This window comes from Onychomys torridus, chromosome 13 (assembly GCF_903995425.1).
Source record: "Onychomys torridus chromosome 13, mOncTor1.1, whole genome shotgun sequence".
In the NCBI taxonomy this organism is placed as follows: Eukaryota; Metazoa; Chordata; class Mammalia; order Rodentia; family Cricetidae; genus Onychomys; species Onychomys torridus.
Genome location: NC_050455.1, coordinates 11,502,019 through 11,624,387, shown reverse-complemented (window position 1 = coordinate 11,624,387; position 122,369 = coordinate 11,502,019). Strand labels below are relative to the sequence as shown.

At 41.1% G+C, this 122,369-nt stretch overlaps 1 protein-coding gene across 1 annotated transcript; it reads left to right on the top strand.

Annotated features, from left to right (window-relative positions):
• The first annotated feature begins 770 nt into the window (after nt 1-770).
• Nucleotides 771-110,387, top strand: Klhl14 (kelch like family member 14). The gene is made up of 8 exons (XM_036204241.1): nt 771-1,765; nt 32,209-32,330; nt 86,797-86,886; nt 93,787-93,865; nt 101,108-101,298; nt 101,379-101,537; nt 104,926-105,083; nt 107,812-110,387. Exons 1-8 carry the CDS (start codon nt 810-812, stop codon nt 107,950-107,952), a joined length of 1,896 nt encoding a protein of 631 aa, XP_036060134.1. The 5' UTR covers nt 771-809; the 3' UTR covers nt 107,953-110,387.
• Nucleotides 110,388-122,369: the final 11,982 nt, after the last annotated feature.

The window sequence follows — 122,369 nt, the reverse complement described above, 5'->3', positions numbered from 1 at the left end:
CGAAGCGGGGAAGCGGGCAGGGCCGGGCTGAGCGAAATGAGCTAGAATTGATAAGGACAGCTCCCGCCTCTGCCGAGTCCACTGAGCGGGTCCCCATCGCGCTCCGCTGCACTTCCCCGGGAGAAGAAAGGGCTTTATCTCCTCCCTCAGACTGTGAGCCTAGGACTTTTTCGGGGCAGCGCGGATAATCGAAGGTGTCCCCAGCTTTTAGAGAGCTAAGAATCGCCCACTCGCACGCCTGTCTTACCCCCCTTTTCCCACCCCACCCCCAAACTGGGCCAACTAAGAAAAAGCAAAGCTTCCAGCACCAGTTGACCTGGAACCGCCGCCGTCGGTCGCTTCTGAGCTCTCGGGGCACCCCCTGACTCCCCACTCCCGGCCTTTCCCTTCATCCAGCCGGGCATGGACAAGAGCCCAGGAGGTGTCACGGCCTCAGCCTCCACTTTTGCCGCCGCTGCTGTCGCCGCTGTCGCTGCCAAGAGAGGAGCCTGGGTGCTTTTAGGAAAGTGAGGGGTGAAGTGTGTAAGAGGTAGCAGGGAGCAGAACCGGCGTCCCGACCCCAGACAAGGACCCTTCAGGAGGCGCTCAGGATCCCGCGCCTTCACACCTTCCTCTTAGGGTCGGGTCCTGAGCGCACAGACAGGGAGCCAAGCGGGGCTTTGATTGTTGTTCCTCTCTCCCCTCCACACCCTTCCCCACCCCGGCCACACCCCACCCCCCTACACCACCCTACTCCCCCCTCCCATCCCCCACCCCTGTCTGCCAGGTTGGAGGAGGGTTTAAAGCCAGGTGCGCCGAGTCAGCTCGCCATGTCCAGATCCGGGGACAGGACCTCCACCTTCGACCCCAGCCACAGTGACAACCTGCTGCACGGCCTCAACCTGCTGTGGAGGAAGCAGCTATTTTGCGACGTGACCCTGACGGCCCAGGGCCAACAGTTCCACTGCCACAAGGCCGTGCTGGCCTCCTGCTCGCAGTACTTTCGATCACTCTTCTCCAGCCACCCCCCTCTCGGGGGAGGGGTCGGCGGCCAGGACGGCCTAGGGGCCCCCAAGGACCAGCAGCAGCAGCAGCAGCAGCCGCAGCAGCAGCCTCCACAGCAGCAGCAGCCACCGCCACAGGAGGAGCCCGGGACTCCTTCCTCCTCCCCCGACGACAAGCTGCTGACCAGTCCCCGAGCCATCAACAACCTAGTGCTGCAGGGCTGCTCGTCCATCGGGCTGCGCCTAGTGCTTGAATACCTCTACACAGCCAACGTGACCCTCTCCCTGGACACCGTGGAGGAGGTGCTGTCGGTCAGCAAGATCCTGCATATCCCTCAGGTCACCAAGCTCTGCGTTCAGTTCCTCAACGACCAGATCTCGGTGCAGAACTACAAGCAGGTGTGCAAGATCGCAGCACTGCACGGCCTGGAGGAGACCAAGAAGCTGGCCAACAAGTACCTGGTGGAGGATGTGCTGTTGCTTAACTTCGAGGAGATGCGTGCCCTGCTGGACTCGCTGCCGCCCCCCGTGGAGTCGGAGCTGGCACTTTTCCAGATGTCCGTGCTGTGGCTGGAGCACGACCGTGAGACCCGCATGCAGTACGCGCCTGACCTCATGAAGCGCCTCCGCTTCGCGCTCATCCCCGCCCCGGAGCTGGTAGAGCGGGTCCAGTCCGTGGATTTCATGCGTACCGACCCGGTCTGCCAGAAGCTGCTGCTGGACGCCATGAACTACCACCTGATGCCCTTCAGACAGCACTGCAGGCAGAGCCTGGCCAGCAGGTAGGAGACAACAAAGAGGAAGGCGGGGTGGGATTGGGAGGTGGGGGAGAGCTGGAGAGGCCGGAGGGAGGGGAGGGGGCAGAGAGGAGGGGAGAACTGGGTGGGCTGGGCCGGAGGCTCCTGCACACTGAAATACCATCTCAAACAATTCAGCTGGTGTGGGGAAAGTTGATTTTGGAGTGTCAGAAGGGACAACAGGAACCTGGCCTAACAGCATCCCTGAGCGCTTGAATGCCCAGGTTCCCAAATCTTCAGGGCAGGAAACACTGAAGATTGCAGACTAGGGTTGAAGCTGAAAGTGTAGGAGGGGCCCAAAGGCCTGGGCAGTTCAGAAGAGCAGCTCTGGACGCATTTGCCAGTCAAGTCTCATTGCACTTCAAGGTGGACTTGTTCAAGGAGAGGGAGCCTGTGGTGACGACCTTTCCCTTTCCTGCTTTGGGCCAGAAGGAACTCCCAGACAGTGCCAGCAAAAGAGAGAGAACTCTGTAGTGTTTCTGCCATGCACTCAAGTTTTTATTGTTTGTTTTGGTTCTGTCTGTGATTGGGTCTGCTCTTTTCGTAGCCTGGAACTCCCAAAAGGCTTTGTCAGTTCTTGTTGTTTGTTGCAACGCTGGGCATCCTGTGGCCAAGCAAACTTTTCTATCCTGTGGAAAGCCCTCCCTCTTCACTTTTTAAAGGAGAGCAAAGCTAACCATTTCAGGGTGGTGGGGTGAACCTTGCCTGCTAACTCTTGTCCCCAAGAAGAGGGAATTGACAGCTGGTGGTTGAGAAGGGCTGGGAGCAGAGCCCTGCACCTCAGGTTGATCTGTGAGCCTAATGAGAGTCACAGAGAAGTTAGGAAACTGTTGATGCTGTCTGTCTGCCCTTGCCATTTAGAAAGTGTCTGTCCGGGCTGCAAACAGCATTTCATGTCCAAAGAGAGAGAAACGATGCTTTTGGAAAGTACGGCAGATGCAAAGACTGCAGAAACTGGCAATCATGTTTGGTTGGCTCCCATTTTTAAACCCTTCTAAATGAGCCCTAGCAAAGGGCTCCTTTCTGTTTTTGGAGAAGATCACGATATCCCCTGCTTTTCATGATTAGGCATCCCGATTTCTGATGCCAGGCCACTGAGAACAGCGTAAACCTTCAAGTAGTATATAACAAAAGGGTATGGCTTGACAATCTGCCAAGGCATAGTCCCATACAGATAGATGCCTAGGGTATAGGGAGCACTCCGGACAACCTTAGGAGAGTAGATGTTTGGATTCTTTTCTTTTTTTTTTTTTTTTTTTTTCATGATGTTTCTACCAGCCTGAGGAAAAAGAAATTTAAAGGAACACAGCCTATTAACTAGAGTTGTTTGGATAGTGCTACAGTTAAGTTCAGGGAGACCAACGGGATGAGAAATCCTGAACTTGTAACAAATCCTATAGATTACTTTTTGAAAAGCTGTGGGAGATGAGTTTGTGTATTATGGCATTGAAAGATGTCTATACCAGAAGCAGCAATACAACCCCCCCCCCCTTACTTCAACAATAAGCACACAAGTCCAAGTCAGAACAAAATAGGAAATGGGTTATCTTAGGTATGTTTCATATGTCTAAAGATCAACATGACGAGCTCACTGTGATGGGCAGATGTTGCCATGCCAAAGGGTATCGTTGAGTAACAATCCAAAGGGTATAGTATTGGTAACAGTCCACTGTGTCATATTTTTCATTTCTGAATGATCTATAACTATATTTATTTAGCACATACCCTACATGGTCAAGAATTCAGATCATATAGTTAAACTCTTGAGACTGCCTTTTACATTTAAAAACATAGACTTAGAATAAATTTAGGATAAATCAGAAACCTAAAGGGGATAATAAATTTAAAATTGAACTTATCCAAAGAGTAATTTGGGCAAGTAAGCTTTGTACATTAGATCTAGTAAATAATTTCTGGCATGTTCAATGCACTGTTATATGTAAATATGTCCTAGGATTCAATATCAAGGGAGTTCCCATTCAAAATGCAAAACCTTAGTCAAACCCTACCTTAGTCTGGAATCAGCACACCAGCTGGGACCTGCTGATTCTGTCCTGGTGGATGGCTAAGATACCAAGCTGCCCGGCTCCATGACAACACCTCCCAGCTTCACTGGGCCACATCATTTGAAGGCTATGTAGTGGTGTCTGAGCACTGAATGCTTACAAGTGTTACGGATGCTGCAGGAATCTGATACTTCTGCAGTAGGAGGAAAGCTGTATTTTCCCTTAAAAGAGGAAGATAGAGAAGAAAATAGTTTACCAAACCCATTGGCAATCTCAGTAATATAATTTCAACTCCATTCCATTATTAGAAACTGTAGCATTTTCCATTTTAGGGACCTATCACATTGTTCTAATTTGCATTCACAGAAGAATGAAAAATTTTAACTTGAGTGTAGACAGAAGTGTTATAGGTTAAAACCCTATAGTACTAAATGAGCCCTGTGTGATAGCCAGTATGATAGAAAACTGTTTTCTCAGCCTTGTGTGGAGGTCAACAGGAGGTTAGATATGTCACCATATTGTTTTTGAGATCACATCACTTTGATTGAAGACAACTGAACAAAAGGGCATTTTATTTTTTACTTTTCCTCTACCTGTAATTGTTAGATCCCAAATATGAAGACACATCTCAGATTTAGAGAGCGTAAAGGGGAATTAAAATTGACCAGTTGATCATGAATATAGAATACAAGTAAATAAAGTAGGTGAAAGAATTCACATGTTGAAATTATATATTGTGTCTATAGAAAGTAAAGATTTTAATATAATAAAATAAAACATGACTTTAAAGATGACTAAGTAATTCTGAATTTGTATTATCTGGAAAAATGAGCAGCCAAGGAAGACTTTACAGAAAAAAAAGTAGAATCATTGTTACATTTTTCTCCAGTTGCTCAATTTTTCTGAGTATATCATTTGAATTCAGGTTCTTATTCTGTTTTAATAAAGTAAGCATTAGTTCAATAAAAGAATTAAGAAGCTTGCAGCCCCATCTTCAAGTAATTAGTAATTTTAAATGACAAGACATGACAAAAGATATGAAATTGTAGACACAAGGAATAAGTTCTAGTAGTTTATTGCATGGCAGAGTGAGTGCAGTTAATAATAACATATTGCTAAATTAGGTTAGACACCTTAACATTCTTATAAAAAGATGAGAGGTAGTCAGGTAATAAATACATTATGTAGCTTAACTTAATCTTTGGACATTATATACGTATATCAAAATATCAAATTATGCTCCAAGATACACATCTTTATTATTTTTATCAGGGTTTTTTCTTTTACTTTTTGAAGGTAACAGGACTTGAATACCCATAAAACATTTTAAGTCTGATTTCTTGACTGTTTTCTTTAGGTTTATTAGGACATGAGAATGTCTCTCTTCGTTTGAAGGAAAGTATGAATTAAGCTCTGGAAAAGTTGCTGGGGAAGTCACTCCTGAAGTCTAAAGATCGAACATTTCTTGGGATGAAGTTAGATCTGAAAAGTAGCTGGGGAAGATATGTAGATTAGTGGAGCATATACTCAGTTACAGGTGCACTTATAATACCAAAGGCCTAAATTAGCTTAAGTCACCAAAAGTTTCTTTTTTTTTTTCTTCACAGTTTTTAATTTTAATACACAATTTAGTAATGATCTCAGATTGGACTGGAGTAGTTAACAGTTGTTAATATTTTCATTGCAGCTTCCACAATCTAAGCTAAATGAGTGTTTTGCTTATTGACAGTTGAACGAACTAAGATTATGAAATAAGAAAGGAGGTGTGTCCCACTTCATCAGTATGTCAGTCAGGCTATAGTTACCTCAGACACCACACAGACAGCACCTGTAGTGAAAAACATGTGTGAAGATAATGATGCAGCTAATATATTGTCCTTTAGACAGCCCCATACTGAAGAGTATCTTCAAGCAATTCTATTACATAAAAGACAGAAAGTAACCATATGAAGCTTTTACTTTCCACCTAACATGGTCTATTTAAAGATTATGCATTAGCTAATGTGAGAATCTATTTAGATGCTAAGAGTCCTAAGTACCTCCCCCCCAACCCCAACCCCCCCACCAACCTCTACCCCCCCCACCAACCCCAACCCCCCCACCAACTCCAACCCCACCCCACCCACCCCCATTCCTGGAGCTGAGGACTGAACCCAGGGCCTTGAGCTTGCTAAGCAAGCACTCTACCACTGAGCTAAATCCCCAACCCCTTGAGTCCTAAGTATCAATTCCCAAAATGTCTTACAATGCTGGAAAGCAGTGGCATTAACTAATATGCAAATGCAGTAGTTCCTGGCCTGGATGCCCACACTCTGACTGCAGGACAGTGGCTTTATTGGCTCTCTTCCTAAGGACAGAGTGACAGTGTCAGCAAAGCAACCAATCTGCATCCTCTAAAACGTTGTTTCCCTTTCTGCCAATTTGATACCCCCAGATTAGAAGTCGTTAGGTAGTTAGATTTTGTATCAGAAGTTACTCAACCATTTACAATACAATTTGGTTATTATCTGAAACAGGGGCATTGATTACAAAATTATATCACAGGTATGAGAGGCCAACAGTTCTTTCCTACAATCCAAAGGCAATTAAAGTACATACTGATGCATTTCCTACACACAGATGATTTGTTGACAAAAATGGACATCTTCACATTTTATTTCATGCTTGGATTTCTTCCTGTGTACAAGCGTATTGAGATTCACTCATTTGCTTGCCTAATTTATTAAGTATCTGAAATTTCTTAGGAGAAAAACACAGTTACAATTGTGTTGCCGTAGTTAAGTGTGGCGGCTCATGCCTGTAGTCACAAACACTTAGGAGGTAGAGGCAGGAGGATGGTGAGTTTAAGACCAGCTGGAGCTACAGAGCAATACCTCTTCCCAAAACAGACAAACAAACAAACAAATAAATAAATAAATAAACTGTAGCTACTTATACCATGTGCTGTTCAAAACACTTTACAAACATTAACTTTTGTTTTCTCATCATTAGCATGATTTTATAGATGAAATAGTTGATGCCCAGAGACCTTAAGCCTGATGGCCAGACTTGCACAGTGAGGTCAGGCAGCGTGGCAGCTGAGTTTGTCTTCTTCCATACACTGTGCACTTCTTACTATAACCATTCCTATGCTATTCTGTGGCTGACCTTGGACTCACGTCTAGACTTAAAGCTTTCTTTTGGAAAGGGTCAAATATCAATGCATCTGACTCTATAAATACTTCGGAAGGATGAAGGAGGTAGCTTGCAGCACACACATGAGTATATGAGTTTGATCCCCAGCACCCACATAAAAGCTGAATATGGCAGTGAGTGCTTGTAATCCTAACACCAGAAAGTCAGAGAGAGAGAGAGAGAGAGATAGTGTGAAATGGCTTCTGCTTCCCAGCCAGGCTACCTGAATTGGTGAGATCCAAGTTCAGTGGGAGATATTGTTTTAAAAAAGGAAAGGATGACTGAGGAAGACACCTGACATTGGTCCCTGGCCTGCACATGTATGTGCACACAATGCACACATGTACACTTATGGGCACAAACACACAAATAGGTACACATGCATAGAACACACGAACACACACACACACACACACACACACACACACACACACACACCTCAAAGAGAAATATCTTTCCTGTCGTTAGCAACTCTTTTTCTATAAAGAATGAAAGAATGATTTTTTTTTTTTTCGGCTCAGTGGTCACAAGCCCTGCATCATGATAATCCCACTGTCACGATGTAAAAGTGGCAAAGACAGTGAATTGGTGACTAAGCACAGGTATGCAACAATAAAACTGCCTTTGAAGTTAATGAGCTTCCATTAATGCTCATGTCATTATTTTCCACCATCTGAAAGCATGCAAACCATCCTCAGTTTGGAGCTTCATAAAGCGAGGAAGTAGGCTTACTTTACTCATTGGTCCATGGTTTGTCAACCTCTGTTATAGGCACTTAGGATATACCAGTGACCAAAATAGATAAAAACTAACAGACACAGTGACACACTCCTGTGATCCTAGCATTCAGGAGGCTGAAACAGGAGGATTGCTACATGTTGTTTTGGACCAGTCTGAAAGAAGAGAGAGCACCAGGCTAACCAGACCTATATGGTAAGACAGTGTCTAAACAACATAAAACAAAGCAAACCAAACAAATAAATGACCTTATCCTAATGGAAAGATTCCCCATTAGTCTTCTGCTTCCATTTAGAAGGGCTTCATGACTAATTCTATCATGCCAGGTTAGAATTTCATGTTTCCATGGTAAAACTTAAAAACTTAGTAGCAATCCTAGATAGCTAGTCTGAGTGAATAAGTTACTCATCCTTTTTCAAGTATATGAGATCCAGAACCTGGAAAAGGTGTACTCTCCCCCACTTTCCTCCCTCTTTCTGTTTCCCTATCTCTCTGTGTGTCTCTCAGTCTCTCCTCCACCCCACCCCCAGTTCAAATAGTAACTACCACTAATTGAACACCTACTAGGAGCTTTACATATTACTTCTATTGTTCACATATAAAGAACTCTTTCAGCCTTTTCAGAGGCTGAGAAATTAAAGCATGATTTGTCAATCATCAGAACAGTAATTGATTTGTGAATATTCAGTGTGGGGAGGATACCCAGTCATTGTAAATGTGTATTGTTGGCATAGCTAAAATCAAATCTAATCTATACCTTCTACACATTGGCTTCACCACACCACAACAGTGGCTGAAGTTTGCATCTTTTAACCTTTGCAGCTGTCCAGTCAAGGAAAAAGCAAGAAAATACATTAGGAAGCCAGAATTCTAGCCTACTGGTCTACCACATTTTAACTATTAGTCCTGAGAGTATGGGGCAAGAAAGTAGATAAGCCATTGCATTTCAAACACGTATGAGAACTTTCAGTCTGAGTTTGAAAAATTATATTGAAAAAAAAAAAAAACAGCAAAAGCCTGGCAGTGGTAGTTCATTCCTTTAATCCCAGCACTTGGGAGGCAGAGGCAGACAGATTTCTGTGAATTCAAGGCCAGACTGGTCTACAGAGAGAGTTCCAGGACAGCCAGGGCTACACAGAGAAACCCTGTCTCCTGTCTCAAAAACAAACAAAAAAAGGGGAAAAAACAAAATAAAAACAAAAAGCAGAACAAAAAAGAAAGAAAGAAAATACAACAAAACTGCATAGCTAAAGTTTGAACCAAAAGTCACTTTCTCAGGACTGCTGTGGATGGACTAAAGCACTAGGGTGGCAGGCTTATTTGAGAAAGTGGGCATGCAACAGATTTCTATTCGTGTGAATCATTTTTCAAGGAGCTGTATTCTATAGGTACAACAAGCCAGAACTATAAAAATGCCCACATACTTTTAACAATGTAAAACAAGATTAACCTCATTGGAAATGCTTTCCATTTGTATTTTGTTTCAAGAAAATCATTTTATTACCTGTTTTTGCATAACTGTTTATGCCTTCCATCATTCTAGAATTTCAAGAAATATTCATTTCCTATGTCCTTTGCATTAACTTCCAAGATATTTCATGATACTTAAATTCCTAGTTTTAATCTCTTTTAAAAAAAGAAAGAAAGCAGTGGTATTTTGATATAAAGGAAGAACTATAGGTCTTACTATATATGTCATACAGAATATAGGGATTTTGCTGTGTATACCAGAGGGTTTTATCTCTTTACAAATACTGTGAATGAAAATGGATTAAAATGGTTTGCAGTGTTGGAAGAAAAGCAGATAGGTAGACAGAAAGTTGACAGTAGAGGGTAGAGGGAAAGAAGTCATGGGAAAGGGTGAAAAGAATAAGAAGTAAAAAGAAAAATACAAAAAAAATTTGTAGAAGTCATTAAGAGACAAACTATGCAAGGAAACTCTAGATTATAAGGATTTGGCGTTAAGCAGGTAAATATAACTCAAGAAACATTTGAGTCCCTACACACTCAGTCTTACATATCTCAAAGTTATCAACAAAATTCATCATAAAGTAAAGAACAATTATTCCTTAAAACAACAAAAAGGTAATGTTTACAAAAAAAAGTCTGCCATGCCATCTTATCCTCTGTGATTTGATTCATTCAATAATTATAGCTGTCTACTAGGTGTTATGTCATTAAAAGACTGAATGACTAAGATATGTCATTTAAAAAAGCAAACCTTTATTCTTGTGCTTCATAATGCAGTCATGTTAGAAGTATCAGAGATCAAAGGTGACAGACAGCTTTGTCAAATATAGAAGATGAAAACAAAAGTGTGTTTTATGCAAAACTGCCTCAAGTCCCAGCGTCCTTTGATCTGAAAAGCGAGGTGACATTCACCACCTTGGGTGACTTCTCTAAATCTACTTGCATGAACAGGTCACACCCACAGAGGGAGTTTTGAGTGAGGCACTGCAGCCTGTCCCTAACAAAAAGCTGTGCTGTGGAATATCTGTGCATTCACAGTAGACATATGCACAGGCCCAATTCCATGCTGAGTTGCAAGATACAGAGCGGGACACGATGGACACATTCCTGGACTTTTGTAGCTTACAGTAAAAAAGAAAAAAGAGAAAGAGGTGTCAGGGGTGGGATGGGAGTAGGGGGACAAGGGTTAATCAGACTGGTGCTAGATAAACACGTAGGAAGTACCTTCTTATGAGGACATCATGGAATAGAGGGTCACTACGTTGTCTGGCTAGCCAAAAAAACTTTCTCTATAGAGAAGGTTAAGATGAGCCTTGAATGATTAGCTATCCAGGGTAACATGGTCAAAGGTACTGGGCAAGCAGAGGGTATGCAATTTGGTAAGGCAAAGCAAGGCAAATGCATGCAAAGCCCCCAGGCCAAGAAGTGTTGGGCACCTTCCAGGATCCAAAAATGAATACATGTATCAGAGGCTACAGATGAGACTGTCTCCTCACAGAAAAAGATGCAGCCCCTACATAGGAGCAGCCGCCACAGAGGCACATTCAACAGTGGAAAAGTCAGTATGCTTTTGAGTTGAACTGGGAAAACAGGCACACAATAATGCAAATGCTGTTGCCTTTGAATTCCTAGAGCTAAATGACTACCTTTGCTCCACTTTAGCTAACAGATAAAGAAGGGAAAGAAAGAAGAAAGGAAGGAAAATAAAACATATATACAAAATGCTACTTAAAATATATTTATAACTAAGTTTTAAAGCCACAAGAACCCACATTTTCCTGAATGCACATTGGCTCATCGGGATGACTGGGGGTTGGGGTGGGGTATTTGTAATTTCATCCACAACATGAAAAGCTGAGATCAGGAGAAGGAAGCAGAAGAGACTGAGAGGTGAAACCAAGGACATGAGCAAGCGAGAGGATTAGAATTCCTGGCGACTGCGGCAACTGATTTTGGTCCATCAGAGGGGAATAGTGACCTTCTGAGACACAAGAATTTCAGTTTCATAGGAAAGACTTGTCTTCTTTTAGTCTCCTACACTTCAACTACAGACTCCCCCCACATCCTCATGTCTGGTCCTCTCTTCCCAGAGTGCCTGTGAGCAAGGCTGGTAAATTGCACCTGTGCAAGGACTCTGAACTTCTCAGAGCTCAGCTGGGCCACCGTCTGGAGCCTGGCTCACTGGAGGCTGCAGAGGAGTGAACTGAAGAATTACAGTCGGTTTCACTTCCCTGCCTTATGTCCCTTCAGGTGCCTCTGAAGACAGGCAAGGCCAGTGAAACGGAGAGAGGGAGGAAGAGAGAAAGCATCAGTATCTGAAAAGGAGTCCTTGAAAACACAGAAACATTGTAGAAAATGTGGACGGGTGGCTGTATGCATGTGTTCGTCTGTGCCCACAACTAGTGTTGTTTGTTGGCTTCCAGTTCCCATACAGTAACTTCTATGACTTCATAAGAAAATCAAATAGATGTTTACTTTGTTTATGTGTTGGACATGAGGTGCTGGTCTATTCTTAGTCTGTCATAGAGTCAGGGAATGATTGGGTTGGGAGAGTCAATTTGTTGCCCCAAAAGAAAATAGTCTTATTTATAAAATCCCGCTTAGAACAAAGCAAGAGACTGCAGTTAGCCCTGACGTTCAGCATCCCTTAAAACCAAGTACCACAAACATACTGTGCAAAATGAAAGGACTGCAAGCAAGGAGATAAAATGAGGGAGTGGGGAGGGGAAACTTTGGAAGGAACGTTCATGCTGCACACGCGCAGCTGACCCTCAGCTCGATGCATTTCCTGTGCTTTCACCGGGGTTTGCTGGGGCCATGAAGCATTCCAGTCAGCACCGGAGTATTGCAGAGGCAGAAGTGTGTGCCTAGTAGCACAGACCAATTTGGTGGATTCGTTACTATAGCAACTGTACCATCACTGTCAGTGGCAATTTCTGTAATCTCCCTCTTTTAAGACTTCCACAAGCATCCGTTCCAAATGACAAAAGGGAGAAACAGAGATGTCAGAAGAGAGACACACGAAAGGTCAAGTTTACAATGTAAATATCCTAAACAGTTTTGTTGTATACTCCGTGAGAGCTAAAAGTCAGACAGATGTGGGTTCAAATCCCACCTCAGTCTCTTAGAAGCTGTCTCTACCTCGGGTAAGTTACTTAACCTGTTTTCAGATTCCCCACCTACAGTATGCACATAGTGCACCTTGTTTTGATTCTGGGTGTTGGGCTCTGGATGCACAATGTAGGCATCTTGGCCTATGAGGCCTGGCCAAGAAGTCTTGAGCCATCAGTGGGTTTTACCTTATGGAAGTAGCTTATATGTGCATATTATTTATCTATTTATCTATCTATCTATCTATTTATTTATTTGCATTTCTTTTCACTTTTAGGTAGGGCACATAACCTGTCTGGCATAGAAAGCATAGCCTCACTCCCATCACTATGCTGAGGGCAAGATGCCTCTGCGGAGCACTGCCCATTTCACCCACTGTCTCTTGATTTATGTTTGTTTTATCCACCTTCGAGTTGCCAGCAGTGCCCTGGTTCATCCTGCAGTCAGTTTGTCCTCTTGATCAATGTCAGCAGTCAGAAAAGCTGGACAAACCATGGTAGCTTCATACAGAGCAGGTTTATTAAGTTGTAACTTAACATGCTGTACAATTTGCCCGTCCAAAGTATACCATTGAATGGGTGTCTTGTGTTAGAAGTCATCACCATAGCTAACTTCAGGACATTTTAATCTTTCCCTCGCACTCCTTCTGGACGAATCTCATACCTGTTTGCAGTTGGTCCTCATTCCTCACCACCGCCATCTCCCCTCCCCACAGCAATGTGAGCATTCAAGTACTGTATGAATATCACCTGTAAAACCTGGCTGGGAATACTTAGAGTGGGTAATCACCAATCTAACTTTTGTTTTCATAGATTTGCCAGTTCTGACATTTCACATAAGAAAAGTGGGAAAATATATAGTCTTCTTTGATCGGCTTCTTTAATGTGGTATAGCATATACACATATCTGCAATGTACAGTTGTTATACATTGGTCCTTTTTATAGCTGAGCAGTAATCTGTTACATGAATGTGCCAGGTTCTGTTTTTAGGTTAGTTGTTGGATATTTGGGCTGTTCCTGCCTTTTGTGATTGTGAATTACACAGCTATATGCTCCTATCAACATACTTTTATGGAGCTATGTTGTTGAATTTTTGTTTTGTTTTTAATATTTGTTTTACTTTATGTATATGCATGAATGTCTGAGTGTATGCATGTGCACCACATGCATGCAGGAGCCTGTGATTGTCAGAAGAGGCATTGAGTTCCCTGGAAATGGAGCTAACAGACGACTTTGAGCTGCCCTGTGAGGAACTTGAGTCCTCCAAAAGTGCTCTTACCCATAGGCTCTGGACCTAAGTTTGTATTCAGTCATGAGTAGATTTGCTGCTTTCTCATAGAGTACCTCAGCCATTGGTAAACCAACCTGGGCCTTTGGAGGGACAATGCGCCATTTTGCATGTGATCAGCAGTGTGTGGCATTCCAGTTTGTCCACAACCTCAGCCACACTTGCATCTTTTGTTAGGGATGCCCTGGCGAGTGTGAAATGCTTAGTCACTGTGGTTGGTATTTCCTTACTGGCTAACATACTAAAGACCTTTCATTTGCATATTGCTCATATAGTATTTTTGAGAAATGTCTATCCAAATCCTTTGGGCATTTTTTTTGGGGGGGGGCTGTGTTATTTGTCTTTTTAATACTGAGCTCCGAGTGTCCTTTCAGTTTTTAGGAAAGCTACTTATAGCTCCTAAGTAGCAGCTTGAGGCAGCTTTTGGCAGGAATTGGGGGTTGTTGCTGACAAAAGTTGACAAGAAAATTCATGTAGAAACACTGAGGAAATTATCCTGTGTACTCCTTGGCACAGATGACTACTATTAAAAATATTGGTGTTCAGTGTGACCACAAAAGGCATTCATGATTGATGTTGGTATTGTTTGCTGTCATTTTTGTGTGACTATTTTGGCTTTGTGGACTCTGCCATTGTATTTCTCAAGTGCTAATCTAGACTTAGCTAAGCAAGTCTTTAATTGAAAAATAGATTATTTATCACACAAATCATTTATTTAATGACCTTAAAGGCACACGAGTATTTATTCCAACAATATTTGTGTAATCATTATTGTAGAGAAATGGAGTGCAATTCTTTGACCACTAAGACTTATAAGAATCACTCCAGGTTGAGAAGAAATAATGTCAAAAGAAAACAGAATTAAACCCAGATTTTCTGAGTTTAAAAGAGATGCAGAAGCATTCCTTGTGGGTTCCAGCAGGGCAGAGCAAGGCATTAGGCTTTAATGGTGGTCAACACTCCTGCTGAATTCACCATTGTCCAGTCCACGAAGGCAGATGTCGAGCTGGAAAAGCTAAGTGTACCATCACAGTATCTTGGTGGCTTCTGCTTTGGTACAGTCTCTACAGATTTCTTCAGGGATGAAAGAATCTGTAGATTTTTAAAAGAAATGACTTCTACTGCTCTCAATATCTGAAGTACTGCTGTGCCACTGTGATTGGAGTCCCTGAGCACATGGGGGAAGGAATTTTGGAGATTTAATGCTAATATTTCAAGACAGATCAATTTCTGTTTTGATAATGAGTTATTCTGAACAAATAATTTTACTTTCTGTTAAAATACATACTCTTACAATGTAAGAGTGGGATGTTGATTAGTTTGTAGAGTACTTGCCTGTGTGCATGGGTTTGGCCCCCAGAGCTGCATAAACCAGGCATAGTCCCACACTTCTGTAATCCAAGAACTTGGAAAGTAAAGGCAGGAAAATCAGAATTTCAAGGTCATTCTCTGATACCTACAAAAATAAAATATTTAAGGCTAGCCTGGGCTCCATGAAACCCTGCCTCAAAATAAATGAATAGACAGCTAGATAGATCAATAAAATAATAAAAATAAATAAAAGTATGTTAGGCTACTTTCATAGTTATGAGTTTGGGATGTTGGGGGAGTTACAATTTAAATAAAAAAATTTTATCTGGACATTCAAGAGAATAGAGTATTCATTAAAAGTAAACGGTGACATTACCTACATATGCTAAGGAAGCAAATAATAATTATTCAGGTTTTGTTATTGTTATGGTTTTGTGGTTGATTTGAGGGTTTTGGTTAGATGTTCAGACTGTTGAGAACATGGTCTACCCTGGACAGAGGTTATAGAGAAGTTGCCCAATTCCAGATAGAAGGCCTAGAATCACAAAAGCCTTACCCAGCACTCAGGCCTTCTCAGATTAAAAACAGAGAAAAGGAGAAAGCAAATGCTATAAAACAAAAATATTTTAATGCCACCTTTAATGCATCCAAAGAAATTCAGGACTGGGATTTTTCCAGAACTAGGGGGTGGCGAGCAGAGGTAGTAGAAAGTAGATTAATGAAACTGGATTCCTAGGAAGGGGGACTCCCCAGCAGAAAAGAGACCTGTCCCCAGGGGCTCACAGAGACTGAACTGGCAATCATGGACCTGCGTGGGTCTGTGCTAGGTCCTCTGCACATATGTTTTGGTTGTTCGCTTGCTGGTTTTGTGGGACTTGTAGCAGTGGGAGTGGGGGTGTCTCTGACTCTTGTTTCTCTTAGGAATCTTTCCTGCCCCACCCAGCCTTGATATGAGGGCTTGTGCCTAGTCTTACTGTAACTTGTTATGTTGTGTTCAGTTGATGTTCCTGGAGGCCTGCTCTTTTCTGAAGAGAAATGCAGGGGTAGTGGATCTAGGGAGAGGAGAAGGAGAATGGGGAGGACAGAGAGAGGGGAAACTGCAGTCAGGATGTAATATATGAGAGAATAATAGTAATTAATAACATAAAAAAGAAAAGAGCCCTGGCACCTTCCATCAGTGCAACCAAGGTATAGTCCGAGGGCCAGAAAACAGTAGTGTCCTTTAAAGAATCTTCTAGAATATTCTAGAAAGAATTTTTCTAGAGAGTGCTTTAACTTTTTTTCAAGGAAATTTCAGCCACAGTTAGGGTTTAAGTATCATTTTAAACTTCTGAAAGCTCAAAGAAATTCATGTGTATAATTTTATAGGAACTAAAATTCTACCACGGAAGCTTTTTTTCTGTTCCCCCAGCTTTCCTCTCCTTCATCACAACATTGCCATGAAAACTCATCATGTATATACAGCTTCAGGACCATGCCTTTGCATGTTCTAGGCTCTCCCTACACAGTGCAGGTAACACAGCACAGGGCTGTAAGGTGGTGAGTATGTGTGAAATCAGGAACTGTTCTCCAGGCAGCCATACACATTTCATCAGGAGGGCCCTTCTCAGATGTCTGTTCCCAAAACTGAGGATGGGAATCATTCACCTGTCCATGTCAGCCCTTTGTGTGGATGGGACATTTCTTCAGGGAAGGTTGTATTAGCCCATTTGGTCTGTCATAACTGAGCATCATAGAAGCTGCAAGTTCAGAGCCAAGTGCCACCAGGGCTAGTTCCCTAATTGGAAGGTCTCCTCCATTCCTCATGTGGTCTTTCCTCTGTGTTTTATGAAGTCTCCTCTTCTTTTTCTTATCAGAAAATTAGTACTGTCAAATCAGGGCTTCCTCTTCAGAAGACAGTCAATCAACCTGATTGCTTCTCTAAAGATTGAGTGAGTCACATTTGGGTTTAGGATTTGGACGTGTGAATTTGGAGGAGACAATCCAATTCACCACAAATGCCAAAACTAGGACACAGAAGTAGAAAACAGGAGAGAAAGTAACCCTGCTCAGCAGCAATTCCCACAAAGTCTCCTATCACCTCCAATAGTGCAACACTTAGAAATGAGGGGAAATGCAAGCCCCTTCATCCAGCCCAGAAAACCCAGCACAAACCACACTCTTAAGAACCAACCCCAAAATTTCCATAGTAAAATATATCTTCTCCAATCCCACCCCAGAGTCCAAACAAATTGCCTCCTGGAATGGGGACCTTTAATAAAAACCTCAAGAGGGTTTTGCTACCAGTAGACTGAATCACACTGGACAACCACGGGGCTGAAATAATTTGTTTCTGTTTTCCATCTATCTGTAGAAGATAGAAGAAAGTAACAATAGTCATTTATTGAAAGGTAAGCGTGGGAAAATCTGTATGGAATTTGTATCTTAAAGTTCTGATTTATTAACTTGAGAAAAACAGGGAAAAGTCCTAGGGAGTTTTGAAATTGTTGGTTCTTAGGGAATTTATGGCCTACTGGTGAAATTTGGGTACCTACTGCCCTCCAGCATTTGAGGAATAATTCAAGCCTTGCAGCAGAGTGTCCACAATTCAGTTTTAGGGTCTGTAGTAAACTTTGTCAGCATAATTTGTTCCAAGGAGTCACAGTTCTGATGGTTGGAAATGTTCTTATAGTGGACTGACTGAGAGAGTGGAACTCAGGCCCTTGTGAATGCCCTTCCCGGGGTCCATGAGAAGGAAGCTCTCCTAGATAGCAGTCTTGCAGCCAGGGTTCTCTTTGACACTGCTGCCCTTCTGGGGTTGGTGAAACATCCAAGACCCTAAAGACTTGGCTCCCTTTGGGGAAAAAAAGGCAAAGAGGAAGGTAGAGATTCCTATTTCACTCACAGCAGCAGGGTGTCCCTGAGCTGGATCCCGCATGCATGCCACACCTCATTGTCTCTGGAGCACACACACCCGAGCTGCACTCACTCCCTGGTGACAGATCTTCTCAAATGAGAACATCACCTTCCTTTACTTTAGCCCTAGGATGGTTGCAACAGAATCACCTCCCACCCAGGACACTCACCCTGGGCCTCTTTAGAGGGTATCAGCCCACCTTCTTTGCATGTAAACAGACATCTCTGCCTTGCTGTGACCTCCACGGAAAGCCTGGAGTCAGTTACAAACTAACTTTTCTTGCTGTCTCCTGCATGGCTACTCCAGCAGTGACTCTCCAACTGGAAAGAGCCTGTGTGGCAGGAGGCGGGCTCCAGTGCTCTGAGCCAGCTTCAGAGTTTCCTCGGGAGGACTGTCTCTCTGGAGTCACAGTAATGGAGGAAACTGGGCTCCAGATCACAGTGAGATCCAATCACTGTTCCTTTAAGGTCTTTTGAACAGTGGACTGTCTTTCTTTAGCATATCATTTTGTTGAAACATTGGTTTTTTTTTTTTTTTAACTCAGATTCCCAGAGACATTGTGTAAATGGGATACACTCAGTCCTGAATTTGATCTCTTCTTATTATTCCATGATCTTGTGTCTTTTTGTGTCTTTTCGTGTGCTCCAGGTACCAAATTTTCTTCCGATCAGAAAGTCACTCATGTTTCTTTTGAAAGACAGACAGACAGGAGCAAGAGAGCAAGAAAGAAGTCGCAGTAGCAACACTTGTTCTTGGAAGGACACATAGACTGATGGTTGGGTCTTCTTTGAGTTTTAAACTCAGACATTACTTAGGAGCGCATTGCTAGGGTGAGAGCCCTGTTCGTCTCCTTTTCTCTGTAAGCTACAAAGAGCCTGAACGGGCTCCTTCGTGAGTCTGTGTAGAACCTCTTCTCTCAGACAAGACCTCTCCCCTCAGGCATAGTGGTTGAATGTTAGTAGCCAGTTGTGTGCCAATGAGTAACGAGACCTTGCCTTAGAAATGGGAGGGATGGGCTGACAGCTAGTATTTACCATGCAGCTTCCTTCCAGGGATGTGGGGAGGATTAATGAGATGTCATTTCTGTTGCAACTGATGCTCAGCACTAAGCAGGAGGTATTGGGACCAAGGAGATATAGCTTACCAAGTGAAGGAGATGTTCAACTCTGTCTGGTTCACAAAAGCCTGAGAGGATAGCTCAGTCGTAAAAGCTTGCCTTACAAACATGAGGACCTGAGTTTGATCCCCAAATCCAGAACCCACGTAAGAATGCTCTACTTGGTGGCATGCTCGTAATCACAGCACCTCAGGAGGATCCCTGAGGCTTACTGACTGCAATTAGCTTGATTGGTGAGCTTCAAGCGAATGAGAAACTCTGTCTCACAGGAGGTGAACCATGGTCCTTAGGGTGACACCCAAGGTTGTTTTCCAGCCCCCACAGTTAGGAACACACACACACACACACACACACACACACACACACACACACACAATCAGTAAATAATAAAATGTAAAAAATCAAACAAGGATGTTTTTTTCTGGGAAAAGGGGAGGAGGGTACAAATGCATAAGAAATCAGTTGCTGGAAGCTGGAGGCTCTATCCAGGTAGATCTTCCCTGACCTTGAGAATTGGGATTTAAGTCAGGAGCAGGGACTGAACTTCAAAGATGCAGATGAAGGCCTTACCCCTTTCCTGTTCCATCTGCCTCCACTATCACCAACCAGTGTGCAGATTTGGTGTGCAAAAAGAAAGTGGTAAAGGCAGAAACGAAACACCCCCCCAAGTGCATGCTGAAGGACACAGTCAGGGACAGTATGTGTCGGGGACAGTGGTGACAATGCCTGTGAGGTAAAAGTGGCCAAGGTGAAGAGTCAAGGAGCATGGGAGGATGCTCAGCTACACTTGCAATGTGTAAAGCTATAGCCAATAAGGTGCTGATCTAAGCCAGACACACCTGTAATCCCAGCTCTCGGGGTGGGACTGAAGCAAGATCAGAATTGAGGCCAGTCTAAGCTATATTGTGAGGCTCTATCTCAAAAAACAAAACAAGAACAAAAATTGTGGCTCAGTTTCAAGTGGGCATCTGTTCCAGCTTTGACCTTGAAGTACTACCCCTAGAGAGGCCTCTGGTAACTGCCACACCTACCTATGACCCGCCCCTGGGGCAGGGCTGAGACAGGATCCCTTAAGACCTGAGATCCAGACATGCCAGCCCTCTTGGTTCCTCATGATCCTGGATGCTGGATGGTAGACCCATCAGAGTTCTCCAGAGAACCCTGCTGGACTATACCTCACCTCTGCCGAATCCTGTAACCAGCCCCTTCACTGGCTCTAAGTTACCCCAAAATAAACCTCCTTTTTAACTACGTGGAGTGGCCTTGTTAATCCCCACTTGTCAGTTAGTAGAGTGCTTGCCTTGTAGGCACATAGCCCCGGGTTCAATCCCCAGTATTGCATAAAACTGGGCATGAGAGTGCAAACCCATAACCCCAGCAGTGGGACTGTGGAGGTAGGAGGATCAGGTCAAATTTATTCTCTGCTCTACAACAAATATGACTCTTGCCTACATAAGACCCTGTCTTAAAAAACAAACAACAAAATCCTAAAGATAGTGATACTCTAGTGATTGTACTTGTTCAGAGGTGGAAGTCAGACAGGTTTATGAGCTCTGAGTTTTAACTTATCCTGCTGCTGGTGAGAAGTGAGATAATTCTGGGTGGTATGTGAGAAACATTTTAACATAATAGATTGCGTATTGATGTTGTTTAACGTCCAAGTCTGTGATCTTATAAACACAACTGCTCAAAACAATGCTTCTTTACTACTGCCTACATACCAGGCTCGCCCAGGGAAATATTTTTATATGAAAACAAACAAGCAACAACAACATGAATTTGGGTCCTACCCTGGATCATTACAGCAGGAATGAGATGCCTCTACCTTAGATGTTTTCCAAAATATTCTAACCTGCCCTGGGAAGCACTATGGCAGGCTAGGAGGATGGTTTTAAAGCATCATTTAAATGAACAACTTTAAGTAAATCCTGTAGTATATATATGACATAATTAGATCACATATATACTATGTGTGTCCTGTATGATGCTAACTGAGGTTTACTCAGTCTTGTGCTGTCAAGAGTAGCTCTCATTCTGTGAGACCAAGTAGCCAAGAAGAATTGTAGGGATGCATGCCTGTCACCCAGTACCCAGGAGGTGGAGGAAGGAGGATCAGGGATTCGAGGCTATTTTTGTCTAAATAATGAGTTTGAGGCTAGCCTGGACTACATTTTGAATGTCAGAAAACAAAACCACCACCACCAACAACAAAATCTCACCAAAGCCGGGCAGTGGTGGTGCACACCTTTAATCCCAGTACTTGGGAGGTAGAGCCAGGCGGATCTCTGTGAGTTCGAGGCCAGCTTAGTCTACAGAGTGAGAGCTAGGACAGGCACCAAAACTACATGGAGAAACCCTATCTCGAAAAAAGAAAAAAAAAATCACCAAAACCCAAAAATAACCCTGGAGAGAAGGGCAAATGCTCAACACAAACAGGCGAACACCAGGAAGGCATGATCGTGACAACAGCAATTGTTTGCTCCTTCTCTAGCAGGAGGAAAATTACCAACAGTTTGGGCAGTACATAATAAGGGTACTGGGTTGGATCAGGAGTCAGTCAATATGACTGCTAGTTTTCTGCTGAGACAATCAACCTAAAAACAAGAAAGGCTTATTGGAGGTCCCAGTATGCTTCAGTCATCCATACATCCATACGCCTGTTGTTTTCTCTGGGAGGCTGCCCTTCATAACCAGAAACACATGTCCAAAGCAACTGCTTGCCTAATGAAACAGGAAGAAACCAGTATCTCATGTTCCCAGTCAAAACACACCCACAATGACCAAAAACCTCCCACCAGGCCCCACCTCCTGAAGACTGCAAAACTTCCTGACAACTCCTAGCAAAGGACCAAGTGTTTAGCACTTGGGTCTTTGAATGACATTTCACACTCAAACCCTTCTTTCTTCAACAAATCGCCCTGATTTCCTATTATTTGTCCATTGGACCCTCCTCCCTTGCTTTCCACTCACTCGATCCTAAAACAGGGGAAAAGCCAAAGATATAATATAACCTAATGTGTTTCTGACTTAAACTGTGCAAGGGACTTCTGTTTGCCCCATCCATTTTTGTCTTCATCACAGTGTGGCTTCATCCCCTCAACAGCATTTATTGAGCACCTTCTATGTGCTACAACCTTTTTGCTTTTGCGTGTAGTCGGCAATTTTCTCAGCCTGCACTGTCATGATGGTGGGATCGCCTAATACTCACACTTTCTTACACCCTTAAGAAGTCTAGATCATGCACAGGACTGATGCTTCTCCGGTCATGGTACAGCCAGACCATGGTGACAGGAAAGGGTGGCTCTAAAGCAGAGGGTAGGAAGCTAAGACACCACGGTCACCTCAGAGTCATGGGAGAGCATTGGAAGAAAACCCTGGGGGACCTGCTAGAGTGAGATGAAGTAAACCAAGCCACTCAGAGACACTGGAAGAGGTGCCCCACCCCTTCCTCTATTCTTTGGTCTGTTAAATGGGGATAATGACACTGTGTTTACCTACCTTAGAGAGACATTACCAGCTCTATTTAAAGGCTCTTCCCATGAAAGCTGCTGTGTAATTAGCAAGAACAGCTATGATAAAGAAACCTAAATACAACAGCGAATCAGCTGGAACCGATTCTCGGGAGAGTTTACTTCTCTGGAAATTTTTAAGGAAAGGGTAGCAGCTTCTCTTTGGGGAGCTCCGAGTCCCAGTGTAGCCTTATGTTTCTGGAAAGCTAGCCGACTTCTGAAGCCTCCTCCTGCCCTAGGACTCAGGATCTTCCTGTGTCTGCCTTCCCCTACAGGCTAAGTGATTTCCCTCTGAAGTTATCTTTTCATGTCTGACTTTTTTTGTTTTTGTTTTTTCATGTCTTGATTCACAAAGTCTCTCACACCAAAGATAGATTTCAAGTAAGGCATTGACCTACAGGATAGGAAACAAGAGAAAACGTAGATATTGGAATGCAAGGGGAAACTATGCACCTTACAGATGGCAGGTGACAAAATCATCTGAGGTAGTTTTGAAGAGGACTGAGGACTGGGACAATGGCTGGTGGGTAAACCCTTGGGTTTCAAGTGAGGACCTACCTGAGTTCTAATCCTCAGCACCCATGAAAAGCCAGGCACTGTTGGTGTCACTGTTGGTAATCCTAGCATCCCTCCAGTGAGACGGAAGGCAGAGATGAGAGGGAAATCTGCCAGGCAGCTAGCTGAGCACACCCAGCAAACAAGGAGACCTGGTTCTAAAGAAGATGACTGATACACAGACTGCCCTTCTAAGCCTCATGACATGCCGTGCCATGTGCACACCTGCACGTAGAGAAACACAAACATTCATACACACACACCGCATATGACACACACAATTTTAAAAGAAGAGGGTTGAAATAATCGATCATTAGTGTCCAGCTGTGCTAAGATTCACTGACAACCTATGGATTACTATCCAGGGTCAGGAGTGCAGAAAAAGGGACCCTGCTCTGACTTGCTTGAGAGAACTACTCCAATAGAAGCTGGGTCGTGGGAGGCAAATGTGATAACCACTACACTATGGAAACAACAAAGGGGTTGGGGATTTAGGTCAGTGGTAGAACTCTTGCCTAGCAAGCGCAAGGCCTTGGGTTTGGTACTCAGCTCCAGAAAATAAAAGGAAGCAGGGTCATGGCAGCTCACTGGAAAGAAGAGGTAGAGGGCTGGTAAGATGGTTCAGGAGGCAACAGTACCTACTGTCAAACCCCATGACCTGGAGAGAACAGATTCCTACAAGTGCACATCATCACACAGGCACCCCCACATATACACATATGAAATACATAAATGAATGTAATTTTAAAAAATCAAAAGAAATTATAGCTGTGAAACCCATAGAATACTGCAAGTTAGCAGAAGAGCCATGGACAAATTTAAAATTGGAGACTTAGATATCCTGGGGGTTCATTGACTACCGTTACAGAGAGGGCAGCCTGCTAAGAAAGTGGGCCAATTGAATAATGGATAATATCTAGGTTGGCATCACTGTCAGAAGCCCATTGGTTTTATATTTTTGTTATCTTGCTTAGGGATTATTAACTATTCTGTCTAATTCTAAATAGTGCAATATAAAGTATATGATGGCTTCTAAGCAATAAAAACTCCAGAATTTAAGACATTGTTTTTACATTAGTGCTTTGTAAGGTTAAAAATTATGCACACTAATAATAGCCATCGCTTACCAATTGATAAATGATGTAGTTCACCAAGGGAACTACATGATTTTTTTTTTTTTTTTGGTATATAATCTAGATGTTAGCTAAGAGGCTTACCAGGACTGGCAAATTTGCTACAAACCTCATTCAATCTCATGGCTTGTGGAAATGGATTAGATGTATTAAACATTTGTGTCCCTGTACCTTCAAAACCCCTATGTGAATGTTAACTCCCATCATGACTGGTTTTTGTTTGTTTGTTTGTTTGTTTGTTTTTGGTATGGGGTCTGTGAGTCCAGTCATAAGGGTGTGTATGTGTGATGTAATTAGTGGACTATAAAGAGGAGACAGGAAAAAGATTACTTTCTCTTCTCACCCCCAATTCCTCTTGCCTTCTGAGGAATGAACAAAAGGTTGGCCAAATCTGCTGACATTTCCATTGCCTCAGTCTCCAAACTGAAACATAAAGGTCTGTTGTTCATCTTGAGGTAATTTTGTTACACAGCCTGAACTGACTCAGACACCCATTCTCCTATCTGTGAGTTTGGGGAGCTTGTGTTTTCCTGCCCCTACAAGGTCCTTCCATACATTGCTGCCATACTTACAGACATAAACCTACTTTAATAAATACTCAGCCTCCAATTGGCATGGTCAAGACCACTGAAATCTGAAGTTCATGGGAAAAAGTCACAAGTTCTTTCCATCTTTTCCAACCTCTCATTACTGGATTTGTTTTCTCCCCTCACAAGGCAAAGACATTCCTTTTTCAGGGTGTCATTCTCTAAGGGACTGGTGCTAGTTCCAAGTAGCAATCATTTACTGTCTCATAACACCTGGATGACTTCATCTAACCCTTGTAACATTGCTGTATGCAGACAGGCGACACTCAAGAGTGGGAGTCAGCTCAGGGATAGAAACCTCACACAGAAAGAGAACCTAAATGTAGCTTGGACCGATCCTTCACTCAAACTTAATTCAGCCCTTTAAATATGGCATAGTAACTAACTATCTCATCTCATTTAGACTGCCCCTTCAAAATGTCTTGCTTTTTCAAATATTTGTCTAAAAAAGAAAAAAAAAACCCACATACTTCTAAATATTATATGCAAGAAATTACAGAACAAACATCTCAGTGATATATAACATTTCGGAAGGCATAGTAGAATACTTTAATTAGTTGTAGTAGTATTTGCTAATAATTAAAATAATCTAAACAGGGCTGAGGCAGCACTGACTTGGTGGGTGAATAAACAGCTTGCTGAGCAAAAGTAATAAACTGAGTTCAAATCCCCAGAACCTATGTAAAGCCGGGGTACAGGAGTATGCACATGTAATCCCAGTGTTTCTATGACAAAACTGGAAGCAGAAGTTTAGAACTCGCAGGAGCTTGAAGGTCAGCAATGAACAGCCAAGACTGGGAGCTGAGGTTAGGGAGAAGTTGAGGGCTGATGCTGGAAGCTTGGCCTCCAGGGAAATTCAAGGCCTTGTCACTTCTAAGTAGGCTGATTTGGATGGAGATGTCAAATATGCAGATGACACAGAGGAATGGTTTATACTGGTGATGTCAATGACACAAAACATTGCTTTGTGTAAATATCAAGTACAACTGGGCATCGTGGCACAGCAGAGGCAAGCAGATTTCTGTGAATTTGAGACCAGAGCCTGGTCCACATAGTGAGTTTCAGGACTGGTGGGGCTTTGTAGAGAGACGCTGTCTTTAAAAGCCTAAATTAATAAATATTTAGTACAAATGGCAGAAGTAATTTTTGGGCTATTTCATAAATTGTTGAAAATTCTATCCAAGTCAAAATTCATTTAACATATTTATTTATGAAATTCAAGCCAGCAACCAAACAGCAGTTCTCAACATCACACACTACAGTTTTACAAAACAATCCAATCCAAAGGTATACCAATTAGAAAGTCTATGTTTTCCATAATTAAGCCATAACATTTCTAGAAAAACGTAAGAATGTGTATAGAGAGAAAATGCTTCAGTTTTTAACATCCAGCAATCAGCTCTGAGCTGAGGCATGCAGGCAGGCGCTGTGTGGCATGACAGCATCCACAGTACAAAGCGCACATATATATCCAGTGCTCAGAACAAGGGCTGCAGTGAAGTCACACAACGCAACATGGGCAAGCACTGCCCCAACACCAGAGATTCTTTATGAATTTGATTTTGAATTAATTTTTGGTCATTGTAGACTCAGAGGCCTTTTACTGCTGCCAATTTTTTTTGAAGAAGTTGCACTCTTGAAGATCTGTGAGGGTTATTCAACTCACCATGGAGAAGGTGTGAAATTAACACTCCTATCATTTCCACCAGACAGTGGATTGAAAAGTAAGGTCTATTTCACCATAAATTTCTAAATAGGTAAGAGAGATCATTTATTAAAAAAAAAAAAAAAGAATAGGAGAGATGGCTCAGTAGTTAAGAGAGCTTACTATTTTGCAGAGGACCAGGAATTAGTTGCCGGCATCCACATGGGACAGCTCACAACTGAGAGTAACTACAGTTCCAATGAATCGGACACTCTCTTCTGGCCTCTGCAAGCATCAGGAGCCCATGTGAAGCACATGCATGCATTCAGGCAAAACATCACACACCTAAAATAGAAATGAATAATATTTAAAAAATACATTTCTGCATTACATTGAGAGCCAAATCAAGTCAGTAGCCCTAAGTCTGGATGTGCAGCTATTAAGATCTTCACAAAGGCTGATGTCTTAGTTATTTTTTGTAGCAGGAATCATTTATCAAATGTTACTGGACTGGACATTGTTAATATATATAATGGAGTTTTTTGTCTGAATCTGTCAAATGTTAATGGACTAGACATCGTTAATGTAATCTTGACTATGTATATATTGTATATACTTATCGAATAGTTTTTCTTGTATTAGTTATAACCTTTTTTAAATTTTAGACAAAAACAGGGGAAATGTGGCGGTATTGTGTTCCCCGAAATATTGTGTGTTCCCCAAAATAAACTTATCTGGGGGTCAGAGACAGAACAGCCACAATATTAAACATGAGGATAGGCAGTGGTAGCACACGCCTTTAATCCTAGCATTCCAGAGACAGAAATACCTATGGATCTCTGAGTTCAAGGCCACATTAGAAATAGCCAGGCATGGTGACACACCTTTAATCCCAGAAATCCAGCCTTTAATCCCAGGGAGTGATGGCAGAAAGTAGAAAGATATGTAAGGCATGAAGACCAGAAACTAGAAGCATTTGGCTGGTTGAGCATTTTGGCTGGTTAAGCATTAGGGCTTTGGAGCAGCAGTTCAGCTGAGAGCATTCAGATGAGGACTCAGCGGCTTGTAGTCTGAGGAAACAAGACCAGATGAGGAACTGGCAAGGTGAGGAACTGTGGCTTGTTCTGTGTCTCTGATCTTCCAGCATTCACCCCAATAACTGGCCTCAGGTTTGTTCTTATTAATAAGACCTGTTAAGATTCCTGCTACAATTTTTCTATTGCTGTGAAGAGACACCATTACCAAGGCAACTTATAAAAAGAAAGGGTATATTGGGGGCATGCTTACAGTTTCAGAGCATGAGTCCATAACCATCATGATGGAGAACATGGCAGCAAACAGGCAGGCATGGCACTGGAGCAGTAGCTGAGAGTTTACATGTTGAGACAACAAGCACCAGGCAGGGAGAGAACCAAATGAAATGGTTTGGGTTTTTGAAACCTTCCAAGCCCATCCCCAATGACACACCTCCTTCAACAAGGCCACAACCCCTCATCCTTCCCAAATAGTTCCACCAACTAGGGACCAAGCATTAAAATAGATGAGCCTATGAAGGCCATTTGCATTCAAACCACCACAACTGAGAAACATTATTGATATTGTAAAAAATACTATGTGTATGAGTGTTTGCCTGTATGTGCACCACACACATGCCTGGTGCCCTGTGAGGTCAAAAGAAGCCATTGGGTCCTCTAGAACTGGAGTTACAGACAATTGTAAGCCAACTTGTGAGCACTGGGAACTGAACCTGAGTCCTTTGCAAGAGCAGCAAGTGCTTCCAACTGCTGAGCCATCTCTCCAGCCCTGTATTACTGATTTTTTTAAAAATGGCTTCATCCCACAGAGTCAGATCTCTAAGAATTAGAAACTGAGTCTCTACTATGAAGCTAGAATGTTTAAGCCCCTCAGGTATTCCTGGAAACCTGTCAAACTTGGGAGTCACTCAACTCTGTAGCCTTGATGTTTTCTTCCAATTTCATTATTTAATCATTTGTACACACTGCAGAATGCCATGTTTTACAAACATGAAAACTATATAGCATCTATGAAATGCATTTTGTGTAAATGCCTATAAACCTGCTGGATGTTTTTTCACAGATTAAAATTCTGTTTGTAATCTCAGGAATAGGAACTTTTTTCCGTGTATCCTGGAACAGATCACTTTATCTGGCCTGTTTCCCAATTATGAAAGTTCCAAATCACTGAGATATAAATAAATGAGACTTTACCACACTCAGAACACCAGTATGATGAAAAATTTGTTTACAACAGGAGGTTTTAGGTCATCTTTCAATCATTCATCCCCTGAACCAAAGTAGGCATGCCAGAGAATGCACATGCACACACACACACACACACACACACACACACACACACACACACACACAAATGTGATACATGGTAAATGCTGGTGGTCACTGAGCTGGAATGAAGGAGACCTTCAAATTCCATCACCTTCTTCACCTTTTATTTTTAGATACAAGAATCAAAGGCATTCAGAGACTGTTGACATGACCCGCTCAGGCTTTTTGTTTACATTTCTCTCATTTTTTAAATACTGTGTTTTGGTTCTGATGACGTTAAAGAAAGTAATGAATGAAATATTTTAAGTAATAAAAACTACTGGATGTGCTAATGAAAACTACACTGAAGAGCTTATAAAACTTGTAGCAGCTTGCCCTAATAAGGGAGTTCTAATTCTTACAGTGAGACAGCAGCTTATAGATTTTGCCTCATCTAAATTTGAACTTGAAAGCTCTGTTAGAATTATTCAGGAAAAAAAGTAATTGAAACTTTCTTCAGCTCAGTCCAAATTCCTCTAATTTTAGTTTTGCAAATAACAAGATATATATGTGTATATATGTATATTCATTGTATAAGTTCATTGCATAGAGTATTGAGTTTCATACAGATAATTCTTTTAAAGTATGTCATGTACATTGACAGAGCAGAGTTTTAAGCATTATTTAGAATTAAAATTTATTGGTACTGGGTAGAACAACTGAGCTACAAGCTTTAGAAATGAGTTGAATGAATACCATATAAACACAATAGTACAAAAGATTTGAAAAGTGTCTTTGTCAAACAAGAAAGTTCCACATGGCAAACCCAAGTCCTGCCCTCTGGTGGAAAATATATAACCAAGGGAATGGGGATTCCCTTTTCTCCCATGTAATTCTCCACTGCATTTCCCTTGGAGACCTGGAAGGGTTGGGCATCTATCTCACTCAGGTAGAGTCTTTCCATCTTACTGGCTAGTTAACCCTTCCGTTGTGCCATCATTGACAAGGTTGGAGGCTTTGACCATTTGCCAACTGTTCGAGACCCCCTGTGGTGAAAGAAAGTCCAGTTCTTAGAGAACACATGGACAATTTGAATAGATGCCACAAAGATTCCAGGTCCTCTTCTCATGCTTAATCGTGGACCAAAATCAACAGCACTGTGGAAAACACAAGCAAGGTTGGTCCAGGGAAACTGGCTTTACCAGGGAATAAGAAGACTTTAACAAAAATACATGAGCCAAGCATGTAACTCATTGGTCATCTATTAAATATATTTGAAAGCAGTACTTTAAAACATAAATATAAGGTATTAAAGCCAGGTGTGGTGGCACACACCTTTCACCCCAGCACTCAGGAAGCAGAGGCAGACCTCTGTGAGTTTGAGGCCAGGCTGTTCTACAAAGAGAGTTCCAGGACAGTCAAGGCTGTTACAGCTGTTACACAAAGAAACCCTGTCTCAGAAAAAATAAATAAATAAAAATTAGATAGAGAGAGAGAGAGAGAGAGAGAGAGAGAGAGAGAGAGAGAGAGAGATTTGGTATGACTACTTTTACTTTTTTTTTTTTTTTTTAGCAAACCCCACTTCCCAGAGCCCTTTCCTCCACATCAGTTATGTGTAAACTTGTCCCATCTGGGCTTGGACAGAGTGTATACACATGATACTAGGACAGCCACAAAATTGTGGCTTCCACTGACCAGTCCTCCTTCACAAAATCATATACACCAGACTGCCTTCATCATGACTTCTCTCACACAAGTAGAATGCTGGGTTATTTGAGCCTTAAACTGCAATTTAAAGAAGATAAAGAGACCCATCTATCAATTCCGTGACCACGCATTTACAAAATTACATGGCACAGGAATTACACGTGAAAGAAGAAGAAAAAGCTTGATGTGGCTATCCGTTTGTCTCACCAGTCATGGGTGACTAAAATTCTCCGCATACACTCACCTTCATTATTGTCTTCTGTTTGCATGTACCAGCTAGTGGTCTAGAAGACATCAGGGCACAGTTTGAATGTGTATTCACTTTAAAGAAATTGACTCTGAGTGTTTTTCATTTTGTTCAACTGTATCCACAGGATGGGAGAAAAAAATGAGTGTTTCAAGCTGCTAATTGCATGGATCATTTATCTATTGGTACAGCTCCCTCTATCGGTGGCCAGTAGTGCAGTTCCTCCAAAAGGTACTATTCCTACTGAGGCATACTCAATGCACTCAATGCATCCAAAGGCACCAGAGTTTCATTAAAAGAATTCTCTTGTTCCCTTCCTTCATATGGAAATGTCATTAACCGTATTAAGTTAACTCTCTGGGTATTAGGTTCCTAACCAACATGCGAAGCTTCTCCACAGGGCCCATTTCACCAGGCATCACAGATCTGAGTCATGCCATGGGTTTCGATTAGATTTAAGAGGAACTCTTTTGTATCTGTTGACTTTCCCCTTCAATCATGGATGTTCCATTTCTCCCACAGACAACCACCTTGAGTCTTTCAGGTAAATGAAAAGTTCAATTATATGTAAAGTGAGTGTTAAATCAGCAGGCCCCTTGTGGGGGTCTGGGCTTTCTCTCCCTGCTTCAGTGACGAGTGTGCTCAATCCATTACTGTTCCTGAGGATTGTACATCCATCAGGTCATGTAGGCCGGCCAGGGTGCATCTTATAGCTTTTACTGCATATGAGACGTTGCAGGCCTGTTCTCAGGAACTGCCAGGCAGACTGGGACTCACAGTCACGGTTAATAGCAGCGAATTGCCAGCTCTTGATGGGTGGGTAGTCACTCCTTTCAGTGGTTGCCCCCTGGGGGAGAAGGTAGAAAAACAGAGGGAGGGAATTAGACTGGCTTTGCACAGTTGAGCAGGTTCATGCCGCTGGATCAGTGGCAAGCATTGGCAGGGCTCCACTCTAGGGAGGCTCACAACGACATCACAGTCTCATTTTTACCAATTGGTGCTGCTGTATTACCAGTGGAGCACAGGGGGAGAGCAGAGGGGAGGGCGAGCGGAGGTGGGGGGATGGGAGGGAGGCAGAAGTCTAAGCTAAATTAAACAAACAAACAAAACAAAAATGCATGCTCAGACCGGTTTACCCACCCCAGTTAGCCCCTTGCTAATTGTACAAAACTGGTATTTGAAGTTCCCTGGATGACTAAAAGGTAGACTCCCAGACTCTCTGCATAACCTTAATTTTTTCAAGGTTCTTTGAGTGGAGAATGGCTTATAATAATGATTTTGACTAATACATTTTTTGACATGCAACTTTAATGCTTAGCCTGAGAACAACTCTAGAGCATTTCATGTGTACTCAGCTGTAAAGAGTGATGATTTAAAGGCCTAATATAAGGGAAAGGTCGTTCTAGAATGAACCTCTAACAAATTGCATAAAGGAAGCTTATTATTCCATGAGTATAGGGATATGAAGCTCTTCTGATCATTTTTTCTGCTTGGTTCAGAAAGAATTGTTGAGATGAATGGAAGAAGAAGGAAGGAAAAAATGAAACAGAAATGTGCAAGCAAGGACCATTCTTTTGATGGTTATGATTCCGTTGCCACCTAAGACTCTACAATAATGTGGTTATTCATCTCCTCTTTTGTTTTGGGTGAAGAATTCGCTCTAACAAGAAAATGCTGCTGTTGGTTGGAGGGTTGCCTCCCGGACCTGACCGGCTCCCCAGCAATCTGGTTCAGTATTATGATGACGAAAAGAAGACGTGGAAAATACTCACAAGTGAGTATACTTATTTATTTCCTGGCCTGTTTGTTTCAGACTGAAGTTGTCTTGATGAATTAAAAAAACGCAGTTAATCAAATCAGACACTGTATTGATCTGCTACCCTTTGGAGTTTTGTTTGTATATCATGGGGGATTCAGAGTAAAAGACTTAAATTAACATTGCCTAGGTGGCCAATTTGGTAGTGGAACAGGCCTAAATTAAAACTGGCCTGGTTTGTGTTTCTGTGTGTTTTGGAACGGATTGGGGTGGGGCAGGGAGCAGAAATCGTGCCCTAGAAATGCTTCTGTTAGAGTTTTTGTTGTCGTTGATACAAAACTGAAAGGTTGTTTGGTCTGAACACTAGTACATTTTCACATGTCAAAATGGTAGGTGTTTTAGTTCATTATCTCTGTAACCAACATCCATTTGCCCTGTAAGCATCTTTGCCTGCCTTTAGTCTGGAGGACCAGGTATTTCCAGAAATGGCCTCCTTAGGCTACTCTAAAGCTTGATGGACAGATATATTCATGGCTTCCCCCAGCTGCATTAAACTATGCTTGCAAACGTCCAGCCAAGACTCTCCTCTCCTCTCCTTAAAGGGTGATTGTGTTTTACAGCAGAACTCTTGCCTTGGGCACTGAGATTTGGAACGTATTGTTGTATCGGTTACGATTCCTGATCTGATGCAGTCATGGAATCAAAAATCATCGTTTCTTGAGTGCAGTAGGCTGCTCACACCAGTCCCCTTGTGGGCACAGTGGCTGCACTGGTCAATAAAACTAAATTTTAACTGTCAAAATTGCCCAGAGCTGTATAGATAAAATAATAAATGAGCAATTTTGATCCATGAATCAAAGCCATACATTTAAAACCAACAAAAGTGAAAGTTAGCTTCCTTATTCTGTATGTCTTTCAAGCATTTGTGTATTTTAGCAGATTGTTTTTGCAAAATCATTTCCTTGGCTCTTCCTGAAGGACCTTAAAATAATAGAAGCAGGCAAAGAATTTCCCTTAAGAACAGAATGAGTGAAGACATATGAGGTGGGGACTTAGGAGCTGCCCCCCACCCCCCAAGACCTGCAGTAGCATGTCCAGGCACTGCATCGAGACAGCTCCTTGGACGCCACTATACTATGGTTGTAGTAAGGAAGTGGCTGACAAGAAACAGCAAGGTTAAGCAGGAAGAGGAGTAAGAAAACAAGTTAATGAGGTCTTAAAAAGGCTTTTGATTCTCTTTTGGATGAAAATACCATTTCCCACAGTTTAGACATCTTAGTATTTTTTAAATGCATCAAAAACAAACTAAAGTAAAATCAGAGAAGCAATGTTCTGACACCACCTGACCTGATCAACAGAGAACTCCTGTACAGACGACATGCCAAGTCAAAGGATAGCTGGAGAAAAGATAAAAGATTTCCATAGAGAAAATCATAAACAGAGCATAAGAGACACCAAGATCTTCAACTCCACTAATAAAAGATAACCACTGATAAAACCACCAGCTTTCCCAAATACTCCACATGGCACCCAATTTGGGACTTATTGAGACCCTCCATGCCAGGGAAAAGGATGGTAAACAGCATCTCCAGAAGGTCTTATGCTTGAATTTTTACATTTATTTACTTGTTTGTTTGTTTGTTTGTTTGGTGTGTGTGTGTATGTATGTATGTGGGTGGGTGTGCGCATGCACGAGTGTGTGCACATGTGTGTGCAGGTCAGTGGACAACTTGAAGGAATCAGTTTTCTCCTTTGATCATATGGGTTCTGGGGATCAACAGATCACCAGGCTTGGCAGCAAATGCCTTTATCCACTGAACCATTGCGTCAGCCCCTTATCTTCATTTTAAGTCATGCTCAGAGATGGACTACCCAAACTGGGAAAGTTTTGAACATGAAAGGGGATCTGTTAATTATGCCTGAGCAATAGCCATAGGCTGCAACACACAGTTGTCACCTGATCTAAAACTCCCATATTGCCTCAAGTCTCTACTTTGATGGCTGTCAAGCATGAACTTTCAAACCTGGACTTGAACACAGTCTCTCACTTTGACCATGCCCTGTAAACAGTCTGGGTCGGTTTCTCTTTGTCAGTCACTTGAGTGTTTTAAAGTAGCTTTGCATGCATGCATCATCTAGCATGCTGCATGTACTCAATAAATTGCAAGTGCTACCACTAGCTATTGTTAACACTACTACCAACATCAGCACAAGAGTTGTGTCTTTATGCTGGATCTGTGTCAATCACTGAACTTCTCCATACAGAGTAAAAAAATAACAGTTCAACCTTCTCCTCCAGAGTAGAAAGCCTATTTTCCATAGTTTTCATGTGTGAGATGGAATAATTTACAGACTAAGAAATAATATTGGATGGTTACCTATCAACTTAACTCATCTGAAATGAGATAAAGATACTCTCATTCTGACATAAACAAGTTCCTACAGTGAGAACATGCTTAAGGATTTTGAACCTTCCTTCTATCCTGAGGCACACTTAGAGCTCTGAAATGAAAATCTGCTTTCTTGATACTCTTCATGTCCTTGGGATTTGTGCATTAAATATACACTCTATTCTCTGCCAGTCTGGGACCCTGTGGCCCCAAGTGACAGCATGGCTTTCATATTTGTTAAAGAAATGTTGATACTTTAATATGGATAACTTCTGTTGGCTTCTATTTTTTTTAACTAAATTTGAAACTCATCTAAATCTGAAAAAATAAGTCATTGCCATTGCAGGGTCCCATGTTATTTGGGATATGAAATTATAAATGACAAAAAGGTCTCTCACTAGTAAACAAAAATATTCAAATTCTCCCCAAATCCAATGAAACATTAGGGATTGTAGAACTTTACACTGCCATTCTTTTGACCTAGAAATGCTAAGCTGGTTCTCAGAGAGGGCCAGGATGGCAGTTGAGCCTGGGAAACAGTCTCCAAGCTCAGGGTCTGCTTGTTAATTGAAAGACTCTTCTCATGCAAACTAAAGTACCAGCCAGCAAGCTTCTGACACCTGGGATTAGCTGGAGTTTTGGAGCCTTGGAGTATTTTTCCCACTTAGCTGGAGCAAGCATTTCTCAATGTGTCTTGTAGACATGCCCCTCTTCCAAAGAGACTGCTACCCAGCCAGTGACACACACGCTGCCTTGTGGGAGCTACACCATTTGCATACATTAAAGAACAAAGAGGAAGTAAAAGGATTTAGGGACCATTACCTAAGAAATAATAAGCTGGAGAGCACAGGTGAGTTGCAGGAGGGAAAGAGCACCAGTGTAACCCTGAGAGAAAACTTCAAGCCCTCTAGGTGTGTCTCAGCGATAGAGCCTTTGCCTAGGATGCAGAAGCCCCTCAATTCAAACCCCAGCACTACAAAAGCAACCAATAAACAGCTAGGGCCTTGATCCACCCAAACAGGAACAAGGATAGTTGTTCTTCCCAAAAGACTGCCTTGCTAACGTGCTGGCAGACACTGCTCTTTTATTCCTATTTGGAACAATTATTTATTGTAACGTTATTGAATTAAGGTCTAAGAACACTGACAAAGCTCTCTCACCTCTGTTCCTAGAGTTCTAGAAATAATATCTGAAACTGACTGTGCATCCCTTTTGTAACTGTGGCGTGTTGGGTAATAACAGTAAACCTGGGCACTGTTGGTTCTTTAAGAACCAAAGGGAGAGGCCAGAGAGGTACTGCAGGTAGGACCACTGGCTATTCTCCCAGAGGATCCAGGTTCAGCCTCCTACCCTGAAAGCCCTCAGTCTTTGGCACAAAGATCAAACCAATCAATCCCCCCGGCCACTGTGTACTCTTCAAACAGTCCTTCGTACATACCCAAGTTTTCACAAAGTTCACATGTGGAAGAAAGACCCTCACCATTTTCCAGGGGACAACCCTGAAAAGCTGGGGTCCACTCATAGTCTCTACATGAGCAAGCCCCCTTTTGCCTACATTTCAGACAAATGTATTTATTTATTTTTCTTGCAATTACAGAAACAATGTTGTCAGAGTACAGATTTATGCTTGCAGGTGCCAGCTCAGAGTACCCACCTTGGTAACACGAGGATGAAAATGATGGAGTTGAGCTAGCTTGTTCCTTCTTTTTATAATTTTTAAATGCTTAAGTGAATTTTTCCCTCAGCATTCATTGTAATGGATTTTATTAATGCACTTTTGTACAGATATCCCATTACATTTTGCTCTTGTTCATCCCCCTACCCCTCTGCTCTCCTGTGTCCTTCCTCTCCTCTTGCTGGACCCTCCCCTCCTCCAAACAGCAACTTCTTCTGCTTTCATGTCATAGTACTCCACTGTCCCCCTCTCCTCCTCCTCCTCCTTCTCCCTCTCTCCTCCATGAAATGGCTTTCTCTCCATTTTCATCATACACACACACACACACACACACACACACACACACACACACACACATGCTTTTCTGTAAGAAGCAAACGACTAGCAATGAGAAAACAAACTAAACAACTATGTATAAGACACTAAGCTTTGGCTCCCAGAGATAAACGAAGGTTTGATTATCTGCAATGGTGATGATGGAGACTGGCATACATGCTGCTCTGTTGGGGGAACCCAAACCCTGTGTGCAAACACATCCAGTGCGGCCTCTTCCCTTGATTCCATTTCTTGAGTCCAGTCAACTTTGTCCTTGTCCTTTGAGTACATTGGGAATAAAGTTAGTCAAAAAGCTAATAATCATTTCTTTTTAATTTTTTTTTAGATTTTATTTATTTGTTTATCGTGTGTGTGTGTGTGTGTGTGTGTGTGTTTTCACCTGTGTACAATCCACAGAGCATATGTGGTCAGAATACACCTTGTGGGAGTCAGTTCTCTTGTACCATGTAAGTCCCGAGGATCCGACTCAGGTTGTGAAGCTTGGTGTCCATCACCTTTACCTGCTCAGCCATCTCACCAGCCCCAATAATTTTTGTTTGTTTGTTTTCTTTTGGTTTTTCAAGACAGGGTTTCTTTGTGTAGCCCTGGCTGTCCTGGAACTCTCTCTGTAGACCAGGCTGGCCTTGAACTCACCTGCCTCTGCCTCCTGAGTGCTGGGATTAAAAGTGTGTGCCACCACCACCTAGCTAATCATTGTTTCTTGTAATTACCTATTTTCAAGAAAATAAGTAAGTTCAGTTGTTTCATTGTGTTGTGTTTTTTATATTTGTGGTTCCTTTTATTCATGGTATCTTTCTTACCAGAAAACCAAAACCACAAATTATTTAAAATAATCAAAGCCCTAGACAGGCGGATAATCCGTGGACAGTGAACACTGAATTTCAGTAGAAACTAGGAAACAGTGAGATGCTGCCAGGATCTCCAGGAATACCCAGCAGGAATTTGGACCCACTAGCTGTCTTCACCCACTCCCAGAGCAAGGAGTTACCGAGTGCCCGCCTTGCATGGCCAGGTTAAACGTGCGCCAACCTCTCCTCTCGGTAACCTGCGGGGTCACTACAGTATGCAGTAAGCTACAGAACAGACTAGGAAACTCCAGGTGGGAACACAAAACGGGAAGCCCCTCACCTAAACAGAGATGTTATGGACTCTCTCTCTCTCTCTCTCTCTCTCTCTGTGTGTGTTTTGTTTGTTTGTTTGTTTGTTTGTTTGTTTGTTTTTGAGACAAGGTTTTTCTGTGTAGCTTTGGAGCCTGTCCTGAATCTCACTCTGTAGCCCAGGCTGGCCTCAAACTTACAGAGATTCACCCGGCTCTGCCTCCCAAGTGCTGGGATTAAAAAGGCATGCGCCACCATCGCTTGGGTGGAAGCTCTCTTAAAGTAACCCTTTATTTTGAGAAAATGGTAAGAGTTAACTAAGCAAAGAGGTGAATGGAAAAGCATTTTGATCTCTGGAACGATACCTTGCCTAGCTTGCCCTTGGGTCCCCAGCTCCACAGGAAGAAATGCAAATGAAGTAATAATTTGAGTATAGCTACCTTTCTAAATTTTTGATTTAGGTGTTGGTGAAAACATAGTAATCTAAGGAATTTATATCATAGCATTGCAGTTGTCTCAGAGCTTGGAATTTGAAGTCATAAAGCAACTGTTCCCATGGCTTTGGGCAAAAAGAGGAGGAAGAATTGTGCCTTGACTTTGTAAATACGTTACCATCTAATTTTACCTTCAATGAGCTCCTTCTAATTTGAAATACATGGCTGCGCATTGCTATATATCTTGAATTATTTGCTGCTGAAGATTCACGCTCCAATGCATTAGTGGATTTCTCATAGATTTTTTTTTTAATGTATGTGTGGTGGTCACTCCCATCCCTGTGTTTCAAGTAAGCTGGGTGCTTCGAAAAGCCAGTGGGCTTGATTTGACTTCCTTGTTTATTCCTGGCTTATACTTCCTTTAAATATAGTAATTGCTTTTTCTCCAGAGAGTAGCATGTGTACAAATAATTCCAACGCCTTCTTCACACACAGGCTGTGGCATTTGCTATTGAGTGTGGCTTAGAGGTATGAGTCATGAGGGCTCCTTAAAAGTGGCCTGTATCATTTGTTAGTAAACTATGTACCAAGTCTAGGAACTTCTTAAAAGTAAGCACTGGCTTACTGAAGTCCTCACCCAACCAACTTTATTCTCCTACCCAAAATAATTGATGTCTTCTCTGCTACACTAAGCCAAAACAGAGATTTCCATGCCCTTACCAAATTTAGACTTTTGTGAGCAAAACCAGCATTAACCAAGGCATCAGTGTATCCTAACAAAGCAAGACAGTGCCCTAGAGGATGGACAGATAGAAGATCCTGGTTCAATTTAAGAGTTGTGGAGGATATCACCCTGAAAGAGGCATTTGAACTGAGAATTAAAGGCAGGCAGAGGTCCAGGTAAAGATGGGAAAAGAGGTTGCTCAAATAGTTAACAGTAAGTACAAAGAACCTTCCAGAAAAGGGTTGTGAAACTGAGAAGATGGCTCAGTCAGCACAGTGTGCGTTATGCAGCCAGGAAGACTGGAGTTCCATCCAAGCACTCGAGTCAAAGAGATACACAAGTGGTCCACATTGCAATCTCATCACCAAGATGGAAAGATCCCTTGGACTCACTGACCAGTCAGCCAGCTGAACCCCAAAGAGGTAAGGCCCAAGTTACAGTGAGATATCCTGGCTCTAAAAGGTGGACAGGAGGAAGGGCACCTGAGGTTAATCTCTGGCTGCCACATGCATGCACATACATGTGAACACCTACCATCACACACAGGTGTGTAACAGCCCAAACACACATCTGCACCCATGCATACACACACATAAATAACATTTGGTAAAGAAGATGCATAGATAAACTCAGAGAGTAAGCTGAGGGGCTCGGAAAGATCAAGCTAAAGAACTCAGCAGCATCCAGCCACACAGGAACCTCTATGGTAGGCTCACAATTTTAGTCTCTATGTCACATGTAGAGAGGTATCATGCACAGAATCACATATTCACATGCACAGAATCACATATTCACTGCAGAGCAGAAGTGAGAACAATGTCTTCTGGGTTTCCATCAAACCATGGTACATCAGTTCATCTGACTGCAAAGTGCTATTAGTCACCCAAGTCCAAGCACATGAGATTTAATCTGTGCTGACCCACTGTAGCCATGAAAATCTACATGGATCCTGGCATAGCACACATTTGTAAAATAGAACAGATACAGGCTAAACGAACTGAATCAATTGACGCCTAGGGGTCAAGAATATAATTTCGGTTTATGAAGTAAATTGCACATTCTGATGTGTGAGCCACATGGTTTCACATACATGATCTCTGACAAGTTCTAATTCAATGCAATTTATCTGTATCTTGGAAGTTATGCACACACATGTGAACACTCATACATGTGCACACATACACACACACAGAGTAACATCTTGAGAAACAGGTAGATCTAAAGTGAAAGATATCTCTAGCATTTGTTGCCTGTAATATGGGTTTCTTACTCTCTGATCATTTTTTTCTCATTTGCAAAATGAAGCCAATTATACTCACTCCACAGGATTCTTACTAGAATCAAACTATTCAAATAAATCTCCAGGTTCAATATGTAGATTCTAGCTGTTCTCAATCAATTTTTATTCTAGTTTAGTTTAACTTATATTCTTTAAATTAAAAAATATTTTATATATGAGTGATTTTTCTGCATGTATGTCTGTGCACTATGTGTGTGCTTGATGCTCATGGATGTCAGGAGGGGTCATTGAATCCCCTGGGACTGGAAATACAGATGTGAGACTTCATCTGGGAATCAAACCCAGGTCTTTTGGACAAGTAGCCAGTGCTCTTAATCGGTGAGCCATTTCTCCAGCCCAATTTATATTCTTTAATAATCAATCGAAAGAAAATTAAGAGTTTGGTTCCTGTGCTCACAAAGGTTTGGGAAATAAGACATACCATAGTGGACCCCTTGAAGTGCTGTGTGTCACTGGTGTGGGCTTGGCTGTACTCTCATGAGAAGGACTAACATTTCAGAGACTGGGAATAACAAAAAATTCAGCTCCTCACTACACATCCAACTCAGGTTGACTCTGAGCCTCTGTAGATACACACAGAGGAAAGAATGTGACACCTTGACCTGTGTGGAACAGAGGTAGATCTCACCAATTCTGGTCCATCACCAACTACACCACTTCAAGACTCTGCAACCCTCATAAGGTTTGGGGGAAAGAACCAGGGAATTTGAACAACTAGGCATTATCCCGACTGTGATCTTCCAGGACCCTCATATTATGCACAGAGAAGTCTAATTCTCCTTCCCCCTGGAAGACATTACCACAGTCCTCCAGTCTCCTCGAGTGGAGAGCTCTGGGTGATGGTTGATCAACTCTCCATCCTGCTTATTCATAATTCTTCTTGATCTGTCATAACAGGAAAAGACAAATAGAGCTTTGAAGGGCATCCATCAGGGGCTGGCTGCACTCTTCCAGTGGGCCCACCTCAACTCAGCTCCCAACCCCTTGTTCTTTGCAGTCAGAGGCTCCACTCCACGGAGATCATTTTATTTTTCTCACTCTCCTACTTGATTACACCTGAAGTGAGGCTGAGGGATGTGCTTTGGGAATGTGCTTTTCCTGGGAGCAAAATAATTTTCTGGGTACATTTAACATCAATAAAGAATTAGGGAGCTGGGCATGGTGGCTCACACTTTTGTCCCAGCACAAAGACAGGTGGTTCTCTGTGAGTTCAAGTCCAGTCTGGTCTACATGGTAAGTTCCAGAGCAGCCAGGGCTACATAGAGAGACACTGTCTTAAAGAATCAAAATAAATAATTAAATAAATAGATAAATAAGTAAGTAAACAAATAAATGTGTATAGTTATGGTTTTAAGTATGTAATTCTTAGCAACTTCTTTGGACCATGTTGGTGGATTTGGGGGACTTTAAGCCTTTAGCAGATGCCAGTGATGTCTCATGTTTCTGTCCACTCCATGACTTACAACACTATCCACATTTCTTTTCTGATGTATTTTAAGGTTACTTTTTTCCTTTCTTTCTTTCTTTCTTTCTTTCTTTCTTTCTTTCTTTCTTTCTTTCTCTCTCTCTCTCTCTCCCTCTCCCTCTCCCTCTCCCTCTCCCTCTCCCTCTCCCCCCCTCTCTCTCTCCTTTTACCCCCATTTACCTCCTTTTCTCACAAAGATACATGTGTGTATGCACACATTCCCTCTAATGATACTGTCTAATGCTCTCTATATATTTCTTTCTTTTTCACTCTGTTTCTTGAGTACAAGTTACTTGGTATCTCATTCTTAATTGAAACTTTCTTTTCAAAAATATTTTTTAGTATCATATGTGTATATTTGTATGTGTTGGGGGCGGTGTGAGTGTAGTGTGTATAGAGTGTATGCACAGTGAATGTGTGGAGGTCAGAGGACAACTTTGGGACTTGGTTGGCTCCTTCCACCATTGGTTCCAGGGATCAAACTCAGATGGCTGCAAGTGCCTGGACCTCCTGAGCCATCTTACCAGTCACCTTAATTGAAACTTTCTTCCATGACAGCCAAATTGGATGAAATTACTGTCAAAAATACACTTTTAATTTTGCATTTCTCATGAATCAACCTTTAGTTTTTACCTGTTTGTTTAAAATTCTTCTCTATTTCATATTTTACCAGATGGGGGACATTCAAAGCTATGTTCATTAACACACACACAAATATGCAAACACACACACACACACACACACACACACACACACACACACACACACACAGAGAGAGAGAGAGAGATAAAGATTTCTAGGTTCTATTTCCTTTCAGGCCTGTTTAGAAATAAGCAAAATATTTCTTGAGATCCTTTTTCAACAAGCTTTTCTTTTTTAATATATATTGTATCTTTTTTAATTAAGAAATTTTTTAATTCATTTTACATACTAATCACAGATCTCTCTCTCTTCCCTCCTCCCACCCCTCCAGCCTTCCTCCCCAACTCACCCCCCATTCCCTTCTACAAGAAGGTAAGGCCTTCCATGAGGAGTCAGAAGAGCCTGGTACATTCAGTTGAAGCAGGTCCAAGCCCTTCCCTCTGCATCAAGACTGTGCAAGGTGTCTGACCATAGGTAGTGGGCTCCAAAAAGTCTGCTCATGTGTCAGAGATGGATCCTGATCCCATTGCTGGGGGCCCCTTAAGCTGATCAAGCTACACAACTGTCTCACTTATGCAGAAGGCCTAGTCCATTCCATGGAGGCTCCACAGGTGTTGGTCTAAATTTCATGAGTTCCCATTATGATCACTATGTCCCTTGCTCATGGAATTCTTCTCTCTCTTTGACTGGACTCCTGGAGCTCAGCCTGGTTGGCTGTGGATCTCTGTATCTGCTTCCATCAGCTATTGGAGAAAGGCCCTATGATGGCAGTTAGGGTGTTCACTGACTTGATTACTGGGGTAAGCCAGTGCAGGCACCCTCTCCACTATTGCTAGTAGTCTAAGCTGAGGTCATCTTTGTGGATACCTGGGAACTTCCCTAGCACTCAGTTTCTCCCTATCCCCATGATGTCTCCCTCTATTGTGGTATCTCTTTCATTGCTCTCCCACTCCATCCCTGTTCCAGCTCGACCATCCCATTCCCTTATGTTCTCATCCTCCATCCTCTACCCTCCATTGCCCACCCCTTCTCCCCAGTTTACTCATGGAGATCTCATCTATTTCCCCTTCCCAGAGCAATCCATGTGTTCCTCTTTGGATCCTCCTTGTTAGCTAGTGTCTCTGGAGCTGTGGGTTGCAGTCTGGTAATCCTTTGCTTTACACCTAGTATCCACTTCCGAGTCTGGGTTACCTCACTCAGGATGGTATTTTCTAGTTCCATCCATTTGTCTGCAAATTTCAAGATGTTGTTTTTTGCTGCTGAGTAATACTGCATTGTGTACATGTACCATATTTTCTTTATCCAGTCTTCAGTTGAAGGGTACTAGGTTGTTTCCAGGTTTTGGCTATTATGAATAGTGCTGCTATGAACATAGTTGAGCATGTGTCCTTGTGGTATAATTAAGGATTCCTTGGGTATATACCCAGGAGTGGTATAGCCAGGTCTTGAGAAAGATAGATTCCCAATTTTCTGAGAAACCGCCACACTGATTTCCAAAGTGGTTGTACAAGTTTATAATCCCACTAACAATAGAGGAGTGTTCCCCTTGCTCCACATCCTCTCCAACATAAGCTCTTATCAGTGTTTTTATCTTAGCAATTATAACAAGTGTATGATGGTATCTCAGAGCCATTTTTATTTGCATTTCCCTGATGACTAAGGATTCAACAAGGTTTTCAAGTGCAGCTGACAGCAACCAATGCATGTGACCAACATTTTGTTTCCAACATCTACCTTAAAGGTGGGATTTTGTTAAATAATTAATTCACCTTCCAACAAAGAGCAGATTTTACTGGATGATCTTTCCATACACCAGCAAGTATCTCCATCTTTACATTACCCCATATCAACTCCCTTATAACATTGGCCAGTGTGCCTCGGTATCCATACCTGCATTTGTCAATTAAGGATCCATAATAACCTCACAATTGTAGTAAGTCATGGACATAAAGATTTATTTCTTTACTTGTCTCATATCTATGGCAGGTTAAGTGGGGGTTTGTTCTATATCTTATTCTTATGTACAGATTTCTGGAAATCCCACATCACAATTAGCATGTCAAGGAAGAAGAAAATTTCATATTGATTCTTAAAGCTTCTCCCTCCTTCAAAATACCATATTATTTCCCCAAAATTACAAGGCCACACTTAAGTCCAAAATGCATCAAGAAGGACTGTCCTCCAAGTGTCAGAAAGATCAAAATATTTGTGTCATAAATGTGACCAGAGGTTTTTCTCCTAGGTGACTCTAGATAGATCCTGTCAAATTGACAATCAGTATTCTTTTTCATACCTCCTCACTATACAACTTTTATATAATTTGGTGTGTGTGTGTGTGTGTGTGTGTGTGTGTGTGTGTGTGTGTCTGTGTGTGTAACTGTTTGTTCTGAAGTGATGGAGATCAAACATAGGAATTTGCACACCTAGGCAAGTGTACTTCCACTGGGATATATCTACAGCCCCATAATATTTAATACTCTATCTACATCTATGTTTTATTGCTAATAACTCAATACTTTAGACTGGGAGAGTTCTAAAGAGGTTGAGTTCATATCCAAGGTCAGAAGACTGATCTTGGTTGTGGACTTCTTGCTGGCAAAGTCCCAAAGCAACATAAAGCATCATAAGTGTTCTCTGGCCCCATCATCCTCTGTAGAGTCATCATGGGGCTCCCTCTCTGAGAGCCAACTCCAATTATTTTCCAAAGGTTCCTCCCCTTGATGTTCCATAGTAGGACTAAGTCCCTACATTCTTGATGTCCCACAGTGGGGATTAACTTTCCATATCAATTTTGGAAGAAGCAACCTATCTTCAAACTCAAATCATTATGACAGAGCGTCTCATGTTCTGCAAATATTGAGCTCACTTTTCTTGTCATGTGCAAAATATTCTAACTCATTCAATAAAAATTTTTAGTCAAAATAGATAGCTGTCTCATGCTTTCTGCATTTCCTGGCTCAGAATGACTGTTATCAGGACTGGTGCCTATTGGCCCCAAATTAGCTGCCTCTCTAGTAAAGAAAAAGCTTAGAAGTACATTTCAAATATTATTATAGTATAATGCTTTGAAAACTAGCTTTTCAAATATTCACTTCCTTCTAATAATTTAAATGTGTTCAAGTTTATATAGAGTCCTCTATTTTTACTATTCATTATGTCTAAATATGCACCTATAATGTACAAGTACATACAACTGCAGATACAAATTACACAGTTACACACAATTGTTAAAAAATCAGAAAGGTCTCATTTAAACAGGAGCCAGGCACAGTGGTATACATCAGTAACCCCAGCACTCAATAGGCTGAAACAGGAAGATTAAGAGTTTGTGACCAGCATGGGCTACAAAGTGAGATCCTGTACTCTCCCCCTCCCCAATAAAATAGGAATGGAAATAACTTTAACAATAACCACCAAGAGTAATAAAAAGATGGTTTTGATGATCAAAGAATATTTAATGCAAATATCTCCATAAAAAAGGTAGAGGTGCCAAACATGGTGGCTTATGCCTGTAATGCACTTTGCCGGCTGAGGCAGGAGGAGTACATGGGTTCAAGGACAGTCTGGGCTACACAGTGAGAAGTAATGAAAGCAAAGTACATAAAGGGATGCTGTTGCTTTTCAAATCCATTAAATGACCCTATGGTGATGTCATTTATCAAACATGTCTGTTACAAAAACGCAACTGGTTAGAATTTGAGGTTTTATGTGTCATAGGCAAACTGACTCCCATTCCTGGGAGTACATGGCTACTCTGTCACCACACCTCCACTCTCATGAAGTGTTTTGAATGATATGAACTTCTGTGATACTGCAAGAGCCGTAAGAATCATGTGTATCTATATAATTTATATCTACAGTAATACATGTTGTTTGCATATAAAACAGATGTGTGAAGATTGACCTTTGCTGGCATAAAGGTTGCTTTCATGAAAAGAGGGACAGACATGTCCTTACATCTATGATTAGCAAGCCTACTGTTCCTCGCCAGGTATTCTAATTCTTAATCCTTGCCTAGTCATTAAAGTCTTAATTTATTAAAGAAGAAAATTAAGATTGAATTCTGGTTATTTAACTAGACTGCAAATCATTGTGAGCTTCAAATATGAAAATGTTGCTACATTTCTATGTTGAGAACTGCTAAAGTACTTTCAGAAAACCCTACTGCTAAGGCAATGATGTATCACTTTTACTTTCATTATATGTTTTTAATCAGAGCGTGACTTCACACTAGACAAAGCGATGCTTTATGCATGGGCTCACTTGTTTTTGCTAAAATCTTCTGACATGATTAATTTTACTTTAATGCTTTTGTCTTGTTGTAATGGTAAGGATGATGGGTATAAACCAGGCACAAATACATGCGTTTCCATTATAATGCCTCTGAGCATTAAAAATATCTTAGATGAAAGGGAAAAAAATCACAGGAGACTGGTCCGACTGGAATTAAATTTCTTGCTACCTGAACACACAGTGCATGAGATTAAAAAAAATGATTCAGTCATTGTTTTTAGTTTTATTTTGGGTATTTTTATAGCAATTTATTCATCTGTATGATGAGATCTGAGAAGGGAGAGAGATTGTAGTGCATGGATTTCTTGATCGCATTTGTTGCTCTGAAACATTCACCTTCTTCACAGTGTGAAGAGACCTCAGTGTTAACCAGTTCTATGCCAGGAGTACGTGTCACCAGGTCAAAGGACATCAGGAGAGAGCATCTCCAGGTGTCACTCGGGCTTAGATAGAGGCTAATTTTTGCTTGTATTGATTTCCCATAGAAAATAACTGTATAAAATGGGTATTATTTGTCCAATTTACATAAAGCAAAGACTTAGGTGAATTGAAGAAGAAAACAATAGGTCATTCAACAAGTGAGGCCCTCTTTGTGAGTAGCCATTGAGGGACAGGTACCACAAGAGTCTTATTTTCCTCTTTCCCTAATAAATGATGGAGATGTGTCTGTAATTGGAGTATAGCACCTCCTTCCTCCTACACAGCCTGTGTGTTTATTTTACTTGTATCCCAAGTAAATCCTGTTCCAATAAGAACATCATCCAGCACCATCCAAGAGCAACTGATATAGTCAACTCCTCTGCTTATGCAGCCCCACACAAGAGCTACTGGCCACCGCAGGCTTCTGGGCTCTTAAATGAGGCTAATATGACTGAAAAACTGATTTTCTCTCTCCATTTTACCATAATGAATTAAAGTTTAAGTTACTCTCTTATAACAAGTGGCGTCTGCATCAATAACACAGCCCTTGGTAGTGGAAGCTGGGTGGTGGCACTCACCACCTCAACCCAATCTATTCCCCTAAAGGAAATGAGGGGGGGAAAGTGACTGTTGTCATTTTATTTATCTTGCTATGAAGAAATGTCTTGACAGAAAGCAACTCAGGGAAGAAAGGGTTTATTTGGCTTATACTAATTCCAGGCTGCAGGTCATTGTTTGAGTGGAGTCAGTGCAGGAATATCACATACACAGCCAAGAGCAAAGAGAAAACAAATGCATCCTTGTGTAGTTGGAGAGTTTCTCTCCAGGTGCCACCAAGCCCCCATGGTACCACAACCCACATATAAAATAATCACTCAGACACTTATATTACTTATAAACTGTATGGCCATGGCAGGATTCTTGTTATCTATTTCTTCTATCTTAAATTAACCCATTTCTATTAATCTATACTTTGCCACGTGGCTTGTGGCTTACCAGTACCTTACATTTCACTTGTCATGGCAGTGGCTGGCAGTATCTCCCTGCCCCAGCCTTCCACCTCCCAGAATTCTCTTCTCTCTTGTCCCACCTATACTTCCTGCCTGACCACTGGCCAAACAGCATTTTATTTATACAGAGCAATATCCACAGCACTCCCCCCCTTTTTTTAAAAAAAAGGAAGGTTTTAACTTTTACATAGTAAAATTACATACAACAAAACAATTATCAAGCAAGAATTACAGTTACAATATCTAGTCTATTTGTTTTGGCAAAATTAAACAAAATATTCTATCCCATATTTATGAGTCTAAAGTTATATATCTAACTTATCTTTTATCATAACTAAGGAAAATTATACTATCTAGTCTGTCCTTTCTGGATAAGTGGGATACAAGGAAAGCGACCACTGTATTTTGCCAAGACAGGGTAAGATGGTCTTTCAGAATTCCTGCTTCTGAAAATGGTCTGTCAGATACTCTAGGCCTGTAGCCAATTTGAATGCACCAATGATGCTGAGAAACTTTAGGTGACTGTCCAGGATGCCAACTGTCTCTGTCTACTCTTGCAAGACTCCCAAAAGTTGCTTGCATCCTTCACCCATTTCTCAGGTATTATTATATTCCTTCTCAGGTCTTTGATGAGGTTGAAGACTAGCAGTTATAGTTACAACTTTACATATATTATCTTAGGTAGAATATATTAAGTATTAGACTCAAGTTCTTTAGGATAGGACACCTTTTGGAATGATCTTTGTAACATGCCACCTACCCACACTAGACTTCCCTGGATTTTAGTATGTGTTTTTTGCTTGATATTGTTTGCATTGATTGTAGTTCCAATTTATCTAGGTCATTATCCCTCATTACTCCTGGACAATATTTGATAACCATTTCTTTGTATATAGTCTTGTATTATGTTAGAACCTTCTTATTTAGACAAAAGGGGGAGATGTAGTGGGTAGCCATTCCAGCCTTGGCCTGGAAGTTCCAACCCCCATTGAGGCTTTGGTAATGGTCACGCCTACAAGGCAGGGCTGGGAGAGGATGCTAAAGACCCAGGATCAAGAGGAGAGGCTTCTCTTGGTTCTAGGTCCCTGGATGCTGGAGGTAGACTGAGCAGATTTCTACAGAGAACACCGCCAGACTGTGCCATACCTTTCCCAGACCCTGCAACCTATCCCTTCATTTGTAAGCTACCCAACAAAATAAGCCTCCCTTTTAACTACATGGAGTGGCCTCAATAATTTCAACAATATCTGATGCCCCATGTTGGGTGCCATTTGTAGTTGGAGAGCTTCTCTCCAGGTGCCACCAAGCCCCTGTGGTACCACAACCCACGTATAAAATAATCACTCAGATGCTTATATTACTTATAAACTGTATGGCCGTGGCAGGCTTCTTGTTATCTATTTCTTCTATCTTAAATTAATCCATTTCTATTAATCTATACTTTGCCACATGGCTTGTGGCTTACCAGTACCTTACATTTCACTTGTCATGGTGGTGGCTTGGCAGTATCTCCCTGCCCCAGCCTTCTACCTCCCAGAATTCTCTTCTCTCTTGTCATGCCTATACTTCCTGCCTGGTCACTGGCCAAACAGTATTTTATTTATACAGAGCGATATCCACAGCATCCTTGCTTGCTCTCATCTAGCTTTCTTTACTCTAATACACTTCAGAGCCAAGACCGTAAGATGGTCCTGCCCATGTTGGGCTTCATCAATTAATTAACAATCAATACTGCCTCCCAAGGCATTCCACAGACAAACCTGAGCTAGACAATTCTTCCATCAATGCTCTCTTCTTAGATGATTGTGGTTTGTGGAACAATGACAATTTAAAACTAGCCATCCCAGAGAGCTCCATGTATACATAGTCTAAACTGAAAAGCATGAATAACCCATGTGATCCATGGTCCTGTGGTAGGACTTCTCCTTTTGGCCTCTTGTGATAATTTCATGAACACTTGTGTTTTCATCTGAGATACTTGATACATTCATTTTCAAGAGCTGTCATGATTATTGTACTGAATCCCTTAAGACAAACCAAAAACACTCCTAGACAGGTTCATAAGAGTTCACAAAAATGGGTTAAGAAGCCAAGTAGCAAGGAAGAAACCAGTTTTGCCTTAGAGCAGTGGTTCTCAACCATCCTAATGCTGTGGCCCTTTCATACAGTTCCTTATGTTGTGGCAACCCTCAGCCATAAAATTATTTTCATTGCTACTTCATAACAGTAATTTTGCTGTTGTTATGACTTACAAAGTAAGTATCTGATATGCAGGATATCTGATATGTGATCCCCGTGAAAGGGTCTTTTGATTCCCAAAGGGGTCACGATCCACACATGGAGAACCACTGCCTTAGAGCCTTTTGATGTCAGCATAGGAACTAGGCTGCACAATGTATTCATTTCCAAGGGCTGACATGATAACGTGCTAAGTATCTAAGACAATGAAAACATTTTCTCACTGTTTGGAAGCTAGAAGCATTAGAATATCTGCAGAGCCATGCTGGGATCCAAGGTTCTAAGGCAGAATTGATTCCTACTTTACCTCTGGTAAAGTGTTTCACTTCTGGTGTTCCCTTGTAATGCTCGGTGCTCTGCAGCTTACAGCCTTGTCAGACAGTTCCTGTCTGCCTCTTCCATGCCGTTGCTCCCTGTGCCATTCTCAATAGCTGAAGCTTTTCTCATTTCTCTGATAAACACAACTGCCTTTGTGTTTAGGGCCTACCCTAACCCAGTATGACCTCATCTGCCTTGGATCTTTATCTTTAAAGATGCTGTTTCCAACTCAGGTCACATTTACTGCTCCTTGGTGTAAGAATTTGACCTTTCTTTTCTTGGAGACACAATCAACTTCCTGCACCCAAATCATGACACATCCAAGGGAAAGACAAAAGTCACTAATCACTTCACTCATATTTACCATTTAACTCTCACAATAGCCCTCCATAGCAATAGGCATTAGTTTTATTTATGCTTCCGATGTCTATATGGAGGCACAGAGACATGGAGTGATTTGCTCAAGGTCACACAGATGGTAAATGGCAAAGCCAGAATGTATACCAAATAAAGCCCCAGAGCCCGCACCCTTGCTGCTCCTCATTACTCTGGTAATAGCAGAGCACATGCTGTAAGAGGAATTAGAGCTAGAACAGTCGACAGGCTCCTTGATCGTTTCCTGCAGAATAAAACTGAATATGCCCTGCACGGATAGAGTACACTACATTGTAGACAGGCTTCCTTCCTGAACCTTCCGTGCTCACCTTTGTTTTTCACTGAAGACTGAAAAAAGACTATAACAATGACTTCTAGAAAATGCCTTTTCCATATCTCTTGACTTGGTCATCTATTGGATGATATCTATTGTCTAATTTTCTGAATTATTCTGCTAATGTTATGAGTTACTTCCATTTATTTGTACATGTTATAATTTCATAACTTCCTTAGAATAAGTTAAATCATAAAATACCTTCAAAATAAAGAGGAAGGAAGGAAAAGGGGGCTTTTGGGTTATTTTCTGGTGAAAGTTATTTTAGCATAATATGTTCTTTATTCCCCAAACACTGTAAGTTTCCACCATCTTTTTCTTTGTGTACTTTGTCCCTTTAAAAGAAATCCTAACTGCAAGGTCTGTGTACCAAGACCTCTAAAGAAAATCCACTTCAGCCTTGTATGGTGGTGCACACCTTTGATCTCTGCATTTGGGAAGCAGAAGCAGACAGACGAGTTCCAGCCCAGCCTGGTCTATATATGAGTTCCAGGCCAGCCAGGGTTATATAGTAATATCCCTTGTTACAAAAATATAATCTGCCTCATGATGTACTAATGATACAAAGGTACTCATTGACTGTGAAATATTAGCAGAGTTCAGACCTTTGCTTTGTGTTCATTCACAAATTTGAAGTTTCTTTATTACTGTAACCATTAACTTTACCAAGTATCAGGTCCTGCTTTTATGTATGCATAAATATTTCATGGGATAAAATTCTTTCTTCCATTTTAGAGTCTTCAGGGGTTTTTAAATAATAAGACATCCTTTTATTCTTTATTCTTGTCAAAAACCCGAGTCATTCTCCTCACCTGAGCAATAATCAAAAGATAGGAGCAGGTGAATTAAGGGGAAGTGTAATGCTTGTTTGCTTTCAATTATATCATGAAATTTACAGAGGTTTGATATGCCATATTGTGACTGTCACAAATACATGCAAATGGGTTTCTAAATATAATCCAGGCAACAATCCAGGCTGGCTCTCATAATTGACTTGAATCTCTAATGTCCAGCTCAGTTGTGAATCGGCATTGCAGCTCCATCCTCCATGACTTCCTTCAGTTAGCATCAGCCCTAGACTTAAAGTATCAGTAGACACAGGTACAGTGCAAAGCCAGGAGGCTAGGACTACTAAACCACTTTTCTATGCCCAATAACTTTTGTTGACCTTTAGAAATGGTTAGATTTCCTATACTCTGTTAATTTAAAAAAATGAAGCTAAAATGGGATGTGATGAGATAATCATATTAAGTAAATTAAGTCAGTCTCAGGAGGAGAAATATTGTGTGTTTTCTATCAGTTGTGGGGCAGGGTTGAGATGGGAGAGGATAAAGGGTTATTGAAGGAATATGCTCAAAGTACAATGTACATATGCAATACATGCACAAAAGTCAATTTATGAAAGTCAATGAAATATAAATTTAGAAAACAGAAACAAAATGCATATTTTTAAAAAGCTGCTTTTGTTCCTACTATTGACTCTGATTTAGTCATTTATAAATATGATAGCTGTTGCCTGGCTCTCTGGTGGACTGCATAAAGCCAGTGATGAGAGTTCAGTTCTTTTTTCAGCTCAGCTGGCTTCCTGCACAGGAAAAAACCTTGCAAAGCTGTAGGTTGTGTGTACCTTAACCGGCTCCTGTATGTACTCCCAACCAGGAAATGTGACTGTTGAGAGCTGCAGTCTACTGACAGACAGGACAGAAGGGCACAAATCCATTAATGCCAATGGAAAATAACAGGGTTGCTCTTGGAGGGCAGTGGCTCCCTAGCATCATCCTCATGCATGCTAATTTGTTAAGCAGAACTGATGGGGACAGAGAGAGTCCAGGGAGGGCTCTGTGAGGGCGTCCATTTTCCTTGTTTGCAGAATACAACATGTCACTTGAAGAATGCAAATAGCAAATACATGCACATAAACACATTTCCCAGGATAAACAATTCCTTCTGAGAAAAACATGTTAGTAGTCATTGTTTATCCAGTTGTCAGCAAAGATTTTCTGTAAAGAGCCATCTAGTAAATATTTGGGGCTTTACAGCCATAAGGTCCCTGTCGCAACTACTCAACTTTGTCCTTATAGCACAAAAGCAGCCATGAACAATCAATGAATAAGCACAGCTGTGTTCCAGTAAAACTTTATCAGCAAAACAGAGCAAGGGCAGGATTGAGGTAGCAGGCTGGAGCTTGTCACTACTCTCTAGACTAAGATTCTAGCAATTTATTCACAAATTATACCTCTTGGTAGTGAAACAATGATTAATGTAATATATTAATAATAAATATTTATTGTACTGCCCAAGTCCTTTGCATGTATTAATTCATTTAGTGGTCACACCACACTCTGATGTCCGCTCAGTGCTCCCATTATTTGGGGGGGGAGACTCCAGGGCAAAGAGCAAACAACTTTTCCAACAGCATGAGTCAGAAGCACAGCCAGAATGTTCCAGAGTTCAGTCCGTAAACCATGCAGGCCAGTGACTCTGAAGGAATTTTTTGACCTTCATCTTTAACTTCAGAGGCAGACACTGTTCTGAATACAAACAGACAAAATGCTTTCTTTTCCAGCAATATGAGAATGGATACTATGTCTATCACTGACTGACTTCACTTCCCCATGTCTGGCTGGTATACACCCATCATTGAATGAGAGGTTAGAGTTCATGCTGAGCCAAGGCTATAAGAAGTGCTAGAAGCAAGCAAATACCGGTTCATAATGCACAGAGTCCTCTAATAGGGCAAATACAGATGGTGATGAGGTTTCAACCTTCAAACAGTATGTGCAGCAGTTCAATGGATGCAGTTACTTTACACTTACGTACATTATGCATTTGAACTTGCAAATATCTATTATATAACCCAAGCCTATTTGAGGATTACCTATGCAAAAGGAGTAAGGGATGAAAAAATCAAAGAAGGAGAATTTTTATTTTAGCAATACCAAAATGGGTAATGAACATTTAACTGAACAGTTATGTGTCCAGCATTGTATTAAACATGTAGTAAACATCTTCCTGTTTACTGTTCATAAGGTGAATGGCCATGAAAAAAAACATACACACATAGAGGCACCAGATAAACTGTCCTAACTTAGTGCATATGGGATGGCATGAAACCCGTGTTCAGTCCTGCACAACACCCTTCCTGGGTGCCCTCTCCTTCCAGTGCCTCTCGGCAATGCAGACAGAAGACTTTACATGCAAGGCTTGTGCTTGCTGCATCTGTGTGCTGTCTCACCGAGTACTCAGAGAGACTGTGGGGTCAATGGCACTACCCTTCCATCCTACTGATGAGAAGACTAGGGTCAAGTACCACAGGGACCACTGTTTCATGGTGAGCTAGCTGAGAAGCCCAGGCAGCTGGGTCCAGAGCCGGCCTCTGCTCTACACACTTTTACATTGAATCTGTGATTCGTAAAGACTGAAAATCCTATTTATTGTTTCTTTTTGTCATTCTTGTATGTGTGTGCACACATGTACACATGCTCATTTACTCACATGTGGTGTGGTGGTCAGAAGACAACCTAAAGGAGTTGCTCCTCTCCCAATACCATGTGGGTCTCAACGATCAGACTGAACTTGTATCATCAGATCTGGCCCCTAGAGGCTTCATCCACTGAACCTTCTCACCAGATCTTGCTTAGGACTTTAATGGTGAGGGTAGACAGGGATGAAGGACCCTCAAGAAGTGTGCATGTTTATTTATTGGATAAAGTCGATCTTCATAACAACTCTAAGTGATGTTATTATGTCTTCTCACTTGCAAAGCATTTTCAGGGCTATTATTCAATGGGTACTCCCTAATAAGCCACGAGATAAACAGGTCACCATTTATTACCCTTATTTGACATTTGTGGAAACTAAAGTTCAGAGTGGTTAAGTGACTTGTCAAGGTCACACAATAACTGATGAATTTGTGGCTCAAGCCCTTGGCTTCTGACCTAATTTGGTTCAACGTTCTTTCTATTAAGCCCAGCCCTGTAAAACCTTATTAGGAATCCTTTGACCTGTAACTTACACCATTTGATCTCTTTCTAACATGAATTTTCCCCAACCAGATTATTTAGAAAATGATTTCTGTATCAGAAGTTTTAAAGTTACCATATCCAAACCAGGTATTGTGGTGCCGACTGGTAACCCTAGCACTGGGGAGGCAGGGACAGGGGGAGTCCCTGCAAGATCAAGGCCACACTCACTTACTTAGGTAGTGAGTTCCAGTCCAGCCACAACTACATAATAGGACTGTGTTTCCAAACGACCATAAAATGAAATAATCACCATAGCCATTGTGAATGGAAAATAATTCCCAGCTTGCAAATGCAAAGGTGAACACGCACAGTATTGTATTAAAATTCAGGCACCCTGGTGGTTTATAACTCAGCTTCTAGCAGGAAACAGACAATATCCTGTAGTAGAAAAAAAAAGCTACTTAGAGAACTGTGACAAGAGGAGGGCACACTGCCCCTCCCCCATCCAGGGCTAGTAACCTCAGGGCACTGTTACCACCATCAATCTGAAAGGCAAGTGAAGGGAGGAGCTTCCAGACTGGACACAGGCACAAGTGTGGAGAGGGCCCACTCACACAAATGAGGACAGCCTAGAGAAGGGCCCCAGGAGAATCAAAACTCTGCCTTTCCCTCATCACTCCGTCAGTCTAAGAATGCACCTAGCTGTGAGCTAGCAGCCACAAGACCAAAATGTGCTCAGTTCCACTGGTCAGGTCACTGAGGAGAGTGTGGCTCTGTGGGGGCAATCAAATGGGTAGCACACTGTTTGTGACTACTACCCTATGTCAGAGGCCCCAGTCAGTAACTGTGAATGTAAAATTACAGAAGTATTTTCAGTTCTTAGGAGCTGTGTCATCCGATTTGGCTCACTTAAGCTCCTGAAAATCTTAGCAGCTTTAGATTTTTGTATTTGGGGCCAATTGTCCCAGTTACAAATTGGAGGTAGATGAGCTAAGTCACGGGAGGACTGCACAGGTGACTGTGTCCACAAAAAGATGGGTGACCAGTCTGTCCTGTGCCCATCCCCTGGAGCAAGAATGACCACCAGTGTTGGACAGTATTTTCCCCCGTCCACCATGTTTTTTTTTTTTTCTTCTAAAAGGAAGGTGGTACCCAGAGTTCAGCATGTGCTTTGTGCACATTAAGAACGATGGGTTGAAACCTCAGTGGCTTACTTCAGCTTTGAAGAGTCTGTCATTGTGTCTGCAGTGAGCCTGATGCCCTCCGTCTTACAGAAGTGGCTTTGGTCTCTCTCATCTATTTTGCAGAGCACAGCCTGCCCAGCAGACAGCTCCACTGGTCCAGCTTCTCTCCTCACGGTTGCTTGTATTAATTTGACTCTAGGCTGTCTATGACCAAAGAACAGCAGCCTATCTGAGGGATGGAATCGGCTGGAGCAGGGAGCTTGTGGTAACTACCAACTACTAAAGGAAAAACCAGGGTATCAGGTCATTCCCAGAGAGAGGCACAGGACCTACATTTTTGGTCACATGAGTATTTGTGGATGTCCACAGGTCAGCAAGCAGTTCTCTGGTTGTTGGGGCAACATTGCCCCAGACTTGTTTACCTAGAGAATTGAGAATTGAGAGCTTCCTTTCAACATAGAGATTTTCCAATTGGTAACTGAGGAAATGCAGTCATGTGCAAAAGAAGAGTATGAAGAAAAGCTTGATTAATTAGCCATTCAAAATAAATGTGTCAACAGCATTAGTAAAGGCCTATTAAAGGGTCAAAGTGGTGAAATCTCTGACCTGGATGGAAACCTAACATTCTAATCAGCCCAACCTGTAAGTATTAGTTCTGTAGAGCTAGTCAGTCACCTGCCTAAGGGACCACTCTTCAGGAAGGAGAGACCACCTCTAGGAAATCAGGCTTGCAAGAAGCCAAGGCGAAAGAGGTAGCTATCATAATTATCCCCTTACTGAGATAATGCTCTTTTCCATCCCAGAATTCCATGCCCCTTAAGACAGTCCCTGACTCACAAGGGAACGACTCCCCCACCACACACACACACCTCTCTCTCCCTCATTCTGGACAGATCATGACCTTTCTTTTATCTTTCTCTGTCTTACGTTGGAAGACTTTGCTGGCTTGTCAGAGGTATCAGCCTCCCCGATGGCTTGGCAGCTTATCTCAATAAGCTCGGCAAGATAGAGCCCCCTCACTCCAGCAAAGCTTCCTGCTCTCTACCTGCCCTTATCTGGGCCTGGAGGGCTGACCTTATCTAAAAGCTTCTCTAAACCAGATGCCTGGTCATCTTTAGCTTGACCTTGGCACGGATCTCTGCTAGAAGGACATGTGCTAGGAGCTCTGCTGTAGGACTTGCTGCCACAGACCGAGCCTTGTACAAATTAGGGTTTGTCCCCACAATCCTTACATGTGCTAGGAGCTCTGCCGTAGGACCTGCTGCCACAGACTGAGCCTTGTGACAGGAGTGTGCCACTTAATGCAAATTAGGGTTTGTCCCAGGCTCCCCAATTCTACATATTCCTTATCCTCTGGAATGGAATTGAGCTGATTCATCAGAATCTGTCTCCTGGAGGGCTGTCTCTGTTTGTGCTCATGGGCTGGGTACAACACTTGCTGTAACTCACAGAGATCCGCTTGCCTCTGTCTCCCGAGTGCTGGGATTAAAGGCATGCACCAGCACTGCCTGGCCAAGGCAACTCTTATAAAAGAAAGCATTTAATTGGGGGCTTGCTTACAGTTTTAGAGGCTTAGTTCATGGCAGGAAGCAGACAGGCATGGTGCTGGAGCAGTAGCTAAGAGCTTCACATCCTCATCTGCAGTAAGAGAGAGAGAAACTGGGCCTGGCTTGGGCTTTTGAAACCTCAAAGTCGATCCTCAATGACAGACCATCCTCCAATAAGGCCACTCTTACTTCAGCAAGGCCACACCTCCTAATCCTTCTCACATACTTTCGCATGATCCCATGGGGACCACCCTCATTCAAACCACCTCATTCATACTCCAAATCTTCCCTCCCCATTACATTCCCCATTGCATCTAATCAGTCATCCTGCATGTGGCTGACCTCCCTGCTGCTTGAACTCAAACTCACAGCTGTTTTTTTCTTTCTCTTCTTTGTTCTCCTCCTCTGGGCGACTGCTGAGATTTATAGTCTGCCTGCCCTGGAGTTTTTCTTCGAAGCTCTAGTAAAACTGTCATCCAACTTCTGTTTGAGCCCATTCTTAAATTCTTTTATTATGAGACTAAGAACTACAAGACAGGCACTCCAATTCCCCTGGTACTATCTGGTACCTGAAACAGGACTCCAGGTCTGGATCCTCCCCACTCCTTCTCAAGGAATCGGTTTCTTTTCCCATGGCTTTCACTCTGAATGAACTTTGGCTTTGTTTGACTCTCAAAAAGAAATGTGTCAAGGTTATGAAGGGGGTTACCTCCCTTGTGGATACAGAATACAAATGACCAGATGTTCAGGGTTGTCAATGCTCCCATGAAATCGCTTTGACATGCATGTTAACTTCAATAACACCAAATATCAAAGTCATCGTTTGAGACCTTGTCTCCTTACATAGCTCAGGATGGCATGGAGCTTGCTATGTAGCCCAGGCTGGTCTCAGACAAATAATTGTCCTGGTTCAGCCTCCCTCCTGCTGAGATCACAGGCATACAACACTACACATACTTCTGAAAGTCCCTGTGAAATAGATGGCACCCTATTGGGTGGATTTACCCTTTCCAGTTAGGCTTTCTTCTGATGCCAGGCACTAGGGCATCAGGGAAGCCCCTCCCACACGCCACCAGCTGATCTCACACTGGCCATAAGTAACGCTGCTCTTCAGTCAACCATAAATACGCAGGATTCCTCAGGGCAGGACGTCAGGGGCAGATTTTGTTATTTTGTTGTCTGCTACCTACCTATGTGATTTAAGTGCCCAGAGACTTGGGAACACCGGCACTGTTGTCAGGGAAGCTCAAAAGCAGCCAATCTTAGTGCACCTGTGTGTCCTTACTCACAGGGCAGAAAACCTCTCTATCCAGAACCTGCTTCGCTTATGTTGGCATTTTCCTTATCCATCATCTTGTCAGGTGCCCAAATGTCCAGTCTTAAATTCCTCACATTTCCAGAGGACTAAATGAAGAACATGAGGAAAAGGAGAATGACAGCCATTTTGAACATACATGAGAAAGCATGGTGGGCCCGCCTGGAAGCCAGGAGGTACAGAGTGTGAGGTGGCCATGACATCTGGTCCAGAGAGAACATATTTTGCACTTTTCTAGGATTGGTTGTGCATCCTATATCCTTGTGGCAGTCATTAATTGGAAGACAGCCTCAGGAAAACTGTGTTTCTTTGAGCATCCTTCTGGTATCTTTTCCTGCTTAAAGTTCCGTGTTTAACAAAATGCCATCCCCAGCCCCCTCTTCCCTCTACATACTCTGTCAGTGCCAAGGCATTGTGCAATAGCTGGTGATAATTTTTCTGTCAAATCCCCCTCTCTTGAGACATACTGCTACATTTCTCCTGAACGTTTCCACTTGGCCTTGATATTGGTACCAGGCCTTCAGTTCCACTCTGTCTTTGCTGTTCTCTATCAAGGAAATGGCATCTTCTCCCCATCCAGAAAATTTGTGTCATCCCCAAAGCCTCCTCTTCTCCAACTCCTTCTGCAGCCTGTCAACAGATGCTCACCATTACTTTCCATATCCATGCTAATCCACTGTCTCAGCTCAGTTCATACGGTCAAGCCCAACAGAATCTATCAATGAGTCCTCAAGACACTCAAGATGAAACCCACCTCCTCATCAGGTCATCTCAAACAACTTCCTTGGGTTCATTCTCTGCTGTTTTGACTCTTTTACATCATTTCCCTTCAGTTTTTCCAAACTGAAAATGGCATGGAAACTGATGACTGTAAGGGAGCCCTCCTGATACCCTGGACCACTGTCCACACCTTCTTCTCTGTGTAGAACATTTTGTCTATTAGGTTTCAGGTTAAAATCTCTACAATTTTCACAAACAACTTGTTTTCTAGAACACCAAGCTAAGGCAGGGACAGGGTGTTGGGGAAGCCCATTTGTTACATTTCATCTTATCTAGGTACCAGGGGAACCCTGACCATCTCCACCTCCTCTGTCTTGTCACATCCCCTGCCTGTGCTTACCTTGGAAAGATCGCTGTTTGCTGCCCCAGTCACTCAAGTGTCTGCCTCCCTTCCTTAACAGAAGGTGAAGATACTGTACCTTTCTCTTTCTTTCAGCCATTCTGTGTCAGGGGCATGTAGTAATTATTGAAAATCTAACAAACAGTCCCTAAGCAGTAAGACTTAAACCACCCTCACAATCAATAAACTGACATGCAAGTCATCTCATCTCAGCATCCTATTTACACAGTGATGAATGTGTATGAGCATTACATCGAATTGTCTCATCTATGTAAAATGTTGCACAGAAAGGATCAAAATGTTGTTAGCAGTGAGAGAAATATCAGAAGTTCATCCTAATCTTTGGCTCATTGGGGGATTCATGAGATATAGACACACTTGTTGTTCAAGTTTGAAACTTGTGGGTAGGCTTTGAAATGTCCCTGTGGACCCTTCATTAGGTTGTTATCATCGTTTCACAGAGCAGGCACTGAACAGCTGTTGATAGTACATCCTTCCATCAAACTATAGTGCTATATATGGTGCATTTTGAAATTACTTGGTACTATTTTTATAAAATATTTTGGAATCTAGATTGGGTGACTATTTTCAGTAGGTTTCTATTAAACTGTAAAATTTGGATGAAGATTATCACATAGACTATGAATGAAACATTAACATGTTTCAAACTCTTTATAAAAGTATATAACTTAAAAGTTAGCTATTTGTATAAAAGAATTGCTTAAATTAAAATATGTAATATTGCCAGGCAGTGGTGGCACAAGCCTTTAGTCCCAGCACTCGGGAGGCAGAGCCAGGCGGATCTCTGTAAGTTCGAGGCCAGACTGGTCTACAGAGCAAGATCCAGGACAGGCACCAAAACTACACAGAGAAACCCTGTCTCCAAAAAAAATGTAATATTAAATATTGGTGGAAACCTGTGTTCTCAATCTATTTTCCTCATCCCCATCTGGTGGTGGTGGTGGTGGTGGTGGTGGTGGTGGTGGTGAGAGTGGTGATAGTTTGGTTGGGTCTGTTTGATTCCTGCTGTCTACTTATATTTAGTCTCTGGGCTTTCCTGCTAATTATCAGTATGATTAGCTTGCTGGGTAGGTCATCTTCAAATTCAGAACTGTGCATTCTATCAACATTAAATTCTGAAGAAGAAAGGGTCCTACAAGTGTGATGCATTCTTACTGTATCCAGCAAAGAGTGGACAACCTGAACAGAGGCAGATTGTGACATTGAATTTTCAATTTAGGAAATGGCAGAGTTGGGAACTGTTAAAAGGTGAGTTGAGATCAGGTGTAATGGATTATATGAAAACCATTTGGATCTTATACTGCAGTCAGTAGGGAGCCACCAAATATCTTTGAGCAGGAAAATAACATAATTAAGTTTGTGTTTAAGAAGCTAATTTGGGATGAATTGGAAGAGGAGAGATTGGAGCCAGGATAACCATTTATTGCATAACCCAGGCAGGGGTTAATAAGGGCCTGATTTATAGTGATAGCTACAGAAACTAAGACTAGAGAATCTGAAACTAATTTCATAAGTGGAATTAAATATCACTTGCTAACTGCTAGGCAGTACATGGTAAGATGCTTTGGTTGACCAGATGGAGCTGATTCCATTGAGCCAAAAAGAAAACTAAGATATGGCATGTTCAGAGGTAGAAAAGATAGGTTTGATATTGAACTTGTTAAGATATCTATCTCTCTATCTATCTACATATATATCATAATCAGCCTTGTGCCTGGAACATTGGAAGCCATTCAATAAATATTTTGTTCATGTACCAATAAAGGAAGAGAGAAATGTTGACAAAGATATTGGAAAGTTTTCCCAATAGGTCTAGAAAATATATTTATTCAACAAAAGAAACAGGGCTGGAAACAAAAATTCAAAAGTCATTGTGTGAGCAGACAACACCATTGGGATCAGGGAAAAAGAACTGGGTAGAAAGAAGCTAATGACTTACCTCTAAGAACACAGAATTGTGTATGTCCAATGTTTGGTGTAAAGAGTGGATCCACAAATTCTGTGACTATATGAATGAAAGAATGAATGAATACTGGTTTTTTCAAAGGTAGATAAAGAGATGAAGTAAATTGAGATTTAAAAAAACTAACCCCAATTTATAACATTTTTAACCTTAACCATCACATTCTTTCTGCACACAAAACAGAAACCAACATTTTGTCATAGTTGATACCTGACCAAGTTATTCACAGTAACCACTGCCCTCTGCCTCTGCCCACTCTCAGAAGAATCAGATTACCAAAGGAGAGGGCAGAAGGAAGTAGCAAAAGAAATACTAATAAATGATGAGTAGATGAAGCAGGCCACTGGTCGGGCATCAAGTCACTGTAAGTTGACTGTATTTTTAAAACACAGTCATCGTTCATCATTATCCCATAAGAAATTCTGTTTCCCACTTAATGAAAGCATTCCCCTTAAAATGATGTCTAAATGTCAGATGAATGCAATTCAGAGGATGAAAACATAAAATTAGTGTCTGCTTTCAGAAGCACCATTACGGCCTTTTTAGTAATCTTGCTGACTTTTCAGATCTTTGCAATTGAAGGCCCATCTACAGGGAACATATCTTATCTCGTCAGTGTGCACTGAAGACAGGCTTGGAGCATCTCTGGTCAGCCCACATGGCTTGAGAATGATTTTCTACATGAAGAATGAGCACACAGATTTGCCACAGTCATCTCTGACCATTAAAGGCTCAGAAAATTAGTTGTGGCTTCAGATAGGAGGAAAAATCCATACAGGATCTAGGCTGAGATGGAAATAAAAAGTAAAATGTACCTTTAAAATAATTAATTTAAAAAATATTAGGGTTGAAGAGATTGCTCAGTGGTTAAGAGTGTTTGTTGCTCTTTCAGAGTACTAGAGTACAGTTAGTTCCCAGCCTCTAATTGGGATGGCTCACAAGCACCTGTAACTCCAGCTCCAGACTTGAAACCCTCCATCAGTTCCAGCATACAGAGAAAGAGAGAGAGAGAGAGAGAGAGAGACAGAGAGACAGAGAGAGAGAGAGAGACAGAGAGACTCACACATGAATAAATAAATAAATAAATAAATAAATAAATGGTATCTTAAAATATATCATGGTTGAATATATGTGAACTGGTGAAAATTATGAGAGGATGCTTTTAGATAAAGAAAGAAACACAGCCACTTTAAATGCCGAAAAACTGTAACTTACCATATAAAAAAGTGAAGTCAGTAAAAGTAAATGAATCCTGAGGTTACTAGAACATAGCATCGGCAGGTAAACATCTGTGCATGTATAAAATCAGAAGAGATGCTTCAGGGCAAGGACTAGGACTTTGTCCTGTCATTCTTTCTGAAATGTGGAATTTTCTTTTTTTGCATCTTAGTTTTAATTTTTAACTTTCTTTTTCATTTATTCTTTGTGTCTTTCACATCATACATCCTGATCCCACCCACCTCTCATCCTCTTGCATCCACCCTCTGCCCCTGCAACCTCCTCCCCAAAATAAAACAAAATAAAAATTAAGATAAAAGGGGGGAACAAAGAAAGGGAAAAATCTCATCATGGAAGCTGCAGTGTGACATGGTGAGTCACACAGTAAACCCCTTTATCCATACATCTTTACATGCAGGTGTTCATCACAAAGAACCCTTGATCTGGTTGGAGGCCCCAGGTCTCTGCTGCGCCACTGACACTGGGCCCTCACTGGGATCCTTCTGGACATCCCATTGTTACCCTGTGATGTGGAGATCCTGCAGCCCTGAAATGTTGATTTCTTAAGTAAAATCAAGTTGCCATTTTAAAAACTATATTTAATGATATTTAATTCTTGAATGGAATTATTGCCTAAGAAAGCAAATAAACAAACAAATTAAAGGCAATGAAAGAATCATTGTTCAGACCATTACATACAATGCAGAAAAGCAGATTTATATTGAAACATGGATCAAAGTTGCTTATAGAGTGGATGTTAGCATTAAATTCTAGCTTATTTCATCTTTGCAATGTAGATATCACAGGACTTAATCTTAAGATCTTCCAAGATATTGGGAAATGCAGTCTACTTTTTTTTTTTTTTTAATCTATCCTTAGGGCACCCATGCTAAGGATAAGTCCACATAAGCTTGAAAAAAAACTGTCTTATGTTGCTTTCAGAACTATGAAAAGCAGGTTGCTGTGAATATCTAAAGAATCAGAGATAGATTTTGGTTCTATTCAAATATTTGGAATTATTGTGGGAGATAAGGAAAATAATATTTAACAGTATTCTCCAACTCAGCATAATACACATAAAAATAGGTAGACATGAGACTTTCTGATATATCCCCTAAGTTCTACTTTACCAGTGAATTTCACCCTTTTTGTTGTTGGTTGTAGTCTTGGAGTCTGAGCATAGTTCTTGATACTGTTTCCTGGGGGGCAAGAGAAGAACAGTGTCCACCATCTAGTGGCTCAGACCGGAACTGCAATAAGAAAGTATTTGAACAGGAAGCAGGAATGGGCGTGTGCAGACCTGGCAATTAACAAGCTTACTTCCCACTTCAGCATTTCTTCTGGTACCTGAGAAAAGCTAAGATAGTTACCATGATTTCCAGCATATCAGAAAGATGAAATCTAGGAAGTGAAGTTAAAGTCCCACTTCGTTTCCACCATGGATCTATAATTATTCTGCCTTAATGAGAACCTTTTACAAGCCTGCTAGTAACAAAATTAATGCTGCCACTGTAGCACTTGGCTGTATCGTGCAGTGAGGAACTTGGATGAAAGAGAAAATGGGTTTCTTTTGTGATCACGTACTAACTGGATTCCTTCTACGAATCCTCACCACCAAAGCAGTGGCTGCCTGTCTGTCAGCTCCTACAGGAATATGGAGCAAACACTGTGGGTTTCCTTAGATCCACAAGCTCAAGACACATGCTGTAAGACTGAATATATAATGTCTCCACGTAAGCTGGACTCCTGATTATTAGTAAGAGTCCAGTTCCAAACTTCCTATAATTTATTTGTTGCATAATTTCATCCTGTAATGTGCAAAAATGTATTGATCAATATTTAAACATATATGCAAATATAACAACAGTGTGTTTTAAAGTATGCAATGACCTTAGTGGTTTTGATTTCTGCAACTTTGAGATATTACTAGAGAAATAATTATTCACATATTACAAGATAATCCTCTCAGTATTGGTTATAACTGCAAGATTTTGCTCCTAACTTATTTGACTACCATGAGACTGCTGAATAAACTTTAGCCATAAAAAAAGGTAGTCTCACACCATCCAAAGCTACTGAAGATCTGTATTTATTAAAATAAAAGTTCACCATGTATCCATAGTGACAGAAAACAAAAACATAGGTAACATGATCCATTTTAGGTATTTTTGAATAATCACAAAAAGTGACCTATTTTTACCAGAAGAGCCTTTGGATGAGAAACTCGGGATGTTTGAGGGATGGTGTGTTGGAGAGCCCTCCATTAGCTGGCAGCCAAGAGTATCTGTGTTGATATTTTTCATTCCATGTAGCTGGAAGGTCAATGAAGGCAAGCAAAGTCTTAAGGGCAAGCCAGAGTTCAGTAATTGAGAATACAAAGAGCACTCCATAATATGTAAAGTGGAGATGGAGAGTCAGCAAGATGTTTGAGTGGGTAAAGGTACTTGTTGCCATGCCTGATGAGTTCAATCCCTGTAGTCCACATGGTGGGAGGAGAGAATCGACTCCCACAAGTTGTCTTCTGACCTCCACACACATATCATGGCATGTGTACCCATATATGTACACACACATATACACAATAAACAAACAAACAATTGTAATTTAAAAGAATTTAAAAACAAGCTGGGCAGTGGTGGCACACACCTTTAATCCGAGCACACAGGAGGCAGAGGTAGGCGAATTCCTGAGTTCCAGTACAGCCTTGTCTAAAGAGCAAGTTCCAGGATAGCCAGGGCTACAAAGAGAAACCCTTTCTCAATATACACCAGAGAGAGAGAGAGAGAGAGAGAGAGAGAGAGAGAGAGAGAGAGAGAGAGAGAAGAAAAAGGAAATTTAAAGACATAAGCACAGCGAAGACCTATTGTGCAGAAAGAAGACCCAGAGAAAGTCCAAAGGGAAGAGTCTTCTGTGTCTAGTGCATCAGATCACATGAGATGGTCACAGAAGATTTAGAAACCTAGAGGTTAATGTAGTAGCAACTGTTTCAGTAGAATGATGGAGTTAAACATCTCATTAGAAAGGGCTGAAAGGGGAGAAATTGGATGCTCTGGATAAAGACAACTTTTGTGATTTACGTAACAAAGAAGGGAAATGAAATCGGGTAGGAAGAAGAGAGTATTGATTGAGGAATCATCCTTCTTGGAGGTGAGCTGTAGCAGCGTGCTTCTGTGCAGCTAGGAAAGAGATGATAAAGAGGAAGAAGTTAATGATGCAAGATGTGATTTTAAAAAATGGTGGGAAAAATACCCTTGAGTGGCTGAGAAGAAATGGGGCTCGGTGCACAGCAGAAGACTTGACTTTGGGGGTAAACATAGACAGTCCATCCACGGTAACAAAAGGCAGTGTACAATGACCCTGATAAAGCTGTAAGTGTAAGGCTGGGAACCTGTACCAGTATGTTTCCAAATATGTCTGTCTCCTTTAGTGAAACAGAGAGCAAGGTTTTCAGAGAGAAGTAAGCCAGGCAGCCGATGTTACAGAGTTGCCGAAAGAGAAGAGATGTGAAAGGTTAACCAGATCGAAGTGAGCAAACTTTTTCTGTGAAGAACAAACAGTAGCAAATATTTCAGACTTTGTGAGAGACTAAGTCTGCATGGAAATTATTCAGTTCTGATGTGGTAGCACAAAAGCACTCATAGACTACAAAAGCTATTGGGTGTGACTATTAGCTAATAAAACTTTACTTATAAAAATGGGTGGTGGGCCGCCCGAATCATAACTGTTATTCATTCCCCCTGTGTTCGTTTTTCATCACTGTGACAGAAGACTTGAAGAAAACAGCTTATAAGAAGGTTTATTTGGGCTCACAGTTTCCGAAGTTTCAGAATGGAATGGCAGGACATATTGGAGCAAAGACCTTCAGGCACCCAGAAAGCAGGGACAGAGTGCCTGAGCTTTCTCTTGTTCCTCATTCAGCGCCCCCAGCCTGTGGAATGGTACAGTCCAGCGCCCCCAGACTATGGGATGGAACAGCCCAGAGTCCTCACCCCACCCCACCCCACCCCATCCCACCCACTATGGGATGGTACAGTCCACATTCAAGAAGGCCTTTACCTTCTTAGTCAACCCTCTCTGGAAACAGCTTCACAGAGGTAGCGATCACCAGGCTTTATTGTACTCTAGGAACCTTTCAACCCAATCAATCTGACTGTTAATATTAACAATCACATCAGTGCAACCTTCTCCAGCTGCTTCCAGCTGTGTGGGAGCAGGCATGTGATTTCATTTTGTTATATAGCCGTGTAGAGCATGGAAAGAGACGCAAGGGTGAAGTGTGTGCACCAGAAAATTACTCTAAAGAAAAGCTGTGGAATCTAAGCCGAGTTATGAGGCAAATAAGGGCATGAGGGGTAATTCAGCTGTGAGCAACAGCGTAAAGGAGCCAGGCCTGATAGATCTGAGCTTCACTCCTATCTTGATGCTTAGATACTTCGCAGAGGAAAAAGGACAGTTCATTAGTTGTTTTATTAAAGAGTAAATGCTAAGTAGCAATCCATGCATTGTCGGGTGGCACTCCCGCATACGGTGGAACTCCGCATTTGTCAGTGCGAGACTCAGAACGGAGTTGGGATGATGTCGGAAGGGATTATGTACCGTCATAGCTGTCCCCTTAGTTATCAGCAAGACTCTTTTTTAATTGCATGAAAATTTTTGCTTGTTATTTTCCTGAAATACTACATTTATGTTTGTATGTATGTATGTGTCTGTCTGTCTATCTATCTATCTATCCATCTCTCCATCCATCATCTACCTCTCACCCTCTCATTTCTACACCTCTTAGTGTTTGCATGTGGCTGTTTTTCTTCAGGCCAACATCTAAAGTTTGGTCCCCCCCCCCCCCCCGCACTCTTCATCCTTTTCCTCATTGAGGCCTTTCTTTTCTTTCTTTCTTTCTAAATTACAAAATGATGACTCTTATTTCAGCAGAAGCAATGCCCAAGTGACAGAAGAACGTTAGCAAGATCTAAGGGAAGCACCCAAGCCCTGTTTACGTGGCTGTGTTTTATTCCACCTCCAACTTCTCCGTGCTTTCCAGACCAATCTGACAGCGACAGTGTGTTTGGTGCTGAGGAGCCCCCACCACTCGCCTGTTGCTACTTCCCACCCCACACTCCATTGCTCATCACACCATCATTTGTACTCAAACCCTGAAAAGCTGGCTAGCACTTCCCCAGGCACAGAGCCCTCATGCACACTGACAGCAACGAGAATCTCTCAAGCCCCTCCCTGTCACATGCTATTCTCTCTTCAAGGACTCAGCACAAATCCACCTCCGCTATTGTTTTCCAAGATAACTACTTATGGGATGTTGTGATAGAACACCATGACCAAGGCAGCTTACGGAAAGGAGGTGTTTATATGGACTTCCAGCTCCAGAGGGCTAAGAGCCCATCACCACCATGGCAGGGAAGCAAGGCAGCAGGCAGGCATGGTGACTGGAGCAGCAAGCTGAGAACTCATAACCTAAACATCAAGCAGGAAACAGAAAGAGCTGACTGGGAATGGCATGGGCTTTTGAAACCTCAGATCCTGCCCCCAATGACATACTTCCTCCAACAAGGTCATACTTTCAAAGCCTCCACAAACATTACCAGAAACTGGGGACTGGAGAATATGGGGATATCTCAGCTGAACTAAACAGTTAGTTCTGTCCCTTGTCGTTCTCTGTACATTGGACTTCGATAGCACCATTAATGTCACTTGCAGTGGCCCTCTACCAGATGTGACACTGCAATTGTCAGGTACCACACATACACTCTTTTCTGTTTTGTATACAATAACTAGTCAATGTCTGATATATTTTAGTTCAATGAATTCCCTTTTCTTCTTTCTTGCAATAAACATTAAGAGGTGAATTAAATGACTTTGAAGATTGAGAATCTGCGTCATTTCACCCTCCTCATGTATCCAGATGTGACCTCCTTCTGGAAACTCTATTCTTGCTCCAATAAGTAAATACTGTATTTTGTTCAGTTTTACTCCAAATCCATGGTTACATATCAAACCCACTGTTGAATAATTTGTGTATCTTTAGTATATATTTAATATCTTTAGTAAAATATTCTTGCTTGTTTGGAGATGTTTTTCCTTTATAAAATTAAACGAGGTGAGACTCTTTGGTGGAGGAAGTAGAGACAGGGGACAACCAAAGAGCAACTTCTTATGGTTTGTCTGTAATGAGCCTTGTGTTTTACATAAGTTGCCCAATTTAATTGAATTTGCACAATAGCCTCATGAGGTGGATATAATAATCAACATTTTACTGATGAAGAAAATGAAGACTCCTAAACTCACAGTTAAATTATATAAAATGTGACCTGGGAGTGAAGTATACCTTAGTATGTGCTTAGCATGTTTAAGGCCTTGAGTTTAATGGTCAGCATGCAACACACACGCACATGCACACACACACACCTTCCATTACCAAAAGCAAGATATACACATATATTTAATATTGAGCCACAGCCAGGCGGTGGTGGCACATGCCTTTAATCCCAGTACTTGGGAGACAGAGGCAGGTGGATCTCTGTGAGTTGGAACTACCAGCCTGGTCTACAGAGAAAGTTCCAGAAAAGGCTTCAAACTACACAGAGAAACCCCCGTCTCAAAAAAAAAAAATAAATAAATAAAAATAATTAAAAAATACTGAGTCATAAATACTAAAGCTGTGTTTTTATCAAATTATTATTTCATCTTAACCAAACCACTTACTTGATTTGAAATTTTACCTTATTGGTTCTACATGACAAGACTAATCAGTATACTAAAGCTATTGTGCACTAGCTTATCAAGTGTTCCCTGAGAGTCCCCAAGGGCCAAGTGTTCTTCTAGGCACCAGAGATTGAGCAGTAAGGAAGACAGCCCTCTTCTACCCACGCTGTTAACAAGCCATGGTGGTTTGAAGGAGATACACAGTGTTCGAACACTCGATTCCCAGGTGATTGCACAGTTTGGTGGCTTTAGAACACACAGTCCTGTATGTCACTGAAGAAGTACACCACTGAGGTAGACTTCAAGGTTTCAAAGCCACACACCAGTCATAGTTCATTCCTGTTTGGTGCTTGACGTTCACTATGTGAGCCTTCAGCTTCCCCCTCCTGATGCATGTCTTTACTCATTGCTTCCACTCCTCTGAAGCCAGAGGCTCAAATAAACGCTTCCCTCTGTAAGTGGCTTTGGTCATAGTGTTTTATGACAGCAACAGAAAAGCAATTCGTGCTGATATAGAAATAGGTAACAAAGGGGAAACACGTGTAATTACGGATAGCCTTAAGAAAACACAAAGCAACAATGGCAGGGGAGGCCCTTCTAGATGGCCCGTCTCTTTCTAGGAGAAACTTGGATTAAGGGACAGAGCAAACCATTGGGATATACAAGAAAAACAATTACCAAGTCTCTGAAATAGGAAGATATCTGGGATTTGGCAAATATGTAGAACCCTGAACAGCTGGAGCTCTAACAGCCAAGGGTGTGGTGTGCAGGAGGTTTGGAAGATAAGCCATGTGGTCCACACAGGGCATTCTAAAACTTTAAAGTGTATGCCAGAGTTACAAGGAGTAAGGAATGATGGGTATGGAATTGCTTGTCACCAACTGACTCGGGTTAAGTATACAGAGAGAGAGTGGGGGGAGAAAGAAAGGAAGGAAGGAAGGAAGGAAGGAAGGAAGGAAGGAAGGAAGGAAGGAAGGAAGGAAGGAAGGAAGGAAGGGAAAGAAAGAAAGAAAGAAAGAAAGAAAGAAAGAAAGAAAGAAAGAAAGAAAGAAAGAAAGAAAGAAAGGAAATAATGAGAAATCAAATAGTCCAAACAGCAAATGGGATAATGAAATGAACAGCTAGTTCCCAAGAGACAGATAATAAACATATGTAAAACTGTTGTCCAACTTCACTAGCCATCATAAAAATGCAAGTGAAACTATACTGAGCTTCCATTTCATGCCAGTTAGAATTCCAGTCATTAATAAACCAAATCACAACAAATGACATGGGGATGCAGAGAAAGGGGAACTCACACACACTGGGGACCCAGAGGAAGGGGAACCCTCACACATTGAGGATGCAGAGAGAAGGGAACCCTCACACAGTGAGGATGCAGAGAGAAGGGAACCCTCACACATTGAGGATGCAGAGAGAAGGGAGCCCTCACACATTGAGGATGCAGAGAGAAGGGAGCCCTCACACATTGAGGATGCAGAGAGAAGGGAACCCTCACACATTGAGGATGCAGAGAGAAGGGAACCCTCACACATTGAGGATGCAGAGAGAAGGGAGCCCTCACACATTGAGGATGCAGAGAGAAGAGAACCCTCACACATTGAGGATGCAGAGAGAAGAGAACCCTCACACATTGAGGATGCAGAGAGAAGAGAACCCTCACACATTGAGGATGCAGAGAGAAGGGAACCCTCACATACCGAGGATGCAGAGAGAAGGGAACCCTCACCCACTGGGAATGAAGAGAGAGAGAAACCATCACACACTGAGGATGCAGAGAGAAGGCAGCCCTCACATGTTGCAGGTAGAAATGTAAATGAGTCCAGAACTACGGTAAGAAGCTTCCCCAAAAATTTAATAAATCTACCATACTACACAGATGTGCCACTCCTGCATATTTACCTGCGGGAGTCTTTATCAACACATCACAGAGAAACATGCACATCAGTGTCAGCTGCAGCACTATCCACCAGAGGTCAACTGAGGAACCCACCTAAGGGGTCTGTCAGTACACAAGAAAATGCAGTTTATAAACACATGGATTTTTTTAATCCTAAAGATGAGGATAACAAGGGGGCTCAGGGGAGGAGGAAAGGAAGGTAATACAAGGGAAATGAAAAGATATTAAACTCTAGTGTGGAAACATGTGTGTAGCCCAGTACGATGTACAGTGAATGTATATGAATGAAAAGGGGGAAAATAAGGGCCATTCTGAGTACTTCGTGAAGAATAAGACCAAGCTGACACAAAAAGCAAGGAGAGCCAGATAGGGCTACAGCCCCTGTCACGGAGAAACATCAAAGAGGAGAGCGGGTGCTGTGCTGATCTTTATGACAAAGGGGCACTTCAAACTCCCACCAGGACTTTCTGTCTGTGGGTCTCACTGCTCCTCCCAGCAAGAGCTCTGCCTTTGTCCAGGTCATTGTCCAGACATAGCCAGGACATAGGAAAGGCAAGGCAAGGCAAGGCAACCTTCTCCTTTCATCACTGGCATGACCATGCCATGGAAGTGCCTGCTGGATAATGGCCCAATCCATAAAGCCATTGCTTACCATGTCTACTGCTGTGTATGTGGCTCTGGTTTTGGGTCCCAGGACATGGGATGCTCTAGCGATTGATAGAAAGGACACCAGGAAATAAGAAGTTTTTTTTTTTTTTTTCATTTTGTTTTGTTTTTTAAACTAAAGCAATGGACCCAGTGAGGGCCGCTGAAATAAGTAATGGCTGGGGACAGACTGAAGATGGCACATTGCTACCTAAGCCATGCACCAGTGACTTCTCTTTTCTCCAGATTTCTTTGACATGAAACCCTTGTGCCACTGTACTGCTGTGTCCAAATGCTCTTGTGTGTGTCCACAGCAGTGTTTCAAATAGAGAAGTAAGTTTCCCAAGGAACTAAAAGCTGTGGTGACATTACTCTGACAGATCTCACCGCAACAGGAACCTCCAAGACAACTCCCAGGTCCTATGACAATCTTAGCCCACAGGAAGGTCCCAGGTGCCATCACTCTCTTGAATACAGATGTAAAGGCCACCTCTGCCCTAGCTCTGCTTTCACACTCCTACCCGCCACTCTCTTGCCTCCAGATCTGCCCCTCATGCCTGCCTCCCAAGTCCCAGGGAGCATAACACCTGGCCCAATAACTGTCTGCTTCATCTTTGGATGGAGGATGAGCGAAGCACTCTTTTCTTCTTGAGGGAAAAAACAAACAAACAAACAAAAAAAAATGTCCCCACTTCACAGAGCTACTCTTTTAAAGAAAGACTAATTCATTGTCTTTGATAGCACTGTATATATCAGCTTAATGCATATGCACGTGAACACACACACTCATACCACAGTGCCAGTCAAAACCAAAGTGGGGGACACTTCTAGAAAGGCAGAGAGTTTGGTACACACTTTAAGAATGAGGGTTTCCATCTGTGTTCCAAGGCTGGAGAATTGCAAAGTATATGCAGAATTTCATCACTTAATATGTAATGGATATCTAGTTTTGCAGTAAAAACAATGGCAAACTGAGAACAGGGATTCATCATAGTGCCTCCATATTACTGTCCTCTGATCTGTACACAGATATAGAGATCATAGAACAGTCAGTCCCAAGGCAGCTCTATGTCACCTACCACAGCCATGACAAGCACCTGGTGCTCTTGTGCCTTGTGTGGAAAGAGGTGTTGACTCAATATAACCTTGACCTCCTGGCCCAGCTGCTCTGGTGTTCACATGAGCATGTGCACACCATGAAACTGCCAACAGAGGGCTGTGGAACCAATCCTTCTGGACCCTTGCAGTAAAATGTCTTGAAAATCAAATAACTGCAAAGTCGCCAATAGTACACTGAATGAGAATCAAATGCAGGCGATGGGTAAACATAAAGGAATAAGAGTATTACAGTTTCCATGACGGTACCAACTACTTCTGGAAGAATACGGTGGCTTTACATGTCAAGAGAAGTGTGCAAAGGCCAGGACTGCTGCATTGCTCCAGAAGAGAATATGAACAGGGGAGAAGAACCACTGTCTTCAAAGACAGTACAAAGTCCATCCTTTTAATTTGCTCCTTTCTCCAAACACATTTTCTTGCCACTCCATAAAGGTTAATTTTATAATTACATTATTACTATAGCAGTAGAAAATTATGACTACAATATGATAATGTTTTAATGGATTTCACTTTAATCGTCAATTCTTTTCTAGAAGTGACCCGATTAAAATCAAAGTCACAAATGATGTAGCTTAGCCCAAGCTTGGTACACAGCAGGAGCACAATAAATTAATAGTTGTTGAAGCAGTGTTACCTTTCCTAGTAATGACTTTCCTTCTGTGACTGTCTGGAGTAATCTGTGACTTGGCTTAAAGCCCCTTTCTCTTTGGACATTTCTTCACTTCTTTCCCTCAGCATATTACCCTGCTCTTAGCTTGTGTTCTCTGTCTCTGTCTCTCTGTCTCTGTCTCTCTCTGTCTCTCTCTGTCTCTCTCTCTCTCTGTCTCTGTCTCTCTCTCTCTCTCTCTCTCTCTCTGTCTCTCTTGATGAGCTTTGAAGTACAGGAATGGTGTACACATTCAGAGCTCAGCACAATAATCAATAATCAATAGTTAATAATACTTTTGAGTGTGATGAATGAATGAAGGACCATCTGCTACCTCACGAGTTTGCACATGGACCACCAGTGAACACTTTCCAGCACAGAGGCCCTGTGATCATTGGAGGCTGTCCATCACAAGCCTGCTGGATGGCCTGCATCCCTCCCTTCCTCCAGCCTCAGGAAGAGAACTGAAACAGTCATTTTTGCTCACCTGTTGCCATGCTATCTATAGGGAAAATACCCTATTCTCTTGATTTTTGTCAAGCTCTGTAGCTTCAAAAATTTAAAGAATATGTTGCTACTTTACTCATGGAGATATTTTACTAATTGTATTTAAGTGGAGAAAATAAAACTGCCATTTCTGACTCCTCTAGGAAGATGTAGCCAGCCAGCCAGTATTCTGGGGAAAACACAGGCACCCAAGCACTGAATTTTTCTTCAACATATCTCTAAAAAATGTGGCAAGAGATACACAGCAAATCAAAAATAAGACTTATCTTTGAAAAGGGTGTCTGTTTTCCTCCTCAGAGATTTGTTTTTACCCTCTAAATGTAAAAACAAAACTGTAGGGCTGAAGAGTTGGTTCAACAGTTAAGAGTACTTGCTGCTCTTCCAGAGAATCCAAGTTTGATCCCCAGCACCCATGTGGTAGCTAACAACCATTGGTAACTCCAGTTCTAGGGGATCTGGTGCCCGCCTCTGGCCTCTACAGACATGCAATGATGCAGACACATACACAGGCAAAACAGTGATACACATAAAAAAAATAAAGTAAAATAAATTATTAAACAAATATATATTTAAGTCATCACTAGCACAGCAAGATGTATCAAAAGTAAGATAGTTGCAGTTGTAATGATGCAACTAAAATGTGGGACCATGTTAATGTAAGTGTTCCAACTAAAATAAAAATATGACTCCAAAAGCCAGTTTTATCTAAATTATTAACAAAATCCTACTTTAAATTGCTAGGGAATGTAGCTCAGTGATAGAGTGCTTGCCCTAAATGCATGAGACCCTGAGTTCAGTCTTTGGTAGTGATCAAAGAAAACAAGAAGCCCTATTTTCCTGTTTGAAGTTGCTTTAGTCTTGTGGTTGTTAGCACTGCTCCAAGATGAATAATCAGAGTGAAACCACAGCAATATGAACGTATTGCAAACCTCCAACCATAAGTAGGTGCCATGATAATTCTCAGAAGACCACCATTGAATTTCAGAGCTTCCTTTGCTTAAAACAAATATTTGTGTTCCACAGGGTATGTTTATCTTAGAAATCACAGGATTCTGGTCTAAGACACATCTCACCTTTTTCTGTTCTTCTCTCCCTTCAAGCCATCTGAGAAACATCACATTTTTCCTTAATTTTAATTATGTACATATGTCAGCATGTGTGTGCGTGCACTTGAGTACAAGTGCCAGTGGAGACCAATAGAGAGTGTCAGGTCCCTTGGACCTGTAGGTACAAGTGGTCACAAGTCACTAGATACAGGTTCTGGGAACAGAACTCAGGTCCTTTGGAAGCTCAGCAAGCATTCTTAACTGCTGTGCCATCTCTCCAGTGCACATTTTGTATAATTTCCAAAGAAGTAAATCACATAGTCTTTCTTTATCACAAACATTCACTCATTTCTGCCACTGGTATTTATTGATTCATTAATATTCTGAATATTTTGTCAAGTGTAGCAGCTAGAGGGATTCCAGAGGTTTATCCACTACTATGTCCCACAGTTCTCTGCTAATCATGAAGTTACTAGGATGACACAGTCTGGTTCCAAGGAGCCCAGAGATCCTTTGACAAGCAAAAGACAGCTACATTTCATATCCTATATCACCATGTAGGAAATGCTACAGTAATGGCATGCATTTATGATGATACTCAGAGTATGGGAACCGTAAAACAATGCCTACAGTCAGGAAGGTGCCTTTAGACATAACCTTAAACTGTGATAGAGAACAAAGCTCTCATGGCTCTCATGTGCCCCTAAACCTAACACATGCTTTTTTCAGATTTATGCATCTTGAAGCCACTTAAATAAAACTGTAGTAAGTGAGATCCCCCAAATTAAAAATTTACAAATCCCAATTTGCAAAACAAATTGGGGTTTAGGGAGAAGGTGTTGGCAAATGCTTGGCTAATTAGAGAACCTCCCAAGTATTTGCCAGATTCAGACCATGTGGATCTTCTAGAAGGCTGGTTTTCCAGACTGTCCACAGTAACTAAAGTACCTCCAAATGTACAAAATTCTTCTGCTCATTTGTAGTGTCCAGATGTAGCACAAGCTAAACATAACAGAATAAAGAAGTAGAAGAGCATAGCTGGGCTTGACTCCATGTGTAAAGAGCTTCCTGGGCCAGCAAGAGTACCTGAGTTCAGATTCCCAACACCCGTGTAAAAAAAACAGATGTGGTAGTATTGGTGTGCAGCTGTAATCCCGGTGTTGGGAGGTAGAGATGGGAAGGTGGAGGGCTTACCAAGCCAGCTGGTCTAGTCAATCACAAGTGCCAGATTCAATGAGAGCCCTTTCTTTAAAGAACAAAATAGACAGTGTTTGAGAAAAAGCCAACATCCACCTCTGACCTACACACATACACACACCCCACATACAACACTTAAAATATATAAATATATACATATTAATTACTCAACAATTTGTATAAAATACCTGCTAAAGTATAACATTTTGCTGTGTATGCATTCTACTTCCTGAAACACTGGCCAAGTTGCTAGACCTTTTCAGAAAGACTGAACAAAAAGATGAAAATAACTAGTAAATTTTAAAACATTTGTTTTTCAATTGTGTTTACCATAAAATGAAGAAATGAGGTTGACAAGGATTATTCATTCACGATTGTGAAAGTGAGGCATCCTCCTTTCAAGTTATATTTGTTTTCAACAGCATGTAATTGCTATTTGAATTTGCTTCAATGAGTAAATATTTTACAGTACATATTTTAGCAATACCGTGCTTCCAAATATCATTTATTTTTTTTCCTTTTTAGATAACTCCCTAGGGAAAAAGACACCTTAAAAACAAAAATCATGTATTTATATATAAAACAAAATGTATCAGGAAATCTAAACCCAATAGAAGAATGTACAGAATACAAATGGATTTTAAATGTGTGGCAATATTCTTTCTCTGCCTTAATAAATGAATATAGATTTGAATTTTAACTAGATACCAAATGCTCATTTTCATCCAACTGGTCATGTAATAGAGTGCAGTGTGACAGGTTTGTCCACATGTGAAAGGCACTCATTTGTTGGCTCAAAAGTGTCATTTGAAGGAGTTCAATCCCAACATCTAAATTCTCGTGTGTGTGTGTGTGTGTGTGTGTGTGTGTGTGTGTGTGTGCACGCGCACGCAAGGCCCTCAACGTAATACTGTATACACACAGTACACAATACAGTAATAGCAGCAAGTATATGTATAGATACACACACACACACACACACATATATATACATATGTATATGTATGTATGTCCAATGTATATCACAACCAGCATGGAATGACTATGTTGTTTTATTCAGTGCACTAGAGCACTCTATGACATCATACAAGAAAGCTAAGCAATATAAAAGCAGTTCCCAAGCCAACATGGTGTAGTAACAGGAGAAGAGACCGAGGTATGGGGCTTGCAGATTCTCTCCTTCTGAAGTGGGGTCTCCTGCACCTTCTTGGACTCTTTGGACCTTACTATCTTTCTGAAATATGCACAATAACACTGTAGTGATTTTCAAACTCAGCCAGTATAAATTACCCTATTTTTGAAATAGAAAACACCATAGTCCTTCCCTTCATGGGCCTTGTAGTTAGGAGTGAAATGAAAATGCTAGCAAAAGATGGCAGTGAATGGAACTAAAAGTCTTGGGCTGGGTTTTGGCCTTTTGCCCCGGTCCCTGGAAAGTTATGGTTCCCAGTGTTCAGTCCTTTCACCAGTTCTAAGCAGTTATTAACACACATCCTTCTCTGCATCCATGGTCACGTCTCCATCATCGTTCAGCTGGGCCATGTAAGATTTTCCTTTTCTATTCTTTCTAACCAATACTAACCAAGGTGACACTTTGGAACCTAAATGATGTCTCATCCTTCCTCTGACATTCCTCAAATGTCTCCCTATCCTACTTAGAACAAGATCCATAAAGTTTTTCCTAACTCATTGTGACCCCCATGCCAGTCTCCAGCTGACTGCTGACATCATCCCTTCTCTTAGGCACTCCCTACCCATAGTTCTCTCTGTTTCTCAGACCCATGAATCCCATCCTAATGGTGAAATTATTAAGGCAACTCAACATAGTTAAAAGGGAGGTTTGTTCTGTAGGGTAACTCACAAGTGAAGGGATAGGTAACAGGGTCTGGGCAAGGTATAGCACAGTCTGGTGGTGTTCTCTGGAGAACTCTGCTCAGTCTACCTCCAGAGTACAGGGTCCAGGAACCAAGAGAGCCAGCCCATCCAGATCTCCGGTCTTCATGGTCCTCTCTCGGCCCTGTCTTGTAGGCGTGACAGTTACCGAAGCCTCAATGGGGGTTGGGACTTCCAGATAAAAGCTGGAATAGCTACCCACTACACCATCCTATGTTTGAACCTCTGTAATTCCTTTCCTTTGCATTTTGACAGATAGCCTCTCCCACCTCTTTAAATTAAACTTTAAATATCACTTGCCTAGAAAGACCTTCATCTGCCCCGCTGGTCTTGATTGTCTCCATTAGTTTGTGTTCTTTCTCCCTGTGAGACAGGGACAATGAACCCTGAGAGCAGGGGTATTTTGACTTTCACTCATTGCCATATTATCAGTAGGAAAGTATCTGCATAAAAAAAGTATTTAGTAAATGTTTGCTGAAGACATTAATAAGCAGCCATCAGTAATGAGCAGAAGATGCAGGGAAGACAGGAACAGTGTTGTGCTCCTGGCAGTGCCCTCCAGCATCCTGGGAGCTGCTCTGCATCTGTGTCCTAGACCTGGCCTCACATTCCACTGCATTGGTGTCCTATTGCTCTGTAGACATCTCCAGCCAGTGCCCCGAGGCCTCTACACTTGCTATTCCTGCTACTGCTCCCTGCACAGTGTCTTCACTCACTACAGTCCTTTCTCTTCCTGGAGGTCATCTACTTGGTGATTCAGAAAAAGGTCATCTTCTAGCCTCGGTCAGAACTCCCCACCTTCCTCATTCCCTCACCTCAGCCTTAATCTCCTTATCTTCACTGCACTTAACTTTGGAGACAAAAAGCTTGTTTTATTGTGTATGATGTGTGTTCTCCAAGTGGACATCTTCTGTTCCCAGGACTCCTGGTGGGTACAGCTCTGCCTGGTCTGGAGTAGACACACAGCGAATGACAGGCGAATGGACATCCCTTTAGTACAAAAGGGCAAAATGCTGAGGAGTGCATCTTAGGATGGTGCTTCTGGTTGTGATAGCAGAAATGCCCCCAGACACGGGCCTGGGATTCAGCTACTGGAGAGATGGTGGCAGGAAGCTAATAAGTTTAAGGGCACTTTGGGAAACTTCATAAGACCCTGCCTAAAAACAAAAAGTAAGAATTAGAAATGGCTTGGACATAGCCTGGTGGTAGAATGCTTGTCTAGCATGCACCCTATCAATGACAAGTACCGCTAAAGAAATATACAAATAAATAAGCCGAATATGTGCAATCTTTCTGAAAGGGGAACTAACGACACAGTTCCACTAATGCCCTCCATGACAGAAAACCAGCTGCCTAAGGTTCAGGAATACCTAGTTATTTAAAATACATATATTTAATCTATTCAATATAACATAGCATATTTAATGTAGTTATTTAAAATATATACATTAATATATACACAGACATAATTGTATTTACCATATGCATATATACATATATATGGGTATATATCATGTATACATATGGTAAATAAAACTATATATATATATATACATATATATATATATATATTAGTACATAATTGATTTTCTAAAAACTTAAAATAAGCTATTTTGGACAGGTTTGTAAGCTTATTTATCTGAAGCCAAAAGGAAATCAAGGCCTCCATAACTGTTACATCTAAACAAACAAGCCTTCAATTCCCACTGCACTGGCAATCCCATAGTCTCAGCTTGGCTCCGAGCAACCTCTCATTGGATGTTCATGAATGTTGTAAATTCTGAACAATGTCTGTGCTTCCTACTAGAAGGTGCCTGTGTTTTCTAGAGCTAGAACACTGGAGGAGACAGATTAATGTGCATTTCTAGGAGAATAAGGCATTCATAGACAGAAGCAAGCTCTCTAGACACTTGCTATAATACGAGAGGATTCCTGTGCCCCAGGTACTCAAGAATCTACATCCAAGCCTGAAATCACTACTTGTTTAAGAAGTCATAACCCATTGTCAGTAGACTACCTATCTTCATGGGCCGGTATGTTTTGTTGTTGTTGTTGTTGTTGTTGTGTTGACTCTCTGTTCTCAGTTTTAGTAGGCAAATTAATGGAATAGCCTCTTTTTGAGTGAAGAAATACAGTGGCTAATAAGCAGATTTTAAACGGGTTCAACCTTTAGCCATCAGGGAAATGCGAGTCAGAATGAAATTGGGATTCTACCTTGCTCCAGTCAGAGTGGCTGTCATCAAGCAGACAAGAAACAACAAATGCTAGGAGAAAGGGCTGGGGGTGGGGAGGGATAATTATATGCCACTGATAAGGGTGTGACTTAGGCCAGCCACTATGAAGTCAGTAGAGGGTCTTCATTGTGGTGGTATTTTGTTTGTGCTCTAACAAATAAAGCCTGCCTGGAGATCAGACTGTGGGGCTAGCCATTAGTTAACCATAGATGTCTGGAAGTCTGTATAGACAGGAGACAGGAAGTGATATGACTGGGCAGAGAGAGGAATATAAGGCAGGCGGAGACAAGAGCTCAGCCCCTTTTCGGTCTGAGGAGTCATGGAGGTGAGAGGTGACTGTGGCTGATCCTTACTTCTCTGATCTTTCATCACTTAACCCTATATCTATCTCCAGGTTTTTATTATTAAGATCAGTTGGAATTTGTGCTACACTTCGTTCATAAAATGTCCATAAGATCCAACTACTTATAGATTTCACCCTCAAATCATCAAAGGTAACATGGAATAGAGCCACCTGTACCAATCATACTTGCTGACCCAATGATAGCCAAGTCATGGAATCTCCTGGGTACCCAAGAGCAGACAATGGATAAAGAAAATGTAGTATATATACACAGTGGAATCTTACTCATTCAAAAGGAACAGACTGCATCACCTGCTGGAAAAAAACCATAGAACTGGGGATCACTGTGTTAAAGGAAAGAGACTCACAAAACAGTTGTTATGTGTTTTCTCCCATATATGGAATACAGAGAGGGTAGGGAAGAATTGACATTAGAGTTTAAGGCAGGGTATTTAAGATATACAAATGGAAATGGGAGGAGAGGAAGATAGAAAATTAAAACAATACAGGATCAAAATACACTATGTGCATGGATTAAACATCACAACAAAACCCTTTACTTTCTACAGTTTGTACATGCTAATAAAAAAAATGTTACTTTAAGAAAACCAGTCTCTTTAATATTTGTATGTATGGAAGATAATTTAAAGTAGCACTTGCATTTTAAAGTATGGTGCAGTATAAAAATTATATATGAATTTCAGGGACACTATCATTGAACACTCAGGTACTCAGTAATTATTTTCTGGTTGGCTGAACACACCTATTGAAAGTCAGTAGAGTGAAATGCATAAGAGCGTGGATCCAGGTCCAGACATTCCCATGTTTGAAGTAGAGCCATGGTATTCATTAGCTGAGTATGACCTTCAACAAGTGATTTAACCTCCCAAGGCCTCAGTATTTCTCTTAGAAATAAGGTGGTTGAGTCATGTCTGACCCACAGCTAAACATATAAAATGAAACATGTAAATAAATATAGGTAGAGACATTATCTATTACTGTGTATTTTTACCATACATTGTAATATCATAAATCAGTCAACACATCTGATTTTTTTTCCCTAAATGGGAACAAATGAATAGTAGTGCTAAACACACATATTTTCAGAGTTATAATGGCAGTAAACACACAAACCTAATTATGTATTCAATTTAACATGTGGCACATGGTCAATGGTAAATGGTGGTTATTATCACAAAAAACAACACATTACACAAAGAGTATCCAATACTCACTTTTCAACCAGGTACAATTTTGTGCACAGCATACTGAAGCATTTTATTGCAGTGATCCAGGGATGGGGGAAAGCCTGTGTGGCTGAGATTTATAACGCTTTAAAATCGTGGGAAAACAATTAACAGGTATAGGAGTTCATTGTAGCAGAGATCTCGTGTGTAGCAATTGCTGACATCTGTTTTACGTGAGATGATCAGTCTTTTGCAGGGTCAATACTGTGACTAGCTCTTCCCGAGTTTACAAGTTCATGGTATCATCCTACTGCTCTCTACTTGTTTAATTTAAAATATTAAACATTAGCAAATGTTTTATTGAATTCCTCAGATCAGAATAGAACTTCAGGTGCTTGGCATGGGAAGAGAAAAAAAAAGGTATAAACTGCTTCAGATTTAGAGATGCCTCGAAGTGCTCCCCTGGGTGACCAGAGCATTCTCTTCTGTGATTTTTCTGGCTTCTACCCCATTTTTCCTTCTAGCACAACTCGTTTGTGTGAGATAAAGTTGAGAATCCTCGCGAAGGGCCTTATAAACGTGTGTTATTTGATTTTAAATCTGATTTGAAAGTGCCTCTCTCCTGCTCCCTCAGAGTAAAGTGACCTTTTTAAATGGAGGGAAGTGGCTTCAGATGACAGGCTTGATAAATGCGGTCGTGTTCACTCAATAAAATAAGGCCCAGTGCATTTGAGGATAAATCAGTGGAATGTACAGCCCCACCTGTCTGTCTCCATCATTCATCTCCACTGTCACTTTCACAGTGCCTGATGGATCACAGTTGCTGTAAAATTAGACAGCCTTTAATCTCATTTCATCCTGATTAGCTCCTCTGCCCCTTTTCCCTCTAACTCACTGACTGACACGCTAAAAACTCAGGGCAGGCTGTGCGTGAACATGGAGGGCCAACCTCCTCCACCACCTGCTTGTGCACACACACAGGTGTCCAACACTAGAGAAGTCTGGGAAGGAGAAGGGGTGGCCTTAGGGTGACTTAAAAGAGAATGGGCATGTGCGGGGTGCAGTGTGAAGCTGGCTCCTGTTCCTTGCCTTACCTTCTCTTGCTTTTCTTCCAGTTTAATCGGAAGTCAAAGGAATTAGAACTTTTTCAAACTTCAAACATGGATCAAGTATTTGATTTGTAATAAATTTGGGAGCATTTTTATATTCCATGATAATCTCAAAGAGTCATTTGTGTCTACTTATAGCCTTCTATTTCACAGCGAGAATTCAGGAAGGATAATAATTCAAGAATGTGAATACTGAAATGCCCAACCAAGAAATCTAATATGCAAGATTATCAAACAAAAATAAAAGCATGTGGAGAAAAAAGAGAAGACCATCACAAACCCATTCCATCAGGACTTGAAGGAACTCCCTTTCCCTGATTTTTAGGAGTTCAGTAGTTAGCTTAAAGCTATAGCTTCATTTGTTTGCACAAAGCAGAACAATGGGGGTAATCAAATGAGAAAGAGGCTTAAGAACAAATCGTGTATTATTTCCTTCACTTAATTTTTGCCTGAATGGGAACAAATACAGAGCAGGAGCAAACACAAGTGTGGGTACATTTTCAGAGCTTTTGTCTTATTATGAGACTGCCCTATGGTTAAAGAGAAGAAAGTACCAATTTTTCACTTTTGAAAAAAAAAAAGAATTGGACACTGAGCTAATCAAAATGTTAAAGTAAAGCATATGAGGCATTGTGGCCGACCATGGAGTGAGTTAACTCAGCTGCTGGCTTCTACTTCTGCACAGTATCACAGCACGCAACTAGATACATGTGATAGTAGCTAATACTGTGTAAGTCCACACAGGTCAGAGGGCATTATGTCAAGCTGAGAAAGTCAGTCACAGCATATGATGGGGTACTCCAGGGTAGTCTAGTCTCCTTCTGGTAGTCTGTGAAAGGTATCCTCATCATCCAAACTGCAACAATTTCATTTATTTGACTTTAAAACACAGTTTCAAAACATAATAAAACTTAGTTGCTCAGTAACCATAACAGGTAGAACTACACCAAGAAATTCAGTCATGGCCCAACAAGATCTATCAGTCAAAAGCATCCTCCAAAGATTAAAGGGAGGACTGGGGGGTCTAAGGATGTTCTTAAGATGATGATGTCACTGATGGAACTCACAGACTGCACAAACCACTTCAGATCCCTTCTCTTCAACCCCTAAATCAGGCATATACATACGAATTCTTTTTCTCTCATGGCTAATAACTTCAGAAGAAATTAATATTCACAGTAAATTAACTAGTGAATCAGAATTCCTACAACCTCTGGGTAGTTTAGTTAAACACTTAACGGATGAACCTATAGAACTATTTCCTGAGTTCTCATTCTCAAAGCCATGCCTGGTTCTTACTGTTTTTATTTCTATACATTAGCCAGTAGAAGTCATCTCAGAGAGAGCTGGGAGATAATTAAAGCAAAATGACATGAGAGATGTATGTATAGCCCTCAAAATAAGTCAAGTATAAGATAGGTTCTCATCCTCTCTCTCTCTCTCTCTCTCTCTCTCTCTCTCTCTCTCTCTCTCTCTCTCTCTCACTCTGCACATTGGCAAAGGAGCTCAGAGTAAGAATTGGCTGGGATTCATATTGATTTCCCACTGCACTGGTTTCTCAAGTGCTCTGTTGATCCGTGTCAAGCAATAAGTTCCCTGCCTGAACAGGCACTTCACCTCCCCATTTGTCCTCACCTAGATTTAAGGTGCCCATATGATGAGCTGAACAAGGACATCATTTTTCCTACTGGTGTCACTGGGCCCAAACCACTGCATGTCATATGATAACTAATGCTGCATACATCTACAATCACCCTATGATATTATCCCAGCAGAGACCAATACTATACAACACCAAAGGTGATAGCAGCACCCTGCTTGGTATGGCATGATTTTCCAAAGGAGATGCAAATGACAGAGAAACCTGGCTTTGGTGGGTTTATGAATAACACCCCTCTTCACAGCCTCTGCAGCTAGGTCGGAAAAAAAGAGAGTGGAGGAGAATGGATATGCACGATGCTTCTGACAGTTCTCATCTTTGTTACAGAAGAGCTCTGATGCAGATAGATGGAAAATGTGTGATTGTGCTGCTAATGACATTGTACAGGAAATTAAGCATATACATTTGGAGGAGGCATTAAATCAGCAGGACCTTAATTTAAAAACTTAAAACTGTATGGAAATTCAGCCTGCTCAATGCTGTGGAGTAGAAAGCCACCCAGCACCCCGGTCTGTTTGGGGAAAGATTGCCAGCAAATGGTTCCGCATTATTCAGAGTTACTTCTTTCAGGAAGTAGCTGCCAGCCCTGACCATTTGGGAGTGTCAGTCATCGCCATAGAAACCTATCCCCCCATTGGGCAGATGAGGAGAGCTCAAGGATGGAAAGCCGCGTGCAGGTTGTTCTTGACTAATCTGTGGAATAACATTATGTAAAATTAGTCAGAAGAGGTTGGGCTTGAAACTGCTGGGAGCACACCACTGAGCCAGGATGTGTGTGGCTCACAGGAATGGTGGGTAGCCACGCTGTTGCCTGTTGATGGAGTCTCATGGTTTACACACTTTGCTGAAGTACATAACTGGTATTGGAAATTTTTATATGTCCTTTTTTCTTGATTCCAGTTATGCCTTACAACAGCGCCCACCACTGCGTTGTAGAGGTAGAAAACTTCCTGTTCGTGTTGGGTGGAGAGGACCAATGGAATCCAAATGGTAACTATTGAACAGTTTTAATCATAGCTGCTTTGTACAACTCAGCTTTGTGCTACTATAACGAAATATATGAGGCAACTCACTTTAAAGAGAAAAGATTCATTGAGTTCACATTTTGGGAGGTACAAAACGGTGTACTCAGTTCTAATGGGGTCAGTGGATGATGGCCCACTATGATGGAATGAGCAAAAAGTAGTTGTACCATCAATGGGGGCAGAAAAGAGAGAGAGGATAGGCAGGATCTCACAATATTTGAAGACATGGCTCTGAAGAACTTAGGATCTCCCAAAGGGTCTACCTCCCAAACCTCCCATATGCTAATACAGTCATTTTGTTAAACAAACCTTTACCATGGAGATGAGCTTTAGGTGAACCACTCAACTAGACCACAGCAGTGCTGAACAAGTACACAATGTAAAGGTATTACTACCCATGCCTTTTATACTTAGTGTTGAAAATACATTTCTGTGTAACGCGGGAAGAGGTCATGAGGTCAGCTGATGGAGAGAGGAAGAGTACTCATGGAGCTAGCTGAGGACATATGTAACAGAGCATTCAAGTGCCAACTCTCCAGGGACTTAGCTTCACAGTGATGCCCAGCCCTTGTCCTTATCCATCCCTTGAGAAATGCCACAAGCAGAAGCAAGGACTCCCAAGGGAAGGTTGAGTTAGCTACAGCTGTTCAGATCTTCACCCACTACTCTCCTCCCACTCTGTCTATATGGGAACAAAGTTGCTATAAGCATTTTCTCACTCATGCAGCATGGAACTCTGGTTCAAGTTCTTTTGCAGCAGGAAGGACCAAAAACCCAGTGCACCTACTGTCTTCTCTGCAGCTTTTTACAAGTGTGCCTCCCGTAGGTTGTCCACCCTCTTTCCCATAACTGTGATTGCTTCCTAAAGGAAATTAAACCTTTTGACACACATCCCAAACCAATACAAGAACACTGTGTCTTGCAGAATATGCAAAGTGATCGTGATGTGTTTTGAAAGCTTGCAAGTGAGGGAGGAGCCACAGCTGCAGCCTTCTGTGTTAGAGAGATAATTATGAGTGAGAAACCATAAAACAGCTTGCAGGTACACATTTTTACTTTAAAACCCCAGAACACCCCACTGAAGTTACATATACTGCATATATTTTATTGTGAATGCTCTTTTTCAGCATCTGCACTAAGGCAAATTGTGTAAAAATCGTAACATCTGCTCGCTCTAGAAAATCCTAAAGGAAAACAAGCCAGACTGTCCACTATTAAGAAAGAGGGAGAGGGCTGAGGAGACAGCTCAGTCAATGAAGTGTTTGCCATGTAAGCATGAGAACCTGATTAAACCCCCAGAAGCTAGATTTAAAAATTAAGAAAAAAGGTAGGACTGCTGTAATCCCAGCACCAGAGTAAGGAGACTGGATGTACCTAGGGGTCCATGGCTAGTCAATGTAGCCTACCTGGTAAATTCTAGACCAGTGAGAGACTCTACTGAAAGATTAAGGTGGACAGTACCAGGCGAATAAGTTGAGGTTGTCCTTTGATATCCACATGCAAGTGCACACACATGCAACACACACACACACACACACACACACACACAGAGAGAGAGAGAGAGAGAGAGAGAGAGAGAGAGAGAGAGAGAGAGAGAGAGAAGATCCTGTACACAAAGGAGATGCTTTTGGCTCTATATCTTTGTTGTACCTCAGTATTAGAAGTGAAGGGACCTGTTCCGTGTAGCATCCGTAAGTAACCACATCACATAGACACTGGACTTATTTAAGCAAAAAATCTGTAAAACATTCTTTGGAGGGACAAATTAAAGCTAAAACACTGGGCCCACAAGGTGGCTTAGCCAGGAAAGACACCTTTTGCCAAGCCTGATGATCTGAGTCCAACCCCTATGGACCTACATAGTAGAAGGAGAAAGCTGACTCCCACAGTTTGTCCTGACTTCTACAAGTGTACCATGGCATGCATACCATACCCTTCACACACACACACACACACACACACACACACACACACACACCACCTGTTCAATGAGCAATGGCCAAGAAATATAACTTATTATCTGTTTGCTTTTCAACTTCAAATCAAAAATGTATCTGAGAGAACTAGGCTGGAGGTTGGTGAGAATTTAGAGGATATTGTGATCTCTAGTCAAGAGGATCAAGATTTTATCTCTGAATTAATTCAGAGACCCATATACCACCCCTGGAAAATACTGGTTTCACTCTACCTACACCGGAAACAAATAGCACCTAGGATTAAAATCGTGCATGAACACACTCTAGCAGAAAGGCTATTAATCCACAATCACACTCACTGCTGGTGTCACTCACTGGAGCCTCAGTGCACATCATATGCAAACTCACATGGCAGTTTCTTGTCAGCCCAGAGTGCCAGGGCATAGTGTGCTCATGTGTGTATGATCAGCACCACTGATTGTGCCAATCAATGTATCTTCTCTGTCTCAGCTGGTAGGAAGCTCAGAACAAAATTTTAGTAAAGCTTTAGGTATTGTATGTTACTTTCAATATTATCCCAGTTACAGACCTGGCAGATCTTTCTATAATATTCCTTTTTAGAATCTTTGAAACTTCCAGATGGAAATTTGGCTTCTTTAAACAGAAAGAAACTGGATATACCAGAGGCAAGTAAGCTAGCCTTTGGTTCCCCTTGTCAATTAAAAGTGTATTATAATTAAAAAGCTCTCTAAAATGTCAATGGCTACCATCTTCTCCAGGTAGAAGATAAGATCAGAAGGTAAGACAACCTATTCAGTGAGGGACGTATCTGTGGCCATGATCAGCCAACATTACAACTAAGAAATGGCTGCATCTATTTCTAAGGGACCTGGGCTCTGTACTATAACTGTCTACCACAATTTCATAAATACTTTATATGTAGCTACACATTCTTTTCATCTGGTTAACCACAGTAGACTCCAACAGTAGGAATGCATTTAATATGCATATGTGCTATCAGAATATATAGATACTTGATTTACATTTACCACTTAAACTGACTCCCCAAACAACTTAGAGGGGGTTTTCCTTCCCACCATTGACTGGAAACTGCATCTGTTGCTCACTTATCTTTTCACACGCTAATAATCATCACTGGTGTCTGGGGATGGGGACATCATCACAAGAAGAGAAGTGAAGGAAGAGTCAGAAAGAAAATAAAGACCTAGCTGTGGTGGGGTAAGCCTGGAATCCCAGCACCGGGGAGGAGGGAACAGAAGGATCCAGGGTTTGAGGCCAGTCTAGACTGCTCCTGAGACCCTGCTGGAATGGAAGATGAAGGGAAAGAGGGCAGGGAAGGAAAATGGGGGAAAGTGAGAAAAGGAAAGGGAGTAGAAAGGACAGGAGAAGATGAGGAGGAAGGGGTGAGAAAAAAGGAAAGGAACTCGAAATGGAAGGAGGAAATGGTAGGGAGGAGGGGAGAGGACTGGAAAGGAGAGAGAAGAGGGGAGGGGAGGAGAGCAGATAGAGATGAATATTTACAGCAAAGGATGGAGGAGGGCAAGGCGAAGATAGGTAGAGGGTAGAGAAGAGAGGAGAGGAGTTAAAATAAAATTCCATTATATGTCACCACCCTCTCCAGCCCTTAGAAGAGTCTCAACAGTAAAGCCCAGGAAAGGAAATAATAAGCCCACTTCAACTCACTTTCAGTTTTTCTAAGGCTCATCATCTCCTCTGCCACTCTCAGAACTTCATCCTTCTTATCTTCCCAGGCCTCCACCTGTAGCGCTTTCATGGCTCCATCCCTGCCTCTGGACATGCTCTCTCATCTCAAACCCATTCAAACCAGGCTCTCCTGAGCCTTTTCTCTGAGTCAAGTCCACTTCCATTATACCAGAAATGAAGACTTCTGGATTGTACCACTGCTGCTCAGCCCATGAAGCCACTTCTCTGCCCCATTACCCAAAGTGGCAGATCCCTTCTTCCAAACAGAAATTCTGAACCAAACTTCATGGAGAAATAGCCTTAACCATGGTGGATGGGTTCTGACTCCTGTGGGCATTTTTAGTCTACAGATGCAGTTTAAAATTAACCTTGAAACTTTAGTGCCAAAGATAATATCTTTTCCTGCAGGGAAATTATGACAAATTAATTCCCTCTCCCAAATCACTCAAAAACCAGCTCTGGACATGGTCTATTTGAGTTAGAGCCTCCCTATTTAAAGTGTCTGGGTCATCCTTACCATTCTTATCATTCTGTGGATCACCAGATAAAATCCAATTTATCAACAGTTGTCCTGAACTGCCAACACTTCAACATGAGAAGGAACTCCTAACCACATCCACACAATCCCCAGAATCCTTTGAGTGGCTTTATCAATTTCTTGTCTACTCATAACCAGAGCACCTTTGAAAAGACCATTTTTCCAGCCACTCTTTCTGGTAGAGACCTGGATTCTTCCTTCCACATACTACTAACCCACTGAATGATGAACTTGATTCATTGATGACATTAACACCCTTAAGATCCAGTCTTCTCCCAAGAACACTACCCACTGGGGACCAAGCCTTCAACACATCAGCTTCTGAGGATAGTGTACTACTACATAACCCAATTTCTTCTTGTTGCTCTTTCTGTACAAATCTAAGGTCTGTTCCTTGGTCCCTCTTGACAGCTCAAGAACTTTACAGTATTTTTGAGCTAAAAAATTGAAAATGACCACCAAAACACCACACACACACACACACACACACACACACACACACACACACACACACACTTCAGTTTGGTTTAGTTTGTTTCAAGACAGGGTTTCTCTGTGTAACCTTGGCTGTCCTGGAACTCATTCTGTAGACCAGGCTGGCCTCAAACTTAGTCATTTACCTGCCTTTGCCTCCTGGCTGCTGGGATTAAAGGCATGCACCATCCCCAGCTGGCAACCAAAACACTCCCTTGATGCTGCATCTTTTACTTTAGTCTTCCATTAGGCTTCAGAAGTCCTGGGGAGCATTATGCACCTCTTACCCCTTATGTCTTAGTCTCTCCTGGGTTTTCCCCACTGACTTTTCCACCATTGGTTCACTGAAGCAACACTTGTCAAGGCCACGCAAGCTCTTCCTAATCTTAGGTACTTGCTTCCTTCTTTCAGAAACACTACTTGGCCTTCAAAATGCCATGCTTGCCTATGTTGTCTTAGCTTTTCCTGACCCCAGAGGTCACTCTTTCAATCCTTTTTCCTCCCATTCCATCCTCTTTTCTTCAATGGTTCCATCTAGTCCTGTCCATTTAAATAGTAACTCTGAACTAACGCCTCCCCAAATTTGCAATGGTAACATTACCCAGCTGCTCGCTTAGCAGTAGCCTTTAGACATCCTATAGGCTTCTCTGTGTTAAGTACAAAGCTGACTTCCCAACTTCTCACCTGAGTTCCTATTCAATCCCTGCTTGGTCTTTGTAAGTCCAACAAAATGTGTGACCATCCAACTACTCCCAGACAGTCTTTCTCTTATATGAAAGGGGATGGTATTTGGCCAAGCCTGTACAATAGATTTCAAACTTGACCATATCTCAGCCATGTGAGCACACACGTGTACACATTCTGTTTATTTCTGGGGTGACAGCTGGTACTCAGTGCCTAGTTACAAACCTTGAGCAAAGGTAGTATTTAGGGTTGAGCTCTCAGTTAAGAGTTGGTTACCACCTCTAGCACTACATGGAAAGTATAGTATGCTCTTTCACTTCCATTTCTCACTTTGATGTCAATATGTATGCAAAATAAGATTCATTTTAATACCTTGGAAGCGCTAATGTGCTTTTTAAGCTCAACAGAGGGGATAAGCTGGCTAAGCAGCTCAGAAGACTCACGCTTGCTCCTGTTCCAGCAAATGCTTTTGTGTTTACGTCACAGCAATGGTGCATCTCCCAAGTGCATACACAGAGCTTCTGTGATAAGCATGATACAAGACTGATTGTCATGGCTGCTGTTATTTCCATGGAGAGACAAATGTCTCTACTACAGTAGGGTTCTTGGGTCTGTAAAAATAAAATGCTAATAATGGAGAATTAGGCATGTACAGGGCTTACTTACATGGGAAATATTTTTTTAATTTTCTCTTAAGTTTGCTGTTATCATTACTTTTCTAAAAAATAGGTTTTAATATTTTTAGGAAGAAAATTTTTTTTTTCAAAAAAAGACAAGATCAGGTGTTTAGTTTGCCCTCAGGCAGTGAGATCAGGACCTGTCTCTAGTGCATGAGCTGGCTTTTTGGAGCCTAGTGCCTATGGTGAGACACTTTGCTCAGCCTAGGTGCAGTGATGAGGGGCTTGGACCTCAACTAAATGTACCAGGCTCTGCTGACTCCCCATGGGAGATCTTGCCTTGTAGGAGGTGGCAATAGGGGATAGGTTGGGGGAAAGGCTGGGGGGTGGGAAGAAGGAGGACACAGGAATCTGTGGTTGGTATATAAAATGAATAGAAAATCTCTTAATAATAAAAAATTTTAAATAATACAAAAAAGAAACAATCTTCAAACACAGGTGAAAAATAAACTATGATGTCATTTTTAAAAGAGAGAGAGAGACTAACCAGAGATATCACACAAGGAATTCTCTAAAATGGAGAATTTTTTGGACAATAGCTTCTTGTTTTTAAAACATAAAAATATCAAAACCCAGCAAAAATTATACCAGTATTCTGATCAAAAAGAATTTTAGCAAGCATACTTGCTTTTGGCATGCTTGACTGGGTTGAGTCATCCCACAACAATAAAAAGAATGAGGAAAAAGGAAACACATTTGAGGAAATGCCTCCCGGTCTCTCACGCCCTGCGAGAGGGTCCCTTGACTTAATTTATGCTTCTTACATCTGACAACAGAGATTTTAAAAACAGAGAAGTGTACAAATCAAGAAAGAGATCTAAGTGTTAACTGTCTCAAATGTGATTTTACAGGAAAACACAGCACAAATTTTGTCAGCCGGTATGATCCCCGATTTAATAGTTGGATCCAACTTCCGCCCATGCAAGAAAGGTAAGTAAGTGTTGATTTCTTTTGTTGGAGACACGTAACAGTGCTGCACAGATGCATGGGTGCTATGTGATAAGGAACGCTGAGCAGAGTCCATGAAAGATACAGAGGCAGAGTACCAACTGTGGCTTTCTCAAGTCACATCGCTAACCTTTTCAATACAAAAGAGAAGAGGTCATTTATTTGTCCTAACATAGGCAGAAAAAATTACGCAGCTTATCTTCTTTGACTTTAGTGATCACATTTTGGAACAGACTGTTTAACCACTAGTTATATGGTTACTATCAATGGCAGTGTATCTGAGTTCTCAAAACACAGAACGACATCCTCACAGTGGTCCGCATGTCGACCCAAAAACCTTCATAGTAAATGTTGAAGTTTTCAATATTAGATTTAATATATGACATTAAAACCTGAGATTTAATTTTTAAATCTGTATTTAAGTTTAATATTGCAGGAATTCAAATCATTTGTACGTGCCTCATCAAGAATAGGTCATAGGTTATTAGCTTTTTTTTTTTAAAAAAAAAAAAAAAAAAAAAAGGTCCTAGTTGGCCATACTGGCACATGCCTGTAATCCCAGTACTTGGAGGCAAGATGATCAGAAAGCTCAAGGCCAGTCTGAGTTATGTGAGATCCTGTATGCCAAAACAAAACAAAAAATTGCCATCCCATTTTTTTCGTACATAATGTTTGTCTTGCCTTGGTCTCTTAGCTATCAAAGGACAACATGGGTAGTGTATGGATAGATACTTTATTTCTTCTAGCTGTATTCAGTCATGATGCCATGTCTTTGAATGCATATGATAATGTATATGCATGTAAGAGTTTAAACACTTGACTCTTTTGACCTCCTTTTAAGTAAATTGTCCAATAAGATAATGATAATAAACTACAACTTGTTACCTCATCATAATCAAGAATTAGAGAAGAAGCAATGGCTATGTTTTTTTTTTCTTGTTCAGAAAAGGAACTCCTTTCATATTTATTTTATCATTCAAGTAGACTGCAGTGAGATCAAATTATATCTTTAGCATAAATTTCCCGTTAAAAGCAATCTTCATGAAAATAGCATATATTCCAAAATGGGTGTTTCTACAGCAAGACAGGGTGAATCTTTTTAAATGTATTAAGAAGCTCAACTTCTTCCCACCCCACATAAATGAATTTCACACACACACACCCCTTAGATGGGCACAGAAACATATGTTTACAATTCCAGCACTCAGAAGCCTGAAGCAGAAGAATTATGACTTGGAGGCCAGCCTGGGCTGCCCCTTGAGACCCTGTCTCAAATATGCAAATAACCCTCCAAAATAATAAGATTAAAAATTGAGACTCTTTGAGGAGACTACACATTATAAGCTGGAAATGTCCAAACAGTGTGTTAATCACCATGGGTTCATTTAAGAAAATCCCTCATTCTCTCCACTGTACCTCAAGAAATATTGCCAAGTCAATCAACATCCTAAGAAACTTCAGGAGCCACAGGTCTATTGCTGTCTTTCTCCAAAACACTCCATCCCTTTCTTCTGGGGATAAGTTTCTGGTGATTGTCTTACTTTGCCTTCTAATCAAATCCATTTTCCAGAAAGTTTTGTTTACAAAGGAATTGTCAACACATGTATGAGATGTCATTCTCTCATCACCACTGTCCGCTTTGCTGGGGGCTGTACACCATGATAATTAACCTTCATGCCTTCAGCTTGGGAGGCATAACTCACGTCGCGGTCAATTATCTCACTATAGAGCCCCTAAGGATGGGAAGTATTGCTACAAAACCTAATTAGTAATTTTTTTTGTAGAATGTGTATTGTTTACTTGATAGTCTATAATGACTTCCTCTGAGGCAGGGTGGCCTATCATGGCAAGGTCCTACTTAGACAATTTTTAGCAGCTCATTGACCTGACAGAAAGACCTGCCACGGTCTGCTGCCGCCTGGCAGCCACTGTTGACAGGATGGACTGTTTAGCGTTTCTCTCGAAGTCATTATGGTATATCATGTCAGGTCCTCAGTAAAAGAAGTTTTCTTTCTTTCTTTTTTGTTTTAAGATTTAGAACAATCAACCCAATACAGCAAATAACGCCTTCCCAAACTTAGTCGGAAAACACAGATCTCACTCAGTGGCCTTCTAGCACATCTCTCCTGTAGGATAGCTGACCCAGGCAGTGATCCATCACTCAAATGAAGTGTGTCTTCACCATTGCCAAGCTTACATTCAAAATACCAATGGCCACTGGTGCTCTAAGTGATGGTTAAAGATAGGAGGAAGAAACCCAAGATAGATGAGGAACTCAAGATCAGAGATACTTATTGAAACATTTAAGTTAATTTTATAAGACATAGATCATGAATCAAACCAGAAGTTCCTCATCTACCTGTTCCTATTATTCTCCTGCCAAACTGCTGAGGCATTCTTATGCTGAGAAGTTACCAGATTGATTGAGAATAAGAGAAACGTGTTATAAGTCATCTCAGGGGTAGATCACCCTTACAAAGCTGGGAATAAAGTCCTAGGCTATTTTACCTAATCAAATCTTCCAACGGAGTCTACTCAAGCTGTTGAGTGCCCTTTCTGACCAGTAGAAAGTTAGATATACAGCTTCTGGGCTTTCTTCAACCATGGGTGAGCTCATAAATTCCACACTTTCCAGCTGTGAATTTACAAGCAAAAGATTGAATGGAAATACAATTTTAAATGCACACAATGGACGTCAATGACTTCTTTCCCCCAGAATCCTCTGCTAGCCAATACTTCAGCAAGGAAAGATAAAGTCCTATAAGCCCCTTCATCATCGTGTTTGGCTGATGACAGGTCCAGTGGTATACCCACATGTGAGCCTGTCAGGCTCCAGTGAGCTGCTCCAAATCCATCCTCACATGGTGGGCCCTGGTTAAACTCAGTGGGTCACAAAACAAAACAAAAGGATGTGAAGTTAGAAAAGGGATTTGAAGGGAGGAAGGAGTTGGAAAGGGGAGATGGGGAGGAGAGGGATAAGGGTAACCATTCATATCATACTCATCCATGAAATTGTCAATGGATATATTTAATAAGAATTATTATAATAAAAATGAATGCTGATTGACTATTTTAGTCTTAGATTTAGGATTTGATTCTGTAGCAGGAGAGGAGAAAATTGAAAACTTAGAACAAGAGAAATGCTTGGATAACTTCTATTCTTAAAGTAAAACATGGGCATTTCATATTTAGTAATAAAGAAGCATTTTTACCCCCAGCTAGTCTAAAATATGGAGGCAGAAACAGTTTGGGGAGCAACAACAGCCCTCTATTTCACTGAGTGAGAAGCTAGAAGCTGATATGCCCAAAATATTCCCAAACTTAAGTACTGTTAGAGAAACTGTGAGAGACAATATTCAGCTTGAAAAATCTTTTGTTTTTAACTTGATGATGTAAGTCAACAATTCAAACTAAGTCAAGCAATTCAGTCTTATGCTTTAGCATAGATATCATTTAATGCAACTAGATGATCAATATATAGCTACATAAATAGATAGATGATAGACAGGTAAATGATAGAAATGATAGAAAAATGATATTTGATAAAGGAATAGATGACAGATACATAAATGACAGAGACAGAAGATAGAAAGACAAATATATGATAGATAGATAGATAGATAGATAGATAGATAGATAGATAGATAGACGGACAGACAGACAGACAGACAGATAGATAGATAATGGCTTCTTGGTAGATCACCCTGAGGGTTAACAAGAACTTTTAAAGATCTTAAAATAAGCAGAGTTTAAAGTATATTTGTAAAGGTTATTAGTCAGCTTTTTAAATCTTATCTCAGAAACATTGCTAAACTTTGTTGCTCACAGTGAGAGCAAGGACAAGTGAGAAGAGGAAGAAATGATCAATTTGAACTTACAACGTGTGATTCCACTAAGGAATATTTAATAGTCTTGAGCTTACTTTAAAAAAAAAGCACAAGCCAAGTGTCTTCTTTCTATGGAGTGGAGGGGAAATCTAGTCTGTCAACTCAGCCTGTGGCAGGTACTCAGTGTTGACAGGCCACCAAGCTCTTGTTCCATAATGCATTTCAGGAACATACAAGTTGGCCATGAGAGGGAATCTGGGGTGACTCACCATCATCACTGTAGGAATTTCTACCCCCAAAAATAGCATTTTGAGCCAGGAAGTGAAACCTGCTGATTCTTTCCAATTTACACCCTAAGTCCACTGTGTGCCTGGGGCTGGGAGCACAGGTGGATCATTAGAGGGGGTCACACTGCCTGAAACAGAAACCAGTTCTTCATGATCTCAACCAAAGGGAGTGCTCTCCTGGTCTTCATGATCTCAACATCCATCACGATTAGGTGTCATCTTCTGGATCACTACTGAGAAAAACTGACCACTCCCTCCCTCCTTACAATCAGTAGTCCAATTCTACAGTGGTGACTCTTTAGTGCAATCAGCAAGTGATCCTTTCAGAGACCTCCATGCCCATCATAAAACCATCTAGAAGAAGTACACTGACCTCTCTGTGTCCATAATGAAATGAGATGTGTGTCTTCAGAAGACCCCTGTAATTTTTTTCAATGAACAATTTTAAATTGAAAATAAAATAGTATTCAATAATTTTGACAGATCATATTCATTAGAAAGCAATTAGAATCTGTTTATTCAAGTGGAAGAAGTCAGTGGACGAGCTCTGTGAACCTTATTTTGCAACTTTCAAAATCCCAATTTTATACTTAGATGAGGTACACACACACACACACACACACACACACACACACACACACACACACAGTATCAAGGTTTCAGAATCCAAAAGGTAGTGTTCATTTTATGAACTCTGACTCACCTTTAATTTTTTGTCCCATTTTCTCCTTCTAATTCCTCCCACTGTTACTGTTCTTTATCACCTTCCAAATCATTCACAGCACATCCTTCTTTAAAAAATATGGATGAAATGTAGAAAAGAGAACATGGTCAAAGTATCAGCCTAAAATGATCAATAATGGCTATCAGAACAATGTAAGACTATCACAAAAGTTGAACACAGTATCATCTCCAAAAAGTGTTACACTTAGTGATAAATCACCTGAGTGAATATGACCCTTTGGCCATCACTTCAGTATCACAAGCTGAGCATCTATAATCTGAAATTCATCCAATGTGATTTACATGTGACTTCAGGTGGCATGTTCACAATAAAACAAGTTCATTGAAAAGATTGTATAACATCACCAGTCTGGACACTCATAACTGGTAAAAGTGCTAAGAATAAAGAACTGTACGTGCCCAGCCATATAAATGACATCTATATCAACCTCCATCCTGTCAGAGCTCAGGAAATGTTAAAGGTTGAGGGAGAAGATGCTGAGAACTGGAGGGTGGGGAAGAGTACTATGAAACGCTGCCTTCTGAACATGGAATTGCTGTTGCCCGTACAAACTCACAGTAGCTGTATTGTCTACACAAGACCTGAGCAAGATCAAGCCAGTTAAAATTCTAGCATGAATTGAGAGGGTTTTCAAAGCTCCAACCCTAGCTAAAGAGCTACTGGTAGTTGCCAGCCGAGAGAAGAAGAGTCATGTTTTCTAGGTATGTGGCCCATATTCCAGTGAGTGGCCCCATATCTATGCACTATTTGGATTCAGTGGATCCTATAAAACAGAATATTTTGTGCATGTAAGTAAAGACTGAAAGAGGAGAAAGTGTATAAAGTTCGAATAAAACCAAAATGCATTATGTGTTTAGATTTGGGTCCCTTTACAATCTTCTTTATATGTATATTTCTAAATATAAAGATTCCTGAAATCCAATATATTTATGGCCCTGAGCACTAATATGAGAGCCTTGGACTACGTAGGAAGAGTTCATAAGAACCAACTTTTAAAAACTTTTTATGGAGGTAAAGATTGCCTGACAGTTTCTGAGAATAAACAATAGTGGACACTGATACAAGCACGTGAACATATATGCACATACCCCATGGGAAGGTTCTCTTACTGTCCCCATGTTACTGGAGAACAATCTAAGGCTGAGAGAAGTTATGTAGCATGTCAAAGGTCACATGCCTAGTAAATCATACCAGACAGTCTAGTTTTATAAGTCATATGTTTCAATACTTCATAAACACAACCTTGAAAATCTCCACATACTATGCGTGACATGATAAAAATTTCTAGCACTGTCCATATTGTGATTGATGCTACACAAGAATCTTAGCATCAATTTCATAGAGTATATTAATTAATCCAGTGTAAATCATGTCCTTCAGGGCCTTGGCACTTACCAATAATATTGATTCAGTACTGGACCACACATGTGCCATCCTGGTCATCATAGGTCTGGCCATCATAACTTTGAATGTCTTAGACCTCTGAGCCGTTCATTGTCTTACTTCTCATGTCTTATTATGTCTTCCATCTACCTCCATTGACACAGTTTTCATTTCACTTCTTTCCACTTCTTCTACTGAAAGTCTAAATCCAGCTTCTCACTAGCTCCTACCTAAATCATGGCCTCCTTACAATCCGTCACCTAGTCTTTCAATGAATTTCATGCACTTTGCATTTGAAAGTGCAGCAGGCAAACACTGTCAGTAGCTTCTCTTGAACAGAGAACTAAAGTCATCCAGAAGCTTTATTAGAATCAATACCAAAAGCTCCCTGGATGAAATTCCTGTAATAGGTGTTAAAAGAACCAAATATATATGTTAGAAGTCAAACATATAGGAACACTAGACAAAGTTCACAAAAGTTATTCTATTTGCAGTCATACTAGGAGGGGAAAAATGATAATTGAAGAGAAATTTTGATGATGCAGTTTTCTAATAAATTGGGAACAATGACCCTTGAAGGACCATAAAGAAAGTGAATGTCAAGATAATTTATTATTGTTACATTATCTACCTCATTTTTCACTTTGTCTTACTGAACTACAATATCCTTAGAAAGTACCAAGCATCCCCAACATTAATGAACATTTTAGCAGTGTATAAAAAGCAAGAAGAAAAGAGCAGGCACAAAGCATTAGTGGTTTTCTCCTATCTTTGCATTTCAACATCAAAAGTGCTAACTGGGTGGGTAAATGCATAGGGTTGTCGTGCACAGTCTTGGATTTAGAAGGCAGATCAGTAATGGTCACCAGTTTGCAGCCCTCTATGGAGACATACCCCCCTTTCACAGGCTATTTGAGTACCCTTTGCCCTATTGAAAACTGATATCACACAGATTTACTGAGAGCTGTTGTTTCCATTGTAGGAGAGCTAGTTTCTATGCCTGCCGCTTGGACAAGCATCTATACGTGATTGGCGGGAGGAATGAAACTGGCTACCTGTCCAGTGTGGAGTGCTACAACCTGGACACCAACGAGTGGCGCTATGTGTCCTCTCTGCCTCAGCCGCTGGCAGCCCATGCAGGAGCGGTGCACAATGGGAAAATATATATTTCAGGCAAGCTGTTCCTCCATTTTTCTTTATAAAGTTCATTGTCCGAGGCACTTACCTGACCCAGATGTGTCTGTCTTTCACAGGGGGTGTGCACAATGGAGAATACGTGCCATGGTTATATTGCTATGACCCTGTCATGGATGTCTGGGCCCGCAAACAAGACATGAACACCAAACGTGCCATCCACACTTTGGCTGTGATGAATGATCGCTTATATGCAATTGGAGGGAATCATTTGAAAGGTGTTTTCCTGTTTGTTTGTTTGTTTGTTTGTGGGTTTTGTTTTGTTTGTTTCTATCCCATTAGCATTTGCATGGCATGCTCCTTGTTTAGGGATTTCTTGTTAGATAATCATAGTTAACTATGTAAAAAAACAAGTTGACCAAATACAATCTACTCTGTGTAAATTAACAGTACCCTGGAGCAAGCATTTACTGTGTTTTAATTCTGCAGATAGGATTATGTTTAAGTTACCACGCACATTAAAGAAATGAATAATGATGTCTAAGTGGAGGAAACAAGACCATTAATATCTGAAAAAGCACAATTTGTCGTAACAGTGAAGCCAGCAAAATAAATTATTCCTTATCTCCAAAGTTGTCGTAATGAATTGTCCTCCAGAAAATTGTTTTTTGCTGCAGTCGTAAAGAACTATACTCACAGGTTCACAGAGCTAATGTATGGATTTTTTTTCTTAAAGCAAAACATGGCATCTAAATTTAGAATTATTTCTTATAAGTACTGAATATCAAGTGATCTATGATTCTCAAGTTGAATTGCTTTTTTTTTTTTAATTTAAGGCATTTTAAAAAGATGTTGCTTGGCTTCTCTCCTTCTCTAGATATGTTTATAACTACAACCTTTTAGAGTTTGTACGTGCTTTATAAACTTGTGGTGTGTATGACACTACATTTGGTGGGAAACAGACCCATGGTACTAAAATTTGCCTGACCTACTTTGAGCCTTGGTTTCCTCATCTCAAAAATTAAGAAACTGGTCTATTTTAAGAAACTGGTCTAAACTGAACTCTAAGATCTCCATCAGCTCCTGAGCATACAGGAAATGGAAATAGGCACACCTGTGTTATTACTAGTCAAGCTAATGTGTTCACTTCTTACTCCAAGAGGAGGTTAGACGTGGAAAGTGTTTCTAATCCATATTTACACATAAATTTCATAAAAATCGCACAGGCTAGCTTTTATATTTATATTTTGAATTCATATTCAGCTGAAAATCTGATGCCCTGGTGTGTGCCTGCTGCTCATCTCCACCCGCAAAACAGAAGTTCTGTCTCAAGCTGCACACAGTTCCAATCTTTCGGCTCCTTCCAATTTCAGTGCACACTCTTGTTCCCTCACCTCAATGTTTTATACTAATTCTGTGGCTTTCAAAGCAAGGCACGACTTCTCCTTTCATTTTCATAAGGCATTATCTATATGTCTTAATGACTTTTATATTCGAGATTATGATTGGAAAGGAAATCTGCATTTCAAATAAGAAAAATGTGAATGTGCACACAGATGAATGGACATACATGTACCAAAAGTAGAGGGCTGAGGATGTAGCTCGGTTGGTGGTCTTTGCCTGGCATTCACAAGGCCCTGGGCTCAAGACTTAGCATCACCAAAAATGGACATGGTGATTCACACCTATAGTCTCAGCACTGGGGAGGTAGAGGCAGGGGAATCAGAAGTTTAGGATCATCCTTGGCTACATACCAAATTTGAGGCCAGTCTGGGCTATATACCCTGTCTCATATACATATATATGTATGTGTGTATTATATTGTCTATGTATAAATACAAATAATAATTATATATACATGTAATTTCAGGAGACATAAGGACAAAGGAAGGTTATGGTTTGAATCCTACATAAATTAAATGTTGTGTCATCCCATTCAAGACATAGATTACAGCATACCTATAAAATATGGATACTGGCCGGGCCTTTGATCCCAGCACTCAGGAGGCAGAGGCAGGCAGATCTCTGTGAGTTCGAGGCCAGCCTGGGCTACCAAATGAGTTCTAGGAAAGGCACAAAGCTACACAGAGAAACCATGTCTCGAAAATATATATATATGGATACTGACCATATCCTTTTGTGAGTCTGGTACTCAACATCTATAGCATGTATGGAACGAGGGGCAGAGAAGGTGGACATGCCCCTAAACAATGCCCTAGAACCCCAGAATCTAGAATTCTCCCCATATGCTCATTTGAAGCAGATAGAAAATGTACAGTGGAAATATTGCTCTATTGTAACACCATCTGTCTGGTTTACTTGTATAAGTAATTAGCAGCCTGAAATAACCTGTCCACTTTCTCAGGAAAGAAAACTGTTCCTTGGAATTTGTTTTCTCAACTATTATCGAAGAATCTGGATATTAGTTAATGTATGCATATAGACTGTCAGCTAGAAAATATCCCTAGCATGCATTTAAATAGACAAAGTATCATTTGTACAGCCTCTTCTTTTTCCTCTGTAGCCCAGGCTGGCCTTGAAACCAGGACCCCCTGTCCTAGATTCCCGAGTCATGAGGTTACAGCCATGTGCTCTTACTTCTACCTTTCAGAAGAGTTTTTCATAGATGGGATAGTAATAAGGTCACCAAGAACAATGTAGGTTCTGGGCTTTTCTGAAGGAGCCTCGCCTGTAGTTCAGGGATTAAAAAGTCTCAGAGGAGCCTTCATGATCACCTATCAGGTCCTGTATCAAAAGACAAAGTGGGTAGGACCTGAAGAATGACATATGAGGTTAACCTCTGGCCTATACACACACACACACACACACACACACACACACACACACACACACACGCACACATACACAAACACACATACTTACACAAACACTCTCACATACACACACAAACATACACACTTACACTCATACATATTCACATACTGTCTCTCTCTCTCACACACATACACATATACATGCACATACACACACACACACACACACACACACACACACACACACACACACACACACACACGAGAGCAGGGAAGCAACAGAGAGGAAGAAGACCCTCAGAGCTTAGAGCCCCAACTCCAAACCTTGACCCTTGAGAAATTCTCTGCTCATCATTGAGGTTGTTTATACATAGTCAGGTTCTAGGAAAGGCTTAAGATCCTGAACAATGAATTTTAATTGATGAAACTATTTTAAAAGAGGTAAATAGTCAAGAAAAACAATATAGTTTAGCCTGCAGAAGTCTGAGTTCTGATGCCCATCCCTCTGTATGCAGATGTCACTTTAAAAAAAATAACAAAACAAGCTAGTTGTGTTGACCATTATTTTCTTAAATCTTTTAAAATAATGTTATAATAAATAATTTTAATAAGATCTACCCCCACATAATCAACATTATGATACCTACTTGGGCATTCTTGATTAAATCCAAAACACCCAAAGTCCATTGGAGCCTTTTGGTGTTTTTTGGTTTTTTTTCAGAAGTTTCTGACATGTCTCCCAAGTTCACTAATCTTTATGCATTTATGTCTTCTAAGACACAATTGTTTACTTCTTAGCTCCAGCCCTCCTGGTTTTTTAACAAAGAAGCTGTAGCTTTAAACAGACTGTGGGAGTCACTCTTTTCCTCTACTGCCTTTTCCTGGCCCCTAGGTTTCTCTCACCTTGACGTCATGCTTGTGGAGTGCTATGACCCAAAAGGTGACCAGTGGAATATTCTCCAAACCCCCATCCTGGAGGGTCGAAGTGGCCCTGGCTGTGCGGTGCTTGATGACAGCATTTACCTGGTGGGGGGCTACAGCTGGAGTATGGTAGGTGTTTCTTTCCTCCTCCTGTGTGTGCTCACCTCTGTCCCTGTTTCTCTCCTCCTCCTGTGTGTGCTCACCTCTGTCCCTGTTTCTCTCCTCCTCCTGTGTGTGCTCACCTCTGTCCCTGTTTCTCTCCTCCTCCTGTGTGTGTGCTCACTTCTGTCCATATTTCTCTCCTCCTCTCATGTGTGTGCTCACCTCTGTCCATGTTTCTCTCCTCCTCCTGTGTGTGCTCACCTCTGTCCATGTTTCTCTCCTCCTCCTGTGTGTGCTCACCTCTGTCCCTGTTTCTCTCCTCCTCCTGTGTGTGCTCACCTCTGTCCCTGTTTCTCTCCTCTTCCTGTGTGTCCTTGCTTCTGCTCATTTCCCCCAGAAGTGCTATCATCCTACATGTACCCTTTAAAAACATCAGGTTTTTGTGGAGGTGGTGCAGCGCCGTGAGCAGGCAGACTGAACCAGCACGGGTGCAATAGAAATGGCTTGCTACCCATCAACTGTCCCACAGCAGGTGTTACATCTCCAGCTTGCTCCTGTACCCATGTGTTTGCAATTCTGGTTTCCATCTCCAAGCCAAAATGAAATGATTTTCCAAACGTTCTGTAGAAATTGAACAGGAAAATCTGAACAGTTTCTGACCAGAAGGAGCAAAACATGGTAATTAATTCTTCAATATCTGTGAATTCTATTTAGGACATGAATTTGCTTTTCACTCCCCTCCCATCATGAAAATTTCCAAACGTAAACAAAAATTGAAATGATGGTAGACCTCCCCTTACCCATCATCAGTGCCACCATCCATCAATAGATGCTTCCCTTTAAGTTAAACTGAATAAAAAATTGAAGCAAATCTCAAATGTCTTATTTCACCCTGGAGATCTCAGTATTCATCTTTTTAAAAGTTATTCTCTTGTGTGAAAAGATATTCTCTTATATAATCATTTGTCACACCCAAAAACTATAATAGTAGCTTTATGTCCAATCTAAATTCAAATTTTTCCTATTGGCTTACAAATAGAAAGTTGTATCTTTCAAATCAAAACATTCAAATCAAGATCCAGTAAGTCTCACACATATTTGGTTATTATGTCCCATAGACCCCTCTTGGTTTAGAACATTAATTACCTCTGCCCCACTTTGTGTTCCCTGAATTGTTGACAAAATAATCACATCTGTCACCCAGAATACCCCACATTGTGGGAATGCTAATAACCTTCTTGTGTTGTCATTTAAAAGTTCTTCAGACTAGAAGTCTGAAGTTAATTAGGTTAGTCAGGAGTTGATTAATGTCAAGCTTTTTATTATTTATTCACATTTTTATTTTGTTTATGCTATTTTTGTAAAAAAAAAGAAAAAAGAAAGGAAGGAAGGAAGGAAGGAAGGAAGGAAGGAAGGAAGGAAAAGAAAAGGAAAACTCACTATCTTGGAAAGGAGACTATGTATTTAGAGTCCATCAAATCAGGAGAGACCTCAGGCCTAGGAGTCAATTTCATTGTTATCACAATATATTGATATTGCCTTATTTATCTATGCTAGTTTTATGAGATCAATTTGGAGTTTTAATAACATTCATTTTATTTATTTTGCATGCAACAAGTTTGCGATACAAAGTTTTGAGGAACTTTTAAAAGTTAATTATATAAAGGCAAATATAATTTGACTTATAAACTTGGGTTTTCACACATGTGCCTGTTGTCTGGAGCAAATTGTTCACTACAAGAGTAGAGATGCGTTCAAGTAGACATCAAGACTATACATTCAGAAAATAGCATGAGTTTTGTTGGGGTTTTTATTTGTTTCCTGTGATTTAATTTGGGAAGGAAATTTTTACTCAAGCATTAGCCTTAAAGTTGACAGAGGCACCACAATTAAAGCCATTGTTCATTTGCTGTGTGGCCTCTTGAAAATAAATAAGTCAACATGTAGAGATGTTTTCAGTCTACTTAAAAATGCCTCGCTGTTTTGAATCCCATTCTCCACAGTAAAACATAAAAATAAAAACAAAGACATGAAGCAACAGTCTAACATCCACTTGACTTCAACCTTTTAAATAATAATGTGTGTCCTTTTTTTTTTTTTTTTTTATTTAAGCCTATGGGAAAACTCCCATTTGGGAGTCAATTATTGGAAAGTGATCATTGAACATTGAAGATGTTCTAGGTATTTATTTGAGTTTGGTCACTGGCTGTCAAAAATATCCCACAAGAAGGCTTGGTTAGTAAAGTCTCATTTTGCCTGCATGAGGACCTCAGTTTACTCTCCAGGAATCTCATAGAAACACAAACTCTGGATGTGATGGCTTGTGACTTTAGTTTAAGCATTGTGGAGGTAGATGAGGCAGACACTAGCCTACTTGGCAAGCTCCAAGCCCAGGAGAGATCCTGTCTTACAAAGAAAAAGTGGACACTTGAGCTAAGCAACACTAGAGTTTGTCTCTGTCCTCTTCAAACATGTGCATGCAAGCATGCTCACTTGTACACATTCACATGCTCCTGAACACACACACACACACACACACACACACACACACACACACACACATACCTATAAGATTTTGAAATGTTGGTTTCAAATATTTCCTTGGAACACAACACTTGAAAACCCATTGAGCGCAGCTGAAATGTTTTAGGCTGAGCAGAGAGTCGGTCTTCCCAGTGAAGCTGTGAAGAGGGACACATGGCTGTTGTTGCTCTGAGCATCTTCCCCCTAAGCACTCCCTGCTCTGCCGTTCCAGGGTGCCTACAAGTCATCTACGATCTGCTATTGTCCAGAAAAGGGAACCTGGACTGAACTCGAAGGCGATGTGGCTGAACCCCTGGCAGGCCCAGCCTGTGCGACAGTCATCCTACCAGCCTGTGTTCCCTACAACAAATAACAGCAGGAAACCCTGGCATGGTGCCACATCGAGGATGCAGTGACAGGTGATGCTGCCGTCCTGCATGAACCACGCATTCCAGTGGTACAATGGCCAAAGGCCACCTTTGCTTCCTGACTCACAAGTAACTGCAAAAGAAAGAGGCCTGTTCTTGAGCAGACTGCTGTCTGCAACTCAGATCACACTGGGCTTGCTGCGGTGGCAGACTCTTCCATATCAGACTGGTTAACTTGTTCCACCTTTACACAAAGTAAGAAGGAGCTGAACTTTCAAAGAGAGAATGGTGAACCCCAGAAGACTGGCCCCAGAGGCCTACGATCTGTATTGTGCATTGTGTCCTAACTGCATGTGATAGACGTTGACATTTGGAGGATATTTTGTACATGAATGATTCAAAATCCGACCCACCAGAATGTTTACCCTGCATTCCAGAAACTGCCACTTGATTCTGTATTTGTCACGCCTGGCTCCTTCACCAACTCCATAGGTAACACAGCAACCAAAAACCACAGAAGATGGAAGATGGGCATCTTTGTTTCTACACACTCACGGTTTGTATTCCTCATAGCTCCTCAGGAGATCAGGGAAAAGTAAGTTGTTGGTCTCTTTAGCAATTGTTCTCTGCCAGAGTCTTAACTTCATGTCTTTGATTCTCCTTGAAAATTAAAACAAAGTATGCTGTCGCTCTTCAGCTCCCAGAAGCTTCTGATTCCTCATTTCTTATAGACTTTTATGTAATGAACATGAGGACAATTTGCCTCGAAAGACAAGACCAACAAACTCCATCCTAGAATATTTCAGAAATTCTGTTGGATAGCAATTTGTCCCAAATTCAATCCAAAATAAAAGCTGACAAATCACTTTCAGGAATTCAAGCACACAAGGAAAACTTTCTCTTGAGTACAATCCCAATTATCTTTCTGGTTCTTCAAACACATGACTTACAGCTGAAGAGATTGCTCAGTGGTTAAGAGCACTTGCTTCTCAGGCAGAGGACCTGGATTTGGGTTCTCAGCACCCACATGGCAGTTTACAACCATCCGTAACTCCAGTTCCAGGGCATCCATAGCACCAGGTACGCATGCAGTACACTTACATACTTATAAACAAAACACTTGTACATGTAAAATAAAAATAAATAAATATTTTAAAATAATTAATAAAAAAATTGTGAATTCATAGCACCTGACAGTACACTTTCTCACCTTTAGCTTTAGACACTCACTTCTCATTATTCCTCCGCTCATCACCAGACATGCCTGGACACGGTTGCGTGAGAATTGATACTTGTCTTTAGGAACTGAAAAAGATCAGGAGAGCATGATGTGGTCTCTTTGTGGCCAATCAGAAAAGCAAAACTAACAGGAATGTGAATTTGACTTTCAAGCTCATCTGAGTTTGAACAACTGGCACTTATAAGCGCCTAAATATTTTTTTAATCACAAAGAAGTGTCGAACCCTTCAACAAATGTGATATTCAAAATACCAAGTAAAGGAAGCCACAGATGAGAACAAATGCCTTCATGGTAAGCTTTCATGAGCACCTCAAGATGGCTGGGCATACCAGAATCCAACAACATTTCTACAGAAAAGTGCAATCTTTGTTGTTTTTGTATTTATTTGTATGTTCAGATCCAAAGGATCCGTTGTAAAAAAAAATATATATATATATGAATATATATACATAACCAGTGCAATCAGCTTTCTTTTTTTCCTTGAAAACATACGAATATATTAAAGACAGACAATAAGAATGGGGGAAACTCACCCTGGCATCCTGAAGAGCACGTGCTTTCAGAAACCATATTCTCAGCCATCGCCGTTTCTTCCAAAAGTCATTGTTTATACAAGCGTTTCAGCTTTCCTTAGATTTGTTCTTCACTTTATTTTTTAGCACTAGCCAAATTAAATAAAAGCACTTATGAGAACTCTAAAGCTTTCTGTATTTCAGAGAGATACAAACTTCTAGAAAGTGAGAAGGGAATAAAGTCACAGAAAATGTAAATTTTGTACAGTACTAGGATGTAAATGAAGCTTGCTTGGAAGGGGGGAAATTTAAATAAAAACTTTATGTATGAATTTATCTGTCTCTCATACACCTCCTTATAAAGCACATGTATAAATTGGATTGTTTCAAGGTTTATAATATATAAATGCCTAAATATTTTTATTCTACAGATATGCTTTGCAGGTCTATTTCACTTTCTCACAGTATGTAAAAGCATATGGTATAGACAACATAAAAAATTATGAAATGCTTCTAGAAAATGGTTGTGAGTTGAAAATTATATGAGTGAATCCAAGTTTTCTATCACAAGTACATTACAAAAAGATGGAATTTATCCAAGATTGAGTAACTGAATGTATGTGGGAATTCTTATAAATACCTTAGTAACTGATAGTGCTTGTAGATGTGTATTAAAACAGCTGCATGCTTCCTAAAGAATAACAGGAGTCCATATTTAATTAAATCAATTATATAAATGCAAAGTAGTTAAGTTGACTTTCCTTTAAAGCAAGTCTGACAAAGAAGTTGTGCATGGAAATTAGAGGGTCTGTGGGTGAGATGAGGGAAAGCAGACCCCCAGCTAAGAGGAGCAACTGGACCATGGTCTGAGTGTGCTTTCTACCGCTATGATAAAACACTGACCAAAACCAGTTTAGGTAGAATAGAATTTATTGGGCATATACTCTTCCACATTGCAGTCTGTCCCCTAGGGAAGTCAGGGCAGAAAATTAAGGTAGGAACCTGGAGAAGGGAACTGAGACAGAGGCCATGGAGGAATGTTATTTACTCACTTGTTTCTTATGGCTTGTCCCGTTCGCTTCCTTACACACCCCATAACCACCTGACCAGGGGCGGTACTACCTATTGCGAACTTGGCCTTCCCGCATCAATCATTAGTCAAGAAAATGCCTGCAGAGTCGCCTATAGGCCAATCTTATGAAGGCATTTTCTCAATTAAGATACCTTCTTCCCTGATATGTCTAGGTTTGTGTCAAGTTGACAAAACCCAACCAGTACAGCCACTCTCCTGGCAAAGAACTGTGCAAAGTTGGGACCTAATATCTGAAGCCTGCAAACTGGGGAGAACTGACTCTGATGTTGCCCACAACATTGTTCACGTGATTATGTTCACAAAGGACTGACAACCTTCCACAGTATCTCCTGAGAGCAAGAGCAATGGATTTCTTTTTCCTTCCAATGCATCTCCTCTTCTGCACACTTAAAACAAAATTCCCTCTCAAATGCAGCCTCCATGGGCACCTTGTAAGCCAAGCAGAAAAGCAGGGCTTCTTCTAACAACCCAAGACCAACTTTCATGAGTAGTTGAAGACATGCCTGTCTTTTTCCTAATCTCAAGGAACCTCTAAGTTTGAGTCCACACGTAGACTACATCGTTTAACCCTGAAATGCAGTTATCTAATGCTTGATCAATTCTGAGGTAAAAAGGAGAAGAAATTCTGAGGAAAAAAATACATTCTTTCCAAGCATATGCCTCCTAACTGGTGAAAGTCAGGGGAATAGGCACAGGGAATGTATTTCTCACTAAGTAAGCTGCCTGTCACCTAAAAGTCTAGATTTGTTCTCTCCAAGCTGATCTTTCCCCAGCTGTCTGGACCTTGACAACATGGTGAGTATTAACTATTTACTACTGATACCCCAGAGGGCATTGTTAGGAATGTCACACTTCCAATTAAATTTGATTCTTTATATCAAAATATAGGTGCTTCTTGGCTGATGGTGCGCTCACATCCTGGCAAAGACTACAGGTTGAAAATATTGTAACTTGAAAGTGTGTCTCATTTCCCTTACTGAACACCCTCGAAATATAATCCATTGTAGAAAAATCCCCGTGACGGCAATGAGAGCCGTGGCTCACTACCAGTGCCCAGCATCATTTAAAAAATTATACCACATATCACTAATCTGAAAAAAAGAGCAAAAGTCAAAACTTGAGGTGTAGTGTGTTTGTCTTCTGAACACATCTTGCCATTACACTATCTCAAAAGCTAGGACCATGTGTCTTTTAAGAACTAGCACACAGACGTGCATGCACAGATCAGGCTAGCACAACATACCAACAGCAGCCAGGAAAGCTTGAAACTTTGGTGGAAGCTAAAATGAGAAGAGGATGAAGGTGAGTGTGAGAAAATATTCAACTTGAGAGTACGGTCTGTGTAGCTGTAGCTGTCAAGCGAAGATCTGAACAGTACAACAAAGAGGTATTGATTACTGGTTGAGGTTTTCCTTCATAAATATTCAATCCATCTGGTGTTGCTGTAACAGGGCACATTGGTATACAGTAAACAGAATCAGTGGCTGTGGTAGTTTATTGTCAAATTGACTCGATTTAAAATCACCTAGGAGTCACACTTCTGGGCATGTCTGTGAATGTGTTTCCAGAGAGGTTTAAGTGAGGAAAGAAGGCCTACCTGGCAGGTGAGTGACACCATCCCATTGATTGGTTCCAAGACTGAATAAAAATGAAGAAAAGAAGAAAGTCAGATGAATGGCAGCATTGGTGTGCCTCTGTTTGCTGACTATGGGCACTGTATGCGCAGCTTTCCCTCACTGCTCCTCAATGCCTTCCCATCGCGATGGACGGTTGATCCACTCAAATTGTGAACCAATACAAACCTTACCTTCCTTGAGATGATTATCATAGCCACAAGAAAAGTAATTAATACAGTGACTCGCAAACCTTCAGGTCGAGAATCAAAGAGGTGACATCAGGCAAAAGCCTCCTTCTATCATCCGACATATTGAAAGCAAGGACACTTACAATCACACATCTGGATAAGGTTGAACACCTGGTAAAGAGCAGGGCATGTATTAATACCAAGACTTTAAGGTCGTTTTCTAACCGCCATGACCAGTTGCCTACAGAAATACCTTCTACCAGTCACTGATTATCACGTAATTTAGCAGTGGGCTGTTTTGAACTCCCCACCCCCCACATAAATTGCACATTCGGTAGAATAAAGTGGGCACTTATGATACACACATCAAGACCTATTGTGGTGTAAATGAAAAGCTGGGGAGGATAGCAGGGCAGAGAGGACACTGGCTTTGTGACCTTGGGAGGTTATCTTTTCTCAGTCTCAGTTACATCATTTGTATGTAAGTGATAATGTGTTCCCGAAAACACACCTTAAAAGATGCATCCCCCACCTATTCAGTGCAGCAACCTAGCACCCCCTTTGCCCTAGCAGCAAGATGCCTTCCTCATGTCCCTCAGCCTCTCTCATGTTTCCTTTATCACAATGTGGATTTTGGCCATTCCACAAATACTGCTATGTTCCTCTGTCTTTTCCCTTACTTGTGAATTTTCTCCACAAAGAACATCATTTCATGCCCAATATGATCTATGAAAAGCCTGTCCTTCAAGAGACAGTTCAAAGTCTCCTGTTTTCACTAAGCTTTTGTGGTCACAGCACTTCTGTGAATATTTTTCATCCCACTTTTCTTTTAACCGAAAGGCCCTCTGACTTTCCCTATCCTATGCTATTTGCCAGTTCTAATACCTCTGCCCTCTTACTAGATTCGGAGTTTTTTGAAATTAGTAATAAAGCGTAATATGCATATGAGCTGTAAGATATTTGTTAAGTGAAAGTGAAATTTTAGTAATTACTAATATTGCTTTAAATATGGAAGTGTGGGCAAGAACAAGTAGAAAGAAGAAAGTTAACTGTAATGCACCATCCAAATTAGCTCTTATTGTTTGGAGTCTGGGCTCTCCCTGGTCTTTTTCACAAGAATTTTATTTTTATAAATTATAAAAATTATATCATTTCCCCCTTTCCTTTCCTCCCTCAAACTCCTCCCAAGCAACTCTTGTGTTCTCTCTCAAAATCATGGTCTCTTTTACTTTAATTGCTGTTACATACATCATATATACATGTGCATAAACATATATTCCTAAATACATAAGTACAACTTGCTCAGTGCATACAATGTTACTTATATGTAGATGATCTCTGGGCTGAACTGTTGGTATTGAATAACCAGTTGGGAGGATCTGCACTGAAGGAGATAATTTCTCCCACTTTCAACATTCCCCATTTGTTTATACTTCTTTTTGTAGAGTTGAGTCCCATGAGTGTTCCCCGCCCATGTTAGCATGTCCGTTGCTGTCATCCTTGTTTAGGTTTTGCTTAGGTAGCCATATTGATCAGACTTCATAAGTAGAGATTTGGTAACACTTCTAGGAAACACATGGTCACAGAAAATTGCCTGTTCCACTGGTTCTTACAATCTTTCTGCCACACCCGCCCTCCTTCTACAACGATCCCTGAGCCTTACATAAAAGGGCTGTGTTGTAAGTCTAGCCGTTGGGACTGAGCACCACATAGTCTCTCGTTATCTGCATTTTGATGTGTTGTGGTTTTCTGAAATGGCACCTGTCTGTTGCATGGAGAAGTTTCTTTGACAAGGTGTAAAAACTGTACTTATCTGTTTGTATAAGAATAAATATAAACCTGGCAGCAGTGGCCCACACCTTTAATCCCAGTACTCGGGAGGCAGAGCCAGGTGGATCTCTGTGAGTTCAAGGCCAGTCTGGTCTACAGAGTGAGATCTAGGACAGGCACCAAAAACTACACAGAGAAACCCTGTCTTGAAAAACAAAAGAATAAGTATTTATATGTAGTTAGGAGTTACATGTAGTTAGGAATTATACTTGCACCATTGCACCCTTAGTGTTAACATGCCATGCTGGTCATTGTTGTCGCTCATAGGCCCTGACACCAGGCATGAGTGTTGTTTTGAGTTGTTGGTCAGGGTTGTCCAAGAGACTCCCCAAATATTGCATGTTATTGTCGTTCCACCCAGAGGTGGTAGGTGAGTCCTATTGCTGAAGACACCATGCTTCTCTGACACAGGACCCAAAGGACACAAGCTGGATCTGACCTGAAAGTCTCCTCTCTGATGGCTAGCTTTCATAGGACCATGAAAACTTCTCAGGGAGAGAAGCACGCAACAGTCCTACTAGCTATGAACATGTACTTTTATGGCCTAAGGTTTTAACATTTTGCCACAGGACTCCATGTGGTGAGGCAGTAAGTATGGTGATGTTTAACAGTTCCCTATCATACTGAATGAATGAATGAATGAACACTAGCAAACGGTGAAGGATATGGTCATGTCACAGCTAGTCCTCAAACAGCACTCCGGCATGTTCTTTGTAATTCCTACCAGTTCCTAGTAGTGTGACACCACTACACTTGGGAACAGGCACAAGTTCTATCTCTCCAATGACATGGCTCATCCAGTTCATCTGTGACCCTTTTCCTCATTTAACACTTCTGGTGAGACATAGGACAACCCCTCCCCTGCTTATGGGCCTTCCCAGAATTGCTGTGGTAAAGCTGTGCTTTCCCTGTGAATGGATCTAGACCGAGACCCTCCTTGACGCCAGATGGCATCCATACAGTGCACAGGAAACTCTTTACTTGTCTTACAAGTTTTCCTTAAAAGCAACTCAGACTATTAAAGCCATCTGAAATGAGATGCCTTATTAAATTAATCCATGTCTCTTTCAAGATAAATGGCTACATTAATCCAGCACACAGGAAAGAAAGAAGACATCAAAGTCAAAGTCTCTTGGGGGATAAATGAGTTACATAAGGTCCAAAGACAAGATGGAATCCAGATCTCAGGCTAGACCACCCCTAGGATGCTCTCAAATTATTATAATGTTTACTACCTGTACTATTCACATAGCTTCTAGAAGATTCTTCCTTATGTTGATGGTAACATATATCTACATACATTTTTATTGTCGAATATATATATATATATATATATATATATATATATATATATATATATATGCTTTATTTCAACTAAGCTTCATGATGTAGAACAGGCAATGCCTGAAACATATTTTCTCACAGGTTCTTGTGCACAGTATCACAAAATATAGGGGAGTAGCTGAGGAGTGAGAATCCCTTGTTAGAGTAGAAACATTTCTGACTAAAATTGTTACACCTGCCATTGTGAAAACATAGGCTGTACATGGATTTTCTCAATTGTGACTGCCACAACAAATCCTATAATAGTTTTTGATACAAAGGTATGTAGGTATCTCCAACCTAATTGCCTTTGTCATATTTAATGTTTTTCTACTATTTGATGGTCCTGAGAAAGAGAATTTTAATCCTACTGTGAAACAACACAAAAGTAATATCATCAGTGTGGTTCTGGTCCCGTCTCAGAAAATATTCATGATGTTCTCACTGCAAACAGTGAGGATGAGTCTGACCTTAGTCTCTTGGTATCCCCAGTATTAGGCTGACAGCCTTTTGTTTATTCCTGTTGTCCACTGTACACAAAGCTCTTTGATGTGTACTATGAAGAATATGCACGAGTAACCGTACATATGATCTGTATGTATAAAAACATATAAATAGTTGCTGTGGGTGTTTCAGACAGAGATGACTGAAAAAAAGAGGGGAAGAGGTCTGTGTAATATCAGTTCAGAAAATAGGTAGGATGTAGATGAAATTCTAAACAGTGTTAGTAAATAACAAACACAGAGCCAAATACAGAGATCAGAGCAAGAGCCACGACTACCTCATCTGACCACCTCGCCACCATCGCTTCTCCCGAGAGAGAGACCTTCTTCCTGTGAGACTTGTCTTTTTATTGCCTTTCTATTCTGCCTTCTCATTGGCTCTAAACCCAACCACATGACTTCCTCGTGACTGCCTGTCGATACAGACCTCCAGGTCTCTATGGTTGGTACTAGGATTAAAGGTTCAGGTCCACATACTTGGCTGTGTCCTTGACCACACAGAGACTCTGCCTGCCATGTGATCAGATTAAGGGCATGTGCCACCACCACTGCTGGACTTCTGCTTAATAATTTACTTTTACCTTTGATCTCCAGGCAGCTTTATTTATTAACATACAAATAAAGTCACATTTCAACACAAATAAAATATCACCATAATAGAAAAACATTGAGCTTTTTATTTCTATTAATGTTTGTAAGACAGTCCTTGAAAATATATTAAATGACAATAACCAAGCTATTTCATATGCAAAGGCACAAGGTCAAAGATGTGTTACTGCAGTCAACTTCAGATCAGAGTACTGAATGACAACATAACTGATGAAGAAAGCGTGGAGGCTAAGAGGAACCATGTGGCACACAGCAGACCAACATTACTAGAAGGCCTTACTAGAGCGTTATGAAGATAATTAGAATTAGCTTTATTAAAATTAGAATTGTGTTAATTAAAATTCTTCATAAGAACAACATTCCAGTGTGAGTTAATCTTTTAATCTCTGAGGTCATTTTCCAGTTCTGTTCCCAAATTGATCAACCTTGTTTGAGGTCAAAGACTGATGATATGGTGAGCGAAAGCAGAAGCCTAGTGGCTGTCATAGAAACAGTGATAAAATTAAATCATTGAGAGTCGTGAGCACATTACCTTAATCTTAATAACATAATCTTCTCAAAAGAAACCTGGAGTTTGGAGCTACAGTGTTCTTCACGAAGATGGAGACCTAAACCAAAAACTTGTAGAAAGCAGAAGAAAGAAAACTACAGTGTCACAGTGTGTAAGCACTTCTGGTGAGCACAGCCACTCACTGCCTCAAGACACAAAAATTTGGAGTTGGAGAGAATGCTCAGTGGTCAAGCGCATGCTTGTCAATTATGATGTTCTGAGTTCAAGCTGAAGTACTACCAAAACCAACCAAGCAAACAAAGACATGAATATCTTAAAGCCCTGGGAGATAAAATATTGAGTTAAATGTCTCTGAAGGGGAAAATCTGAAGTGCTTGTGAATTTGAGGGCAAAGGAGATGAGGCTCAGCCAAAAAAAAAAAAAAAAAAAAAAAAAAAAACCCCTAAGGATTTGCCCTCAGGAAAGGTTCAATCTAAACACAGGCTGAACAGACCTGCCAGACTTGAATGAACACAGACTAAGATGCTTGCTTCTTTACTCCACCAGCAGGATAAGAGTCAGATCACGAAACTCCAAAGCATTACATCAAACCAAATTTTATTAAAGTTTAGCAAACTGCATTCATGATTTAGAGCAAACAGATTAAGATGGGAAATAGAGAGTCACTCCTGATATGGACTTTCAAGTACAGAAATAGATAAATGTGATAAATACATTAATAAAATACAGAGAAAGTGAACAAAACAAAATAGAAGAATGTAGAATTGTGCTGGAGCACTAGGGGCTAGTTTCTAGTAGGATTAGAAGTCTACAACTAAAACTGTAACATCTTAAATTGTCGGTGCAAGAGACCAAACTCGTCACTTTCCTTGTTGCTGTGATGAAGTAGTCGGCAAAAGAAAGCTTCCGGTTTGAGAACAGGGGAGTCACAAGGAGCTGGTCATGTGACATTCATAGTCAGGAAGCAGAGAACAGTCATGTAGGTGCTTAGCTTGCCTTCTCTGTCTTCTTCAGTCTGGACCTCAGCCCATTGAATGGCACCACTTGAATATTCCCACTTGAAGAAGTCTGATCTAGAAACAGCCCCACAGGCATGCCCAGAGGTATGTCTCCTGTGTCAATCTACATCACGTCAAATTGACAACCAAGATTAACAACAAACAACATTAACAACAAATTAGATCCAGCAGAGAAGCCTGAACCAGGAAGCTGGAAGAGAGACTCATAGAAAAGATGGAAATTAATGGGCAGAGAGAACCAAGAGGTAAATGTATTAATGTGAAAGAGACTTACCAAAACGGGCCAAAATATATGTTTGTTGTACCCTGGGCTTGAGACCCCCAAAGAGACCACCAGAGACACAAACTCACGGAAATGCAAAAGCAAGGTTTATTGAAGCAGTTCAAGCTGTGGCAGGGAACTTGGTTAAGCACTCTGACACAGAAGAGGCTAGAGGTGGTGCCCTCCCCTCTACAAGCTCAGTTTTTAAAGGCAAAAACCACAAGGTTACATCATTTAGGGGTGCTAGCATGGGTAAAATTCTGATTGGCTCAGGTTTTAGGGGCTTTTCAGAATTCCTGTGTTATCTTACTTTGTAGTTTTGTTTTGTTTTGTTTTGTTTTGTTTTGTTTTGTTTTTTTACTTTGTAGTTTTAACTGGTTTTTTGTCAAACTTTATAGATTACCTCCAGCATTGGGGCAGTCTATGGTTAATCAGTTGCTACCAGATAGTCCTTCAAATATCCTGACTTTGAACTGGGACCTATGTCAGCAGCTCTGAGAATTTTAAAACTCAGGCCTCTTTCAAGCTGGGGTGAGGGCCTTGCTTGAAATGGGGATACTTTGGCTCTTCATGTTCTACTCTGAAAGAGAAGAGAGGTAATATAGAGACACAGTATTTCACACTCGGCCCAAGCCAAAAGGCCAAGAAATGATAGGAAAGAGGTATTTGTAGAATGACAAGACTTTGCCAAAGTTAGCAAAGGATATCAAGAAAGATTTGAGGAGTCCAAAGCAGGATGAAGACAAAGCCACATAGCTCTGTCCTGAGTGGCAATGTGTTAAAAGTAGTTTATTCCCAAAAACAGAAGAAATGAGACTTAAAATAGAAAAAAAATCTCAGTATTGCCAAAGGAGAAACAATGTGGCTTTTAACTTAGTGCTTGAAAGAAATAATGAAAGCCAGACATATCAGAATAATATTGCAAAAGTGCTGAAGAAAAGAGGCCATCCCAGAATCCTGTATCTGGTGAAAATCTATTCCTCCAGCTAAACACAAAGAACAGAGAGATGAAACCTAAGGGGCTTCAGTAACTGCTGGTCTGCACTCAAAGAAACAGCAAAGGGAGAATTTCAGACAAACCAAAATGACCACACAAAGACCATGACACCGGGAATGAGGGACAGAGGAGGAAATGCTGCACGTGCCACCAAAAATGAGTTTGGGGTAGATAACCATGGGGTTTTGTGACACTCAAAACACATCAACAACTAAAATACACAGTTCATCTGAAGGCCAGGAAGAGCACTAAAGGGTGGGTAGACTTCTAGATATACTAAACTAACGACGTGCCAAGTTTCCAGAAATATTAAAGAGGCTAAATTAACCATATTAATGTCAAAGATGTACATTGTGATCTCCAGGTTAATCATTAATAGAATAATAACATGAAAATTTAATAAATAATGAAAATAGGAAATGTAATTAGTTAATTGCTCAAGAAAAAAGGAAGGAGAGAAAAGAAAACACAAAATATCTTAAATAAAAAGCAAATGGCAAGAAGGAGGTATAAACACAGACACAATACTCATTTCATTAAAGACAAATGGATTAAATTTTTGAAGCAAAAATTCTTTATCTGATGCTCACAGGAGACAGATAGTGACGTGTCAAGGACAGTCAAGGACAGCTGATGTAGAGTGATGCCATCAGCCATTACGTGAAATCAAGATGAAGAGTTCTTCAAAATGAGTGTGACTCGGTCCTTCTTCCATAGCCTCTGGGTTGGCTTTTAAGACACATCATGGTCCTCATAAGAACATAACCTAATATTTCAGCATTGCTAGATGCTGTTTTGCGTGTTATACAGCACTAGTCAACAAATGCTTTAAGAAACTATTTTAGACAAAAATTATTGGATTCTGAGGCTTGACAAACAGCTCAGCGGTTAACAGCACACACTGCTCTTACACAGGTCCTCCGTCATGTGGTTACAACCACCGGTTAGTCTAGCTCCAAAGAATCCAGCATCTTCTTCTGACCTCCATCAGCACCTACACTGACATCCAAATTCCCACACAGAGGCACACACATGAATATGAGTAAAACAAAATAAATATCTTTAAAATAAATTAAATAAAATAAGCAAAAGAGAAAGAAAAACAGATGCAGATGTCTGTGTGCATAAATACATACGTATATCTAATATATATGTATATAAAATTTCTATCATGTCCTTAGCCCGTTAGGCCATTTTTTCATGGTGCTTTAAAAAAATCCACATGGTCAAAGCAAGTGGTAGTGTCCATTGCATAACAGCCAGTGTCCACCCTCCACACAGGCAGTTCTCTTAGCATCCCTGAGGAGGGGTGAGCACAGCCCCAAGAACTCCTGAAGTCAGTGAGAGTGAGAGTGAAGGGATACTGAAGACACACACACTCTCTGAGAGTGAAAAGATGAGCCCTAACTGCAGAAAAGGGTGGTTCCTTCTAAAAAATTAAAAAGAGGCTTGTTCATGGGGAAAAGGCCAGGAGACATATTACTTGGACTGTTGGACCTTCATATTCAAGGTTGACCCTTTCAGCACCAGCAGAGCCAGATCAAATGGACTAAGTGGGCGATGAGAGGTTAATGCGGAAGCAGATAGAACTAATAAGCTCCAAGGGGCCCGTTTCACCAAGACTCTGTTAATCTGCAGCGGCCTCGCTCATTCTGAGTGTCAGTGTTCCACACCAATTACAGATTTCTGAAGGGCCACCCAAGCAAAACTGTGCCCTTAATATGTAAGCCGACACTGCTGTAACTAAGATTGCTATTGGACTGCAACAAATCTCCATGATCTTGATATTTGAAAATCCAAATAGATGGTTTCCATAGAAATGAATAAAAACATTTCCAAATTACTTATTCAGGATTAATCCACTGTAGCTCTGCAAAGCAAATACATTTGATGAGGCTCAGTAAAGCAGCCAATGAAAAATAAACTAAGATTGTCCAATAAGGTGATTCCAATCACTAATAGAAAATATCTAGGCACAGTTAAATATGGGTTTAGACAAAGTGTTATTTTTTAATTCCAAGTGTATAGATCCATAAAATTAATTATTGGAAACGCTGTAAAGATTACTGAAATGGTTCTAAACAGAAGAAAAGAACAAAGACAGCACAGTCACTAATATTTCTATCCAGTCTGATTCTGTTGTGTCCTAGCTGGGTTTGACTTGGGCCAGATAAAGTCTTTTTCCTCAGCCTTCATGTCATCAGTTGCAAAATGGGAATGACAGGGCTTTGCTCTGGGTCTAATCAAATGGTTTTGTGTTTTTCACATGTGGGAAGAGGCAGGGATGCTTTCAAGACCATTGTTAGTAAAGAAAAAAAATAAATCTGTGAATCGTAAAGAGGGCCTCACTGTCTCAAATAAATCCTTGTGTAGTGTTGTACTGCCTCTATTTATTCAAGTAGGGTAAACTGCAAAGCCGGGGAATTCTCCCAGGAACTAAAACCAAAATGACTTGTTTTCAAATGTTGTGTTGATTCAAACCCACACACACATACAAACAATGATGATGGTGGTCGTGGTAGTGATGATGATGTTGTTGTTTTGGTTTTAACTATCTAGCATTGTATCAAGTAATTCAAAATGTGAACCTACAGTACATATAACAGGATGTTGGGGGGTGGGAGTTTTTCCTGTTGTCTCAAACTAAAATTTGTTCAAAATCTTTGAAGCTGCAGAAGGTAGATATTTAGCACCAATGGGTGTTAGTTTAGAATCTCTG

What these genes read in the sequence shown, in the direction of transcription:
- Klhl14 (XM_036204241.1), top strand. Translation starts at nt 810, where the DNA reads ATGTCCAGATCCGGGGACAGGACCTCCACCTTCGACCCCAGCCACAGT. An exon ending in AGGCAGAGCCTGGCCAGCAG is followed by an intron (nt 1,766 to 32,208) that starts GTAGGAGACAAC and finishes TTTTGGGTGAAG; the next exon opens with AATTCGCTCTAACAAGAAAA. An exon ending in TGGAGGGAATCATTTGAAAG is followed by an intron (nt 101,538 to 104,925) that starts GTGTTTTCCTGT and finishes CCTGGCCCCTAG; the next exon opens with GTTTCTCTCACCTTGACGTC.